Genomic DNA, 144,179 nt, shown 5'->3' with positions numbered 1-144,179 from the left:
TTCAATTGTTTTACAAACAATTGAGATACTAGTTTTTTCTTTTTTTTCTTCCAGCATTTGTTTGGCTCGCCCTCCTACCGCTTCTATTGGAGTTATCAATACCAAAATTAAACCATCAATAGACCTCAACATGAACTTTTACCAGATGAACTTTTGTAGGATTTCACCTTCCCCTTAAGAAGTTATCTCCCTTTTGTTGATTTTTTTCAACATGGTCCCCCCAAAATGTGTTAAAAGATATCACGACTTTATTTGGACAAAAGGTAGATCTCATCACAATGTATTACCATATGAGGCTGCATAGGATTTCATCATCTACTTTGAGAGTTATATCCCCTTGAATCAATTTCTTTTATTTGCATTTTTTTCAAAAAGTATTAGAGATAGAATTTAATTGAAAATGACAGCATGTATTAGAACAGATGGCAATGTTTATAAACATAAACAATTTATTTGTTATTAACCCTTATAAGGAGTTATTTCCCTTTAGAAATTAAAAATATATTTTCAAAAATTTATATTCAAGAACCGGAAGTCATAGAGACTTGTAACCTTCACCAATAATCTTAAATTCATATGACCTTTAATATGCACCCAAGGTCAAAGGTCACCGAGTGCAAACAAAAATTACGCTGCAATTTCAAGCTTACATATTAGGAAAACGATAAGACTTTGCTGCATACATACAGCGTATGAAATGTTCTTCTCGACAAGCTCTACATTTTATACAATAAGCCCAAAAATGTCCGACCGTCTGTTCAAAAGTTACAACGGGATGATTCTTAAAAGTATAGTATTGTGTGAATATCTTTTTAAAGGTAACAGATATCAACCTACTATAAACTGCAAAGATGATCAGTAGTTCGAGACCTTCAATTTGAGGTCAATGTCAGGTCATGATGAAATTTCACCTTGACCTTCACAGTATACTATGACCTTGACCTTGTGATAGTTGAAAGGTTAAGTGGTCCTGAGTTGAATGGTGCTAGTCCCATGTTTCTACGACTTCCGGTTCTTAAGTTTAGTATTGCATCATATATTTGATGATAAATTGTGACCTTTATGAACTTTGAAATTGTCCCAATTCTTTTTCTATAATGTTGTTGTTCAACTGTATATCGTTTATCATTTAACATATTTGAAATATCTATAGTCCTTTTAGAGATAATGCAGTTTGAAGTTTTGCGAGCGGAGGCATGTATTTCTGAATCATCAAGAGTTTACCACTTAAAATGTCTTAGAAATTGAAGAGGTTGACATAGTTATATGTTTGACCAAATACCAAAAACATTCCATGGAAAAAAACACCAAAAAATCAATTTGAAATTTTCAAGTTTTGCATTGACTTTGTAAGTTTCATAACTTCTATTTATATAGTTGATATTGCATCATTATTTGCACTTTGTCAAATGGGGTCATCTGATATATCAAATTGAAGGTCTCAATAAACTCTACTTAAAAATGAAAATTTTAAACCTCCTTTTCATCCCAGGGGGACGGGTGGGGTCATTTAGTGCAAACATTCAAATTTCTCAGATGGTAAGGTTGTTGCATATCAAATGAAAGAACATAAAGCGTACATTTCAAATTTCAAATTGACGTCTCCAAAAAATTGGTTGGATGGGGTCATTGAGTGCAAAAAATAAATTTTCTTTTAAGGTAGGGTTGTTGTATATCAAATGAAAGGTCATGATGTGTACATTTGATATATCAAATTCCCGACCTCCAAAAATTAGTTGGATAGGGTTATTAAGTGCAAAAATCAAACTTTTTAGAACATGGTGTTGTCGCATATCAAAAGAAAGCTCATCTACTCTGTTCCATGTATCATAATTCCGATCTCAAAAATGTAGGCGGATGAGGTCATTAAGTGTAAAAAGCGAAAAGTTTCAGAAGGTATGCTGTCTTATATCAAACGAAAGGTCGTACAAATTACAATACGAAACTAGTATCTCAATTGTTTGTAAAACAATTGAAAGGTCTTTCCTGTAAAAGTGATGTTTTCGTAATGTTCTTTGTACGACCTTTCGTTCGATATACGACAAGCATACCTTCTGTAACTTTTCGCTTTTTACACTTAATGACCTCATCCGCCTACATTTTTTAGATCGGAAGTATGATATATGTAACACAGGGTAGATGAGCTTTCATTTGATATGCGACAACGCCATGTTTTAAAAAGTTTGATTGTTGCACTTAATAACCTCATCCAACCAATTTTTGGAGGTTGGGAATTTGATATTTCAAATGTATACATCATGACCTTTCATTTGATATACAACAACCCTATCGTAAAAGAAAATTTATTTTTTGCACTCAATGACCCCATCCAACCAATTTTTGGGGGACGTCAATTTGAAATTTGAAATGTACGCTTTATGTTCTTTCATTTGATATGCGACAACCTTACCATTTGAGAAATTTGAATGTTTGCACTAAATGACCCCACCCTTCCCCCTGGGATGAAAAGGGGGGTTAAAATTTTCATTTTTTAAGTAGAGTTTATTAAGACCTTCAATTTGATATATCAGATGACCCCATTTGACAAAGTGCAAATAATGATGCAATATCAACTATATAAATAGAAGTTATGAAACTTACAAAGTCAATGCAAAACATGAAAATTTCAAATTGATTTTTTGGTGTTTTTTTCCATGGAATGTTTTTGGTATTTGGTCAAACACATAACTATGTCCACCTCTTCAATTTCTAAAACATTTTTCGTGGTAAGCTCTTGATGATTCAGAAATACATGCCTCCGCTAGCAAAACTTCAAACTGCATTATCTCTAAAACGACAATAGATATCTCAAATCTGTTAAATGATAAATGATCTACAGTTGAAGGACAACATTATAGAAAAAGAATGTGGACAATTTCAAAGTTCACCAAGGTCACAATTAATCATCAAATATATGATGCAATACAAAACTTGAGAACCGGAAGTCGTAGAGACATGGGACTATCACCATTCAACTCAAGACCACTTGACCTTTCAAATGTCACAAGGTCAAGGTCATAGTATAATGTGAAGGTCAAGGTGAAATTTCATCATGACCTGACATTGACCTCAAATTGAAGGTCTTGAACTACTGATCATCTTTGCTGTTTATAGTAGGTTGATATCTGTTACCTTTAAAAAGATATACACACAATACTATACTTTTAAGAATCATCCCGTCGTAACTTTTGAACAGACAGTCGGAATCTTTTGAGCTCAGTGTATAAAATGTAGAGCTCGTCGAGAGGAACATTTTATACACTGTAAGTATGCAGCAAACTCTTATCGTTTTCTTAATATGCAAGCTTGAAATTGCAGCGTAATTTTTTTTTGCACTTGGTGACCTTTGACCTTGGGTGCAAATTAAAGGTCACATGAACTTAAGATTATTGGTGTAGGTCCCAAGTCTTTACGACTTCCGGTTCTCGAGATACAATTTTTCAAAAATTGTGTATATTTTTTCAAGGGAAATATCTCCTTATAAGGGTTAACAACTAAATGATTGTATATGTTTATTATCATTGCAATTTGGTCTTGTACATGTTGCCGTTTTCAAATCGAATCTATCTTGAATACTTTTTGATAAAAATGTAAAAGAAAGAAATTGCTTCAAGGGGACATAACTCTCATATGGAATGATGAAATCCTTAGCAGCCTCATATGGTAACACATCATGATGAGATCTAACTTTTGTCCAAATAAGGTCATGATATCTTTTAAAACATTTAAGGGGGGCCATGTTGAAAAAAATCAATAAAAGGGAGATAACTTCTAAAGGGGATGATGAAATCCTACAAAAGTTCATCTGGTAAAAGTTCATGATGAGGTCTATCAATGATCCATATTTGGTATTGATAACTTCAACAGAAAGGGGATGAGGCCTTGTCAAACAAATGTTGGAAGAAAAAAAAGAAAAAAAAGAAAAAAAAAAAACATTAGAAAAACAATAAGGTCTTTCCTCGCGGAGAGGAAAGACCTTAAACATCACTTTTACAGGAAAGACCTTTCAATTGTTTTACAAACAATTGAGATACTAGTGTTTTTTCTTTTTCTTTTTTTTCTTCCAACATTTGTTTGACAAGGCCTCATCCCCTTTCTGTTGAAGTTATCAAGACCAAATATGGATCATTGATAGACCTCATCATGAACTTTTACCAGATGTACTTTTGTAGGATTTCATCATCCCCTTTAGAAGTTATCTCCCTTTTATTGATTTTTTTCAACATGGCCCCCCTTAAATGTTTTAAAAGATATCATGACCTTATTTGGACAAAAGTTAGATCTCATCATGATGTGTTACCATATGAGGCTGCTAAGGATTTCATCGCCCCCTATGAGAGTTATATCCCCTTGAAGCAATTTCTTTCCTTTGCATTTTTCTCAAAAAGTATAAGAGATAGAATCGATTTGAAAACGGCAACATGTACAGGAACAGATAACAATGTTAATGGACATGTACAATAATTTTGTTATTAACCCTTATAAGGAGTTATTTCCCTTGAAAAAATGAACATAATTTTTGAAAAATTGTATTTCGAGAACCGGAAGTCATACAGACCTGGAACCTTCACCAATAATCTTTAATTCATGTGACCTTTAATATGCACCCAAGGTCAAAGGTCACAGAGTGCAAAATAAAAGTACGCTGCAATTTCAAGCTTGCATATTAAGAAAACGATAAGAGTTTGCTGCATACTTACAGTGTATAAAATGTTCCTCTCGAGGAGCTCTACATTTTATACACTGAGCTCAAAAGATTCCGACTGTCTGTTCAAAAGTTACGACGGGATGATTCTTAAAAGCATAGTATTGTGTGTATATCTTTTTAAAGGTAACAGATATCAACCTACTATAAACTGCAAAGATGATCAGTAGTTCAAGACCTTCAATTTGAGGTCAATGTCAGGTCATGATGAAATTTCACCTTGACCTTCACATTATACTATGACCTTGACCTTGTGACATTTGAAAGGTCAAGTGGTCCTGAGTTGAATGGTGATAGTCCCATGTCTCTACGACTTCCGGTTCTCAAGTTTTGTATTGCATCATATATTTGATGATTAATTGTGACCTTGGTGAACTTTGAAATTGTCCACATTCTTTTTCTATAATGTTGTCCTTCAACTGTAGATCATTTATCATTTAACAGATTTGAGATATCTATTGTCGTTTTAGAGATAATGCAGTTTGAAGTTTTGCGAGCGGAGGCATGTATTTCTGAATCATCAAGAGTTTACCACGAAAAATGTTTTAGAAATTGAAGAGGTTGACATAGTTATGTGTTTGACCAAATACCAAAAACATTCCATGGAAAAAAACACCAAAAAATCAATTTGAAATTTTCATGTTTTGCATTGACTTTGTAAGTTTCATAACTTCTATTAATATAGTTGATATTGCATCATTATTTGCACTTTGTCAAATGGGGTCATCTGATATATCAAATTGAAGGTCTTAATAAACTCTACTTAAAAAATGAAAATTTGAAACCCCCTTTTCATCCCAGGGGGAAGGGTGGCGTCATTTAGTGCAAACATTCAAATTTCTCAGATGGTAAGGTTGTCGCATATCAAATGAAAGAACATAAAGCGTACATTTCAAATTTCAAATTGACGTCCCCCGAAAATTGGTTGGATGGGGTCATTGAGTGCAAAAAATAAATTTTCTTTAACGATAGGGTTGTTGTATATCAAATGAAAGGTCATGATGTATACATTTGAAATATCAAATTCCCAACCTCCAAATATTGGTTGGATGAGGTTATTAAGTGCAAAAATCAAACTTTTTAAAACATGGCGTTGTCGCATATCAAATGAAAGCTCATCTACCCTGTGTTACATATATCATACTTCCGATCTAAAAAATGTAGGCGGATGAGGTCATTAAGTGTAAAAAGCGAAAAGTTACAGAAGGTATGCTTGTCGTATATCGAACGAAAGGTCGTACAAAGAACATTACGAAAACATCACTTTTACAGGAAAGACCTTTCAATTGTTTTACAAACAATTGAGATACTAGTTTTTCTAATGTTTTTTCTTTTTCTTTTTTTTCTTCCAACATTTGTTTGACAAGGCCTCCTCCCCTTTCTGTTGAAGTTATCAAGACCAAATATGGACCATCGATAGACATCATTTATCATTTAACAGATTTGAGATATCTATTGTCGTTATAGAGATACTGCAGTTTAAAGTTTTGCGAGCGGAGGCATGTATTTCTGAATCAACAAGAGCTTACCACTTAAATGTTTAAGAAATTGAAGAGGTTGACATAGTTATATGTTTGACCAAATACCAAAAACATTCCATGGAAAAATACACCAAAAAATCATTTTGAAATTTTCAAGTTTTGCATTGACTTTGTAAGTTTCATAACTTCTATTTATATAGTTGATATTGCATCATTATTTGTACTTTGTCAAATGGGGTCATCTGATATATCAAATTGAAGGTCTAAATAAACTCTACCTAAAAATGAAAATTTTGAACCCCCTTTTCATCCCAGTGGGCAGGGTGGGTTCATTTAGTGCAAACATTCAAATTTCTCAGATGGTAAGGTTGTCGCATATCAAATGAAAGAACATAAAGCGTACATTTCAAATTTCAAATTGACGTCTCCCCAAAAATGGGTTGGATGGGGTCATTGAGTGCAAAATATAAATTTTCTTTAAAGATAGGGTTGTTGTATATCAAATGAAAGGTCATGATGTGTACATTTAAAATATCAAATTCCCGACCTCAAAAAATTAGTTGGATAGGGTTATTAAGTGCAAAAATCAAACTTTCTAGAAAATGGCGTTGTCGCATATCAAATGAAAGCTCATCTACTCTGTATTACATATATCATACTTCCGATCTCAAAACTGTAGGCGGATGAGGTCATTAAGTGTTAAAAGCGAAAAGTTTGAAAAGGTATGCTTGTCGTATATCAAACGAAAGGTCGTACAAAGTACATAACGAAAACATCACTTTTACAGGAAAGACCTTTCAATTGTTTTACAAACAATTGAGATACTAGTTCTTTTTTTTCTTCCAACATTTGTTTGACAAGGCCTCTTCCCCTTTCTGTTGAAGTTATCAAGACCAAATATGGACCATCGATAGACCTCATCATGAACTTTTACAAGATGAACTTTTGTAGGATTTCATCATCCCCTTTAGAAGTTATCTCCCTTTTATTGTTTTTTTTCAACATGGCCCCCCTTAAATGTTTTAAAAGATATCATGACCTTATTTGGACAATAGCTAGATCTTATCATGATATGTTACCATATGAGGCTGCTAAGGATTTCATCATCCCTTATGAGAGTTATGTCCCCTTGAAGCAATTTCTTTCTTTTACATTTTTAGCAAAAAGTATTCAAGACAGAATCGATTTGAAAACGGTAACATGTACAAGAACAGATGGCAATGTTATTGAACATATACAATCATTTTGTTATTAACCCTTATAAGGAGTTATTCCCCTTGAAAAATTGTGAACAGTTTTAGAATTTTTTTATTTTCAGAACCGGAAGTCGTAGAGACTTGGGACCTGCACCAATAATCTGTAATTCATGTGACCTTGAATATGCACCCAAGGTCAAAGGTCACTGAGTGCAAAAAAAAATTACGCTGCAATTTCAAGCTTACATATTAAGAAAACGATAAGAGTTTGCTGCATACTTACAGTGTATAAAATGTTCCTCTCGACGAGCTCTACATTTTATACACTGAGCTCAACAGATTCAGACTGTCTGTTCAAAAGTTACGACGGAATGATTCTTAAAAGTATAGTATTGTGTGTATATCTTTTTAAAGGTAACAGATATCAACCTACTATAAACTGCAAAGATGATCAGTAGTTCAAGACCTTCAATTTGAGGTCAATGTCAGGTCATGATGAAATTTCACCTTGACCTTCACATTATACTATGACCTTGACCTTGTGACATTTGAAAGGTCAAGTGGTCCTGAGTTGAATGGTGATAGTCCCATGTCTCTACGACTTCCGGTTCTCAAGTTTTGTATTGCATCATATATTTGATGATTAATTGTGACCTTGGTGAACTTTGCAATTGTCCACATTCTTTTTCTATAATGTTGTCCTTCAACTGTAGATCATTTATCATTTAACAGATTTGAGATATCTATTGTCGTTTTAGAGATAATGCAGTTTGAAGTTTTGCGAGCGGAGGCATGTATTTCTGAATCAACAACAGCTTACCACTTAAAATGTTTTACAAATTGAAGAGGTTGACATAGTTATGTGTTTGACCAAATACCAAAAACATTCCATGGAAAAAAACACCAAAAAATCAATTTGAAATTTTCATGTTTTCCATTGAATTTATAAGTTTCATAACTTCTATTTATATAGTTGATATTGCATCATTTTTGGCACTTTGTCAAATGGGGTCATCTGATATATCAAATTGACGGTCTCAATAAACTCTACTTAAAAATGAAAATTTTAAACCCCCTTTTCATCCCAGGGGGACGGGTGGGGTCATTTAGTGCAAAAAGTCAAATTTCTCAGATGGTAAGGTTGTCGCATATCAAATGAAAGAACATAAAGCGTACATTTCAAATTTCAAATTGACGTCCCCCAAAAATTGGTTGAATGGGGTCATTGAGTGCAAAAAATAAATTTTCTTTTACGATAGGGTTGTTGTATATCAAATGAAAGGTCATGATGTGTACATTTGAAATATCAAATTCCCGACCTCCAAAAATTGGTTGGATGGGGTTATTAAGTGCAAAAATCAAACTTTTTAGAACATGGCGTTGTCGCATATCAAATGAAAGCTCATCCACCCTGTGTTACATATATCATACTTCCGATCTAAAAAATGTAGGCGGATGAGGTCATTAAGTGTAAAAAGCTAAAAGTTTCAAAAGGTATGCTTGTCGTATATCAAACGAAAGGTCGTACAAAGAACATTACGAAAACATCACTTTTACAGGAAAGACCTTTCAATTGTTTTACAAACAATTGAGATACTAGTTGTACTGTATCCTCTTTTAATTTGTCGTGTTTCCTTAATTCATTTCCTGAGTTTTATTTACTCCTTACAGTAACAAAATACATTCGTTTAATTAATTTTACACCCTGTTATGTTATTAACCTTTAATATACACATATATTAATATATTTTGTCTTTACTGTTTTTAATAATTATAATTTCTGCATTCATTTAACTGTAAAAATTACGAACGAATTAGCGTCGCTGATCCTACGATTTCTCAAGATATAAGGTATAAAATTAAGAATGTTGTAGATGTATGTCTATTTGAAAACGCCTACTACATCCGATTGTGGTTTTTATTATACTTGTATTTATATTAAGGTTAATAAGTACATCAGAACAAGGACAATGCATCATAGTGATGGCTGGGATTTTAATACCTTAAACTATTTTAATTTCTCGTGTTTAATACATTTCCTGCTCAATTTTGTTTATTCCTTGAAGTAACAAAAAACCTCAGTTTTTAGTATTTTACACCCTGTTATGTCATAAACCCTAATAAACACAAACGTTTTTGTCTTTCCTGTTCTATAATTTCCGCATTAAGTAAATTGTGAAAATAGCGTACGAATTATCGTCGCTGATATATACGATCTCTGAAGATATATATACGTAGAGGTATGTTTTTTTTCAAACGCCTACATCATAAGTTTGTTGGGTTTTTTTTCTTCTTTCTTTTCTATAGTTATAAGGCTCTATATAAATAAGGTATCAAATTAAGAATATAGTAGATGTATGTCTGTTTGCAAACGCCGACAGCATAAATTTGTGTTATTTTTCTTTCCTTTTTTTTTGTTATAACATTATAATTTATAAAGCCTTATATTATAACTCAGGGAAAACATCTATAATTTCAAACAGTTTTGTTCACGTACGATTAAGCTACGGTGATATCTCTCTCCTGATAAACGTCAATTTAATGTCATATGTACAAACAGAAAGCGTCTGCGGTACCTTCTTAAGGATATACGTCATAATTAAATTGCGAATGTCGCAGTTCATTTAATAAAACGCCTTTAGCATATATTCGTGTTTTTGTTTCATTTCCATCTTTTTTGTAAACAGGGGAGTGTTTATAAAGTCTAAAATTGAATAAACTATCTATAACTCAATACTTTAAAAATAAACGAAAATTGATATTTAAGTTTCATTGTCATTATGAAACGTGACACCAATTTTCCAAATAAAATATCTGTTACCTCAATCCATAAAACGTGATACATGATTAAAACACTTGACAATTTGAACGTTTCATATTTTCATGTCTGGGCCCTTAATAGACAACTATATGGTATTAGGTTATCTTCTTGTCGAATGCCGCCTACGGTTGTTTTTAATTGCTTACTCTCATTTCTTTGAATTTTGGTGGATAGTTGTGTCATTGGCAACCACACTACAACTCTTCATTTTTATATAAGTAAATAATACAGAAAATAAAAACATATACATTTTAACCGTTATCTTACTTGATAAAATCATTTAAATTGATTCGACAGATTACATCTATATTAATCTCCACATAATTTCAAGAAAATACTGTCGTAAATAAACTCATTATAGATACCAGGACTAAATTTAGTATACGCCAGACGCGCGTTTCGTCTACAAAAGACTCATCAGTGACGCTCGAATCCAAAAAAGTTAAAAAGGCCAAATAAAGTACGAAGTTGAAGAGCATCTTATTACAAGTTTACAATGTTGACGATAACTCCGGTTCGCGGGAAAAACCTTTTGTTGTCTACACAGTATATTTTCCTTCTCGGCTAATTTAGACTTTTTTAAGAAATATGTATTTCCGATAAATCTTCTTTTTTGTAAAGACATATTTAAATGTATTAATTCTCCTGTTTGCTAAGTAAGTAAAAAACATATCCTTTCTTATTCTAAATACAGATTAGCATCGGTGGTACCTACCACTGTATAAATTTGTTCCTTTCGTGTATAGTATTTTTAAAATGGCTATAACACCTACAATATAAATCAGTGATAAGATATCTTAATCAGACATTATCACTGCATCCTTAGCAGCATACTTTAAACTTGTAATTGTCGAAAAGTTTACAAGTATCATGTTTCAGTGGGCGGAGTTTAAACGCACTTCTTTTATATATATATATATATATATTCGCAGAGTCACTAAAACTATAAAAAGAGGTAATCTGCTAATCATGCTTATCGTGTTTATAATGTAACACGTACGTTTATTCTGTTATGGAATCCTATTAACTCCCACCCACTAAAACTTATGTATAAAAGAGGCCTAAAATTCATGTATACAGTAGATTGCTTGTATTTACATGTAGTACATATCTGACTCAATTTTACAATTCAACTAAAGACACACGTACAAGTTATTTATATGTACTACGTATACGTGTTTGTGTTTAATCTACACTTTACCATCTCAAGATGTAATAAACACAAATGCAAACAAGTGAACTCAACAGCACTTTACTCGAATAAAAAAATCAGATGATCATCATTAATTTTTCAATTTATTTTTTTAAAGAAAATTATTGATAAAGACAATATTAATCCAGCTGTTTCAAGACATATACTTTGCGTTACCCTTTCTTTAATATTCGGTGAAGTTAAAAAAAATCGAATTTAAAGTAAGCGGCTATGTATTTTGTCATTTCCACCACATTGTTTTCAGATGCCTGTAGATTGTCGATACCGTTGAAAATACCAGCTATTGTTTTGTATATGTATATGTATGGTCGTATGTGTATTATGGTAGAATCATGAAAATTGTGTCTTAGATTATATAGAATAGTAATATAAAGTTATATGTCTCTTTAGAATAAACTTGCCTTGGCATTAGAAGTTTTTTTGTTGCTCTTGGGAAATTTATAATTTTAACATTGTTTTGTTGCTCTTGGGAAATTTATAATTTTAGCAGTATGGGGAGCTAAGTGTATGTCCCTCGTGAACATAATATGGTGGAGGACTTCCAAAAAAAACACCGTTTAGTGCATTTTATGTGCGCTGGTTTCATCAAGGATGATGATACAACATCTGTCATTTCAGACCAACAGGCTGGCGGCGAATTTAATTTTGACTACGTTAAAATCTTAGATTGTTCATACAACATAGTATATAGTTATATAGCTGCAACGAATTTGACATCGGACCAGATTTTGAGATCATTGTGTAAAATTTGGATGTTCATGATGATTTAGCAGAAGTAGCCATAGAAGTTTTTCGTCAGCAAATAGAAAACTGCATTTTGAAAGATTTAAAGTACTGTCAATAAAATACATGTATGTCATTAAAAAAAATTCTACACAAACAATTAAAGTTTTAACCGTATCGGAGTTGGACATCAAGTAAAAACAGCTGTGTCTGTTTGTGTGCAAAATAATCGGCTTGACGTGTGCAGTGTATTAAGGATTTAGCATTGAAAACGTGTAACGTATTCAAAAATAACTTCAGGGAAGTTGAACACGTCTTTAACATGATACTAAAAATTATCAAACCAATCACACAGAGAATTCTTCATATGGAAAACCGCCTCTTCTTCTTATAAACATGATACAAATGATAGTATTAAGTACAGTAATAAGTCTTAAAATAGTATGAAAAGGGAAAATAAATATTAACATAGGACACATACATACACATAAAAGATTTCACTTTCATTATGGATGTGTTGTCCTCTTATTATTTAACTGTTACCATAAATTACTTGAAACCTTTACTCTTTTTTTCCATACATATAAAGATTTGGTATTGAAGTTTGGTTGTACCTGTAGAAACGTATTTCAAACGGGATAGCACATTCTTATATTTTCGGAAATGTCGTTAACCGTGCCCGGAAGTTTAAAAAAGATCCTTGTAAACCTATCGCTCCTTTAAATAAACTTATTCTAAAAGGTTATTAACTCAACACTGTAATACGATCATTGAATATTGTTTTTATTGGTATAAATATTGGTTTTTGTATCAATTAATTTAAAGCAAACTAAATATTAATAGTATGTTATAAACATATACACTTTCATGGATCTACAATCTGTCGATACCTGTATCTTAGCATTGCACAAGGTCATGTTTTTCTCTGACTGTTTTTGACGTCTATACACTAAATCCTTTGGATGTTTAATGTGTACGGATTGATAATTTAGTCTTAGATGCATGATTTTTTTTTATCAGTTGTAAATGGCTTTGAACTAGCTGTCAGATTATAACAATAACGGTACTTTTTTTTCCTGCACCAGATGTGCGTTTCGACAACACATATCTCTTCAGTCATGCTCGTGGCCAAGATATTTGAAATCCAAAACTTATATAAAAGATGAAGAGCTATAATCCAAAAGGTCCAAAAAGTATAGCCAAATCCTTGAAAGGAATCAGAGCTTTGCATGAGGGAGATACATTCCTTAATTTATAATATTTTTTACATTTGGTTCAGCAAATTTTAATAACACCAAAAATAATCCGTATTTTCATTCCAGTACTTCGGTACTGGCTAATGGGCTGGTGATACCCTCGGGGACTAACAGTCCACCAGCAGAGCCATCGACCCAGTGGTAGTAATAACATTAACTGTACCAATTTTCTGCACCAGATCCGCATTTCGACAATACATGTATCTTCAGTGATGCTCGTGGCCAAAATATTTGAAATCCAAAGCTTATATAAACGATGAAGAGCTATCATCCAATGCAAACACTCTCAGATCTGTTCCTAGTGTCTTTCTATTGTTGGGATGTACAAGTACCCTGCCACGTCCACTTGTATTTTTGTCCATCTGATGATTTAAGCCTTTTTCAACTGATTTTTATAGTTCGCTCTTATGTTGTTCTGGTAAACCACTGTCCAAGGTTATGGGAGGGATGGGATCCCGTTAACATGTTTAACCCCGCAACATTATGTATGTATGAGCCTGTCCCCAAGTCAGGAGCCTGTAATTCAGTGGTTGTCGTTTGTTTATGTGTTACATATTTGTTTTTCGTACAGTTTTGTATATAAATTAGGCCGTTAATGTTCTCGTTTGGATCGTTTAACATTGTCATTTCGGGACCTTTATAGTTGACTATGCAGTATGGGCTTTGCTCATTGTTGAAGGCCGTACGGTGACCAATAATTGTTACTTTCTGTGTCCTTTAGGTCTCTTGTGGACAGTTGTCCCATTGGCAATCATACCACATCTTTTTTTTATATTCTATTATTGACTTTAAAAGGTTTCAAAAATGTGTACTTCAATCTAATAAAGTCCGTTTCCATTCTTTTAATTTCCATAACATCATTAGTCGTACATGAATGTTTAAAAGTTATACAATATTTATTATTATTAATGATATAAGCTGTATAAAACAATTTTATACAGCCGAAATACTCTGGAACATTATCATAATCTGTCAGATTTGTAGTATTTTGTTACAAACTGCGACGGATCAATGCATAGAGTCCTATTCCCCTAATATTAGAACAATAACAATAGACCATGTGACACAAAATTACTTTTTACTTTTCAAGTTAAATTTGGAAATTCATTATTAGAGCTGGTGTAATATATACGTAACAAACACAACCTAACCGGCAACATTATTTAAAAAATCGGATTTTTAATAATTCATGTTGATTGTTAGTTAGATGGACGGACTATAATACCAAGAAATTGTATATGTTCATGTTAATTATTTTTTTAAGTATGCCAGGGTTATTATTAGGTGCGTAAAAACATATAAAATGGTGATATAATTATAATGTTCTATTTCATATACGGATGCCCACATATTATTTTTTTTTATTTCATGAATGCAATAAATGTACCATAACGTATTTATAACGCGTATACAGTTTAAACAGCTTGTTATCATTGATATCTAAAGATTTTATCTGACTTTTATTTTTTATGAAAAGCCCACGCTTACCTAGACACATCGAATAAACCACTTATTAAAAAGATGTATATTTACTTGTATATCATTATTTCAAAAATTCATATTTTTCGATTAAAAACGCATACCAATTGCCCTGATCTTTGAGTTTCTTTGTATTGCAACATGGCAGTAGGAAAAGAAAAATGCTTGGAGATTTTAAAAGCAAACTTGTTGGTACTGTTGACCTTAGTGGGTGCTGCAGTGGGATTTATTATAGGTGTGGTTGTTCGGAATACAAACCCAACGGACAGCACACTCATGTGGGTTGGTAAGTAAATTAAAGAAAGTCTTGTAGATAATTTTTTTACCAATGGAATTTTTACAGTTTTTATAGATTCTGAACCTACCTCAAGCTTTAAAACATACAGAAATTAGCTATTCACAGTAACTTGTTATCCATTCGTTTAATGTGCTTGAACTTTTGATTTTTTCCATTTTATTATGGAATTCCCGTTTTAAATTTTGCACAGCGTTCTGTATTTTTCTGATTTTTTCAAATAGAAGTGTTATTATTTATTAGTAAATGAAGCAGATTTTGTCAATTAAAATAGAAAAGACAAGATAGTACAGCGATTAATTTTGTCATACATGACAAGTACACGCAAAACGTCTTCTGAAAATATGACTGCATCTTTAAAAATTGAGATAATAACGCTTTTTCCATTTAATCAAAACTTATTGCTATTTTTAGAACAGCAGAACAGATACAAAATTTATTCATGAATTATATGCTAATCAGATATAATCCTCTAATCTGAGCTAGATTGTAGCCAACAGGGGAATTGGCAACGACAAAAATTTAATCTAATAAGATCTGAGTTTATAGTAAAGAAACTCATCATAGATACCAGGAAAAAATTTAGTATATATGCCAGATGCGCGTTTCTGTATTTATAGGTGATAATATATGATTATTGCATGGCATCTGGCAAATCCTCCATTGTCGGTTGCAACCAATGAATTTTGAAACTTTTGACTGTATAACGATACTTTTACACAATCTTGTTTACTTCGTGATATTTCACATAAGTGTTTGTCTATATCACTTTAATTCTTTAATTCTATTTCATATTTTTGGAGGGGGCAATTTCAATGATTGACGCAGCCTTACTTTTGTAACGCAGAGTGGATGTAGGAACGTGTGGGCTCCCTCACAATATTTTCATATTTCCAGTTATCAGTGTATTTGTTTTCTTCCAGTAGAAAATAATATTATATTACCAAATCAAACAATGATATTTATTCATGGTTTTATTTGGTTTCCCTTTTTTGTCCGTAGGTTGAAAATAAATTTGAAGGAGAGAACTTGGTATCAAGAAAATAAAGTGGTATTTTTTAATATTTATGTTAAAACATGATATGAGAATGTATAAATGTTTCTTGAGATCTTGAGATCTCACAAACATGTTTAACCCGGCCGCATTTTTGCGCCTGTCCCAAGTCAGGAGCCTCTGGCCTTTGTTAGTCTTGTATTATTTTAATTTCAGTTTCTTATTTTCAATTTGGAAATTAGTATGGCGTTCATTATCACAGAACTAGTATATATTTGTTTAGGGCCAGCTGAACGACGCTTCCGGGTGCGGGAATTTCTCGCTACATTGAAGACCTGTTGGTGACCTTCTGCTGTTGTTTGTTTATTTGGTCGGGTTGTTGTCTCTTTGACACATTCCCCATTTCCATTCTCAATTTTATAAATGTTTGCTCATTAATATACTTAACATATCTAGTTACGAAGAGAATAGCAAATTATTAATAAAGTTAGGGTTTGTGTTGTAGGTATCCTAGGCGAAATGTTTCTAAACATGCTGAAAATGATGATAGTCCCCTTGATAGTAGCTTCAGTTATAACAGGTAATTATGTTAAATGATTGTGATAATAGTTGGACATTTTTTAAATGATATTGAAGGAAAAATCAGTCTTTGAAAAGTTTTTTCATTAACATACAGTGAGGATAAGTTTTTTGATAATTCATGAATTTTAAATGGGATTTGTTCCTATCATATTTTATAGTGTTTGTCTTCTTAAGTATCAAAATAATTATCCAAAACTTAGCTCATCTAATTATATGTTATGCATATGATAAACAATTCTACTTACATCTGAATATAATGACTTGTTACTAAAAAGAATTATAATATAGAATTATATATTTTTAATTACATTGGACTTAAAATGAATAAATGAATGTCATACTTACCTATCTATGCTAAACGACCACTAACGTGTTAGTTGCAAGAGCTGAAACAGTGGATAATTGCATCATGACTATCAACTACTCCCTCGTGTATGGTTATGATTACTAGTTTTGTCATGGTTTTTCATTAAAATTTGTCTGATTTAGGGAAAACGGTTTCAATGCTTTTATTAGCTTTTGTACTGCAAATATTTTGACTAGCACATCATTGAATAGACTTTTGAAAGTAACATTTGTTGCAATTATTTTTTACTGTTAATGTTAATAATTTCAATTTGTCACATTCTGGCAAAAAGAGGGACGAAAGATACAAGAGGGACAGTCAAACTCGTAAATCGAAATGTTTTATAATCAACTGTTTAGAAATGAAACTTTTGTTGCTTATGTTGAATGCCATCAAACTGATATCACTACAGCTACATAACTGTACATGCAGAGACAAAATCATTTGCTGGTTACTGGTTGTTATATTGATGGTTCAATTGAAAACAATAGCCAGTGTATGGCTGACAATGAGAAAACTTTCCACAGCAGACCATAAGACGTAGATGTAAACATCACATGGTCACAGGTATTGTTTTCAACAATGAGCCGAAGTCTTTACTGCAACTAATTACAGGCCCTGACATGGAAAATACTTAAATATTCAAAACATATAACCTTACAGTAAGATTTATGCGCAAATTAATATACCAAGGGTCATACAATCTCCTTCAACAACGAAAATCAAATCTGATATGCAGCTACAAACGACAACAAGTTTCAGACTCATAACTTGACATGGACATACAGATAATTTGATACATTAGGAGACTCTTGTTATAACTGTATGATATTTGATTAAACAGGAACAGCAACCCTTGACGCTAAATCAAATGGAAAAATTGGCATAGTGAGTTTTGGTTATATAATGATTACGAATTTCCTAGGATGTTTAGTTGGCAGTTTACTTTGCTTGATCATCCGACCTGGTAAGATATTCATACCATGATCATTTAATACTTCACGCAAATTATTTGTTTCATTTACGAACGAAAAATTACGATCAAACAGCTGAATAATTTGCACACTCAATGATTCCCTATGAACAAAATCTAAAGTACTCTGCACTACTCAAGGTCAACGAATTGTGTACTTATAACCATTGAATGCAGTACATTTTAAGGACTTTATAAAGCATGTTATACGGTTATATTGTTACCTCTCTTACATTTTTTATTTGCTTAACTTTGTTTTAGTTTGCTACCCCGATTTTGTTTTTTGTCCATGGATTTATGAGTTTTGAACAGAGGTATACTACTATTGCCTTTACTTATTTCCCCCCATACATCTTATTTAGAAAATATGCAACATGTTTAATTTACAACATTGATAAAAAAAAATGTGAAACGATAACACAGGTTATATTATATTTAATAGTCTTGAATAGTTTGTTTTGTGTTTTTGCTATAGGTGAAATCGCCAAAACAGAAGTTAAAGTATTCAACTCGGTTCCTTTACAAACGGAGGACATTTTCGCTGATTTACTGAGGTAACATAAGGCGCAAGTTTTACCTTCTTTTAATGGTAGATATTACACTGAATACATGTATTCCAAGACATGAACTAAGAGAACAAACACATTATTGTTCCCTTAAAAAAAATCCTGCATGATTAAAAGTTGGTATTTTTGTGTTGTTTGATTGCTGTAGTTTACCCGATATCTTATTTTATCAAAAATTGTTTAAATATTTGTGACTTTATACATGGTCGGTTATTGTTTATATTCTATTTACATACAGTGGTTGTGCATGAAATTTGTATCCTATCTCTATTTATCAATCGATATATCAAATATTTTACTTCCGTTTTACAGAAATATTTTACCCGAAAATTTGATATCTGCAACTTTTCGCAAGGTAAGATATTTACAGAGTTCTAAAATCGGAAACACTATTTTATGATGTGATGTTACAATTTTAAAAGTTCATTTTCAAGTGTAACGTGTCTCCCATTACAATATATAGATACAGTTTTTTCCTTATTCAACGAGAATTGTTTTAATCTGTGTTTTATTTCATCTTAAAATATTATTCTTTAGGAAATGTATCATCTTTCGAAACAAAATTGCCTAAGGACTATACATAAGACCTAGAAGAAAAATTGGATCACTTTTTTTATTATTTCAATGTCGAAAACGAATTTCACTTTGTTGAAGTGATTAATAATGGTGATAATTTAGGTCACCGTATATGTTAAATGAATTAGATTATTATTTTACCTGATTTTTGGACTCATTATTCTGTATCTACAAAAAAAACTCATCTGAAACTTTATTGCATACCAACACGCACAAAATCGTGGCCTAAACGGAATTTTATACTTACACGCCTGGGCTTAAATTAAACGTAGTTATAGGGAAGACATCTCCAGAGGAATTCTACAAGTTTGTTTGCTGTTTTCCAGACACTAACGAGCTATGAAACAGAGATGTACAAAGCAAATGACACTGTAAATGGGACAATCGTGGAAGTACTTAAGACTATGGTGACTGGAAAACATATATCCAGCGCTGCTAGCACAAATATTCTAGGTATATTCCTGTCAAATAGTTTTTTGATTTTGTTAGATAACATGTGAACAATGTATACATATATATTAACGAATATGAATTGTATTAATTTTTTATAGAAATAAAAAGGAAACACAGAACTCATATGAAGTACTGGAATTTATTCCCACAATTGTAATACTAGTCATGTTCAGTTTATTATACTTCAGAAATGACAAACTATTCATAAACGCTTCAGTGTATACTGATCACACAACATGGCAATCACTAAAATACACATTTCACGATAGGAACATGCCTCAACCTTCATATCATAGAAAATACATTAAAGAAATCTCCAATTGTTTTTATTGGTACATTATAAATCTATACAGCAACTTATTTCATTTTTCATTTATATTATTTTATGGGTAAAAAGTTTAAAAATATAAACCTGCTTTTCTGCGTTCTTAATATATTATAAAGAAATATATCATATTCTTTATTTAGGTCTTTTGATTGCCAGTGTTATATTTGGCATTGCCACTGCGTCAACAAAAGAAATTGGACAACCTTTCTTCAAGTTCTTTTACGCAGCTACTGAAATTATCTTGGTGATTTTAGGAAAATTAATTTGGTAAGGATTCAAAATAATGATAATAAACCAATCATAGATAAAAGGCTCACAATTATGAACACCAAACGATTAATTTATCTATAAAAGATTCACCAGCGACGCTCAAAATAAACACGTTTCAAAGGTCTTTTTCTTTATACGTATTAATACTTCGAAACTTAGATTAGGTTGAAGGAATTTTGCTGTATATTTTTTTTTAAACGTTTTTATTTATAGTGGATCGGGAAACAATTTTGTAATTTATATTAATCCCTTTTCACTTTGCGGGTGCAAGTGCTGACTTGTAGCGGCATTAGTCTGATCTTTTTCGAAATCTACAAGGGTGTCTTTAACATGCTAGAGATATGGCTCTCTCTTAACACGAGTCGGCCATTTATCGCCCCCTTCCGACGGACTATCATCATTTCCTCAAGACAATACTCGCAAATCGTGTCAAGGGAGAACAGGAAATTCAGTCCCTGAAATTTTTATCCCAGATTTTTTATCATCAGTAGTTACGTTTACTACATTTTTTTGTAAGTAAATGATTTGATCAAAAATATTGGCAATGGATATTTTTATTCAAAGTGTAATGTAAAAAATTTGCGTAACTACTGGCTTGATAGATATAGGAAGATGTGGTGTGAGTGCCAATGAGACAACTCTCCATCCAAATAACAATTTAAAAAGTAAACCATTATAGGTTAAAATTACATGTTTGAAATTAAAGAGATCAATTTGTATATTTTCATACAAGGAATAGATCATATATATTTTACCAGAAGATAAAAACGAGTAATACATAAAGAATAAGGATGCTTTTGATGATAGATCTAAAATAATATGTAGTGAATCTATTCAGTACAATATATGATGAACGCGGTTGCACGTTTTATCCTATGTGTTAAATTCTGCATAATTATTGGTTCTGTCATTGGTTGTATAAGTAGTCTGATGCATACCTTATTGGTGTTTACAGATAGTTATGTTATTCCTATTTGGAAGTTTAATTTTAGGTTTACACCAATTGGTGTAGCGAGTCTGATTGGTAAAACTATTGGAGGAACCAAGAACTTGGAGGATGATTTCAGTAGACTTGGTTTATACATAGCAACTCAAATGATTGGTTATGCACTCTTCGTGATAGTAGCAGTTCCAATTACATATTTTATATTGATGAAAAAGAATCCGTTTAAATTTTTTTTCACTCTGATTCATGCTTTTGTAATAGTTTTTGCTACTTCTATGACGTAAGTACTGAACGATAGTACAGTAAAGCACGTTTGCTCGATAATAATTATAAGACAATAATATGTTGGATTGTAAATAATACAAGTCATAGTGAGTATTTAGCACTAAGATGTTTCTGCACGAACAATTATTATACAGAAATAAAAGAGCTTTTCAAACAATCATTCAGCTGGCATGAGTAGGCTGTTAATCCACATTTCATGGTTATTTGATGCAGATAACCCTTACATTGTTACAGTAATAGCAGACATTGTGTGATATAAAATTTCATCGACAACTTTTTAAGTAAAATCTGTATTACAAACATTCAAACAAAAAAGTTATCTGCAGATCCTTAACCTAAAGGTTTGAGATTCATTTATTCATAGATATATAATTCACTCTGCGTCAGAGCTATATGACAGCAGGTCTTTATATAAAAATCGCGAAAGAAGATTCTTAAAAATACAGTGCTTATAAATTAAGCATTGCTGATAAGGGTGAAACATTTCCTTAAAAAAATATCTGATTTCAAGTTGTTTTTCATCACCTACACTGTTGTATTTTTAAATATGTGAAGCAAACATTTATCATAAATCTAAATATTTCTCTTATCAGAGCTTTGACTATTCCCGAAAGTATACGACAATTAGAAGGACCAAACAAATTAGACCGTAGAGTGACTCGATTTATTATTCCATTATCTGCTGCCATTGGGCGTTGTGGGAGCTGCATTTACATTAGTATATCGTGTTTGTTTGTTATGCAAATCACTGGCCATGAGGTAGACGCTGCTTCTGTCATTTTAGTTATGTAAGTCTCTAAATAGTAGAAGTTTGTTACATTTGAACAAGATAAAAAAAAATGAAAGTTAAATTTCCTCTCTTCATGTTCAATTTCAAAAGACGGGCGCTTAATATATATGCAAAATATTATACTTACACGAAAATCCTATGTTTCACATACTGATTGAAATAAAAAAGTTTGGTAGTTTTGTATTAAATATTCAAACAATAACTGATTACGGACATTTTTTTCAGCATTTTGACGACATTTTCGTCCTTGGCCATACCATCTGTGACAGGGGCTAGCTTGATTACTGTGATCATCCTACTTACAGCACTCAATATTCCACCGGAAGCGGCAGCACTCCTTTACACATTCGAATGGCTTCTGTAAGTTTATCGTATGGTGCAATCCGAATTTTGTCTGAATCTTCGAATATTTAAATATGAATCAATTTTTAATGCCAGAAATTACGACATAAATGTGTTTGATTAAAATGGCATTTTTATGCAAAAAAACATGTTCTAAAGTACTGAATTGATGTATTATTGTTTTCGTAGTACAGTATGTTATACTCTTAATAAGTGTATATAATGTTATTTTTATTGTGTATAATTGTGTTTTTTAATATTATGGTGTATTATACTAAGATATATTAATATATGTTAATGTGTGTGTTTAGTCTTTTATTACTCATTATAGAGGGGCTCTTTTAGAAATTCTGTTTATTTTATATTCTGTTTGAATCAAAAGAGGTTCGTCTCTAATAAAGTGTTGTTGTTGTTGATGTTGCTACAATCCTTTGTAAATACATTTCTTGTTTCAGAGACAGGATGAGAACAATTACAAACTACAGCGTACAAGTGACATGTGTAGTGTTTACACAGAGGCTGTGTTTATCCTCATTAAAGACTGATAACAAAGATGATGAGACATTACAAGCACTAAATGGAAAAGAAAATGGAATTCAAATACCTGAAATGGCTGACGACGAAGAATTTTTTAAAGAGCACTCATTTAATCAACGCATTTGAAATAAATCTTGGACCGTCTAGTCAAACTCATAATTGTAAATAGGAGTTCTTAATAAATATTGAACCGAATATAAGTTTTCTCAAGATTTAGCACACTAATCATATGTTGCCTTTCAATATATTCAGTGTATTTGAAAAAAACATCGCTTATGCATTTTTCTTTTATACTGAAAGATAAATGCCTTAAAGTATCAAGCTTGGTAAATATTCAATAATAGTTCCAGTCAAATGTATAAGTGTTGATAAATAAATTGCACTTTGTTGTTTCTTTCATGTAACATAATGTTTAATTAATTATATGAGGCTACGTTGTTTTGTTTTCCATTAATAATTAAAACAACAAGTTTTATTTAGAGTCGTTATTCAATAAACTTCATAACACAAGCTCTTGTGATCTTTTCAAATCGACTTAATACCAAAATACAATACACACATACAAAAGTCATGAAAACAACACAATTTTAAACATATAATGCATAGTAAGATACCATAAATGACATATATACGTTAAAACCATATAGTACACTTTTAATATAGCACAAGTTAATAATAAGATTGCACAAATCATATACATGTAGTCACACAGAAAATAAAAGTAAAATAAAACAGGCATGAACACTATATGCATGCACTGCACTGGCATGAGCTGTTACTTGGATTTTTTTCAATTGGTCAAAAGATGTTTCCACTCGACTATTAGATTAATGTCAAGATACTTACCAATCATCTTCATACATAACTTTTGTAAACCAAAACTTCCTGTCACTTTTTCAACAAATAAAATTTATGTTTTTCACTTTCTTTTCAATTACAATAAACAAAAAGTTAATGTTTAACTTTTCGAAAGGGATATTTTGCAATATTATAATTGTTTCGGGTGTGTAAATCGAAATAGACATTGAGAATGTCGTTGTCATAAAGTATACTAAAGGACTTTAGAAAAGCAACACACATGTTGGTGATTTGTTTTTACTTAATCACGATTTTCCCTCACAGAACTACTATTCATGATAACCATACTTCTTTGCGGTTAGAAAAGTTCAAACCCTAACTAACCTGAGGATATTAAACATACCGGATTATTGACGTCGCACGCATTTCTTAAAGCGAAAATATGAAACTCATAAGTGAGTTTTTGATGATTTATTTTTGATGATGTCGTTAACACCCAGTACTTATTATTTAATAGAGGTACACGTGAAGCGAAGGTAATTAACTTCTGAATGCAGTGGTTAATAAAGGTAACAGTATACCGCTGTTCCAAATTCATTAATCGATTGAGAAAAAAACAAATCCGGGTTGCAAATTGAGGGAAACACATCAAATATAGAAGGAAAACTACGACACAACAGAAACACAACATTAAAATGTAACACACCCACACATAAACGAACTATGATATAAAGATGGCTATTTTCCTGACTTGGTACAGGACATTTAAAGAAAACAAAAGGTGGGTTGAACTTGGGTTTGTGGTATGCCATACCTCCTACTTCTACGGTAATGTTAAATATAATATCAAAATGCCAACATTACATGACAGGACTACAATACAAATACATGGGAGAACATATAGGACAGAGAACACACTAATAATTGCTAACAAAAGGTACCAGGTTGAAAATTTCATACGCCAGACGTGCGTTTCGTCCATACAAGACTAACTAGTGATGCTCAGATGAAAAAGTTACAAAGTTAAAACAGTTCAAAGTTGAAGATCATTGAGGACCAAAAGTTCCAAAAAGTTGTGCCTATTAAGGCTAGGGTTTTCTTACTGGGATAAGAACATCCTTTTTATTTAGAATAATTCATACTTTTGCAAACAGTATTTTTTTACAAAATGACTACATAATAGATATACATGATAAAACCGAAGTGGTGACTAACTACAGAATAAAAACGGATGCATAAAACAACCAAAACCAGCACATTTCTTTTCTTTCTCAAAATACCAAGTTATGATTCTAAATCTACCAATCTAAAAAAGAATGAATAGATCTGATAATTCTGATTTAAAATTAGCAAGTGCAATAGTGGAGCTTTTCTTATATTAGTGTTCGTGTATTAATACTACAACCTCTTTTTTTACATTTTACGAATAGAAAAAAACAGCCTGTCTCTGTCTGGTAATTCAATATTATTTTGAGTGACGCACGTTTTTCTTTCCCGAACCTCATAAAGAATAGCATTACCTTAGGTGTATTTGGCAAAATTGTGAGGAATTATTGATCCTCCATACTCTTCAACTTCGTACTTTATTTGGTCTTTTTTTTAAACATTTTTGGATTCGAGCGTAACTGATAAGTCTTTTGTAGACGAAACGCGCGTCTGACGTACATACAACATATAATCCTGGTATCTATGATGAGTTTATTCTAGTGAATGTTATGTTCATTCGAAGTTCTTGTGCAGTTGAAGTCATCGAAATTATCGTCCGACTTTCTTATTTCTTGGCAAACTAAGAGCTTTGTTCTTTGACACATTACATCTGTGTCTATTAAGACAAAATCAAAAGTTTTGACTCACTCATATCTAAGGTCAAAAGCGGAACAGTTAAGAATGTAAATATGATTCGTAAGGGTATCAAGAACGCCTTATTTATATGTGATCCGATACTGCAGGTAGTAGAACTACAACCTCGACGAAATTTTCATTTTTGGTATAAGGAAGAAATATTTCCAAGTGAGCCTTTGATTACAACCTTGATGGAAATATTATATATACCTAGTAATTTTAAGATTATGCAAATAACAATTTTTAATTAATCTTGGTTGTTGACCTTTTAGATTTCTCCTACAACGCCTAACGTATATCAATATAGTGGTACACGACTTAAATTTATCCAAACTATTCTATATTATTTATAATTATATCAGTGTTGTTATATTTATAAAACTGTGTGTATTGACCCCTGATCATATATTCAAACGGGATGTTGAGAAATCAACTGCAAAATTATAGTCCTAAATCATTTCAATAGACTACTTAGCCATATTAAAATATTACTGCATATCTAGCAAGTTAACAGTTTGGAATACATTGCGTGTAATGTCAATTATATTCACGATTCACAATTATTTAAACCACCATTTTCTACAAAAGGAAATGTCTGTTGCAACATGACGTTAAGAGTTTGACAGTCTTTTTCACATTTGGTTTATTCTTTTAACTTAAGATTTTTGCCATTTGATAAGGGACTTTCCATTTTTGTTTTTTTTCTTGGATTCTGCATATTTTGTTATTTTACTTTTGCGACAAAATGAATCCGATTATAAAAAAAAACGTTGGCTAACAATTGTTGCATTATAAACATTGCAGTTTTTTAAAAGTATCTACTTTTCTCAGATAGTTAGATGAGCGAATGTTAGAACAAAAGGCAACTTTAAAATAGATAGCACTCTCAGTTGACTTCAATTCAATTCTTTCTGTTGAAATTTGTACTTAACGTGATAATCTTGACCTGGACGTGGTTCTTACTTATCCTGTTACTTTCTTATCAGTATTTAATACGGTCGCCAGTCTTTGAAGTTGGTATACATAAATAAACATTCAAATTGACGATGAAGCTTGAATATTTTCTATGGTCCCTAACAGTTATATTGGTAAGCATAAATGCATTTTTCTATTTATTAGCGTGAATAAGGAATATAGTTGACTTCCAAAACTTTTATGTTTAATTCAACTACTACATTTACTGTTACAACTCTCCTTTTTTACAGTTTAAATTATGTATTGTCTTTATAGACTTAACAGTGGTTAATTTGATAAATGCCTTTTTGTGCTTACATATTTAATTGTTTTATAGTGAGTAAGATTATAACACAATGTTATCTGATTTACCCCTATATTTTAAACTTTTGCCTTTTATGTCTTTTTGCTTTGTTTACGCATCGTTGTCAATAAAGTATGACCTCAGCGTCTACGATTTCGGTTCTTAGACAAGAAAAAATCGGCAATTAGTCCAATTTGAGAATGAAAAGAAGGGATTCAAGGTAAGATAATGCAACATTTCTGAAAACAAATATTTCATAAAGGTTAACTAACTCATCATGTCGTTTAAGAGATGACTTCAACATTACCACTGGAAAACCTTTGATTTAATGCTTCCTTTTAAGGGCATCCGATACAGTTTGTATCCCGTATTTACAGTTTGATGAAATTTCCATAAGGCCTATGGTTTGCCTGATTAAATTAAATATGTAACAAAAAATATACCTTCATGTGCTACTTTTTGAGTTAAATGAGGTCGAAATTTTGTATATTTGCTCAAAATTCGGATGTGTGGCTGTATTTTTTCTCTCGAAAGAAAGACATAATTTTTTGTTTGAAAGGATAAACATAAATTGTTTTTTGTGAAATAATTTGCAATTTCTATATTTTACAAGTATCCTAAAAATATATGCATTTTTAGTCAGAAATAACTCATATTTATCAAATGGTCATCAATTGAGAAAAAAGTCATTTTCTGCTGTACATTTATCAAAATTAAAAAAAATTGCACTATTTACAGTGTTGTAAAATTTGGTCCACATAATCTCCCTGCAAAATGAAACAAAATGTCGTTTTAAAAGATAGGGGTCCATGCATTCGTTTTCAAATTAAATCAGTTTGAATGATGAAAATCAGTCAAAAAATGCATCTTTTCCCGATATGTTACAGTTCGACGTCGCAAAAATAACATTTTACGTTAGCATCGTCATTACCTCCCCTGTAACTGTATCGTATGCCCTTAAGCATCAACATTCCATCATGGAAATCATGATAGGAAAAGCAGAGAAATTAATAAAAAGGCTTACCGATAATTTTGATTTTAACATCATCTGAGCAGTCTTTGTAGGAATTATTGGTCCTCAATGCTTTTCAACTTCGTACTTTATTTCGCCTTTTAAACATTTTTTGATTCGAGCGTCACTGATGAGTCTTTTGTAGACGAAATGCGCGTCTGGCGTAAATATAAAATTTTGGTCCTGGTATCTATGATGAGTTTATTAAATGAGTATATGGTTTACCGACATTTTCTTGCTGATAGTTCGAAACTATTACACGGAGTTATTTTTTAGTGGTAAATAACAACCACTGAACAGTCGAAACATAGACTGAACATATTATAAGTTACTACAACCAAATTGTATAAATTTCCCGCAATGGACAGGACTGAAAATATTTAGATGCATTTTTAGTCAACGACCTGCAGCCATAACCCATTTAGAAAGAGTGTTCTTTTTGCATTTAGTCCGTCACCTGTAGCCAATAAATGAATCAAATAAATGTCATAAATAATGCATACCAATTATTTGGTAAAATAAAATCACTTCCTGTTTTAAATACCCGTGGAACCTCATTTTTAAGATACAAATTATAACATGTAAAAATAACTCATCGATGATCCTAGGCTTATACATATAGTTGTTTATATGACGCTCTTTTTTTTTCAGAGATATCCTTATAAAAAATATGTCATATAAAGAACGAAGTTGAAGAAAATTGAACACCAACAAAAGATGTATTCTCATACAAAAAATCAAATGAAATAAATAGGAAGATGTGGTATGAGTGCCAAGGAGACAGCTCTCAATCCAAGTCTCAATGTATGAAAAGTAAACAGTTATAGGTCAATGTAAGGCCTTCAATACGGAGCCCGGCTCACATCGAATAGCAAGCTATAAAGGGCATCAAAATGATTACTGTAAAACTATTCTATCAACTGTACAATCTATATAAAATACGAGAAACGAGAAACACATTTGAACCACACCAACAAATGACATTCACTGAACAACAGGCTACTGATGTCTGTTCCAAAGTTTGATTGAATTATATCACATTTATTGTTTATGAATTTCAAACATGTAAACTATTAATATTTCTGTATTAAAGGTTGGATATGGTTTCAAAACATGCTTGTCTGACCACCCAGAACACACAGACCTATCATTTCAATATGAGCCTGATTCTGTAAGTAGAAGTTGTATTGATTGTAAAATGGGAACAATGTAGCTAAAAAGAAGGGTGAAAATATAAAAATTGTGGATTCTTCAACTCTGTTATATCACAGGTGTCACGTTCAAAACAATGCCAGAAAAAATTGTTGTAAAATTTCTCTTAATTTATCAACCAACAGCAATCGAAATTTGTCATTGAGGGAACTATTGGAGAAGAATTAACCATACTTGATTAGTCCTTACTTGCCAATGCACATTATTACTGTGCACAATAGCTCACACTTTTACGTAACACCAGCGCAGCATAGTAATACACATACATATATATACATGTAAAGCAAGATATAAAGGACCCCAAAATGACTAGTGTAAAAGCATTCAAACAGGAAAACCAACGGTAAAAAAAACTAGAAGCAAGAAACACTTGGAACCACATCAACAAACAACAAACAACAACCTCTATACTATAGATGCCTGACTTAGATAAGGTGCATAAAAAAAGCAGCTAGTCTAATCATTTTAACAGGCGACAATCTGCACCTTAATCTGAGACAGTAGCTCAACATTACAACATAAAAATACACACTAAAAATAAGAATTGAAATGGCTTTACTTGTACAAAAATTTAAACAAAAAAAAACAAGTTAACATACACTGAATGAATAAGTTTGATCTATGACACAATATAACTACAATATTAAAACGAAGGTGCCTATATGACATATACGCTGAATGGAGATATAAAAAAAGATGTTGGAAGAGTATCAGTTAGACAACGCTTACCTAGGATATAATGGCGTTAAATCAAACAATGTACACAGGTACATTTAAATATAATAATTCTATACTTGTTTCAGAGAATGTTTGGAGTTAAATTTATACTACATCGAAAGAGACAGTGCTACGCTTACAACATGACGGAGTCGGAGCATTCATTGATACATACCCCAGGAGGCTTGACATCAGTAGAGGTATAATTTATTGGTATCAATCCATAAACAAGAATATTATAAGGTCAATGTACAGTGGAAAACTAAAAAAAAAAAGCCATCGAGTATGATTCGTTTCACGACGATTTGATTACATTTTTAAGACGGATGTTAGGTGACCTTAGTATGCAAATATTGTTTCAGATCTAAATACCAAAGTCTTTAACCACTACACATATGTTGATCGATTTGACCAGTTTAAATGTAATCAATTATTATTCTTTTAAAATAAATCAGTCTTTATAAATCTTTTACATGAACATTATATATACTGTCTGAGTCTGGTATTCTTATTTTCAGGTTTTTTTATGAATATTGCAACTGAAACTTAAACTAGGACTTTACCTTGTTCATGAAATGTTGACCATAGACAAGTTGATCTGTTCTTGTCTGTCCATTTAGTTTTTTTGCACGCACACTCAAAGATCTGTTCTTGTCTGTTCATTTAGTTTTGTTGCACGCACACTCCAAATCTAACAGTCCTCAGAGTACCGGATGGTTTGCATAAAGTTTTTGCGTAATGTGTAGCCTTCTTTTTGAATTGTCTTTTCGTTTGACTATTTCATATAGTCAACATTTGTTAACATTGAAGCCGATGACTACTGTTGAGTAATAAGGAGCAGGACGTGTTGACCTTGTGGATAGGTATCGATTACGTAACCATATTTAACTGGATGTTATATAACGAAACCAAGCGTTCTTACTAGTATACAATAAGGTATAACTGAAGCAAACGTTCTGCCTGTAATGGCATTAAGGATAACGAAGATTTAAAGAACATACAGAACGATTACTAAATGGATATTTCGAATCCTGATCATCAGGTATACTGGTTTCCCTGATTCCAGTTAGTCCCTCGTTCCGGTGTACTAATTATATTTTCGTTGGTCGTAGAGGAAAAGGTAAATTAACAAAAATAACAAACTCCAAGGAAAACTCGGAAAAGTCCTTTTATCAAATGACAAAATCACAAGCTCAGAAACACAAAAGTTCTCTAAACTGGTTAAAAAGAGCCGTGGTGTAGTGGTTAGAGCATCGGACTACTAACACAAAAGTTCTCTAAACTGGTTAAAAAGAGCCGTGGTGTAGTGGTTAGAGCATCGGACTACTAACACAAAAGTTCCTGGTTCGATTCCCGTTTGGGATGAAAATTTCAGGAACTCAATTTTCGGCTCTCCCTTGACACCATTTGCGAGTATGGTCTTAAGGAAACGATGATAGTCCGTCGGAAGGGGACGATAAATGGCTGACCCGTGTTAAGAGAGAGCCATATCTCTTGCACGTTAAAGACACCCTTGTAGATTTCGAAAAAGAGTAGGCTAATGCCGCTACAAGGCAGCACTCGCACCCGCAAAGTGGAAAGGGATTAATACAAGTTGCAAAACTTGTTTCCCAATCCACTATAAATAAATATGTTTAAACTAAAACAGCAATTTACATTCTTACTGGTAATAATGAAGATAAACTCCTAAATACGAAATTAGATAACGATCTGCTATCAACTATGAAAAGAAAAACAAGTTAACAAATCAGTACATAAAATTCTAAAAACGGAGGAAAGTGAACTCAACAAAATACTTGGGTTAATCTCAGGTTTTCTGGAATGGTAAGCAGATCCTTTTTAACTAGTGGTATCCGTCAAAATGGAAACTACTAATGTTAGTGCCATCGTACTGATTGATTTGTTGTCATTTGTGAGCTGAAAATACATATTATGACACCTCGTGTTTATTATTTCACATAGAATGCTATATTTAAAAAAGTAACACGAGTCCTCCATATTACATTTGATCGGTGACATTCCTTACGAGGTACTTGACATATAAAATCCGGATTTATTTTCTCTCAATCGATTTATCACTTTCAAACAGCCTTATACTAGTGTTGCCTTTATATAAATGAGTAATATGACAAGCCGATTGGTAAATCTACACATTGGTGCCTATGGTTATTTTTTTACCTCAGAAATGAAGGACAAATGAATTTGTGTTTTAAAGAAACTCAGATAACCTTGATAAATGCTTCTCCAGTGTTGCACATTATTAATGTGTTCAAACAATTACCGACCTCGTCACTAGTTTGGGGCATACTTTTATACTGACACCTAAGGATATTCAACCATCGGATGTTTCTAAAATCAAACCTAGAACGATAAAGGTTTAGTCACTTAAACAGTGTCCTTCTGGACTACAAAATCGATTGAATCCTGTATTACAGAAAGGGTTTACACAATAATATCAACATGCTGCTGATAAAAACCACATTTAACGCAAAAGAGATTGTATTTTAGAAAACAAGAATATATACCTCGTGATGTTCTGATTGAGTATTGTGCATTTAAAAACAATATTGAAATAACTTTAACCTCCTACATTGCATTATATAGATGCAAGTCAAATTAGAAAAAATCATTCTAATCATGTGAAAGCAGATTTTAGGATTTTTAATTTTTCGTTTCAGAGCTTCACTCCATTTTAATATTTGTATATAGTATAATATATATTTTTGTTGTTTCTTAAATTGATAAACATAAAAAAGAAACCAACAGTTTATAAATCGCACTAGTCTGAAGCGCTTTTCCGGATTTACCTTCACCAGGAACGGACAAGGTCAAATTATTGGAAGCCTAATATTTCTTTAAATTAAGCTTAGCCTTTATGATAGATGTTATCAGCTTTTATAAAATGTACCATCTACTTTTAATAAGGTTATAAGTAAATTTACACACTTCAAATCCATAGACTTGTGACTAGTATTAATACTATAATTTTTATTTTGTAGTCGACGGTTCTAACATTGGTTACAAATGCTACACATCTTGCTCATATCACTCACAGGGAATCGATTAGCCAAATCAGTCGTAACTTCGCCAATTTTTGTGGTAACACCGCGGTATATCTTTTGAACTGAATCTTGTATAAAAAAGAAATATCAGTATGTTTGATTTTTTTCTCTATCGATTGTAACTGTCAAACAAACTGGTTCCATCCTGCTAGGTCTGTTTGGGTAGAAAAGCTCTCCGAAATGAGTCTCCTTATATGAATAGTCAGTGCTGGATCGTTTATCTTGTTGAATGAACTGTCAGATTTTGTTTTACGGGTTTATTACCAAGAAAAAGAGTAACGCAATGTTATAATGAAAAGAAAAAGAAATATCAGATCCGTTTACATTGGTTGCAATGATTACCGTCACTTCTCAGTAAAATCCAAACAGAAAATTTCACATGTAAAATAAACCAGGTTATGTAACTCCTGTTTAGTTCTACAACAATAGTTTAATTTTGGATGTAACGTGTCTTCTGATTGGCTGACGTTATTTTGTTATGAGCCCTTAGACATAATTTAGTCATGTGACCGTGACGTCATCAACGTTTTTTCATGGTTATCTACGGTTTTAAATGGAATTTATAATTAAATAATAAGAAATGACTGTAATATTTTTTCTGTCTATTCGAAATAACATTAAAAATGTGGTGCACACTATAAAAATAAACCGCTACGCGCGTTATTCAGTGTGCGCCAATTTTTTTATGTTATTTCTTCATATACAGAAAAAATATTACAGTCATTCCTTAAATGGATGATGTCAAGACTTTGTCGATGACGTTGAATATAATAGTTCCTTTCATTTTTGACTTTATTTCCAGTAAAAAGTCCAGGGTCAATGTAATAAAAAAGAATAACTCCTACAATTAAAATATCGACAAATATTCAACTCGTGAACGAACAACACTGATAGCAAAGGCTTACACAATGGTTGCATGAATAATCATGACGGTATTGAAGGAACAAAATATATATATCTATTTTTTTTTTTACTTTTTTGGTCTTTTGGAGAATGTTTTTTTTTTGCTGTTTTAGACCCTTCTACAACGAAATTTGTTTGACATGCACACGTATAAAAATTGCGGTTTTTATCCAACGAAATCAAAGGTTTGAACGTAGTTTTCAATTTAGACTCGTTTATATTTATACATGTATATACAACTCGTCTAAACATCAACCCAACAATGTTAAATCTATAACTTTGCTTTTGCAAATTTATTGTTCCTCCCTCGCCGGGATTCGAACCCATGCTCCTGAGATATCGTGACACCAAATCGCCTGCACTGTTGCCGTCCCGCTAGACCACACGACCACCTGGGCTTCATAAAAATGAAGCTTTCGGAGGCCGGATGTTACCTTTCCACGTCAGTTTTAATCTAGCGTCGTACATGATATATAAGGCATGAAGATGTTATTTTTACAGATCAGCTAAATTATCTATAGTAAAGGATCCTACAAATTAATGTAAGATACAGTCACAGAAAATAATTATATAATTTATATAACAACGTCTGAGTCAGTGACGATTCTACAACATATTTATCCATCGTATATTCATACATGTATATACATGTACTAGTAAATGTCATATCTGCCACGTCAATGCCTTTGTTTTGTCTTACCAAGATTAATAACAAATTTAACGCGTTTAAAGGGTTGCTACAAATACAAAAAGGATGATCAAACTTACATATCAAACTGGCAACAATTTGACAAAAAAACGGTAAAAAGGCAAACATTAAGTGTATAAAGACTACATAAAAACTGAAGACTGAGAAACAAAATCAGAAATGAAAGCAGTTAATGGTTCACATGTGCCCTCTGTGGCCAATGCAGAACTTTTGAATATGAATGTCTAAAAATTTATCTAGTCTCAGATCAAAGGTAAAAGACCTCCGGTAAATGAGGTAAACAAATCTAGGAGAAACGCCTATAGGGAAAAATAATAAAAACCTGTTGGATGTTGTTGAAGCTCATAAACGTTTCTCGTTTTTATCTTGTTTTATATAGATCAGACCATTGATTTTCCAGTTTGAATGGTCTAACACAAATCATTTGGGCCCTTTATAGCTTGCTGTTCGGTATGAGCCAAGGCTCAGTGTTGAAGAGCGTACTTTAACCTATAATGGTTTACTTTTACAAATTGTGACTTGAATGGAGAGTTGTTTCATTGGCACTCATACCCCATCCACTTATAGGGGTAAATTCAGTAAATAGATATACGTCATTAGGGACCGCCCATTTTAGGGAGAGCTTTCTGTATAAAACTGATGTCATGTGCTATTCTGATTGGTAGATAATGTTTGTAATAATTTTTTTTGGTAGATTGATCCAAACTAGAGTTGAAAAAAAATATACAAAATAAATGCTGAATGTACTAAATGTTTTTACTACAGGGTTCAAAAGTAATAGGGGTCAGAATAGGAATTAAGTGCGAATCTACTTTGTTTGTAAACAAGGCAAATTGAATGTGAATGCCCAAAAATGCCGCATGACCCTATGTTTTTATTGTTGCAAAAGATAGGGCTACATTTGTACTTTCATGAATGATATATGAAAGGTTTTAATTTCTAAGGGTAAATCAGGTATAAATTTAATTCAATACATAGATTAGCATTAAAGTCAATTGTAGATTTGTTTACTGAATTCACCCCTATATCTATCTAAAAATGATAAACGCATTATTTTTAACAAATACAGATACCGTTTTCCTGGGTATGGAAAGTACAATTCGTATGTGATCAATTAAGAATTTAATATCAGTTGCAGACACTTCATTTATTAAGGTAAATAATGTCATAAAACTTAGTTATTTGTGGGTGTTCTTTAACCCTTTTCAAAACGGCTGGATCCACCTCTATGTAAGTCAATTCAAATTATCAAAATTAATTGGTTTAATGATTGTCGTTTGTAGGGAAAGATATCAGCAGTATTTTTCAAAGAAATATTTTAAGCAAAATCGTGAAATTTTTGCAAACATTACATTTGTAACTTCGAGGTAGTTTGTTTCTATAAGGGGCCCTATTCCACAAGTGTTTTTGTCAGTACTTGAATATTTCGGGTAATTTTCACTTACTAGTAAACATAATGTATAATCATAATGTATTCTTGCTCTTTTCCATACTATCTTGCAATATAGGAAGATCTCAGAAGTTTATACGAACTGCGAATTATAAGAATAGAGTACCAGTATATATAAAATTGAGTTTGAAAATGGGGAATGTGTCAAAGAAGCAAAACCCTACGAAAGTGCAAAAAAACAGTCAAAGGGTCGTCAACAAAGCCAGAAATCCCTCGCCCAGAGTCTGGCTAAAGCTGGACTCTTAACAGAAATGTATACCACCTAAAGTGGCAACAAAACCTTTAAACAAACTTATTCAGAAAGAATATAGTTACGATACTATTGTCAGGGCAGTGGGGATGGCATATTTTCGAATTATTATTGATTCACTTATAGGGTCTTTACATCGGAAATAAACACATTTATATTTTCAAACTAGTTGTTGGCATGATAACGGTTATGTTCTTATATATTTTATGGTGGTATGATACTTAACCCCTTACGGGAGGAATTGTGCTTAGTTTTCATATTATAAAGACATAATCTTTCAGTGAGTTTAATTGAGGTATGAAGCTGGCATATCAGTAACTGGTAGTAGTCCTTTGTCAATTTGCTTAGGTTCTTTTGATATCTATTTTCTTTTCTTTATTATACATTGCCTAGAGAACAAAGGGAGAGTTGAGATCTCAAAAAACATGTTTAACCCAGTTGCAATGTTTGTGGCTGTCCTAAGTAATGTGCCTCTTACCTTTGTTAGTCTTCAATGTATATATTTTCAATTTTAGTTCAATTTTATGTTTGGAGTAACTAACTAACTAACTAATTTTATTCAGTATAAAATCCAGTACAAAAGGATCATCGCTGAAACATGTGAACACATATAAAAAAAACATATACAAAACAAAACAACAATAAAACATAACAGCCAACAATTTTGACACGATAAGATAAGATAAGATAAGATTTATTTTATTAAAGTGTCACCATCCATTACAATATCAATATATATATATATACACATAAAGTCATAAGAACCCAACATTTATTTAAAAGGATGCCAGCCGAAAACGACTTATGAGACACTATCATTAAAATAAACATTTAATACATACATAAAAGGACAGCGTTGATACATTTAAAATGTATTTCGTAAATTAAAAAAAATAAAATAACAAATAACAAAACATATATAATTTCTAGATGACATGTTTTCGTCGATAAAACATATGATAAAGGGAACTAGCTAAAAGAGGAACCATATTCTCATTACACATAAGATAACGAAGTTTTTCAACATCACATAAATTCTCAAAATCAACATTTAAAAGACAGGCTTTGGCATATAATTCATGTCTGATATCAGAGTAAAAACAACAATTAAAAAGAAAGTGTTTTTCATCTTCAGTTTGGCTACTATCACAAAAAATACATAAACGGTCTTGTAGAGGTTCTGGTGGTCTAGCATATCGACCTGTTTCAACTTTAAGTTGTAACGAACCAGCTTTGAATAGTGACAAAATACGTCGGTGGCATCTATTATTAACTACCTTTACACAAGGCTCCGTACCAATACAAGTTTTAAACAATCTATAAAATCTTAATTTATTACCATTGACATTATTTTTATCATTCCATACTTCATGGTGCCAATATTCTTTTTCAAAAGTTTGTCTAGAGTCCCATACATTATTCATATTAATTTCATCTTCTACATTTATAATCAAACTATATTTACGAGCTAACTGTAAAACTCTCATCTTCGCTAGCCAAGGGTTACGATCCACTCCCGCTCTCTTCACCCTTGGCGGATTGAGCCAACATTTGTGATAACAATGTTGCGCCATCTATCGGAAGATAAAAACCACGCCAATTCCGAATACATTAGTCTTGACCAATAGTAGCACTTGAACTCTTCAGCTTGGAGGTAAAAACACGGTAGCGTCTAGATGCTACACACTTGGTAAAGCCGGAAATGAAAGCATACGTCAACATTCATGCATTTGTGCATGAAACATACACAGGAACTTCCATTTGTTGATTAAAAACATTCAAGTTTTCACTAAATATAGTCGTATGTTTAGGGATGTAAAGGCTTGTTGCACAAAAAACACGTGGCAATTGTTTACAAACACTTTCTACATTTACACGTGATCATGTTACAGGCGCATTTTGATTGGATGCAGCGAGTTTTGACTGCAACCAATAAAAATCCTTACCTTGTGTCTCCGAAATTTTATCTCAATCCGCCAAGGGTGAAGAGAGCGGGAGTGGATCGTAACCCTTGGCTAGCGAAGATGTAAAACTCTATAATCCCATGACGATTTTCTTCTAATCGCCCAGGTATGAACCTTTTTACATATATATACGTATAACGTATAACAAGCAAGAGACAGAACTCAAACTTCAATATTATGCAATTATTCCCACTGATGAATGTCTAATCAAAATACATTTGTCTATATATATAAGAAATCTGGTGAGAACATCAGTCTCCGAACAGTTCATTAACTATTTAAATTTATCAAAATTATCTAAATTGCAAAAACATGATATAATATTAACAATGTCATCATAAAACTTTTCTCTCTCCTCATGATAGAGGTTGCATTCACATATAAATGAAACTCATCTTCAATTTTGTTATCCATACAATGTTTACATATTCTTTGATCCAAAGGCGTTTTATTATATCTGCCCTTTTCAATGTGTAAATTGTGGTTAGAAATTCTTAATTTACATAATTGTCTAATATATTGTTTTGGGATATTTAACTTTGTATAAGTCTCAGGTTTATATTCCTCTTTTAACTTGTAATATGTGCGTAATTTGTTTTGATTTTCACCTGTCAAACATGAGAAAAAATAATTTCCATATCTTTCTTGTAATATCTTTTTCACTGCAGATATGAGTTTTCCTTCTGACAAAGTTCCTTTATTATTCCAAACATGGTCAAAATGAATTAATTTTAGAAACTCAAAAATGTGTTTATTGAAGGTACATGGAAAGGTACAATCAACTTCTTCGATTGACTTATATGCTAATTTTGAAAAATTCAAAAGAGGGTCTTTATACAAATATAGCCAGTATTTAAGAGATTGTAAAATAACAAATATAGAGATAGGATAACGACCAAGTTCTGCCATACTGGCAGTATTAGAAGCATATTTCGTGGCACCAAGTACATATTTACAATATCGAATGTGAACCTTTTCAGGAGCAAAATTTAAAAAAGTTTTTTCTAAATCATCATTTGAACCTTGTGTTAATCTTTTGTCCAGGTTAAGAATGTACGGACCCCAAAATTCACTTCCATAGAGAAGGACTGGTTTTACACAGGAGTCAAAAAGTTTTAAAAGCAAATGTGTATTATTATGTGTACAGTGAAATTTACGTTTAATCATGAAAATTACTTTAAGTGCTTTCTTACTAAGATCTTCAACTGCAGTACTGAAAGAACCAGATGCTCTCATTACAATACCTAGGTATTTATACTCTTGAACGCTTTTGATAAGATTTTGCTCAAAATAAAAATTACAATCTTTCAATAATTTACCTGATTTGTTAAATACTAGTATTTGAGTTTTTTCTATATTCAATGATAATTGCCATTTTTGACAATAAAGTTCCAATGAGGATAAACAATTTTGTAGCCCTTCTTTGGTTTGAGACATTAAAATAATGTTATCTGCATACATTAAACAATTTAGGCTTGTATTCCCTATATCTACTGGATCACACTTTTTATCAAGGTATCCTGGAAAGTCATTCATAAACAAATTGAAAAGAAGGGGACTCAGTATACACCCTTGTTTAACACCAACATTTGAGAGTATGGAATCAGTCAGTCCGGAATCTAGTTTAACTGAATATTTAACACATTTGTACATGTCTTTAATTAAATGAAAAATATTGCCCCTTATACCTTGCTCAAAAAGTTTAGAAAACAGAAAATTCCTCCGAACTGTGTCGAAAGCTTTTCTAAAATCAACAAAACAGCAATATAGATATTTTTTGTCCTGAACATTTTATCCACAATAGATTTTAATGTATAAACATGATCAATTGTTCTATTAGCTTTTCTAAAGCCTATTTGATTTTTACATAGTATGTTGTTCTCAGTTACAAAAAAAATCTAATCTGTTGCACAAGATCTTTACAAACAACTTACTTAAACAGCTAGATATTGCTATACCTCTGTAGTTACTTGGATCTCTAACGTCTCCTGATTTAAAAAGAGGTTTAATCATACTTTCTGTCCAACTACTAGGAAATAAAGTTGATTTCAAAATGATATTGAAAAGTTTGCAAATACAATTCAACATATTCACACTAGAATGTTTAAGCATCTCATTACTTATACAGTCAAAACCAACACTTGTGTTATTCTTTAAACTTTTTATAGCTTTCAACACTTCCTGCATATTTATGTCATAATCAAGAAAAACATTAAACCCTGCAGGAAAATCAGCATGTTCATTACTACAATCTACATTTAATAGTTTATTAAAATAATTATACCATTCATCAGAGGGAATATTGGAACTCTGATCACTGATGTCCTTGTCAGAATATTTAAATTTATTAATAATATCCCAATAAGCTTTGGGGTTTTTGTCTTCTAATTCAAGCAAGGAATCAAGCATCTTTGCTTTATACTGTCGTGTTTTTTTTCGTACTAGTTTTTTTAACTGCTTTTTTAGCCCATAATAATTCTTCAACTTTTCTTCGTTTACAGAACCCTTAGAGAGTGAACGAGAAGATTGGATTAAATTACGATACATTGATTCACACTCGCTGTCAAACCCTAAACTAGATTTCTTTCGTTTACGTTTTTTAGATTTAAACCGGTTACCCTTACATGCCTTAGGAAGATTTGAATGACTTCTAAGTTTATCGAGAATATTGTTAAAAATATCTGTTAAATCCTCGGTGGCTTCATCCACCCCATTTCTTTGTGGTACTCTGTCTTTACTTAAGAATGATTTAACATTAGATTCAACTTCTTTTGATAACATCATCTCTGTATAACATTTTTGAACCTCATTGTTCCAATGTAAACCCTTAGGTATTGGTCTCCCAACTTTTTGTTGAACTTGAGAAAAATTTAAAGATAAACATACATTTATAGGACAGTGATCAGAGTGGACGGTAAAATCCTTTACGGTAAAAAAAACCTACATTTTTTAGCATATTATTACTAACAATACAATGATCAACAACAGCACTACCATTATATTGATGAGAAGTGGGTTTACCTAATGTATCCCCTAAAGTTCTTCCATTTAGAATTCGGCTTCTAGATGATATGCAAAGCTCTAATACACGTTTTCCGTATTCATCAGTCTTAATATTCTTTTTAGTACAATATCTCCTATAATGTACATTATCTGCCAAATATGTATTAGGAAGTAGATCTTGTAAACTTTTAACGTGATCAGATGAAATAAAATCCAAATCATTTTCATTAATATGGGCGTTTAGGTCCCCCATAATGATAGTCTCACCTGAATTTGTATAGTATGTGCCATTTACACTAACCTAGTACACATGAGGCGGTCTCCGTTTGCGAAATATTCTTGCTGCGTTGAAGACCCATTGGTTGCCTGGTGCTGTTTTCTGCTCTTTGGTCGGGTTTTAACTAGGGATGGCACCGAGTACCCGAGTACTCGGGTATTCGATCGGAAGGCCGAGTACTCGAGTACAGTTTTAGTACTCGGATACTCGTTTGCTTGTTATACATCTTCCGGTACATGTAGTTCTTTTCAAATTTCCACTCACTTAAGTTCTGTTGAAATATCCCCTTCGTAATAATAAATAAGATCTATAAACAACAAAAATATGTTTAACTTTATCATGAGATGACTGGTAGTACAATGTACCAGCAACGTCCTTTCCTTACGAGGGAATGTTTTCATGTGTACAACTTGTAACAAAAATAGAAAGGCAAATACATGTAGTCTTTCGTCTAAAATTGTTGACCAGATCATATTTCTAAACAAAAACAAAGTGACCTGCGGTAAACCCTACGCAACTGATTTGAGACATTTCTAACGGTGTTTGTACACGGATTAATACTTTCCGACACAAGCCGTAAAAACTTACATTTGTTTGTTTATCAAAACTTTTATGTAATTGTAATTGGTATGAGATGTACATTTGAAATAATTTTATTACTCTGTATTTGAAACTTAACTATAATTGTTTAATTTACAATTTAAATATCGTCGAAAATACGAGAGTGACATTCAAACCCAAAAGTTGAAAATAAATGACAACATCATGGTTAATAAAAAAAAAAATCGAAATACAATCGTGCAAAAAAACAACACAAAAAAAGTATAGGTACAAGTAATTTGAAGTCCAATATTGTTGTTAACAAATTCATGGACAAGTCGTATTATAACAATTACCTACTCCTCAGGAACGGATGATACATATATTGTCTACTTTAAATTGTGGGACTTTTCATGCAAATATTCTTGATATAATTGGAATTTTGTTCTTGAACACGTACACAAACAAACATTGCTATTATGATAGGTTATTATAAAAACGGTGGTCGTTAATTCATTATTTAATTGACACAACAAAAACCAGAAGAGCAAGCTATGTTTGTAATACGTTTGTCTTTCGTTAACATGTTTAAGAAAGGTGATAACAAAACCCCACCTAAATCTAAACTTTTCAATAGACGTTTAAGATTCATCCGAGTACTCGCGAGTACTCGAGTATCATGACAGAGTATCCGAGTATTAAATTTCAAATCTTTTGACATCACTAGTTTTACCCCTTAAAGTTTGACTTATTCCCCAATGATATTCTCAATTTCATCTTAGTATTTCGAACAATTAATATTTTTTTGGTAAATAGTAAATTTGTAATAATTTGTTATATTATGATCGATCTATAATTACCTATATTAAAGTGTTGTTTAAATTTAGTGAAATGATTAACATGGCAAGATATTATAAATAAACACACCTTTCAATGATTTAAACAATGAAATATTTAAAAACAAACAAAACAGTATACTAGATAAATCCTTTATTTTTACATTTTATTCATATTTTCAAGAATCGACGAAACGAATTTCAGTTAACTAGAATTATTTTTGCCATCTGTTTATTTATTTTTTGTGTAAATGGATTTCACAGCACTGGTTCATGAGTTAAAAACTAGGCCTCAATACTAGGTAGACTTTTTATAAGGTAAGATTTGGGTTGGGTTTTTTTTTGGTTTAACTAATTATATTTCGCGTTATTTTGCAAAAATAATGAATAAGTACCAAGTGCTATTGAAGCTTGGAAATGTATGTACTGTAGAAAGTATAACTGACAGCAGTTCGTTCGTTTCTACCTATGGGCTGTTGGACTTATGGGCTGTAGGAATGATGACGTGTAACCGGAGTACTGGGCTGTCGGAATAATGGTTGTCGGACTAACGGGTTGTCACCATCTTGTTTTGGAAAGTTTTACTTTCACTGACAAATATGCCAGTCTTATACATAAATCGGTTGAGAAAAACCGTTGAAAATATTTTAAATTAACTCGAGTGATAATATTTTCCCCTCAATAATGCCGCTATTTATTAACCCTTTATACCCTGTGGGGGCCGTCATAGCGCTCCATGCATTTGGAGGTCAACGTTATGCACATGATTAACATCTTTGCGGCGAATTCCCGTCTACACTCCCCGCATCGTGACCCCGACCATCCCACCCCGTGATCCCCTATCTTAGGTAGCAATACACAGTTAGGAAAAAACTTAAAATTGACACTCATAATGTTTAAACACCCTCTTTCCCCTCCTGTCTAACAAAGAAGGCTTTATATGTGTGTTATGCATGTATATACTTGTAGAAAGAAAATCTTCCATAGATTTGATTTATAATGGTCATAAGGGTGAAATATAATCCCTTTTGTGTGTAACCATGGCAACAATCTGCATTTCTAAGATACAAAATATAGCAAAAAAGGGGGCTGAACATGTCACAAAAGTCTCCAAAATTTGATCTAAAGGAAAAGTCAATGAATTACAGTGATACCTTTCCTGAATCCATAGGTTTATATCTATCAAGTGGTCCAAAAAAAATCATATGCTTTCCTGCTCGTTTTTCCATAAAATTGAATTGAAAAGATCGAGCGCAAAATCTTTGTTGATAAACACTACAATAATTTATGGACCTATGAACGGTACGGATAGGAAAATACGGACTGTCAATCATAGAAATGGCCTTTAAAACATGTTAAAATCAATCTAAATGTTCATATAAACCCACTAAAAAGGCTATATTATTCTTCAATTATCTAAAAATCAATTTTATTGTACAAAAACTTTCATATTTAAAAAATTTACAGGGGCCATAATGCGAAACTAAACTTCTAACTGTGTCAGGGGCCATAATGCGAAATTAAACTTCTAACTGTGTATTGCTACCTTAGATTTAAAGGAATAGATATGCATCAGTATCAGGGTATAGCTCATTTGCATATTTTTGCACAAACAAATCAGCATGGTAATGGTTAAGACACTTGAATTTACAAATAAACACCACTCAATATAAATTAACTTAACTTAACTTAAATAACCTATACTTTCACCGGGATGCAGATTCGATGATAAATAAAATCTATGAACAGTCGGTACTCGTTTTGCTGTTGAGGAAACTGGATAGAGTGTATGTGTAAAAAGTCATCATTCATATACAAGCTTAGTAGAGTAAGTCTAAAATATTATGCATTCCGAAAATGATTTAGGATTTATATTTTCCAGCTAATGTTGACATCTCTGTTGATAAGCAATGCTATATTACCTTTGTGGTAAGCGGAAGAAGGGATCCCGTAGACCGCCCTACGTCACGATTCATGAATTATGCATATTCTATTTATAGGCTATTTTTAAACGATTCGGAAAATACTAATGCTAAAAATAGAATTTTCTTAACATGTAAAACTATCTTAAAAAAAACGATGCAAAATCATTAAGTTTCATGGAGGGTTATTTTCGTAGAACGTGATCGCGTTTTTTTTATTTCACGTTCAACGTGTTTTCACTTTTTTATTTTACGTGCAGTCGTGCAACACAGCTAGGTGTTCAACATGTTCTGCTTTTGTACTTTTTATACGTGCTTCGTGATTCAAATATAAAAAAAGAAGATGTGGTATGATTGCCAATGAGACAACTATCCACAAAAGACCAAAATGACACAAAAATTAACAACTATAGATCAACGCACGGCCTTCAACAATGAGCAAAGCCCATACCGCATAGGTCAGCTATAAAAGGCCCCGATAAGACAATGTAAATCAATTCAAACGAGAAAACTAACGGCCTGATTTATGTAAAAAAAAATAACGAAAAACAAATATGTAACACATAAACAAACGACAACCACTGAATTACAGGCTCCTGACTTGGGACAGGCACATACATAAATAATGTGGCGGGGTTAAACATGTTTGCGGTATCCCAACCCTCTCCCTAACCTGGGACAGTGGTATAACAGTACAACATAAGAACGAACTATAAAAATCAGTTGAAAATTTTAAAGGCTTAAAATGCTTATTTTGCTTGCTCAGTATTTTTCACAAAAAAAACCCACTAGACAGGGATCGTCAACATGCTCAAGAACGAAATTGAATTAATTTTGTTTCCGTTATAAGAAATGATAAGGCGGTAAGGCCAATGATGTTGTTCCTTTATTTGCATTTTAAAAGTTAAGAATATCTTTCATGATACACTTTTTTAAACGCTGTAAATTATTTAAATCATAAATGTGTACACACTAAATAGGGAATATTAAGTAAAACAGAGAGTTCACATGTACAAGAGGACAGTGACTCAGTCACAAAAGGTTCACCTTAAAGTCTTTATTTTTTCTTGCAACTTTCATGACAGAAACTATTTCACGTTCAACGTGAAATGGTGTCTTAAATAGGAAATTGTTCCGCATTACAGTAGCATATATCATTGTGCCCTCATTAAGCAAATACAGTCATATTCCTTTTTAAGATATATATAATATAGATACTTTGATGTAGGCAAATTGAAAAAAAACATGTAGCTTACACGTTCTTAGACACGAGACATTTCCTTTACAGGGTGTGAGGGGGTTGGGGCGGGGGTGCTGGTCTTCGTTTCCACTGTTAATTGTTTATAATGAAGCTACATGTTCTATTAGGGCGTTCTACAGGATCTTCTGGGCGGTCTACATGATCCCCTGTTGTCTGAACCTTATATTTTTACTATAGAACGTTCTATAGGAAATCCTATATTGTTTGTTTATCATGTATATAACGAAAAGACGTTCTACAGGAACATCTGGGCAGTCTATGGGATCCCCTGTTGTCTGAACATTATATATAAACTTTAAGACGTTCTATTGGATACCTTATTGTTTGTTTTTGATGTCTCTACTAGAGGACTTTCTACGGGATCCCTTGGTCGGTCTGTGTGACCCCCTGCTTTCTCAACATTATGTATCTACTACAAGACGTTCTACAGAATCCCCTGTTGTTTGTTTTTCAAGTAAATACTATAGGGCGTTCTACAGGATCCCTTGGTCGGTCTACGGGATCCCCTGTTTTCTCAACATAATATATCTACTATAAGACGTTCTATACGCTCCCCTATTGTTTGTTAATCAAGTATATACTAAAGGGCGTTCTATAGGATCCCCTAGGCGGTCTTCAGGATCCCTTGTTGTCTGAACATTATATATCTACTAAAGGACGTTCTACTAGACCCCCTGTTGATTGTTTTTATGTTTATACTATAGGGCGTTCTACAGGATCCCCTGGGCGGTCTACAGAGTCCCCTGTTGTCTTTACATTATATATCTACTATAGGACGTTCTATAGGATCCCCTATATTGTTTGTTTATTATTTATATACTAAAGGGCGTTCTACCGAATCTCCTTGACAATCTACTCGATGCCCTGTTGATTGTTTTAATGTTTATACGATAGGGCGTTCTACCGGATCCCCTGGGCGGTCTACAGGATCCCCCGTTGTTTTTACATTATATCTCTCCTATAGGACGTTTTATAGGATCCCCTTTATTGTTTGTTTATTATTTATATACTAAAGGGCGTTCTACCGGATCCCCTGGGCGGTCTACATGATGCCCTGTTGATTGTCTTTTATGTTTATACAATAGGGCGTTCTACAGGATCCACTGGGCGGTCTACACGATCCTCGTTTGTTTAAAAATATATTTCTACTATAGGACGTTCTAAAGTATCCCCTGTTGTTTGTTTTTTTATTTATATACTAAAGGGCGTTCTACAGGATCCCTTGGGCGGTCTTCAGGATACCCTGTTGTCTTTACATTATACGTGTACTAAATGGCGTTCTATAAGACCCCCTGTTGATTGTTTTTCATGTTTATACTATAGTTCGTTCTGCAGGATCCCCTGGGCGGTCTACAGGATCCCCTGTTGTCGTTACATTATATATCTACTATAGGACGTTCTATAGGATCCCCTATATTATAAAAAAGAAGATGTGGTATGATAGCCAATGAGACAACTATCCACAAAAGATAGTTTGTTTATTATTTATATACTAAAGGGCGTTCTACCGGATCCCCTGGGCGGTCTTCAGGATCCCTTGTTGTCTGAACATTATATATCTACTATAAGACGTTCTATTGGATCCCCTATATTGTTTGTTTATTATTTATATACTTAAGGGCGTTTTAAAGGATCTCTTGGGCGGTCTTCAGGATCCCTTATTGTCTGAACATTATATATCTACTAAAGGACGTTCTATAAGACCCTCTATTGATTGTTTTTCATGTTTATACTATAGGGCGTTCTACAGGATCCCCTGGGCGGTCTACAGTATGCCCTGCTGATTGTTTTTTATGTTTAAACTATAGGGCGCTCTACAGGTTTCACTGGACGGTCTACAGGATCCCCGTTTGTTTAAAAATATATAACTACTATAAGACGTTCTAAAGTATCCCCTGTTGTTTGTTTTTCATTTATATATTAAAGTGCGTTCTACAGGATCCCTTGGGGATTCTTCAGGACACCCTGTTGTCTTTACATTATATATGTACTTAATGGCGTTCTATAAGACCCCCTGTTGATTGTTTCACATGTTTATACTATAGGGCGTTCTACAGGATCTCCTGTTGTCTTTATATTATATATCTACTATAGGACGTTCTATATGTTCCCCTATATTGTTTGTTTATTATTCATATAGTAAAGGGCGTTCTACCGTATCCCCTGGGCGGTCTGCAGGATGCCCTGTTGATTGTTTTATATGTTTATACTATAGGGCGTTCTACAGGATCCCCGTTTGTTTATAAATATTGTCTTTTATAAGACGTTCTTAAGTATCCCCTGTTGTTTGTTTTTCATTTATATGCTAAAGGGCGTTCTACAGGATCCCCTGAGCGGTCTACATCATCTCCTGTTTTCTCAACATAATATATCTACTATAAGACGTTCTATAGGATCCCCTACTGTTTGTTAATCATGTATATACTAAAGGGCGTTCAATAGGATTCCCTGGGCGGTCTACATGATCCCTTTTTGTCTTTACATTATATATCTACTATCGGACGTTATATAGGATCCCCTATAATGTTTGTTTATCATTTATATACTAATGGGCGTTCTACCGGATCCCCTGAGCGGTCTACAGGATGCCCTGTTGATTGTTTTTTTTTATGTTTATACTTTAATGCGTTCTACATGATCCCCTAGGCGGTCCTCATAATCTCCTTTTGTTAAAAAGAATATGCAACTGAGATAGGAAATTCTATAGGTTCCCCTGTTCTTTGTTTTTCATATTTATACTAATAAAATATAAGTAATTAAAAAACTTTTTATATGAAAATTTTCGATAACATTTTATTTATTTTTGTCCGTCGTACCACGAAATTTATGTTTAAAGTGACTTATAGACCCAAAGGGTCGGGTGTTCTAATTATTGTTTTTATATCTCACTGTATTATATAATATTTTGTGAAAAACACATGTCACTGTAATAGATAATTTACCTTCTTTACTTAATTTACTTATACTATAGGGCGTTCTGCAGAATCCCCTTTTGTTAAAAACAATATGCATCTGAAATAGGAAATTCTATAGGTTCCCCTTTTCTTTGTTTATTATGTATATATTATAGGGCGTTTATGATCCCTTGGGCGGTCTGCAGGATCCACTGTTTTCTCAACATTATATATCCATCATAGGACGTTCTATAGGATCCCCTGTTGATTGTTTTTCATGTTTATACTATATGTCGTTCTACAGGATCTCCTATTGTCTGAGCATTACATATTCTTTAGGATCCCCTGTTGGATTTGTATGCATCTAGGATAGGACCTTCTATAGGTTCCCCTGTTTTTTTTAAACATGTATCTACTTTACGTATATACTAGAGGGCGTTTTGTAGGATCCCCTGTTTTTAATAGTCGTGTATCTGCATGCTGTAGGGCGTTCTATAAGATCTCCGGGGCGGTCTATAGAATCACCTGCTGTTTGTTCATTGTGTTTCTAGTATAAGACGTTCTTTAAGATCCTCTGGGCCGTCTGTATGTTCCCCTGTTGGTTGTTCATTATTTATCAATAACAGGGCGTTCTATAGGATCACTTGTTGATTAATAATTGTGCATCTGCTATAGAGCTTTCTATAGGATCCCCGGTCGGCCTATAAGATCCCCTATTGTTTTATAATCGTGAACCTGCTATAGGGCGTTCTATAGGATCCTTGGGTCGTTCTAAAGAACCCTCTGTTGTTTGTTCCCCATGTATTTTTTAGAGGGTGTTCGATATAATCCAAAGGTCGATCTAAGGGAGCCCCTGTTGTTTCTTCATCATGTATCTATTAGAGGGCATTCTATAGGATCCCCGGGACTGTCTATAAGATCCCGTTGTTTGTTTTAAATCATGTATCTACTGGAGAACGTTCCATATGATCCCCTGTGGGGTCTATATGATCACTTCTTGTTTAATAATCGTTTAGCTGCTATACGGTGTTATATAGGATTCCGGGGCGGTTTATAGGATCCCCTGGTTATTTTTTTCGTTATGTTTCCTGTATAACGCGTTCTATAAGATCCTCTTGACAGCTTATAAGTTCCCCTGTTCGTTGTGCATCATGTATCTATAACAGGGCGTTTATATGATCCCCTGGGCGGTCTAGATCCCCTATTGTTTAATATTTGTGTATCTGCTAGATGTATCCACTTGAAGGTGTCCTATTTAGGATCCCCTATTGTTGAATAATCGTGTATCTGCTATAGGGCGTTCTATAGGATCCCCGGGGCGTTCTATAGGATTTTCCGTTGGTTGTTCATCATGTATCTAAAATAGGGCGTTCTGTAGGATTCCCTGGGCGGTCTGTATGATCCTGTATTGTTTAATAATCGTACATCTACTATAGGGCGTTCTTTAAGATCCCCGAGTCGGTCCATAGAATCTCTAGGTTGGTCTATAGGAGCCCTATTGTTTGTTCATTATGTATCTATTGGAGGGCGTTCTACAGGATCCCCTGGGCGGTCTATAGGATTCCCTGTGGTTTAATAATTGTGTATCTGCTATAGGGTGTTGTATAGGATCCCGTTGTTTGGTAATCATGTATCTACTAGGGAGCGTTCTATGGGATCCCCTGTTGGGTCTATAGGATCACCTGTTGTGCAATATTCGTGTATCTGCTATAGGGCGTTCTATAGGATCCCCAGGGCGGTCTATAGGATCCCCTGTTCGTTGTTCATGTATCTATAATAGGATGTTCTATACGATACCCTGGGCGGTTTATAGGATCCCGGGTTTGTCTTAGGATCCCCTCATGTTTAATAATCGTGCATCTGCTATAGGACGTTAACTCTATGTTATCCCTCTCAAAGGGGGCATATTGTTATTGTTCGTTTCTTTTTCTTTTTTTTTCATTTCGTTTATAATATATTTTCTTAAGTGTATACTATATCTTATTGAATTAATAAGATATCTTATAAAGCATATAAGCTATCTTTTAAAGTTGATAAGATATCTTATAAAGAGTAAATTATGTAAAATGTCTTATATATTATATGTTATATGAGATATCTTTTATATTATATTAGATATCTCATATATTATATATGAGAGAGAGATTTTATATATCATTTGAAATATTTGATATACTATATGAGCTATCTTGAAGTTAGAATAAATAGTAAAACGGCTTGCCATATATACTCATTGAATCTATTATCATTAATAGACAGTACTTCATCAATTTATCGGAAATGGATATTAAAAGACGGGTCAATTTCTTTTCTCCTATCTGTACAAATCCATTAGAATACGAAAACAAATAGAATTGCCATTGCGAGCAAAGGCGGATGTCGTACTGTTGTCAAGTTGGAAGACGACTTTGCCATTGCTAGGTTACCGTCAGCAATTTTGAAATAAAATTTATACTAAAAAAACGCAACTACCTACTGCTAGGTACATGTAGTTCTGAGGACCATAAAAATTGTTGACACCTACTTTGTATATTGAATATCATGGTTCTATGATCAGGAATACTAGAATTATATACAAAAAAACATTAAAAAAAATACTGTTGACCAGTATTTATAGTAATCGAGACCATCTTGGACCATCCCCTTATTAAAAGGTACAACTTTATATAATGGTTTACGTTTATGCCATAATTCCATAAAAATGAATGTGTCTATCCTTTTCCGAGAACTTGTCGGGACAATACAAGTATGGGGAAAAAGAAAAGAAAAAAAAAACAACCAATAACAATATGCCCCCTCGACCTTTGAAAGGGATAACATAGAACGCTTTATTGCAGATGCAAGGTTATTAAACAATAGGGGATCCTATAGACAGACCCGGGGATCATATAGAACGCACTATAGAATATTCGCGATTATTAAACAAAAGGAGATCATATAGACCGCTAAGGTATAAACAATAGCAGATGCAAGGTTATTAAACAATAGGGGATCCTATAGACAGACCCGGGGATCATATAGAACGCACTATAGAATATTCGCGATTATTAAACAAAAGGAGATCATATAGACCGCTAAGGTATAAACAATAGCAGATGCAAGGTTATTAAACAATAGCGGATCCTATAGACAGACCCGGGGATCCTAGTATATAACGCACTGTAGAATATGCGCGATTATGAAACAAAAGGGGATCCTATAGACCGTCCAGGGGATCGTATAGAACAACCAGTTATAGATTCATGATGAACCACCAACAGGGGATCCTAAAGAACGCTCCGGGGAACCTATGGAACGCCCAATAGCAGATACACGATTATAACACAACAGGTGATCCTATAGACCCAACAGAGTATCCCATAGAACGCTCTTTAGTAGATAAATCTAGTGAATACATGATAACCAAACAATGGGATCTTATAAAACGCCCCGGGGATCCTATAGAACGCCCTATACAGATACACAACTATTCAACAACAGGGGATCATATCGACCACCCATGGGAGCATATATATATGCATGAAAAAAACAAACAATAGTCTAACCTATAGAACGTCCCATAGTGGATATATAATATTCAAACAACAGGGGATCCTGTAGAGCGTCTTTTAGTAGATTTATAATGTTCAGACAACAGGGGATCCTGTAGAACGCCCCTTAGTATATACACGATAAACAATATATGGGATCCTATAAAACGCTATTTAGTAGATATATAATGTGCAGACAAAAGAGGATACTGTAGAACGCCCTATGAAATAAACACGAACAACACCAACAGGGGACCCTACAGAACGTCCTATTTTAGATATAAACCGTTAAGAAAACAGGAGATCCTGCAGACCAATCAAGGGATCATAAAAGCCTTATAGTATATACATGAAAAACAAACTTCAGGGGGACCTATAGAATTTCCTTTCTCAGATGCATAATTTTTAACAAAAGAGGATTCTGTAGACCCGCCCTGGGGATCCTGTAGAACGACCTATAGTATGAACATGATAAACAATCAATAGGGGGTCTTATAGAACGTCGTTTAGTATATATATATCTAATGTTAAAAAAACAGGGGATCGTGTAGACCGCCCAGTGAATGAACAACAAACAACAGGGGATCATAACGAACGTCGTATAGTAGATATATAATGTTGAGAAAACAGGGGATCCTGCAGACCGCCCAGGGGATACTGTAGAACGCCCTATAGTATAAACATGATAAATAAACAACAGGGGAACCTTTAGAATGTCCCATCTGAAATTCATTAATTTTAATAAACAACACGGGACCCTGTAGACCGTCCAGGGGATCATGTAGAACGCCCTATAGTATATACTTGAAAAATAAACAACAAGGGATCCTAAAGAACGTCTTATAGTAGATAAATAATGTTGAGAAAACAGGGAATCCTGCTGACCGCCCAGGGGATACTGTAGAAAGCCCTATAGTATACACTTGAAAAACAAACAACAAGGGATCCTGTAGAACGTCTTATAGTAAATAAATAATGTTGAGAAATCAGGGGATCCTGCAGACCGCCCAGGGGATACTGTAGAACGCCCTATATCATAACCCTGAACAACAAACAACAGGAGTCATATAGAACGTCTTATAGTAGATATATAATTATGAGAAAACAGGGGATCCTAAAGACCAACCAAGTGATCCTATAGAAAGCCTTATAGTATAAACATGATAATTAAACAACAGGGGAACCTTTAGAATGTCCTTTCTTAAATGAATAATTTTCATTAACAACAGGGGACCCTGTAGACCGTCCAGGTGATCATGTAGAACGCCCTATAGTATAGACTTGAAAAACAATCAACAGGGGTCTTATTAACGTCTTATAGTAGATATATGATGTTAAGACAACAGTGGATCCTATAGAACGTCTTATAGAAGATAAATAATGTTGAGAAAACAGGGGATCCTGCAGACCGCCCAGGGGCTACTGTAGAACGCCCTATAGTATAAACCTGAACAACAAACAACAGGAGATCCTATAGAAAGTCTTATAGTAGATATATGATGTTAAGACAACAGGGGATCATGTAGAACGCCCTATAGTATATACTTGAAAGATAAACAACAGGGGATCCTATAGAACGTCTTATAGTAGATAAATAATGTTGAGAAAACAGGGGATCCTGCAGACCGCCCAGGGGATACTGTAGAACGCCCTATAGTATAAACCTGAATAACAAACAACAGGGGATCTTGTAGACCGTCCAGGGGATCCTGTAGAACCCCTTATAGTATAAACCTGAACAACAAACAACAGGAGTCATATATAACGTCTTATAGTAGATATATAATTATGAGAAAACAGGGGATCCTGCAGACCAACCAAGTGATCCTATAGAAAGCCTTATAGTATAAACATGATAATTAAACAACAGGGGAACCTTTAGAAGGTCCTTTCTTAAATGAATATTTTTTTATTAACAACAGGGGACCCTGTAGACCATCCAGGGGATCATGTAGAACGCCCTATAGTATAGACTTGAAAAACAATCAACAGGGGTCTTATTAACGTCTTATAGTAGATATATGATGTTAAGACAACAGTGGATCCTATAGAACGTCTTATAGTAGATAAATAATGTTGAGAAAACAGGGGGATCCTGCAGACCGCCCAGGGGCTACTGTAGAACGCCCTATAGTATAAACCTGAGCAACAAACAACAGGAGATCCTATAGAAAGTCTTATAGTAGATATATGATGTTAAGACAACAGGGGATCATGTAGAACGCCCTATAGTATATACTTGAAAGATAAACAACAGGGGATCCTATAGAACGTCTTATAGTAGATAAATAATGTTGAGAAAACAGGGGATCCTGCAGACCGCCAAGGGGCTACTGTAGAACGCCCTATAGTATAAACCCTGAACAACAAACAACAGGAGTCATATAGAACGTCTTATAGTATATATATGATGTTAAGACAACAGGTGATCATGTAGAACGCCCTATAGTATATACTTGAAAGATAAACAACAGGGGATCCTATAGAACGTCTTATAGTAGATAAATAATGTTGAGAAAACAGGGGATCCTGCAGACCGCCCATGGGATACTGTAGGTAGCCCTATAGTATAAACCTGAATAACAAACAACAGGGGATCTTGTAGACCGTCCAGGGGATCCTGTAGAACGCCTTATGGTATAAACCTGAACAACAAACAACAGGGGATTCTGTAGAACGTCTTATAGTAAATAAATAATGTTGAGAAAATAGGGGATCCTGCAGACCGCCCAGGGGATACTGTAGAACGCCCTATAGTATAAACCTGAATAACAAACAACAGGGGATCTTGTAGACCGTCCAGGAGACCCTGTAGAACGCCTTATGGTATAAACCTGAACAACAAACAACAGGGGATTCTGTAGAACGTCTTATAGTAAATAAATAATGTTGAGAAAACAGGGGATCCTGCAGACCGCCCAGGGGATACTGTAGAACGCCCTATAGTATAAACCTTAATAACAAACAACAGGGGATCTTGTAGACCGTCCAGGAGATCCTGTAGATCGCCTTATGGTATAAACCTGAACAACAAACAACAGGGGATTCTGTAGAACGTCTTATAGTAAATAAATAATGTTGAGAAAATAGGGGATCCTGCAGACTGCCCAGGGGATACTGTAGAACGCCCTATAGTATAAACCTGAATTACAAACAACAGGGGATCTTGTAGACCGTCCAGGGGATCATGTAGAACGCCTTATGGTATAAACCTGAACAACAAACAACAGGGGATTCTGTAGAACGTCTTATAGTAAATAAATAATGTTGAGAAAATAGGGGATCCTGCAGTCCGACCACGGGATACTATAGAGCGCGTATAGTATAAACCTGAACAACAAACAACAGGGGATCCTATAGAACGTCTTATAGTAGATATATAATGTTGAGAAAACCGGGGATCCGGTAGAACGCCTATGGGATCCTGTAGAACGCCCTATAGTATACACTTGAAAACAAACAACAGGGGATCCTATAGAACGTCTTATAGTAGATTAATAATGTTGAGAAAACGGGATCCTGCAGACCGCCCAGGGGATACTGTAGAATGCCCTATAGTATAAACCTGAACAACAAACAACAGGGGATCTTGTAGACCGTCCAGGGGATCCTGTAGAACGCATAATAGTATAAACCTGAACAATAAACAACAGGGGATTCTGTACTACGTCTTATAGTAAATAAATAATGTTGAGAAAATAGGGGATCCAGGGGATACTGGAGAACGCCCTATAGTATAAACCCGAACAACAAACAACAGGGGTCATTTAGAACGTCTTATAGTAGATATATAATATTGAGAAAACAGGGGATCCTGCAGACCAACCAAGTGATCCTATAGAAAGCCTTATAGTATATACATGATAATTAAACAACAGGGATACCTTTAGAAGGTCCTTTCTTAAATGCATAATTTTCATTAGCAACAGGGGATCCTGTAGAGCGCCTAGGGGATCCTGTAGAACGCCCTATAGTATACACTTGAAAAACAAAAAACAGGGGATCATATAGAACGTCTTATAGTAGATAAATGATGTTGAGAAAACAGGGGATCCTACTGACCGCCATGGGGATACTTTAGAACGCCCTATAGTACAAACATGAACAACAAGCAACAGGGGACCCTTTAGAACGGCATATAGTAAATATATAATGTTTAGAAAACGGGATCCTGTAGACCGCCTAGGGGATCCTGTAGAACACCCTATAGTTTACACTTGAAAAACAAACAACAGGGGATCCTGTAGAACGTTCTCTTAGCCTAGTAGATACATCAAAAACAAACAATAGAGTATTCTCTAGAACGTTCTATAGTTTATATATAATGTTGAGAAAAACAGGGGATCTCACAGACCGACCAAGGGATCCAGTAGAGAGTCCTCTATTATAAACATGATAAACAAACAACAGGGGATTCTATAGAACGTTCGCTTAGCCTAGTAGAAACATAAAAAAAAAAACAATAGGGTATCCTATAGAACGTTTTATAGTTTATATAAAATGTTCAGACAACAGGGGATCCTTTAGTATATACATGATATAAAACAAACAATATGGAATCCTATATATTTTTTCTCTCCAAAATTACAGGGCCCATAAAGGGCATAAAATCAGATACAATTGATTTCCATAATTGGTAACAACAACAATAATAGAGGCATATACATATATATTTTGAATATAAGCATTGGTCAGAATCAAGCCAAAAACCATATATATATATTGTGAATAAAAGAATAATAAAATTACATTATATATGTATTTATTCTCAAATTGTTTACTTGACTTAGTGTCAGTGTTCATACTCTTTAACTCAAAACAGTCACCAATATAACAACCCAGTTTTTCCATAAGAGTAACATTTTTCTGGGTCAAGAGCCATAAAAATTTAGAAGATTTATTCAAATTTATAAAATTATAACAATTGTTAGAAATGTCTTGGAAAAAATCGTCCCTTTGAATATCATAAAGAGGGCATTCTAATAAAACATGAAGATTATCTTCAACTTTACCGAGTGAGCAATTAGAGTTTGTTCTTAACATACTGGCATAAAGAACTAATTGATTGGTCAAAATTTGGTAATTCAATCTCTCTCTGAATATAATCCCTTCTTTCAAACTTTCCAGTCTATGACAATATTTTAACATTGATAAAATTATAGTAAAATACATAGGAAATCTACCAATCTCAAATGACATTACAGCTATATTACTTGACTTTCTGTTTACACCAAGAATATATTTCACATGAGCTTTTTCAGAAGAATCCTGACCAAAAAATTGTTCCTTAAGAACGTTCTATACTATAGTAGATACATATATATAATATTCAGACAACAAGGGATCCTGGTAGACTGTCAAGGGGGTCCTGTAGTACGCCCTTTAGTGTATACATGATAAACAAACAATATAAGGGATCCGTTAGAACGTTCTGTAGTAGATATATAAGGTTCAGACAACAGGGAATCATGTAGAACGACCAAGGGAGCCTGTAGAACGCCTTAACAGTAGCTTTATTGCAAACAAGTAACAATGGTTCCTATAGAACGTTTAGCTATAGTAGAATGGTCAGACAACAGGGATCAGATTACAGATTCGTTTTAAACATCCTCTCACACTCATGTAAAGCCTTAGTACGTGTAATATGTTTAACATGTGTTAGATACATCTTTTTTTCAATTTGCCTACATAAAAATACTCTTTTAAACGGATAATAAAAATATTATTAACTCCATAGTATATCCAAGGCCATGGGACCACGTGCATGTGACATTTGCAGGTCTTTAATTAACATAAGTAAGGCACTAAGTAATATACTGTTTATCATATCTATATGACATGTATCATGTGTATTTTTATAATTGTATATACATATTTGCACAATGATATATGCTACTGTAATGCAAGTGAAAGATACTGCAAACTTTGTAAAGATAAAGTGGAAGATGAAATTCATTTTCTTTTACATTGTCCTCTATATAAAGACCTTCGAGAGAAGTTTGATATTTACCTTAATAATGATGATGATATTAAATCAACGATCTATTTACTTAATCCAGTAAATCTAGTTAACACCAGACAAATATGTAGTTATTTAAGTCAAGCTTTTGAAGCTCGTAATAATAATCTAATGTCAGTTGGTCTACCATAAGTATAATACTATGTAATACTGTGATATTATATATATAATTGGTACTTCAAATGTTTTCTTTATGTTGTATTTGCATAAATTGTCATGTTTAATGTGTTTATATCTTGGAATACGCATTGTATCATATGTGCTTATTTGAATTTGAATTTGAATTTGTAATGCGGTACATTTTCCTTTTTTTCATGTGATAAAAAAATAAATAAAGCAAATTCACCGTGTTACATGAAAGTTAATGATTTTGAATCGTGTTTTTTTTTTTTTTTATAGTTGTACATGTTGAGAATATTCTATTTTTAGAATAAGTATTTTCACTTATTACGTTTATAAATAGCCTATAAATAGAATATGCATAATTCATGAATCGTGACGTAGGGCGGTCTACGGGATCCCTTCTTCCGCTTACATTTTGTTGCGTTATAAAAGTTAGTTCAACTTAGGGATAGCTATACGGACATTCAGGCTTATATATGTTTATTATTATTTTATTAAACTGTAACAACCTTTTTGGCGTTTAAACAGTTTGTGTATGACTGTTTCAACGTTTTTTGTGTTGGGACAGTTATTAAATAATTGTTACAAATGATTGCAGCAGTCGTATTATGGCTGTGATCACTTTTTCGGCGTTTAAACAGTTTTTTTATAACTGTAGTTACTACGTTTTTTTAGTTGAAACAGTTACAAACCAACTTGAAAATAGTTTAATGGCTTTGACAGCTATTTTAAGCATTGTTGCAGTTTAATGCAGAAAATCCCGCATCCGGTGGCGTGTTTCAGCTTACCCCTAAACAAAATGGTGCACTAGATTATCGAAAAAGTTTTTTTTAGTATTTTAGGTTCTTAATGCTTTTCAGATTCGTACTTTCTAATTCGTTTTCTTTTGTTTTTAATTTGAGCATCTCTGGTGAGTTATACGCGCATCTGGCGTACAAATTTAAGCATGGTATCTATGATTAGTTTATTTAGTTACAATCACTTGGTCGAAGACTCTGCTGGTGGAGGTTTCCTTCAAGAGAGTAACAGGACGTTAAGCAATCAACAATCAATCAATCAAGAGAGTAACATGCACGAGCCGGTGTCTTCATCGAATGCCAACATTTTATATGTTACCTATTCCTTGAATGCCAACAAAAATATTTTAATAGATGTTTATATAGAACAATAGTTATTTTTATAACCATTTAAATTATTTTATAAGTAAACTTTAATTAGAGAACTTGATAAAATTGCAACATTTAATCACTTTTTGAAAAGAAATTAAAGAAGATTCTGGGGTTAAAAGTATCATGAATTCCATAGAATTAAAGAAAAGGAAAATATTTTTATTAATTTTTATTAAAGATAAATATTTTCGAAATGGAAATATTTCTTAACATAAGACATATTTAAAAAAAAAAAAGAATCTAGTTAAATATAATTATTTCAAACTAAAACGAAGGATATTAGAGATTTATCTAAATCCATATCATATTGAATATTTTATTATTAAGTAAATATAAACTTTATTATTTTTTTTGATTGAACAATTGTTAAATTTTACACTTGTAATAGACTGTTAAATGAAAATGGCTTGTATAAAATATTCAACAATATTCACATATGAAGATTTATAGTGCTTTTTTTCAATCTGCTTATAAGTTTACTTATGTTATATGTATTGTTTTCTGTGTTCTCTGTCTGCAAACAAATAACATAGTATTCAAAAAGTTCTTCTTTTTATACTATGAAAAAAGTATGAGAATATACAAAGTATGGAGAAATTCTTTCAAATAAAATAGGAGAAAATTACAGCACACAAAACTATAGAAATATGGAAAAAGCATCAAAGTCTAAAGACTTAGTGATGAAACAATTTCAAAGTTTAGAGAAGAGCATATTGGTTCAAGCAGTTACAGCAAACAAATTTATTTTCAACATTTTTACAAACATGAAATTCAATGTGATTTAACTACCTGGAATCAGAGACATATATAAATGTGTATATATGTCTCTGCTGGAATTTACCTTTCTGTTTAATTAGAATGATTGTTTTGAAAAGCTCCACTTTTGTTGTGATAACTTCTTGCACCTATTCCTCGAATGCCAACATAATTTTACAGGTAAATTGTCGGTAGATCAAAGGATGTTGGCATGCAAGGAATAAACCCACGAGCCTAGTAGTCATGATCCAATCTGAATTGAATACAGGAGCATCACATATGTATAGTATATTATAATTACAGATGACAGAATGAGTATAGTCTATAGAAATTATCTTACATGTATATATTAAACTATATGATTTCAAGTTATTGAAACTTATACAAATGTATTACATACACAAAGTTAATATAGGTAGTAGTATTACCGTATATATATTATAATTATTAACACACATTTCAAAGGTAATACACAAGTTCATGCTTCCACTATGTTTTGAGTGTACTCGATTCGTTTACAGTACGTCACTCCACCACGTGTAAATAGAGTGTTGTGTTATGGAATGTAAAAAAAAATGTCATCCGAGTACTAGATCATGAGAGTACTAGATGAGTAGATCGTGAAGTAATGTGACGTTTCGGTTTGACTCTATAAGAGTTTGAAATCTTTTGGAGGAACCATGATAGGTGAGTATTAAGAACTTGTGTATTACATATATTCAACATTTTATTCATTTTTGACTCACTGGGTACATTTACAAAGTAACCCGTTATATATTAAGTTCGAATATCTTTCAATTCATTACAGCAAAAAATGTAAAGGAATTCGTTTCCAACAGCTTGTTTACAGAGATTGCACCATCTTTCATTCCTTGGTATACCAGCCCGACGTCCCGTCTCTATCGGAAATTTGAGATTGCATGTTCTCAGTTTACATATATAGTTTCTACTTCTAATTCAAACTCTGTCTTAAATTTAGAATAATATTCCCCTCGTGAAGAATTAGACACATCTGAAAACCACTTTTGTATAAATTGATCGTGCAATCTTACAACATTTTTTAAAAATTCAGGATTTACATATCCTAGGTTATTCCATATTTCACTATAACCCGTTTCATCAAATATGGATTTAATATAATTAATCCAAAGCATATTTCTATTGCCCTTTTCATTTAATTTGAACAGTAATTTGTACATTTTACCAGCAGTCGTATTATGGCTGTGATCACTTTTTCGGCGTTTAAACAGTTTATTTATAACTGTAGTTACTACGTTTTTTAGTTGAAACAGTTACAAACCAACTTTAAAATAGTTTAATGACTTTGACAGCTATTTTAAGCGTTGTTGCAGTTTATTGCAGAAAATCCCGCATCCGGTGGCGTGTTTCAGCTTACCCCTAAACAAAATAGTTTATTATTCCATATTTCACTATAACCCGTTTCATCAAATATGGATTTAATATAATTAATCCAGAGCATATTTCTATTGCCATTTTCATTTAATTTGAACAGTAATTTGTACATTTTACCAGATAATTATTTGTCTGTATTTCCAACTAGTTTGTTCCAGAAACACAGCATTTTTAATTTTATCTGTATTTCTAAAGGATATCGCCCAAGTTCTCCATACACCATAAAAGTAGGCGTACTTGATCTAATTCCTAAAATTTTCTTACAGAACTGTAAGTGTTTTTTTTCTATAATGTTCTTATTTTTAAAACCCCAAATCTCAGATAAATATGTCAATATAGGAGACACCAATACATCAAAAAGTTTTAGTTGCAAATCTATAGGTATACTAATACTACGAATTTTCGTGTACAATGAGTATAGTGATTTCTGTGCCTGTTCCACAAGTTTTTTCCTTGCTTTACAAAAACCACCATTATAATTAAACAAAATACTTAAATAGCTAAAATCATCCTGCTGATATATTTTTTCACCAAATATTTCAAAATCATAGTCGACAGTACACTTTCTCTTAGAGAAAATTACATTAACTTTGAGTTTCCATAATTTACAAAAAATTTCAAACACAATAAGTGCTTGTTTTAATTCCTGTGGTGATTCTGCAAATATAACAGTATCGTCTGCATAAAATAATAAAAATAGTTTCACATATATACCAAGGTTCTCAAAACTTAGAGAACTTAGAGTGTCAAGGCCGATTTCACAGTTTTCAGACAGATATTTTTCTAAGTCGTTTAAATAAACAGCGAAAAGAAATGGAGATAAATTCTCCCCTTGTCTAACACCAATATCACATGTAAAAAAAATCAGAGTATCATCTATGCCAGGTGCTTTTGAATTTTTTCAAATTTTTAATCGCTTTAACGATTTCATCCTCTGTCAATTCAGAGTTAAGAAGTTCAACGTCATTTTGAGAATAAATTTCTGAAAAATCATCCACACTGACTTATTCATTACTGTTATTCGAGTCTTTAAAATATTCATATAGGCGATCAAGTGTAATATTATTTTCTTCAGAAGTTTGAAACTTTGAAAATGGGTTCAATATACCCCCAAAAAAATTTGTATCATTTTTAGAGGCATTCCGAAGTTGCGTCTCAAATTTCTTCAAATGTTCACTATAACATTTTTCATTTCCTTCTTATACGCTCGACTCGATCTCGTGAATATCTGTTTGTCTACAGACGACTTTCGCAGATTATATTTTTACGGTTAATATTAAACTGCTTTCGTTTTTTTGACAACTTTTATTATACCACGGGTTATTGTCAGGTTATATTTTTTTTAGTCGAGTTTTTAAAGCCAAAAATAGATTTTGCCGTGTTTCTAAATATCTCACCAATTTTGTTTACCGTAGTATTTTCCTTTACATTGGAATACAAATACACACTTAGACCACAATGTACATCTGAATATAGGAGATTGAATTCTTATACATCAAAAGATTTTAGTTGGAAAAACATTTGGGGATAATAAGAAATAATCTACAAGTGATGCATCTTTACATGTCTTTTTACCAACAGATTTATCATTTCCATTCAATCTACTATTTCCAATATAAATATTTAGTTTTTTACAAAAATCTAACAATTTATATCCATAGTTATTAACCGAAGAGATATCTTCCGGAAATCTTGGTAAAGATATATTCTGTAACAATAGTTTTTGATAATCATACAGATATACTAGCAATTCGTTATCATCAAAATTATCCAAAACTTCAAAAAGAGAGTCATCAGGAACAACAAAGTCATATAATGTTCTTGTTTTTGCATTAAAATCTCCTAATAGTGCAATGTTACAACTGTTATCTTGTAAATGAAGAAGTTCATCTTCAATTTCAGAAAAAAAACTTCTTTTGATGCATATTTGGAGTTTTCAGGTGGGATGTACACACACCCTAACAATAACTCTTTATCATCTAGTAATAGCTCTTTTGAAATTGAAACCCAGTGTACAAAATCAGAATTTGTTTTATGAAATTTTAGATAAGCCTTCAAATAATCTTTATATACAATTGTTAAACCACCAGATTTTCTATCAAAAGCAGTTCTGTGTTTGCAAAAATAGTTAAAACCATTGGGAACATTCAATATATCATATTTATCTGTTTTCGTCTCTACAAAAAGGCAAATATCATTTTTGACAATAAGATCATTGAAATCATGATACAAAAGTTTTGATTTTAGGCCACATACATTAAGAGATAAGATTGTTATTACATTGTCTAAATTATCTAAATTACTGTTCGACGGAATATTACAACTCCTGTTGTCAGCCCCCTATCCGAATCGTGGTCTATGTGGGGTTTCTTTATCCAAATGGATGTGTTGTGGTTGTGGGTGATCGAATCTGTGAATCTCTACTGGGGGTCCGGGAGTTGGTGGGCGCCTGTTTACCATTGTCCTTCGATAAAAAGTTTGTCATTTTGAAGTCTTGCACGTCTGCCATGTTTTTTAGCATCATTCAACTTGGGAAGTAGATATTTGCGTCTCTCTGAAATCTCCATAGGATACTGTTGATATACAGAGTATTTGACATTGTTTTTAAGTTTTTCAATAGCGGTACGTCGGACCTTTTCGTGATCATTATAGCTTGTGAATCGTGCTACTTACGGGGCGCTGAATGGGACTCTTGTGGTTTTGTACACAAAATTCAATTTTGTACGGACAAAAGTGACTTTTGTTCAACAAAAATGAGTTCAGTTTAACAAAATTTGTAGCATACTACAAATTTAAAATTTTGTCATACAAAACTATCTTTCAGTGGACAGAAGTCACTGTTGTAATGACAAAATTCATTTTTGTCTCACAAAACTCAATTTTGTCTCACAAAACTCAATTTTGTCTCACAAAACTCAATTTTGTCTCACAAAACTCAATTTTGTCTCACAAAACTCTCGGAGTATAGTTGTCCGAGGTTTACCACAAAACTCAATTTTGTATGCAAATTAGTTTAGTTTGGATTCTGTGAACTAATTTGCATACAAAATCTACTTTTGTGAGACAAAATTTACTTTTATGAGACAAAATTGACTTTGTGAGACAAAATTGACTTTTGTGAGACAAAATTGACTGTTGTGAGACAAAATTGACTTTTGTGAGACAAAATTGAATTTTGTCTCACAAAAGGGAATTTTGTCTTACAAAATGGAATTTTGTCTTACAAAATGGAATTTTGTCTTACAAAATGGAATTTTGTCTCAGAAAACTCTATTTTGTCTTTTCATATTTGCATACGTTTTTGACAAAATTGACTTTTGTCATGACAAAAATTAATTTTGTTTACAAAAACGAATTTTGTCAAACAAAATTAAATTTTGTCGTCGCAAAACTGAATTTTGTCGTCACAATATTGACTTTTGTGAGACAAAGTTGACAAAATTTAATTTTATCTCACAAAACTCAATTTTGTCTCACAGATGTCAATTTTGTCTCACAAAATTGAATCTTGTCTCACACAATCGACTGTTGTGTTTCAATTTCCATATCTGGTAACAAAAGTCAATTTTGTATGCAAATAAGTTTATATTTGCATACGTTTTTGACAAAATTGACTTTTGTCATGACAAAAATGAATTTTGTCTACAAAAACGACTTTGTCATCACACAAATGAATTTTGTCATCACAAAAATGAATTTTGTCATCACAAAAATGAATTTTGTCTACAAAAATGAATATTGTCATGACAAAATTGAAATTCTCATAAAACAAGTCTGTATCACATAGTTCTGTAAGACAAAAATGATTTTGTTGTGACAGAATTGAATTTTGTACAAAACCACAAGAGTCTCATTCGGCACCCCGTACTACTATACTCCGAGGTTTACCATCCGTTCTCTGTTTTAATCGGTGTACATTTTGGAAAGACATTGTAGTGCTATCAACATTTAGTTCCTTTTGTATGAATTCCTTCACAACTTCCTCCGTATTTTCATCCTTCCAGCTAGTAGGTCTGGAATTCCAGAAAATAGCAAGTTGTGTTTCATGGAATGACACTTCATCTCCAAAATTTCCTCTCTTAGTTCATTGTTTACCCATGCTAATCTTTCCTTAGCATTTTCAGTTTTAGACATTCTGTCTTCAATATTAGAGTTTTGAAATTCCTCGTCTTTTAACCTTTCTGACTGGTGTTTGAGATCATTCCTAATATCCTTTATTTCATTGTCAAATCTTTCAAATTTTTGTTCCATATGTCGGACATTCTATTGTTAAGATATATATAGGAAGATGTGGTGTGAGTGCCAATGAGACAACTCTCCATCCAAGTAACAATTTAAAAAGTAAACCTTAGTTCATCTAGTAAGTTCAATTTTCTAACTTAACGTTGTTTATTTCATGGATTGTGTTCATGATCATATTTATTGTCATAGGATTTATATCTACAGGGCTGGTACATGTCTGTATATTATGTTGTTGCTGTTCATATGTTTGCTGAGGTTGTAACTGATTGTGGAATTTGGTTCGAGGTTGAAGTAACTGCATAAAAGATGGAGGTGAAGCAATAGTATAGTTCATGTTTTCATGTCGATGGGGATGAATACCCGAAACAAAACAACTATGCGAAGCGAGTGTTCTTGGTTGAATCCCTTGAAATTGTAGAGTTTATGGGTGTCGAAACATTTTGTGGTAGGTTCATGTTCATTGGCATCCCATACAATGATTCATTAGCATTACCAATCACTTCTGAGATACTTGGTGTTTCTGGTACACATTTCACATAGGTAGCCATCTTGGGTGGGGTTTTTGTTTTGTTCACACTCGATGTTTCTTTACTCATATGATTTCTCCTTCTTTTCTCTTATTTTTACCCATAAAGTTATCTTTTTTACATAACCAGTCATCCTCCGAGGGAGAATTACTAGTATTGGTCACTTACACAGTCCATAACAGTCATTATTTACATTTTAGTTGGAGCTCGATTATCAAGGACATCTACGAATGGACGTTTTTAACGACCTTGACTGGCTATACAGCCCTTGCACGGTCGGTAAGACATCTATACTCATACTCATGTATGATGAGGTTATTTTGCAACAGTAGAATCATATTATCAGGCATTATCGCTATTTTGTGCATTTTTCGTCTGATCTTTTTTTGTGATAATTTTCATATCATGCTTCTCGCAATAGATGGAAAAATTATCACTAGAAACTAAGGACGCCACGTGAGTATGAGTAAAGATGTCTGTACCAGCTCAAGCGAGAAAATCAAGCTCGTTGAGATGATCAACGATAATCTATAAATCTAATTAAAAACCGAATCGTTCCTGTTTTCTGATATGTCGCCCACGTGACATATCAGAAAACAGGAGCGATGAGAGACCGGTTTTTAATTAGATTGACAATCAGGGGAACGTTTTTGTATGCTGTATTACTTATGTCATCGCATGTTGTGGTTATAATGCAAGGAGTTAAATATCAAGGATTAAATGAGATACATTTGACTCATTTACATTCATTCTGCCTTAAATATAAAGAACAAGAATGTGTCCATAGTATACGGATGCCCTACTCGTACTATCAATTGTCATGTTTAGTGGACCGTACAATTAAGGCATTAAAATTTGGCATTAAAATTAGAAAGATCATATCATTGGAAACATGTGTGCTTAGTTTCAAACTTCATTAAAAACTACCTTGATCAAATATTTTAGAAGAGCTTTTCTAGGTTTATCTTCAGTAAGAAAGCTCAAAGCCAAATATTTGAAAACATTATTATAGTGAGTGATTAATGTATGATATTACTTTTTTTTTCAGATAACTTGACAAAGTAATAATGTACGTGCGAAGAAATAAAGCCTGGGTTTTAAAGTTAACTATAATATTCATGTTTTACACATGTGTATTATACATTTCTCTCCCCGAGATTTTTGCAAACATTCAAACACGGCAAACAGCTAATAACAAATCGCATCCGAAGAAATTTTACCAATCGACGAGAACAAAGAGATGTTTAACTAAAATGTCAAATGATACGTGTAAAACATGCTTGAATGGCTGGAGTGGAAAGGACTGTGGGATACCGCCGCATCCAAATCTCGTGACCGTAACTGAAAGAGACGAGCCCTGTTATATAGTACAGGCTACAATAGTTAACCATGAGATAGACATGTTAAAATTAAAGATAGACAACTCCCTTCCTTACACGGATGAGTTTATTGTCATTGAAGCAGATAAGACATTTGCGTTAGAACCCAAAATATTTTATGTAAAAGACCACGAAAAGGAGTTATCGTCCTTGGTTAAATTACGTCAACATCATGTTCACATAAAGACTAGAAATAAATATTCTTGGGATGTTCAAAACGAAATGCGCTTAGGTAATATTACATTTCATAATTTATACAAGGACATACCATTAAACTCACTTGTTATTTTTACTGATCTAGATGAGATTGTCCGTCCAGAAGTTCTTCATTTTCTGAAGTATTATAACTGTTCCCCATATCCGACTGGAGTCGCATGGGATACATTTTTGTTCGGATTCTTTTTCTTTGATTCTTTTGTAACTCGTCCATCTTCTTTTGGAACTATATTCAAATCACCACTTGATATTCGTCATCAGCCAAAAACATGGACTATTCCCAGAGGAGGATGGCATTGCCGGTGGTGTTTTAAAATAGAAGATATCCAGATGAAATTAAAATCTTCGCCTTATGTTGATTTACCACGCATTGCAGATAAACCAGAAAAGATGAAATCCAATGTTATCTATGAACATGTCATTAATGGAAAATGGTTTCTTGGGAAAAAACGTATTCCAAGGATGGAACCTCAAGACATTCCTATGAATACACCGATTTATATGAGATCGTACGACTGGTGGATAAAACATCCCCCAAATAAGACGGCTTGATATATAAATAAAATCTACTTCCTATATCTTATATATTACAAGAAGATGTCCCCGAAATCCCGGTACAATTAGGCAAGTGTTGAAACAAAGTGTTTTTTTAAATTCCGCTAGCAGTACGTCGACTGAGCATACGCGAAAGCGTTTGTGAATTTATATTGAATCAATTAGTTATATAGGTGGTTCGAAATGCGTGAAATATGAAGGATTGTGCTTGATGTTCAATGTTCATATGATGAAATCATAATTTTTCAGTCAGTTTAATTGAAGTCTGGAGCTGGCATTTATGTATTATTGTCATTTTGTTTATTTTCTTTGGTTACATCTTCTGACATCAGACTCGGACTTCTCTTGTTTAACCCCGCCGCATATTTGCGCCTGTCCCAAGTCAGGAGCCTCTGGCCTTTGTTAGTCTTGTATTATGTTAATTTTAGTTTCTTGTGTACAGTTTGGAAATTAGTATGGCGTTCATTATCACTGAACTAGTATATATTTGTTTAGGGACCAGCTGAAGGAAGCCTCCGGGTGCGGGAATTTATCGCCACATTGAAGACCTGTTGGTGACCTTCTGCTGTTGTTTTATTTTTACTTGGTCGGGTTGTTGTCTCTTTGACACATTCCCTATTTCCATTCTCAATTTTATGTAGTATTTTAAAAAGAGGGACGAAACACAAAAAGTATACCAATAGGATATTCATAAGCTGCAAATAAACTGAAAACGACATAGCAAAAAAAAGAAAAGGACCAAAACACAAACAAGTGTATACAAAACATAACACACAAACGAAAATACTGCGCAACACAAACCCAACCAATTACAGGGGCTGATATCATGTGCTCCGGAAGGGTAATGTTTTCTATTTCAATTGTCTGTATACTGTGGTGCATGTATTTAAGTACACTCAGCTCTTTCTGAAATGCAGGCAGGGGGTGATTCATGACCGTTTCAAAAACGGAGTGGCTATTTGTTCGGCTAGCCGGACGAATAGTGTCAGGGCTATTTGTCCGGCCATTGTAATGCGCATGTCATATAATGTGCGTTTGGAAGTGCGTGTAATATTATCTTCAGTAGCACCAAGGGAGCGCGTGTAATCTGATCACTGATTTTCAATTTTAAGATCCTGGCTGAAAACGGTGATATCAATATTTGTGATAAATTTTGCAGTTTTCGGAATTTGACAATGGAACACGATACTTTGAACTTCCAAGAATGATATAATTTTATAAAAGGGTCTCTAAAAAAATGAAATTACAAGGAAAATGGGAAATAAAAGATCATTGATCGGAGAACTATAGTTTAACAAAATTATTTGACTCGCTACAGCTGTGTAAATGGCGAAAAAGATGTTCAAAGCAAGAGTATAGCCGAGAGAGGCATTTACAATTGCATGTATAACTGGGACCGTATAACTGAATGAAATCTAGCTTAGTTATATTCCAAAAATGAATCTTGCAAGTAGCCCTCGAAGTGGTATATAGAAGGAGGATTGAGGCTACAAACTTGAAGTGGGGATGTTGGAAATAAGATTATAATGAGTGGGGTAATGAAATACATGGAACAACAAAGATGGGATCAGGAGAAACAAAGAGAAGAGAAATTTGAGGAAAGGAGCGCATCGTGTCACCCCGAATCCCTCACGTACAATTTAAAAACAGTGTTTTTTACTTTTTGGGGGGGTAAAGAGTGGGCATTATATAAAAATCTCTCACATTTCACACAAAATATGTATAACTATATGTCAAGGGGTCGATAATTCTCTTTGACAGCTACAGACATAATAATTTTGTACCTTTTTTCAGCCAGAAAAAAATCCTTTGCGTTAACTTCAAATGCACGAGTCAAGTTTGTTTTACAAGTAATTTCTTCTCTCTTCTTATATAACATGTACATAACAAATATGGGATATATAGCCCAGGTGGTCGTGTGGTCTAGCGGGACGGCTGCAGTGCAGGCGATTTGGTGTCACGATATCACAGTAGCATGGGTTCGAATCCCGGCGAGGGAAGAACCAAAAATTTGCGAAAGCAAATTTACAGATCTAACATTGTTGGGTTGATGTTTAGACGAGTTGTATATATATATATATATATATATGATTTTTTTTAATTATTCGTTATCCATATTGGACTATATACATCAGTATGACATGTATGAAGAAAACAACAAATTAATTTCAATTACCAGTAACAAGATTAGACCCTAACACTAAAGATTACAAACATATGCTACCCCCTGGTGCTGCTTAAGATAAAATTACACGCACACACAACTATTATAGTGACATGCGCATTGTATTGGCCGGACAAATAGTCCTGGTACTATTCGTCCGACTAGCCGGACAAATAGCAACTGCCTTTCAAAAAGGCATGAAATTTTATCACATTAGTAGGATTAAACCTTGAACAAAGCAATTGAAACTATTTTCCAAAAATTGTACTGGTTGCCATGGTAACAAGGGCATTATTTTTACCTAAAATGGAGGGCCAAATATGTCAAAAATCAACAAATTTCAAATGTCAATATATTTTATTAGGATTGAACAAAATATGTTTTGAGCAAACCAATTCATACATTTTCATATTATATTATCAACATTTAGATAATCGATATCATTAAAATGAAATAATACTAATAGATGTGAAAATGTGACAAAAAATGCAAATTTGGAGTATGTCCGGTAAGGGCCGATTATGGCCTCAAATTTAAAGTTCATCTGACGAAAGATTTTGAACACATTTTAAACACTTAAGAGTCTATTTCAGTTGATCCAATTAGCTTATGTGAAAGATTTTTCCTGATTTCGTCATTAAAAACGCTCGGATTCAAGCTTAAATATGAAAAATCTATCAAACATGCCAAAAATGTCACTTTTCAGATGGTTTTTGACAAAAATGAAAGTGGCCGCATCCGTGTTCATCCTCAATCTTTATATATGGTATGTATTATCTTCAAATACAACTTACATTTAAATATTAAGAATGAACACAAATGCGGCCACTTTCATTTAAGACGGAAACCGTCAAAAATTTATCTGAAATTCTAAAATTGTGAAGATTTCATTAATTTAGCATGAGTTAATGATGCTAGTACCCTATATATGTGCATTGTATTGTCAAAATAGTCCAACGTATAACCATTTAGTGTAAATATATAGATATCTTAGCTTCTCTGGTGTGAATAAAGTCATGTAGGATATAACATAGCAGCTACACAACTATTGTTGATATTGTTAAAAAAAACATTAAGAGCCTTTATGTAAGGGCAACAACTCAAATAAGATAAAGGCCACAGCAGTATACCGCTGTTCAAAAATCATTATTCGATAGAGAAAAAACAAATCCGGGTTAAAACTAAAACTGAGGAAAACGTATCAAATGTAAGAAAACTACGACACAACAGAGACACAACACCGAAATGTAACACACACAGAAACGAACTATAATGTAACAATGGCCATTTTCCTTACTTGGTACAGGTCATTTTCTGAAAAAAATGGTGGGTTGAACCTGGTGTTGTGGCATGCCAAACCTCCCGCTTTAATGGTAGTGTTAATTATAACATTAAAATGACAACATTACATGACAGGGTTACAATAAATAAACAGATAAATGGGAGAAAATATAGGACAGAGAAAAAAAAACGAATGATAGCAATCAAAAAGTAACAGGTTAAAAATATGTTTATACGCCAGACGTGCTCGTCCACACAAAACTATGCTCAGATGTAAAAAGTTAGAAAGCCATAACAACTACAAAGTTGAAAATCGCCGAGGACCATAAGTTGTGGGGCCAATTGGTTAATATCCGCTTAGAACAAAAACATCATTTTTTTTGCAAACAGTAAATTTAATAAAATGACTATATAATAGATATACATGATTAAACTGAAGTGGTGACTAGCTATAGAATAAAAACGAAATCACAGCCCTGTTGGCCATAGTCAATGCAACGCCCAAAGTGACGTCACATTTAAATTTCTAAAACGTGGTCCAAAAATTAAGAAAGAATTTGGATGAAATTCAAAATTTCGAATTTAGAAATCGTCTAGTAACGTAAACAGACGGCAGGTAAATATATTTAATTTGGACTTTGAAAAGAGACATAAATCGAAAATAAAACTTTTTCGGCAAAGGTCAGACAATCAGCTTATATAAAGTCTGTCACATATTCCTAAATGGCTGTACCATCTACCGGTTTCACACGATTCCACAGTAACCATGGTAACTTCCGGAAGTAACTGTCAAAAATAGCAACATGTCAGTATCTGGCATAATGTCAGATGGACCTAGAGGGATATTATTCTTATAATTAGTGCAAAATAACTGTTGAGTGACAGCAAAGTGTGTTGTGTAGTTACCATAGGTTAACAATCTACTGAAACGTAAAAGAGTCGTAGAAAATACCACTTATTAAGAATACTGAAGACGGGGGGGGGGGGGGGGGGAATGATAACAGTATTATACAGTATAGTCAAACTGAAAAAGGACAATAAAAACAAAGTACATAAAATGCTACACAAGGCATTAAAACAATTAGCAAAACCGGAGTTGATATCAGGTGCTCTGAAAGGATGGACACTGTCACTTTGCTCATGATCATGACAAGTAAGGGGATCGCATTCGGATGTGGTGCTCCATGTTAATTTAAAATATTTTGAACTATTAAAAATTTTCGCGGTTAAAGCGCATTAGTGTTAACACATTTTTGCTTCGCATCACGGTGCGGAGCTATTAGTTTCAGTCGACATACACGCCATCTTGAATTAATAACTTATCACGTGATAGATTCTGATTGGTTGCTTTATGATGCGACTGAGATACAGCAACAGCTATATATTGGCTTAAATGAGAGTCTAATTAAGTCACCAAAACGGAGTTTTGGGGACTTATTGTTTTTGTATCGTTTCTTATTAAGTCACCAAAACGGAGTTTTGGGGACTTTATGTTTTTGTTCGGTTTCTTATTATTATTATTATTATTATTCTTATTTTTCTTTTTCTAACCCCTTAAACGGTCCTACCATTTTCTTGGAAGCGGTAGAGGATGGAAACTTTATATTTTTTCTGGGTATGGGTCTGCATCATGGGGGTTGCAGAACCCAATGTCCATGATACCAGGGTGTCATCTTGGCATAATTAGGGGGGCTCAAAGATGGGTGGGGTCAAATTTTTTTTACATTTCCTAAATTTTCCACTGTATGTAGAGTAGATGGAATTATATATTCTCTTATGAATATTTAGAGACACATGTCTGCTTCAACTTGGCACTAATTTTATTTCAGTAGGGGGTCTCCATGGCATAATTTTAGGGGGGTGAATTTTCATGGAATATTCTAGAACATCAATGTTAAATTTGTTCTAGAGACATTTCATGGTATATGATGGTATATAATTATGGAGTGAACAATTTGCAGCAAAAGTGACACTTTGGAATTTTCAAAATGGCCGCCGTTACCATGGAAACAGCAAAAATATGAAAAACTTCAAAATGCTTCAAATTTAATGATACTTATAACTAATGTTAACTAACTTGTGTAGAATTAACTTTTGAGTTTGGAATTTTCAAAATGGCCGCCGTTACCATGGAAACAGCAAAAATATTAAAAAAATCAAAATGCTTCAAATTTAATGAAACTTATAACAAATGTTGCCTAACTTGTGTAGACTTTAATTTTGTGTTTGAAATTTTCAAAATGGCCGCCGTTGCCATGGAAACAGCAAAAATGTCAAAAACAATTTTAATTCTTCATATTGAATTAAACTTTACACACACATTATTTGGCATCAATGATACCGCAGAACAATGATGTGGGGTCCGTTTTGGTGACTTTTGTGTTAGCATCCTAACACAGGATTACTTGTTATTATTATTCTTATTCTTCTCTTTCTGACCCCTTAAACTGTCCTACCATTTTCTTTAAAGCAGTAGAGGATGAAAACTTTATATTTAATCTGGGTATAAGTCTGCATCATGGGGGTTGCAGAACCCAATGTCCGTGATACCAGGGTGTCATCTTGGCATAATTAGGGGGGCTCAAAGATGGGTGGGGTCAATTTTTTTTTACATTTCTTAAATTTCCTACTGTATGTAGAGTAGATGGAATAATGATTACTTCTATGAATATTAAGAGACACTAGTCTGCTTCAACATGGAACTTTTTTTATTTCAGTAGGGGGTCTCCTGGCATAATTTTAGGGGGGTGAATTTTCATGGAACATTCCAGAACATCAAAGTTAAATTTATTCTAGACACATTTAATGGTAAATGATGGTATATAATTATGGAGAGAACAATTTGCAGCAGCACTTTGTCTTTGGAATATTCAAAATGGCCGCCGTTACCATGGAAACAGCAAAAATATGAAAAACTTCAAAATGCTTCAAATTTAATGAAACTTATAACTAATGTTGACTATCTTGTGTAGAATTGACTTTTGAGTTTGAAATTTTCAAAATGGCCGCCGTAACCATGGAAACAGCAAAAATATGAAAAAAATCAAAATGCTTCAAATTTAATGAAACTTATAACAAATGTTGCCTTACTTGTGTAGACTTTAATTTTGAGTTTGAAATTTTCAAAATGGCCGCCGTTGCCATGGAAACAGCAAAAATGTCAAAAATAAATAAAATTCTTCATATTGAATTAAACTTTACACACACATTATTTGGCATCAATGATACCGCAGAACAATGATGTGGGGTCCGTTTTGGTGACTTTTGTGTTAGCATCCTAACACAGGATTACTTGTTATAATTGTTTTAATTTTCAACAAGTAATTTAAATCTTTTAAAGGATGGGTGTATAACGCACACTCTTAAGGTACATTCATTCTATAGCAATCAGTATGTAAAAAAAAAACATATTTCCAATACTTTTTCAACAACCACCTGCACACATATTACCTTAAATAAGGTTTGAGCGAAGCAGTATATAGCTTTTAAGGAAGCTCAAACGTGTATCAGTTAAATTTTTCAGGTTTTATATGCACAATTTGGTATAAACATATTGACAATTATCAGGACCTGGAAACAAGCTGTTTACTTCTATTAATCCGTTTCCTAGCACATTCGTTGATTTTCATAGATTTTTAAGGTAAATGATTAATAAATATATTGATGTTTTGTTTTAATATTTACTCGTACAATAGCTATATTTTTTTAATTAATATTTTAATCAGATTAGCTTGCAAATGCGTTGTTCATATATAAATGAATGAATGAATGAATACTTTATTGCAAAAAGCATATATACTATGTATGCTATAGCAACGAAAAACATATTTACAACATGACAAATGATATAGCTGTAGCTCATACCTCAGTTGTTTGATGTTATGATTTCTGTAATTACAGCTTAGTTTTAACTAGTAGGGGCTCATCTTGTATTGATGATTTATTTAATCTTTTTTTCAGTATTTTTCAATTAAGCAAACACCAAGCAACAATTTCTAATTTCGATTCAGTCATTACAGTAAAAATGGGCTATCGAATAGATTTTGGTAAAAATTTACATACTGCCTTTGCTCGCTGGACTTACTGAAATTCGGAAAAATAATGCATTTATCTCTTTTATTGTCTGGAAATAATTCTGGTTTCTTTGATGAGTTTATTTACTGACTAAAGTCTTTCTAGATAGGTGAACACTTGTGTAGAAGGCATCCCCATGTGTTTTCGTAAAACAGTACTATTTTTAAGAAGCTTGAAATAAGCAATTTAAAGATCTGAAAATAACGACGGGATAATATGATAGCAGCTCTTTATAAAAGTGGTCAAATTTGTCGTTTTAACATCGTTTATAGCACATACTTATGATTGGACAGTTTTTGTAACATTCTATTGCAAAATATCCTTTTTGTCCTCTGATATTTTTAGGTCTGACCTTTGACCTCTGTTTCACAAAAATGTGACCACTATAGATTTTTACGACCAAACTTTTATTCCTCATTCCTTCGATATATAATTTAAGTATGTGTTCTTCTGGAATTTTAAAGTTTAGAAAAATGAACTCTGGTTGCATGCGCAGTACTACTAACTGTTCACGAGCAAACGAATGAATTACTTCGTTATCTTGAATAGTCAAATTTAGAAAGGAAATGGGGAATGTGTCAAAGAGACAACGACCCGACCATAGAGCAGACAACAGTCGCAGGCCACCAATGTGTCTTCAATTCAGCGAGAAACTCTCGCACCCGGATGCATGCTTCAGCTGGTCCCCAGATAAAAATGTATACCAGTTCAGTGACAATGGACGTCATGATAAACTCCGAAATATACACAAGACACTAAAATTAAAAATCAACTATCAAAGGCCAGAGGCTCCTGACATGGGACAGGCGCAAAAATGCGGCGGGTTTAACATGTTTTTTGATATCTCAATCCTCCCCATTTACCTTTAGCCAATGTAGAAAAATAACAAACACACAACAGTTCGCACAGGAAAACTCAGTTCAAAAGAAGTCCGAGTCCAATGTCATAATAGGTAACAAAAGAAACTAAACAAAATGACAATGATACATAAATTAACAAAGGACTACTCGCAGTTACTAGCAGCTCCAGACCTCAATTAAACTGATTGAAAGATTACAAATGTATGTCTTCATTATATGAATATCAAGTGCAATCCTACTCGTTAGGGGTTTTGTATTATACCATAATAAAATATATGAGAACATAACTCGTGTCATGCCAATAAATGTGTTTATTTCCGATGCAAAGACGCTATAAGTGAATCCACAATATGCAATCTCAATGACTTGACAACAGTATCGTAAGTATATCTCTTCCTAATGAGTCTGTTAAAAAGGTTTTGTAAGATTTTAAGGTGAAAGTCGACATATTTGTGCTTTGTAAAGAATATTACCATAAAAATCAGATGTGAGTATAAGATGTCTGCATGTTGAATTATATTAAAAAACGATGTCCTTGTACCGATGATAAAATGAAGTAAATGTTTTGACTAGTTTAACCCTGGTGTGTGTCATCTGCAGAAGATTGGTGTATCGTTATCTTCTGAAATTTCTGTCACTGACGCATTCCGGGGACGGACATTAATCTGGTCACCCACACGGTCTTTATTTCATCAATGAATTCCCACTTTCTGCTGGCTCCAGAATGGTTGTGTTCATCTTCCATTTATATCAAATCATTTTGCAGATAAGGAAAGTTTGGTATCTTCTTTTCACTTAAAAGCCGGAAGCCAATTTTTCAGTTGGTCTTTTATTTTTTTACTTATAAGCATTGATTACTATTTCAAAAAAACAACATTTCTGCTTTTCTGTCATATTATGTGTGACTGTATAATTAATGGTTTGACAACAAGTCTATCTTTCCCCTGCATATCATTGTCATTAGATGTTGTAATATAATTATGAGATGATGATGTTGATGTACATGTTGTTGGAGAAGGAGTGGTAGATAGTTGTGTTTGAAGTATATTATTCATTCCATATTAGGCTGGTAAATTCCTTCTATTATTTGTACTGACAGGTCTCGGTTCCTGCTCTTTTCGGGGTAGATCGAACCTTCTAATGAATGATTCTGTACTAGTATATGATGATCAAGTAATTGACTGGAACATGAAAGGGGAAGTTTTACCATTGTTAGCTGCAAGATCTATAAATATACGAATATTTCAAAGTATAAACAACAAATTTTGATGCAAAGTAAAAGAAACATGTATGAATTTTACACAACAATGAAAGACTTTCTACACTCTCATTTTCTATTACAAAGATTGAATATTTAAAAAAATATATATATGAATATACTGTTCCTGGGTCAAAGTAGCTACAGAGAATGTCTGGTAACACTATTTTGCAGTTATAATCGCCATCTACAAATAAATGATTGAAATTATCAAATTAATATCATTGTGTTTAGATTTAATTATTGAACAAGAGAGATAAATTGCTACTTCGTTTCCTCCATGACTTTTTAATTTAAGACTTATGGTTTGTAGATATAGAATACATTTATTTTCATTTTTTTTCTTAAAATTACGTACACTATTTATCTACTTTTGGGTCACTTTCATATGTTTACAGAAACCACATGTTAATGAAAAATCCGATTCGAGTGAGGAAAAACACTTGTAGATCAAAGTTAATTCAAGATTGAAGTTCAAGACAAATGCAGTGTATTTATACTGACTAATCAACGATGAACAACAATAATACTACGTATTTTAGCTAGAGTAAGTGCATAGTTTCAAAATGTTCAAAGTGTAAGCAAAGTTTGCAAACGTACGTGTGCTCGCTTAATCGTTTGTGTAACAGAAAGAAATACACTCTTATATTGTATTTATTGACTTGTTTGCATGTTATATTATGCAATTGTCTCTTCGTAAATATTGCTTTATCTGTGGGTCATGTCAAAACAATATCATGTCTTGACAAATGAACTCCGGAATAAAACAGACAGTTTAATAAATTAGTTTTGTACAATTCTCGAACAGTAATGTCGTTGTACAATGAAGCATATGTCAAAGACGAAACATTTGTTTTTATTGCTTGATAGTAAATATATACATTTGTTATGCAGACTACATCAACAGGTTAATGGGCAAGTGTTGATACTACAATATCGAGACTACAATGTACCTATATCTGGAGTTTATTTCATACAATTAGAACACGGGCTATGTACTGATAAACTGACAGTTAACAGTATCAAATTACTACAAGAGTGAAAATGGCGTCAAGTGATAAAAGTTGTTTATATTTCATAAAAACCAATCTCTTGGTGATTTTAACACTGATTGGAGTTATCATTGGATTCGCTATTGGAATTTCTGTCCGTGAACTTCACCCTTCTGCAGATGCTCTTATGTGGATCGGTAAGTTTCTCTATATATATCAATACATATGGATATCATTTTCTACCTATTAAGAAAATGTCTGTACCAAGTCAGGAATATGATTCGTTTGATGTGTTTTAGCTTTTGGTTTTGCCATTTGATTACGGACTTTCCGTTTTGAATTTTCATTCCGAGTTCAGTATTTTTGTGATTTTACTTTTTTGTACAAATACGTTTTGTTATAAATATAATTTGATTAGAAATTTTACCTCATCAACAAATTTCTAGACGTGAAAATATTACTACAATTTGTTCTTGAAATAAGTTGATAAATAGCTCTAAGTGCAAAATTGCAATATGAGTTTTATTTGTGGTAATTTATTCTTAACGAGAACTTTTAAAATACATATATATTAAAAGGAATTTATTACAAAACTAATGCAAAATGTCTATTGTTCCACAGGTATCCTTGGTGAGCTGTACCTTAATGTGATTAAAATGATGATTGTGCCACTGGTAGCATCTTCCATAATATCAGGTACTAAGTAACTTTTAAAATTCTTTAAGTCCTGCTAATATGTACTATACGAGTGAAATTACTCATCATTTCTCAAAATGATTCTCTTTCTTATTCAGTCTTGTATTATATTTTTTTAAATCATATAAACCTCGAAGAATAGAAATCAATAATTATTCTAAATCAAACAAATTAAGAAGTGTATTTCTAAATATTTGCAGAAAATTGCAGTTCTTAAAAAAAATTCTTAAAATTGAACGATTCCTCTCAAAGCAACATATTGGTGGGTGTTGTTGCTTTTTCGCGGATACAGCTTTCGCTTGAAGCTTTGATATTTGCCCTATGATAATTACCGTAATATGCAAATAGGGATAATTTTGTTGTTCCATGTTTAGAAAACATTGTATTCACTTGGTCTTATCAGGGGGAAAAATGTACAAATCAAAGAGGGAAAACAAAAAAGGGAAAAGGAATTTACGACCTTTATACAATAAATTGGAGTTTTTTTCCTTTTCAAACTACATGTGTTAGTAATTGATTTTTTTTAAGTCATGGAAGTCAACTGTGGCAGATCCAGGGGAGAAATCAGGGGGTTGCCCCCTTTTTTTTGAAAGATCAATGCATTAGGATGGGGACATATGGTTGGACCATTCCCCCTTTATAATGGGTTGGGAGGGAAATATATATAGGAAGATGTGGTGTGAGTGTCAATGAGACAACTCTCCATCCAAATAACAATTTAAAAATTAAACCATTATAGGTTAAAGTACGGCCTTCAACACGGAGCCTTGGCTCACACCGAACAACAAGCTATAAAGGGCCCAAAAATTACTAGTGTAAAACCATTCAAACGGGAAAACCAACGGTCTAATCTATATAAACAAAACGAGAAACGAGAAACACGTATGTATTACATAAACAAACGACAACTACTGTACATCAGACCCCTTTTAATATGGCTGAATTTTCCCCCTGTAACCTACCTTTGGAACGACCCTGTTGAACTGTGAATGATTTTAACGAATTATGAATAACGCTTTTTTTGTTTAAAAAAATTGATAGTAGACGTGGTTAACAATGTGATGCGTTTTAAACTGTTTATACCGTTCTTTAAATAATACTAAATCCATTGAATGTGTACTGTTCAGATTAATAATTTTGTTTGGATGAACATGACTTATATAGAGTATTTGTTTATTTATTCATAGATAAGCTTTGAATTAGCTTTCAGTTACTGCGAGTACTTTTATTTCGGTGCTTCGTGTCTATTGTTTTGTTGTTTTGTTGTTTTGTGTGCCTCAAACCGATATTTTGAGTTAAGCAAATTGATACTGAATTTTACAGTTTGTTCTTATGATGCGCTGTTAAACCACTGTTCTATAATGGGTATAGTGTGCGAAGTGAAAGATCATTACATTATGTATGTACCAGTCACAAGTCAAGAGCCTGTTACATTAGTTCTGTGGTTGTCGTTAGTTATTATCTGTCATATTTATTTTTTTTTGGGGGGGGGGGGGGGGGGGGCAGGGGGTGAATTGTTTTGTTATAATCCGACGCGCTTTTCTTGTTTTATCTTCATTAGGAACGCTCAAAACCACATATTTGAAAGCCAATGATCATTAAAATTATTTTTTTAAAAACCGCATAAATGAAGTGCTAAACAATCAACAAGGAAAAAACTAGTAAAATTAAATACAGTTTTTATTCCACGGTGGGTATGGTTGTCCTGCGAGAGAACGTACTGTGCTGGTGATTTGGTCCTGACGGGTGCTGGTGGGTCCTGATTCTGTGCTGGTGGGTTTGTTTACATTGTATCAGAACGGCAATAAAACGACTGTTTTGCTGCTTAATTTTTCTCTGATGCGTCATAAGTACCATGCAAAGTATATTACAACAATATTTTATTGCAAAAGTCGTGCAAGTCCGTTAAACGGAATTGTCCTGTCGCTGTGCTGGTGATAAGAAAAACGGTCCTGGTTCTGTGCTCATATGTCCTGGTTCTGTGCCTTTATATTTTAGTTAAAAGTGGCATATATTCAAGATCATTGATGCTGTACTGTTATTGACTTATTCTGCTGTTGTCTGCTTTCTTGAAATTAACATTGTTGTGAATCTGAATACTGTTATTATGAGAGAAAAAAAATACCCCTATTTATTTATTTTTTTAAAACTAACTGTTATCTTATTTATTGGCCTGTTAATGGAACCCTACTTGCCCCCTTTTAAGATAAGAAAATATGTTTACGATTTTCGGGATTACGATCATTTTGCAAGATCACCAAAATACGTTGTAATTTATACAATACTTATATAAAGTAGATGATGTGGTATGTTGGTTGTCAATGGACAAATTTCCATAAGAAACCAAAGGAAGTATGTGTTAACAACCATACGTCATCGTACGACCTTCAACAATAACCCATAAAATAAAAATGTAAAAGGTTTTGCATAAAAATGATGGGCAAAAATATTAAAAAAAGGACTTTCTGAGCGTTTGAATCATGTCTTTAGCAGCTTAAAACACATTTGTGTGTGAACAATTGAGTGCTGACTATAAGAATGACAATAGTATAGTATTGCGGGTTTGTTTGTTTGGTGGTTTTTTTAGGGGGGAGTGGGAGGGATGGGGATAAGTTAGAGCGAGGTTACAGTGAAAGCTTGAAATAGTTTCCGGTAAGATTTAAAAGTTGTATTGTAAAAGAAAAATGTATCTTATAGCTATTAAGAATCACTTGCTGTAAGATTTTTCCAACACATTTTTTTGTCTAAACGGTTATCAGGTATTTGTTTTTTTCGAAAGTTCGATAGAACACTAAAAAATAATCACTATTTTATGAAAGGGCAGGCTAGAATATGTCAGAGAATGAAGACGGGATAACCTAGAGAACACTAATAAAATTACGATTTCTTAGCTTTTTTCATTTCAAAATAAATATTTTTGATAAAGAATTACGGGGGAGGAAGTGAACAATGTGTCCTTCTTTTCTATATATAAATATTTTTCATGAATAAAAAGAAAAGGTGCCTTGATTTTAATTGAAAATGAGTAAATGGAAAAAATACCCAACTAAAATACACTTTTATTTTAATATTGGTAATATCACTAAGCTTTTAGGTTTTGTGTGTCAAACACACCATCTCTGTAGTAATGACTCCTTACTAAGATATTTCACTTCATTCATTTTTTTTCTGCATTTTTTTATATTGTGAATTCATAGAATTATTATATTAAAATGTAGCCTTAATTTATTTTAAAAAAAAACCGGAATCTAAAGCCAGATATATCAAACATTTTTGTTTCCATCTATCCGTTTTCAGGACTTAAACAATCAACAATAACACGCCTGGAAATTAAAATGCGTACTCGGCTGTCTGTAATCGACCATTTTTAGACACCCAGGCTCCTAAAAAAACAAGCCGGGTTGGGGTTCAAAGATGCAAATTAAGTACTTATATCAATATTTTATCTTTTCGTGTACGGTTTATGACCCCTCATGTGGCCTGTCAATTCCGAAATGTGCAAACTGCAATAGTATATATCAAAACAGCACAGACAATGAATAATAGAGATATTATTTTGTACATATATCAAGGGGAAACTTTTGCAAAGCATTATTATTTATAGTTCATTATTGTATTTATTAGAAAAAGAGAATTTAGTGAAAATAAAATCACTATTTTTGTAGAAAATTCACAGACCTTTGTACAGAGATTTTTGTTATGTTTAGCATGGGATCAACACAATGGTTCATTACCGAGTAAAAAAATTCAAAATGTCTATCTATCTTGCACATTTCAGAAAATTCAGATCAGATAACGAAACTGGTTCCAGCAACATTTATAAGCAATTTAAGATTGTGACCCTCACAGTGTCCATTCACCACAAATATTTTCGTTACAACGAATCATTTTAAATACAAAAATACGTGTTGCATGCAGCCTTTTGTTTATCTTTTAATATATGTATACAGATAAAGTTATGAAAGGCAGCAAGGTCATCAGGGTGAGGAGTCCATGTCATCTGAAATAAATGCTAAGCATAGATCTAGAAAGCGACATATAATCATGACATTAAAAAAAGTCTCTTCTTTTCGACTTTTTTCGAACAAATTGACACATAAAATGAATTATTTAGTATTGTGGAATTTTTAACTTATTTTAGATACTATATATTGTTATCTGATATTGGACGAAAGATGTTGCCCTTTTGTGTTATTATGTAATACATGTTCAGATTATTTGAAAACACATATTAAACAGCCAAATGGATGCACAAGAGCTAAAATAGGAGTCATAGATCCTGTTGGCAACAATTATCTGGCTAATTTTATTGATTTTGTAACATTTGTTTCAAATATGACCAACTTCTTATCCAAAATCACCAGCACCGTATCAGGACCCACCAGCACAATGACAGGACCCACCAGCACAGTATCGGGACATGAATAAATTGAGAAAATGCTTAATTTTAATAAATTGCAATGTTTTTTCACAAAATTGTTTTGTCGTGTGGATTGCGGTATAGAAAGCGGACTCTATGAGTATTTTTGTTTTATTTTTTCAGTTCGAGATTTTCTGAAAATGAGCATTTTTGTGTTACGCTTACTGAAACAGTTTAGAGGGTCATTTTTTTAATGGTTTATATATGAACACATAAGAAACGAAATTGAAAAATCTCAACTGTTTTCTTCCATTTTTCATGAGTGAAAACGTCAAAAAGCATCATTTTTGTCTTTGTTTACATTTTTTCATTGATCACCAGCACCCGTCAGGACCGAATCACCAGCACAGTACGTTCTCTCGCAGGACAACCATACCCACCGTGTATTCGCTTGTCTTCAGTCTTGTTGTACTGTTATATCACTGTCCCAGGTGAGGGGAGGGTTGGGATCCCGCTAACATGTTTAAAACCGCCACAATATTTATGTATGTGCCTGTCCCAAGTCAGGAGCCTGTAATTCGATGCATGTCGTTTGTTTATGTGTTACATATTTGTCTTTCGTTAAAAAAATTTACATAAATAAGGCCGTTAGTTTTTCTCGTTTGAATTGTTTTCCATTGTCTTATTTGGGCCTTTTATAGCTGACAATGCGGTTTGGGCTTTGCTCGTTGTTGAAGGCCGTACGGTGACGTACTTGTATAGATGTTAATGTTTGTGTCATTTTGGTCTTTTTGTGGATAGTTGTCTCATTAGCAATCATACCACATCTTGTTTTTTATATTATCAATACAAAAAAATTCTTAAAAAACAATTGTAAATATGTTAAGTTGTATATGTAACTTCGGTGTAACCATATATATATATACATGTATGTACATGTAGATGATTCACCTTTCGATGTGCCAACTTTCTATCAATGAGTGACGGATGAAATACAGAAAGTCACCTACATCTAAATTAGAACTCAACTACAACTAGCACTTTTGTTTTTTGGATATAAATAATTGAAGGTCGACGAAGTTATACGTCATTTCACAAATATTTCCGACTATGTGTGGTTTCAGAGGAGTAGTAGAATAGAATAATTGTTTCAAGGGTTCTTAACGTAAGTTAAAGAGAGTGTAAACCTTTTTCTACTCGAAACATCTAATATCTCTCCATTTAACGACCATTCCCACCTAAACGAAAGTCCTACTATGTCAAGGGGTTTCATTTCAGGTCGGGAAAAGACCAAGAGGTGACATATTACTATATCCAGTCAACCCTTGGGGATGAACGACATCTAGTTTGTTTTTAAATTAGTGTTGTCAACGATTAACCGGTTAACCGGTTAATCGGTCGAACGACCGAATACCAAAAACGCTAACCGGTTAACCGGACTTTTTTCAATTTTGGTAGATTTGATATAAATTTATCTTGAAATCATCAAATAGTTATGTTTTATTTGAAAATTGTCATCGTGGTAATTAATTTGACAGATGAATTGTCCAGTATATTGATTGCTATTGTTAATCCTAAAAACATAAAATTAATTAGAGCTCGGTCACGATCTTAAAGAAACATAATTAGTTTACATGTTTTTTTAACAGAAACTTAAAATCAGTAATGCGACTAAATTTTACTAATTACTTCATTATTTCATTGTTGATCTAATATTGTGTACACCTACATCTAAATGTGCAACCTCCGTAGTGCAAGACTTAGTCTTAACTTAAACGAAATATTAACTCAAAACTTGTGAAATGCAAACCAACGTGAATGTATATATACTCAGTGTATACGTGATAGTACGAGTAACATGCTTACAGAAATAAGCAAACAAAGCATAGAAACAGGTCGTACGGTGTACTATTGTTGTTAATGTCTGTGTCATTTTGATCTCTTGTGGATAATTGTCTCAATGGCAATCATACCACATCTTCGTTTTATAATCATTTATTTCAAATTGAAACACTCCACATTATTTTCGGAGACAACAAGATTTCAGACATATTAAATTCTACGAGATCAAGAAGTTTTTTTTTATATTTTTCAATCTGAAGTTGGTACAAACTCTATAATAGTTGATACGGTGTAATTGATAATAAAAAGTCAAACTTCGACAAGGAATCCTAACAGGCAAGCTTTAAATGATACCAAAGAATAAACTTCCATTCTAAAAGCGTAAATTTATGACTTGGATGAAAGGTTGTCAAATTGACACTCATACCACAACTTATATCTATGTGTAGGGTACTATTGATCCGTCTCTCAAAAACCAACTTAAACTACCGGTTAACCGGTTAATCGGTCGAACGATTATCCGAGTAACCGGTTAGTCAAAAGTGTAAGATTTGACAACACTATTTTAAATGTCATAAGTAGATACCAAATGATTTACATGTACATGAATACATACACTATAGACTCATTTTGTCTAGACAGCACTTTTTTTATTGCAACTATTATAGTTTTATCAACCTTATCATTTTCATTATTAGTACGTATAATTATTCACCTTCTGACTCTTATGTATATTTATCTGACTAATTCGTTCTGGACGTAAGATAACGACCTACGTTTTAACTTTAACACTTATTTGTGTTATAATGTGCATGGCCGTGCATAATCTTCTACTAGTAGTATTTGTTTTAGGGAGCTACCATTTGATTTTTCTGGGGGGGGGGGGGGGGGGGGGGCTAGGATGAAATTTGAAAAAAAATAGGCAGGACAGGAGTTTTGAGTAAAAAAAAAAGGGCATGTCACTTGTTCAATGGTGAACCGTGCAAATCCGTTACCGGATTGGGTGATCGCTTTTTCCAACTGCAGTGCTTTAATTGTCTCTGGTGGAGTTATCGAATGTTCAAACCGTACACATCCAACTTCTAACGCATTCATCGCTTTTTCAACCTTTTCTCCCCCGTCATCATCTGAATTTTATTTTTTTGTCAGTCAGTTCACCCTAAACTTCCGACGTGAGTTTTTGCTTGTTCAAACTGTACGCTCTGTCGTCTGTTTTCTGATGGAGTTTTATCGTCAAATTGTTACGATTAATAAAATTAAGAATGGAAATGGGAAAGGTGTCAAAGAGACAACAACCCGACCATAGAAAAAAACAAAGTTGTAGCAGAAGGTCACCAACAGGTCTGCAATGTAGCAAGAAATTCCCGCACCCTGAGGCGTCATTCAGCTGGCCCCTAAACAAAGATTAAACCTACAATACACATGTTTTGAAAGAAAAGATGGCATGTTGCAAGCCTCGATCAACACTAGAAATAGCAATATGATCCATACAAAATTGATGTTTTGTTGATACATGTAAAACCATCTTCAGAATTTTTCGGTATAATCAGCATTTCAGAAAATACACTCAGACACAGAATTGTTTGATGCTATTGTAAATGCAGTTAAACTAAATGTTATTAGATTAATACTGCACTTTGTGGGATTACTCTTTTAAACGTCGTGTTTCTATACCATAGAGTATTTTTCAATAGTTAATATTTACTTTATCATAGGTATTGGTAGGTATTTTAATTCTATGAATATGTGTTTGAATTCGTGAAGTTTTTTAAAAGATCAAAATTCCATAATGATTATGTTCTCGAGGGACAAAGAAAATATCGTTGAAAATTGAGAACATAATGTTATCAGCCGCCGCACTATGAGCATTTGAATTTTGTGCAATTAGTGCTCGGGTTCACGTATTCATAATGCAAAAAAATAAAATAAAGGACCTTGTGATATTATTTAAAAATGTGCATACAGAGGAATTATGTATGATCTATAGACATGTTACTACCAGTAATCATTTATATGTTACTTACATGTACACCATCTTATTTTTGTAGGGACAGCATCACTAGACCCAAGGTTTAACGGGAAAATAAGTTTGGTGGGAATATCGTTTATTTTGATAACAAACTTTTTTGGAACAGTACTTGGAACCGTGCTATGTGTAGTTATAAATCCAGGTTAGTTTTCTTTGTATACTGTCTTTTAAACTTTGTATTGGATCATTCTTATTTATAGTTATAAGCATGCAAAATATGCTCTTATTACCGTCATAGAACCTATTTTTGTCAATAATCAAGAACAAGTTTTGCGAGTGTTTTTTTTTAACGTCAGGAAAAAGTTGCGTTTTATTCGTAAAATATATCCGAACTTATCTAGATTTTTTTCAATCGATATTTATTTATTCTTTTAAAGAAACATCTTCTTTATTGATTATTCTAATTACTCATATACAATACAAGCTAATGCATATTAGCGTTTCATTGTAGGTGGCAGATCATCACAATTGAGACCAGTTTCTGCAGCAAAATCAAACATACAAACACAGGATGTATTTGCCGATTTATTAAGGTATTACATACTAACACCAGTACCATGGTACATTCGATGATTCATTAAGGGTATAGAAATTTGAATAAACGGTCAATTTTAATGAGTACTTGTGTAATATGAATTGAAATATACCTTTATGACTTACTCAGTTTTTAGATAGTTTGGTTTGTAAATGTCATATTTGAAGAGAAAATCCTGAAAAATCATAATAAAGGACTTTTGATGTAGCTATACTTTTGACCTTATTGCGAAGATTTAAAAACACATCAGCGGGAAAATGAAAATGGCATCAGCTTTTCGACGCCAGTAATGTAAAAACTAGTCATGTTCGTAACTAGTTCATTGAACTAAAACAAAATATACACATGTAAGAACAATTTAGATAACTACCAAATCTATTAAACTCATCTTGTTTTTCAAAGAATGTAAATAAGATGCAAGTTTCAAGGTTCTATCTATTATCTCAGACAAACACACAGGGGTACAAGAGTACAATTTAATTACAAGAAAAAAAGATAAAACATAGTGAGACAGAACAGGCAAAACTCAAATACATAGTACGGTATAAAAAAATGTGATTATTTGAAGTAATTCATAATTTTTCTTTACGAGATTATATCATTAATTTTGTTTTGTACGTTACATAAAGAAATCGAGAATAATAGATTTATTCGTGCTTGCATCAGTCAAAGATTAATATGATATAAACTGTACATGTTACAGTTACCAAAACATGAAACTCATCACCTTTTTCCCTCATTACAAATTCTATTTTCTAAAAAAAGCATGGTTCTAAAAAAAAAACGTTTAGCAACAAAATTGTATTCCCCCAAATTGAATAACGTATCTTTGCGAACCAACGGTGATAGTGCTGGTCTCTTTTTCGCTGTTTAGTTACCAATCATTATTTACAAATACTGATTTGTTCCATAAGACCTATACCGTCAAAATTATGATTTTAATTATTGAATCCATGCACTCCTCTTGAATTTGGCATGACTCGTCATTTCTGAGAAAAAGAAGAATGTTTGACAGTTTGCTCTCTGCTTTGATAGTTCTGTCTCAGTAACGCGATCCATGAAACGAAAATCAAATAAGATAATGTCATTACTGTTTCATATTGTGTTCCATTCTATGCTTCATATGCGATAAAAGGGTCTTGTTATTTGGACCCCACTTTCCAATGGCTATATAATTAAAGGAAATGCATAAAAACACGTGCTCCTTCACAAAACTGATATGTTTTTTTTTCTCTATATATCCTCAATAATTTTTGTGTCGACATCTTTGTTCCTAGCATAATCATTGAAATAGTACATGGAATAGAATTTTGCTTGGACTATCGATATTGAAATATGTAAAGCAATACACAATAAGTAGATTGATTATATTCATGTGTGTTCCATAATGAGACAACTATCCACCAGAATACAAAGCAACTATATATCACTTTACTGCATTCAACAATGACCAAGCCAAGTCCCCATTTATTGACCAATTAACCAAATAATTTCCCTTTATGAATAAATATACCAGACCAAGAACATATTTGACAAATTTGAACATTCAAAATTGAACGAAAGGCCTAATTTACAATGACCTATTCCAATGTTATTTTCTTTTTTAGAAATATTTTACCAGGAAATTTGGTCGCTGCTACTTTTCAAGTTGTAAGATTATTTTATATTTACACATTATGATAGTATCAAAATCTCATGATCATAAAAAAATTATAATGTTTCAAGTAACTTTTATTCAAACAACTCAAATAAATAACATATTAATTATATCACGAGTAAACGTTGATTTCGTTTTAAATTTGACATTTTGCTTTGATTTGAATTTATGCTTTGAAACAGTTGAAGGGGATATACCTTGGTTCAGGGAGATAACTCTTTACTTCAGTGATGCGCTTGTAAAAGTCAAGTTTCATCAATGTATTTAAAGCCTTTACCTGAAACAGATTGGAAATAATCTGTGTAACCTATAAGCTTAGAATGTTTTGATGAAAATGGTCCACATAAACGTACTGATGATTTAAAGAGTTATTTCCCATAACCTAGGTCTACCTCCTTAAAGAAAAAAGGCATTTGAAATAGTAAGTGAACAATCGTACACGCAAGACTTAAATATTTTGATTCTTCCATTTAGCTTTAAAAAAAACACTCCAAAAAAATACTTTCTGTCATTTTTGGTGAGTAACTGTTGCTAGCCTCGGATTAAACCCATTAAAGTGTATTATAATCAGTTATACATTAAGCATATTTTTTTAATGTTTGAACTATTCCAAAAAATTATAACTTCTCATTTTGCAGACAATGACGAAATACGAAATCGGAGAGCGTATTGTCAACACAACAATGAATGGGACTCACTCGCAGGATGTTATCTCTTTTATAAAGAACAAAAATCTCGGTACTTCAAATAGTGTCAATATGCTGGGTACGTAAAAAGAAACATATTATATGGAATTATTGAATATAATACAAAATAAAACCAAATTGAACAATCAGAACATTCTTATAGCTGGAAATATATCATATAGTATTGCTATAGGATAAAAATTTCTTTATAAGAGAACTATCCAGTTTAATGTCATAATCTTGTTAACAAGTACAATTTAGTACATAGCAACACTCTGTTGAAGACTTGGGAAATCGTCGTGGCACTTTTGTCTTAACATTTGTAACTTTGATTTATATTATATGTTATGAATCATCATACTTTACAGTCATAAGACTTTTATCATTTGGTCATTTGGTCATTATCAGTATTCGTTTCAACTAAGTCCACAATCCCCTTGAAAATGTTTCTGTTTTTATCTTATACTAAAAAATGCAACCTTTATCTATATTATAGTTAATTAATGTAACTTGTAACAACTATTTCTAGTACTTCGGAACTACTGTTTATTACTTTTGTTTCCTTTTTAGGAATACTGGTCATAAGTTCATTTTTCGGGATGGCAACAGCAGCTACCGGTAAAATTGGACGTCCATTTTTCAAGTTTTTCTATGCAGCGACTGAAATAGTACTTGTTATTCTAGAAAAGATATTATGGTTTGTTTTATATTATGGAAATAGGAGTACATTATGCGAAAAGCTGTTCAATTAAATAGGTTTCCATAATAATCGAGAATCATTAATACACATAGTACGTATAAAAATAAAGAGTTGTGGTTGCAATGAGACAACTATTCAACAGAAATAGAATAAAATGGTAGCAAGCGACTAGATATACTGTACGATCCTCAGCAACGAGTAAAATCCATCACCGTGTAATTGTCTTTGAACGGTCCAAACATGAAAAATTTGAAACAATTCTAATGAGAAAACAAACGACCGACCTAATTCATAAAAAATACATATGAACCAATGTCAACCACCTGTACTGTACTATAGGCTCATAACTAGGGACAGGCACATACAGAATGTGGTGGGGATAAATGTTTGTGAGCGCTCAATACTACCTCTAACCTGAGACAGAGGTAAAATAGCACAAACAGCAAAAGGTTGCGTCTGTATAATCATAGGTGGTCGTCTTTGTCGTCGTCCGAAGACATTTGGTTTCCAGACAATAACATGAGTATACATTTGAAAGCGTATGGATTGTTATGTATTCAAATTATTATGTTTTTCTTAAAGGTTTACGCCAATTGGGGTTGCCAGTTTAATCATGAGGGAAGTCGCGGGAGCAGACGATTTACAAGGAAACTTTATGAGACTTGGTATATTTATTGGAACCTTTATGTTGGGACAGGTTATAGCTTTGTTTATCGTTCTTCCAATTATATATGTTGTCATCGTCAGAAGGAATCCTCTCAAGTTTTTTACGTCTCTTGCAGAGCCAATGTTGATAGTCTTGGCCACAACTTTAACGTGAGCATTTATTTATGTTTTATACAAAATAAAACAATACATTATAAAAAACAAGATGTAAAAACACACTGAAATGAAAATTTATTTCAAAATGGCTGAGATTGCTGTTAGCCAATCAAACTGGTGTATTATAATGAAACATATAATATATGTACTTTAAAAACTCTACTTAAAGGGAAAATTCACGATTTTTTACTTATGGTTTAAATATGTTCATTATGACATAATATATATATTCACAAAGTTTTATCGCTATATGTGCAGTAATAAAGGAGAAATTCAATATTTAATGAAAAAATATTAACTACTTCCTGTAGGTCGTGACGTTTTCTCCTGGTTTTTGCATGCCGGGATTTAAAATACAATCATTAAAAGTCTTGGTTTTTAATCATATTTTAACGTAATCGTAAGCGCGCCGATGACTTATGCTTTATCTAAATAACCATCCGATAATAAGAAGATAAAACGCACAGGCGTTCAATTGTACATATTCATGAGATAAATTTTCTATGTTAAACGTATATATTCGAATTATTTTTGTAGACAACACAAAAAGTTATAAATTTATTTTTAATTAATATATTTTCGGACTGATAAGGTGAACAAAGTAGAGTACAATAATCTGTAAAGACAATATGTTGGTGTACTCTTATTGACCTTTTACTATCTCTGCTATGACTTGGTTGATACGATGTGTGTATTCACGGTTCTGTGGCAATACTCGTAGATGGCTTGTTGAAAGGTAAATTGTTATTTGCACTTCGGTATTTAACCACGCCTCTCGGGTACACCTTGCCAGGTGTGACTGTCTATTCGGATCAGTGAGTTATAAGACAATACACATATTTAAAATATATATTCAAGTTGGTGACAAATAAAAATTGATCGCCGTGGAATTATTTAATTATGTTTGGTGCTATTATTTATTAGAATTCAAATAAGTTAATTTACTAAGAAATACACAATTTTCGGTTAAAGACGGGAAACTTAAATCATATGTCCGATTGAAATGATTTACACCTTTTGCCCTTGATTGATTTCTAATAAAAAGGAGAACTTAGAAATTATAAATAGCTTTACCAAAGTATTTTTATTTGTCTTTATTAGGCAAATAAATGAATGAGAACACTTAGATTTAGACTTTTTAAAAGCCACGTATAAATTAATAACTGGAACTCACTGAAGATAACTCTACCGAAGCGGAATATAATATGAACGAATAAAGAAACAATATTTTTCTACTTGAGAAGTTATAAAAAATTGACAGCAAATTTAAGGTCTTTTTGGAATGGAATCGAAAAATTACGAATAGATATTCTTTATCAAGTGTGAAAAACGTCAACCAAATTTAATCATAATCGGGGACGTCCTTATTAAAATAGTCTTCGTCTCACAACGTATAATACTTAATAACTATTTGACCAAAGATGTTTAAAAACAAAAGACAACGAATTTAATGTCATCTCTCCCTATTTTTGAATGTAATTATAAGTCTGTTCAACTGGCAAGAATACCCCTAAAGCGGACAAATATCTGACAAGCAGTTTATTCTTTAAATTTGATGTCATTGAATATCAAGAAAGAAAATAAATCCCGAAAATGATTTGAAACTTTGATACTCAATAGCTTTCCTAGAAAATATTCACATCCCTCGGGGATTATTAGTGTACGTCCAGTTGCATATGTCGGAACAATTGTGGTGATGACGAATTTCTTTCTTTATTCGAGAACAATCTAATTGATATATAAATCTGTGATTTTACTATGTTCATAACTTCGATGAACCAAAGCAAGTTATAGATCGACCTGTATTTAAATCAAATTGGTCCTCTTCTTCTTCTTCTTCTTTTGGTATACAATAGTCTATCGAATTGGATGATTACATACTGTTGGTACACGTGGACTAGTTTATTTACAAAACTTTTACCCCAATTTGCACAAAATGTATGTTTCTTTCTTATGTTCAATGTATACATGTATATATTTTAAATTGCGCTGTAGTTCCGTAACTTTCTATCCGGGCGTATAAACGAATCGTCGACAAGTGCGCACATTTTTTTAATCAACATTTCTGGAATGATCCAACTATGTCCTTTACCATTGACAACGAGTAAATATTACATTTTCCTAGAGACATATAATACAATTATATGTCTCTGATTTTCCCAAATTAACCCTTGGAAAAAATACGTATATTTGTATATCTTCAATTTTTTTTTTTTTTTGTATCATTTTTTTTTTATAAATAATATTCTTTACACCAGAAATTTTATTTATAAACAAGCGTATGAGTTAAGTAATGACTAGTATATTATATCACTTTCGGACACGTAAGACAGAGATGTATATTATACATGCACCTGATAGTTCAAAATGGAAAGTTATAAGTTATCGGCCGTGTACACTGATCAATACCTACAGAAGTGAAACGATGCATGAACTTGCAAGCCCGACAGGAAATCGCTTGAATACCTGGACGTGTCACCTTACACCCCTCACAATACCTTTGGGAGTAATATCTTAAGCCATGCGGGTGATCAGTGGAGCGAAGATCCTAATTTATTTGAAAAAAGTATATTACTTTAAAGAATTATGAACGAATTAGATTTTCGAAAACAATTTTCACGGAACACTTATTTATGATTAGAACTTTGACTTTTTAACTAATTCCAATATAAACAGTTAAAAAATAACAGACTATATGCTTATTTAAAAAATAAGAACATTTTCCGTATCAAGTTAGTTATACAGATAAAACAACCGTACGATTGCCAAGATATCGACACGTAGTTAAGACTACATCGGTTACTGTAGTTTTGTTTCTTTGTGGTTTATAGACATATCGTGATTTTTATTTGGACAAGGTAACAAAATGGCGGAAGGCACAGAACTGATACTCAAAATTTAAAATCGATGGTGATCTCTTATCTAGCGGAATAAAACTTTAATATTTATAAATTTGAGCACTTTTATACAGAATGGACATAATATCAATTTTTGATTTTTTTGCGAAGTTTCCCTTTAAGGCATTCAAAACATTTTTGCTGATACTTATAAAAAAAAATACAATTTTGCAAATTAAAAATCAATATGTTACAGGCATTTTCTAAATTTAGGCATTTTGTAAAATGACTGAATTTTTATGCATTTTGTAAAATGCCTGAATTTTTTAATGAAAATTACACAAAATGCCTGGTCTGTTTCAGGCAAATTGTGTTAATATGCAATACATGAATTAGATTATAGAAATATATTGTAAACCTACAAAAAAGTATTGATTAAAATAAATTTAAGATTATTCTTAATAAATCTAGCCTGCAGGTTAAGTTTTTATGTTTTACTAGTTTTAGTGTCTATAACTAGAAACTATCTGAAACTCTGGAAACAGGATTAGATGTTCATGTGTGTGCCGTGTGTGAAAATCTCTGTTTTCGAATATCCAGTGTTCTACTTGTGCACAGTACATACATGAGCTGTGTTCAAAAGGAAACATATCTGATACTATATCTTGTCACCTGTGTTCAAACGAAGAGGTCATCAGAAATGAGAGAAAGCATGCGTCAGCCTCAATGACAAAACAAGATGTCAGGATGAAAAATCTATCGGAAAGAGTATGTTGGAGAAAATGTATAAGTTGCAATTCCCCATGTGGATCGAGGGAAAGGAGACCCGCGTAACCTTATGGCTGTTGCATAGCTGCCAACTTTTGAAAATGCCCATGGTGGTTTTGCATGCAAGATGGCTGTCAATAGTCCCAAAAAAACCTTCAAGGGGGCCTTCAAATACAGTTTAATAGTGTTTTGTGGCTTCTTCATGCTTTTATAAGCCTAGAGTCATTGTAAATTAACTGTTTGGTTTAAAATTGTGGACAAAATTGCTCTTTCAATATTTCAATTTGGAAGCCTCCATGGGGGAAATCCCCCGCAAATAGTGACAGTTGGCAGGTATGCTGTTGTTACTGGAAAGGAAGAGCATGGTTATAAACTTGGAATTAAAGATGGAATACTACTTGGACTTTACACCAGGAATCAGTTTAAACTATATGACAGTAATTTTATTGCTATTCATTGTGTAAATTATGATAATGAAATATCCTTTAGCAAAGCTGTCAGTAGCGTTTCTTTGAGTGATGGTCAGAGTTACACAAAATTTGTCTGTAGTGCTAGTGGTAAGACTAGATGTAACACTAAACGTTGTCTTTGTAAAAAGTCATGACAAATGTGTAACAGTCGCTGTCATCCAAACATTACATGTAGCAACAAATGATTGTCAGTGTTTATGTAAATGATTTAATTGAAATTATAAAACTTTTACTGTTTAAATTTTATGCAATATTTAACAATAGAATAAAATTATTTATTTGATATTTCTAGTCGATAAATTTTGAGTACATTCCATTCATTTTTAGTCTTTTAGGCATTTTGTAAAATGCCTTACAATTTTTTCAGGCATTTCATAAAATGCCTGAAAAAAATAGTCAATTTGTAAAATGCCTAAATCATCCAGGCATTTTAGAAAATGCCTAAAAATTTCAGTCATTTTACAAAATGCCTAAATTTAGAAAATGCCTGTAACAAATACAAATAACTACGATTTCTTCGTTAATAGTGATATATTAACACGTGTATCTACTAGTATTTATGAAATTTCAATATAATTATATGATCTACATTGTATATTCCCTTCTTTATTCTTTAGACATCATTTTCATTTAATAAATTGATTTATATATTTTCCAGATCTATAGCGATGCCTGAATCTTTGAGGAAATTAGAAGGACCATATAATAAAATAGATAAACGTATAACCCGCTTCATTGTTCCTTTAAATGCAGCTATAGGACGAACTGGAAGCTGCATATTTCTATCAGCATCTTGTGTGTTCATCTCACAACTAGAAAATCAAGACCAGAATCCGGGATCAATAGTACTCATAATGTATGTACAAAATCAATTACAGTTGTGATATTCTAAAATAATTCATTAAATTTTAGCTAATTTTCTTAAATATTGGTAAATTGAAGCTATTTCTTATGTTTAATACAATGTTTGGACAGTAAACAATCATTCAATCCTGCTAAAGAGGGGCCTAGGTTGCCAAGCGGTCTTATAAGTTCGTCTACTGTAGTTACTAGACAGTCAACACTAAGGTTGTGAGCTCGAACACCACTTTCTCTAAGGTGCGGATAAACTCTTATCCAATATATGATTGACTAGAATTATCAGTATTCCTATTGAAGTTCGGTGCCTATCTCCTTACATTTTGTCTTTCACCACCGATAAAAACTGGCCGCCACGAGATAGCCCCAAAAGTGGTGCTTAAGAGTGGCGTTAAAACGCAATCGCAGTTCTTAACCTTTCTTTATTAGAAACGCTTATACTCAAATATATTTAAAAGCAAGTGGTGTATGAATACGTAGAAACATAAGAGGCTAACTGCCAACAAAAATTAAAATGAAAAACAAAATTTATCTCATCTCTTTCAAATTGCAAGCGAGTATGCCTTCCTCGTGCATGAAATAGAAAAATTAAAAAAAAAACTTATAAATTTTATGCTTCCGAAAGGCTTTTCTGGATTTGCCTTACCCAAGAAGGCTCAAAGCCGAATATTCGAAAGCCAAGAATGAATAAGAACCGAAAGCATTGAGGAGCTTATAACCAAAAGAACAAACAAATATTTATCTAAAGCCACTTTTTCTGAGGGAGTTAAAGCCTCAGTTTCTGTATAAATTCAAAATATAAGAACATACACGACCTCTAAAATTTGTAAACATCACATTTTCACAATCGTGCAGATCACCTCGTTATACATAGATTCTTTTCTCTTCAGTTTGTTAGTTACGCTGATGTCATTTGCTGTGCCATCCATACCAAGTGGATCCCTCGTCACTATCATTATTTTACTGTCGGCTATAGGGATTCCACCTGAGGCAGCATCTCTTTTATTTGCATTTGATTGGTTTTCGTAAGTATATAGATGAAAAAAATACAAATAAGTTGTTTAATTAAATTTGCACTTTCATTTTGGGATTCGGGTTGGATGGATTTCTGATGGCTCTTTTGTTTAACGAAATAATAGTATTTATATTATTATTGGATTATATTTTAGCGAAGTTATCCTTCAAAATGTAATTTCCTCTGCCATACGGTTGTATATTATTAAAAAAAAATAATAATACAAAATTCACACTAAAAACTTGTGTCTTTAAAATATCTGCTTTACCAGCTTTTTTTTTTTTTTTATTTCAGAGACCGAATGAGATCGGTAACTAACATATATTACCAATGCCTGACATCAGCTGTGACTTACAAGGTGTGTAAATCATCATTACGATCAATCAATGACAATGGAAAGGTTGGTCTGCAGGACGATGTTGAAGGCGAGATAATTATTCCAATGATGGACGAAAATAACAAGGGAATAGAAACAAGAGCAGAATTTATATCTGTTTAGTACAGGGTTGGTTTATTCCTTAAGTGATTGGTTAATTCAAAATCGGTGGAGAATATATGTATAATTCTTATATAAACTATCATTTTTTAATAAATATTTTAAACATTATTATACTGTATTCTTGTATCGCAAAAAATAACCTTCAGTTTATCACAGGAGTCTTGCTAAATTTTCCCGCATAGAAGGTCTCAATTCGAGATTTTAATATACACAATATTTTACTGGGCTTACTCGTTATTATCAACGATCAAAGCATTTACTTGTGGCTTTCTACTTTTTAAACTATTGACTATATGGAAAAGTCTGCGTTTGGTCGGTTAACACTGACTTTGCATTCGTCGTTGGAATTAAGGCTTTTCTTTAAAATACTTAGTAAATATTTCCGTCTGATACGTCCAATGTATAAAGTTGATCTATCTGACTGCGCCAATGTAGAAATCACTTATGTAATAAAAACAGAAAACAGAAAAGGGATGGGACAAAGGTAATCAAAGAAAATAAAAAACAAAACAACAATTATAGTATTACCCGTATATTATAGTTTATTCAAAACATAAAACAAATTCAGACGAGAAAACCTATTGCATAATTTATGTTCAAAACAACAAACTGGAATGTAATATGATAAACAGCAATCAATGACAAACACTCAATAACAGGCACCTGACACGAGACAGGCACATACATAATGAGGCAGAGTTATACATGTAGTTCTTGTTGGCAGAAGCCAAACCCCACTCTTACCTGGGACAGTGATTGTACAACAGCACCGACAACAAACTATTATGAGTTGAAAAGGGCTCGAACCTTTGATCGAAGCAGAGCAATACGAGTAACAACATCAGTAAAGCAACAAGTACCGATCTGTAAGAACGTGCTGTAAAACTAATTCGAAGCCAATAACAACTAACCAAAAAACATAGACCAGAAAAAAATATCAATCTAATGGCTATAGTGTAACTGCGTCATAAACAGTCTATGTTTTTTTTTCATTTATGCCCTCTGGAGAAACTGTCCTCAACTTTCTCGTCCAAACCCTTTCCCGACCAAGTATTTCGGCTCCTGATCAACCATCGGTGTGGTCTATGATTGTGATGTTAAGGTCTTTGAGATCAGCTAGGGCGTGCCCAGATGATCTCAAATGACGACTTACGGGGAGGTCTGGCTTGCAGGTGTAGTCACTTCGATGACCATTTATGCGTTTGTTGAATGGCTGTCTCGCCTATATACTGCATGCCACATCGACATTGAAGAAGGTATACATATAGTATATAGATATACATGTAGGAACATATGGTGAGATTCCCAATGAGAAAACTCTCCATCCAAGTAACAGTTAATAAAAGTAAACCATTATGGGTCAAGGTACGGCCTTCAACACGGAGCTTTGGCTCACACCGAACATCAAGCTAGCTATATATAAAGGGCCCCAACAATTACTAGTGAAAACCATTCAAACGGGAAAAACAACGGTCTTATCTATATTATACATAAAACGAGAAACACTTATGAACCACATAGAAAGACGACAACCACTGAACATGTTCATATAACTAACAATTTGGGATGTATGAACACCGTGCTATGGGGTCACAAAAACTTCACCCTTTATAAAAGGAAAAGTAACAATAGGGAACGAATAATTATGGTAGTTGTTATCAGTAATTTTAGTATAGAGTTTCCGGTAAGAAATTGAAGTATCTAAAGCTGAAAACGCCAGTTATTGCTGTTTGTAATAACCTAAATAAAGTAAAAGAAGTTTGATAAATATCGGGAGTATATAGTTTGAGAATTCTTGATTATCTAATATTGGCCTTTAACTAACCCCCAAAACATTTCACTTGTTGACTTAAGTTTATAGAAATCATGTTACAGTTGTTTGGACCGAAATAATATAAATATTTTAATTTTAAATGGTTCTTACAAAAGTGTAATACTAGAATTTATTATTGGAGCTTTACTGTTATAGAGATTTTAAAAAATATACATGTATATAACAATGAGCAATACTGTTACTTTAAAATATATTATGTATTAAGCAGGAATATAAGTAATTATAATATACAATTTGGGGAAAATGTATTGACCAATTAAGAAAAAAACAAAAATATCGACCTCAGAGGAAAATTAAAAATACATAATGTCTTACCAAATAGTGCTCCCCTTACAGGACATTAGGTAAGCCAATATGAGGGATACTAAGTTAAAAAAATGTTAACTTAGAAAATTGATACCACAAATATGCAATAAAGATGCAACGTTGAAAAACAAAAGATAACAACTGTCATATTCTTGACTTGGATATGCACAGGCATTATCTGATGACAATGGTAGATATAGATATAGCTCGCTAAACCTCGCAAATTTATGACAGTCGCATAAAATTTGTAATGCTAAAATATATAAGCGTAATAAAATAACCAATTCAAGTGAGATTGGTTTACATGTACGTGTTGTGGATACTAGTATCATCAAATAACAAACAAAAACATATATCAGAATTAGAAGTAAAGATCAATTTCACCCACAAAAAGACTTCTAAAAATGTATGTGCCTGTCCCAAGCCAGGAGCCTGTAATTCAGTGGTTGTCGTTTAGTTGTTTTTCGTTCACATGTTACAGTCAAAACTTGTAAAAATACTTTAATATGTATTATTTTGCTGTTTCTTAAACTGATAATTAATCCTTATATAATGATATACTAGTATAATGTGTTGCAATCATCTTGGACCTGCAGTTGGTACAATAACAAATGTATATTTACAATCGGGTGTACAAACAAACAACAAAACAAAGTTTTAAAATGTTTTTATTTATTATGACACCGAGAAAGAAAAACATGGAGGAAATGCCTTCAATCTCTTATATTATTTTTCATAGCCTATTTGATAAGTATTACGGCATGCATGGTTTGGAAAAAAATAATCTCTTTGAAACATCGTGATCATAATCTCCTGTTAAGCAAGGTCACTGACTGTGTGTACACGTGACCTTGCTAATTATAATGGTGAATTCATCCATAACGTATAATGTTTACGCTGACCGTTAAATATTTCATAAATAGGTTAACCATTTTTAAAACACATGTGTTTATGATGCTTTAACATATGAAAGGAGAATAAAAATTCATGTAGATGCTTACTATGAAATATCTTGGATTTACATGCATTCTGCTGTTGCTTTTAAACGATTGTTCTGCGAATAACGACACAACAAAACTAAGTTTAGCAGATATAGTTAAAAATGTGGCTCTTGCATTCAAGAAAATAAAGAATAACAACGATACTGTACCCATTACAGATGATATAACGGACAATTACGATGATATGTTGACCAATGTCAGGTCTGCTTTTGAAGCAGTGAATAAAGTCGAGAATGTGTCGGAATTTATTCAAACAAACGCACAATTAAATGATGTGTTAGCGAAGTTTGATGTGCAAGAAATCTTATCATCAATTACAAACAATGCAAATGTCATAGATCTCAGCAATTTAATGAAAAAGAATGATCCATCAAACAAAAGTTCTTCGAGATGTTTAAATGATACCAGTAGCATTGTTCCTGGAGTGGAAAAATCGAAAGATTGGGCCTTACGAAGTGAGTAGTACATTTTGTCAAGATGTAACCTACTTTTTAGATATTTTTATATTTCATTGAATATCTATCAATGTTTATATACAAATGTATATACTCTTTTTTTTTATTTGATGAAAAACTATAAGAGAAGTCGGGGAGGTTATTTATGTGAAGGGGAGTCGACGGCCGTATGACAATACGACATGATGAAAATGAATGTTCTGCAACGTAAACTGCAGGAAACAATTGTGTACAAAAGCGAGAATTAACTTTGGTACGACGAAGCCGTGGAAAAAAATAAGCATGCGTAGCAACAGATAAAAAATGAATAGTCAATCCGCAAAAAAATGTTCCTCCCTAACCCAAGAATATGTTCGTTCCCTTATCTTAAAAGCAGTATATAATATGGTGGCAACCAGATTTTAGTTCAACTAAGCCGCGCGTAATTCTCGTCAAGATGCAATTCACGCCAGAGTTCCCGGCGAGCCTTTGTGAATCAATATTAAAATGTAATGCTGTATCTTCCACAGCATGGACAATACTGTATTACTAAAATCAGGAAAATAAACAACTTTGGTAATGAAAAATTACAGTTTGCCTTTTTTACCCCTCATTGCCATTTACAGTCACGGCTGTGATGATATTCCATATCGTATAGGAATGTAATCCAATTTGCCCAAATATTTTAGAGAAATAGATTGACGTAGTATATAAGTTGTGCAAAAGAAGAAGGGGAAACCCAGGTTGACCATGTGGTTTATCAACCTTATAAATGAAACATAACATATGATAATAAAGAGATGTGGACCAAATACTTATTGACAAGAATATATAAAAAAAGAAGATGTGGTATGATTGCCAATGAGACAACTATCCACAAAAGACCAAAATGACACAAACATTAACAACTATAGGTCACCGTACGGCCTTCAACAATGAGCAAAGGCCCCGACAAGACAATGTAAAACAATTCAAACGAGAAAACTAACGGCCTTATTTATGTAAAAAAAATGAACGAAAAACAAATATGTAACACATAAACAAACGACAACCACGGAATTACAGGCTCATGATAAACTACCATATGCACCGTACTGCTTTAGACAATTGTAAAACTTATATCGTATGGTGTGCAAGAAGAAACTACCGCGAGATGAAATACTACGAACACGTTTTTAAAAGAGAACACTTTGCAAAAAAATGTAACATTAGGGATGTACTTAGGTGAGGTTTTGGAATTTGTGTCAAATGTTCGGACTCCTTGGTGTTTTTCCATACAATACAATACAAAATATTTTGCCCCATAACACCCAATTATTTTTTTTCATATAAGACTTAATAGCTCATGAAAGGTCACTTACCAAAATTTTAGAAGATTCTTAATTTTTTTTCTTTTGTTTTGAGACCTAATAATACCAATGCAAATATAAGGTAAAAGTCCGCGTCAGCCTTTTCCCGCCATATTTTAAATCTCAAATATCTTGAAAAAGAGGTCCATGATTTATCAATATTTTTCGCTTATTTTGATGCTCTACCAGCTTATAGTATCAATTTTAACTTCTTAATTTATTTATTTTCACCTAACCTCACCTAAGTACATCCTTAAAGCGAAAAATATAAAGTAGGATAGATACGCCACTATTTTTCTCCTAAAATTGCAAAAATGGTAAAATTGACCAAGCTATTCAAAATAGATATGTCAATTTCATTAAGATGCAGATATACTATGTGCACTCACTTACAATTAGAAAAGTTCATCCTATTAATATATATAATAATTATATTATAATGACGTAAAAACTGAAATGTCGAATTTGCATATTTGACCTGAAATTTCGATTTCACTTGTAGTTTATTGTCAAAAAATATATATCTTGACCCCAGATCTAATAAACATAATTAGAAAAGTTAAAGGTTTATTTTCCTTTCATAAAATAAAGATAGATAATCGGGGGAAAAAGGGGGGTATGTCTAAATAAGACAGCATATTAATACCACATCGAAACCGAAACGGTGTTCAAAACATACAATATTGTCTTTGCCATATGTTTAGCTCTATATCGCCTTCAAAGTTTCGACATTGGTTTCGATGATGTTCTTTTTTGTTATTTTAGTGATTGATGCTAATGGAAAGCCTCCATCGGGACTGTTGAACTTTATTTTAACCTGGGAAGGAGATTATGAAGAATGTCTTCGTATTACAGCCGAAACGTTTAAAGGACAATACTGTCTAGGTTCTTTTTTGATCACAGGAATTCCAAACCCGGTAAAACATACTACTAACCAAATTATTTACAACATGTCCGAGTCAATGAAATGATTTTTTCTTTTCTTTTTTTCTTTTTTTTCTGCTTTTGCTTAATAATTTCATTTTGCATCATTCATTGATATATTTCTATAATGCATATACATTTTGTAGTCATTCTATCTACTTGTTCTGAATTTTGTTTTATTTGTAATACTAAGAAGTATATCGGACTGGTTACTAAGATCATTGGGATGATTTGTTTATGTAAAACAGGACAAGTAATTTAAACATAGTATCTTAAAAACTTGCCTAAATGTGAAAAACATTTGAAATTCGTGCTTATTTTTTTAATATAAAGGAAGGATGGAGCTGAAATGAATTTGTCATTTATTCTATTTATTGTAATTTCTATATTTTAGGTAACACAAGCGGATGGAGTATCAGTTAAAATTGGAATGTGTATACCTGATACTTGTACGAAAGAAGAAGAACTTGTTATGTTAAATGCAGGTATATTATATTGTACACAAAGTACAAAATATGTTCATAGTTGTAAACATTAATGGACGTTAGACTCTGTAGAATGACCATGAATTATTTTTATAAGTACAATATTTGATCGAAAGCAAAAAAGAGATATTTATTGATCAATTGTTGATCATGTTGATGGAATTGAAAATATTAGTCATATTGTGATTAGATAATTTGTGACTTTATTTGGGCTTTTAGTTGTTGTTTTTGGTGGGGTTTTTTTAGACTTCGACATGGTTTAAAAGCTCTAACATGACAGCAAGTTCAGACGAACCTTAGTTGTTTATCAGTCACCCAATTTTGGTAAATCAGTGGCGGATCCAGGGGGAGGGTTCCGGGGGTTGGAACCCCCTTTTTTTGGACGATCAATGCATTTGAAAGGGGACATATAGTTGGAACCCCCCCCCCCCCCTTTTTCCTGAGTTGGTAACCCCTCTTTTTCAAATGGCTGGATCCGCCACTGTAAATAGCGTTGAGGCTTAATTCATTTTAAAATGTTACAAAATCAGTAGCGTGAGAACTGCCTATGTTCACAATTACCCTTCTACTTCAAATGTGACTGTTTTAAGCCTTTTGTAGCAGCGGGTCTTTTTACCATATAAAACTTTTTTATATATAGAGTTGAAAAACTTCTTTACGATGTCAATTCTTATTTCAGTCGTCCCTAAATTGACCAACAACCGAATATATGCTTATGACTTAACGTGTCAGGAACCAGGTCGTAAACTCGATACCAGAGCTATAGCCCTAATGTAAGTATAAGTGCAAATTCAGGCCCATGTTTGGCCCTAACATGCCTAAAGAGAAATATACTGGAAATAAGAAAATAATGCAACGTTAGTTTCTATGGTAGTGATATTTAAGAAATGCTAACATCGTTATAGCAACCTTAGAGTATATATAAGAAGGTGTAATACCGTTGATCAAAAGAATTTTGGGAAACGGGCCTGGTGTGAAATAGATTTAAAGAAGCTTGTCCCTGGAAAATATTAGGATTTTAACAAACTGTTATTAAAAGAAATTTAGAAAAAAATATGGAACTAATGTTTCAACTTCCGTAAGCATGTAAGGCAAAGTTTTTTAGGTCTCTTTTGGTCATGTAGCTTTATACGTTTTTATATCTTTTACACACTTGGCTAAAAAAAGGTTCAAATGTTTGGGCATGAGCATTCCTGGTGAAGGTATCCAAAAACATGCTTCGGACGCACGAAAGTAAAATGTAAGTATTATTTTCATTTTAAAATAAGCGAATAATCTCTGCGTTTATAGTTTTTCCCGGAGTTTTCATGTATAATCTCTGCGTTTATAGTTTTTCCCTGAGTTTTCATATTAGATCATAATGTTTTATATTACTAGTATTGTACCATTAGCCTTCACCTTTAAACTACTATAACATATTATACCTTTATATCAGCAAAATAAGCGTTAACCCTTTGACTGGGTTGTGGATATATAATTATGTAACTAATCGGTAGACTGCCTAGGGACTTGTTTAGACAATTACAAGAAAATATTTGCTAAACAAAGTAAAGAAAATTACAATTTTTTAATCCTATAATTGTATTTCCAATTTGAATCCTATAATGGTATTTTCAATTTGGATCCTATAATGGTATTTCCAATTTGAATCCTGTAATGGTAGTTCCAATTTGGACGCATTTTTTCTGATTAAATTGTTGACTTACCAGTGAATGACATATTGATAGTTAAGCATTCTTGATATGTCCTATTTCTATCATTACTTAAAAATCTCTTTTTCAGTTCAGTTTGTGCTGTCTTTGTTGTTGTTATGACAATCGCAACAGTCTTTGACATAATCACAAGACAAATGTTCAAACGCAACAAGACAAGTAAATATACGGTTAATTCATCAACTAATGAAACACAAGAGACAGATGCAATAAAAGGTGAAGCCTACTCAAAAAACGCAGATATTCCTGTAGTCTTTAGTACAAAAGAACAAAGTAACAAGGAGGAAGAAAAAACAACCATTGAGCACGGTAAAGGGTATTGATATATAGATTTGGTGAACAAAATAGATAAAGTCATATTATTTGACCTTGAACATGTTGAAAACCTGTCGCACATTATATTCTATAGAATTTGAAAGGCTTATTCAGATATTGAAATTTGAAAACGTATCTCTTAGGAAAGGCTTACTGGGCATTTTAAATTTAAAAAATAAAATATCGAAAAATGAATATTGTTTTTAATGTTTGCCATAAGATAAAAGGCCATATGTACGAAAATATACTCTATAGCTCTAGTATTTTTACACAATACATTGATCTCTAAATTTTCTATATGTTTTTTTTATTTGAACACTAGTCTTTATTGATCTGAAAGTAAAAGACACTTGTTTTACCAAAATAGATCCATTAAAACCAATTACCTACTATTTAGCAACCGAGGCTGAAAATTATACCGTGTTAATGTGTCGAAAACAAGCCGTCTCCAGCATAACTTGCTATATGCACTTAAAGTTTCCATCTCCAGTCCTTCAAGAAGTATTGATATCATGATCTTTGAATTACAATTATAAAGTAAACACATTTAATTTGTCTTTATATATTTTTCACATCCGGGTGACTACACAGAAACCAATGTACACTTAGTCTACATTGACAACATACACATGACAATAAATGAAATAAATGCATTAAAACAACAGAAAATTTTACTATAAATCGGTTCGATTAGTATTTTAAATGTTTAAAACAGTTGAAGCGTCGATTGTAGTCTAATAGAATGATTGATCGATTGCTTTGGTTCACTTTTAACACTTTTTACTATTTCGTGGCGACCAGTTAATATAGGTGAGGAGAGGCAGGAGTGTGGGTAGAAAACCACAAAACTCCGGCAGGAAAACAGACATTTCTAGGTGTCAAAGATTTGAGTCGAACGCATATACTACGTGCGGGGTTTGAACTCACAATCTCAGTGATGACAGTGATGGTACAATAGTGGAATTACTTAGACCACTCGATCAACGTGGCCCTTAAAATATAATAGACACAAAATTTTATTGTTATACAAATATTAATATTTCGGAAATTGGCTTTAGAGATTTTCCTTTCTTTGCTTTAACAGGGATCCTTGGACAATTACTGTTATCCTTTTCCGTATACACAAATGGTTCCAAGATTCTAAGCACCCACCAATCAGCTGGGACTTTAACAGCTATCAATGGTATCAGATTCATTAGTATGACCTGGATAATACTGGGTCATACATTTGTCTTTGGATTTATGCAGGGGAGCGTAGGTATGAATTGTTATCAGATTCAAAAGTTTGCTATTATTTCAATAACAAAGTTAATATTTTAGATAAAACTAGCATTTGTTAACTTTCACCGTTGCTTGTCGTTTAATCGTTACAAAAACAGTTTCTTTTAAATATGGATGGTATATTTTTTATCCAATGAATTGAGCTTAAAGGATCACCACATCTGAACATCTGTCCGCTTATCTGTCAATCTGTGTTCTTTCTGTATTTCTGTCTGATATATTACAATTTGTTCCAAGAGGGAAGAGGGAAGTGAAAAAAAGTTGTTTCCTTATATATTAAGATAAACTAGATGTGTCGGAGTGACACGAATGGCCCGCTCGCAAAAGAAAAAAGCTAGAAGCCATTTTTAACAGTCCTTATAACTGTTCGTTGCGGAATGACGAAATGACGGATAAGGGTAAAACTAAATGGTCCCGACAACGTTGTTGCAGGGCTATAAAAACTTGTTCCTCTATGTTTTTAAAAAATATTACATGTAAAAAAATATTTGTTCAATTCAATTTCCAATTTATTTATTTTTACTGTAGAAAATATTGCCACGATGTTTCCAACGTATATAAAGAGGCTCTCATTTATGGCTGTCATGAATGCCCTTGTTGCTGTAGATACGTTCTTTGCGCTCAGGTAAGACAATGCCCTAGTTGCTGTAGTTACGTTCTTTGCGCTCAGGTAAGACAGGCTATCAATTATGGCTGTCATGAATGTCCTGGTGCTGTAGATACGTTCTTTGCTCTCAGGTAGGATTTTAATGCTAGTATAGATACATGTAGATGAAGTTCTAGACTATTGATTCAGACAAAATATTCTGTGCGAGTATTAAGTTTGCTTTGTGTTTTAAGCTGTGGCTTTGTCTTTGTTTTGCAGGCACATTTTTATTTCCAGTGACCATTTAAGGAATCGCCCATTTTGTCACAGAAAAATTGAAATATACTGGATATGTATGGTTTATATGCAGTCAACTTAATGGTATGCCGTTGTCCGTATTTTCGGCAGTCCGTTTTATTTCTATTTTTGTCCGAGTGTTACTGGTCTTTAATGTTGTTGTTAACTTAACAGTTTGATTGCTAGATATATTTGATCTTTCAAAACTAAAAGTACAAACAACTTCCTTTCAAATGTTACGAGCTTTCATATGTATTAAAATTGAAGAAGATAACCAAAATCCCATAAGGAAATAAACGCTCGAAGAGTCAATTTCGTGATGGCGTAAAGCATCTAAATTGTAGAAATATTTCTTTTTGGATATATCAATAATGATTATTTGTATGAAGGTGTAACGTTTCAGATCAATTTTGAATAGAAGGAATCTTCAAAAATCCGAACTGACAAAAACCCAGTTGATATCACCAAACTGACAAGTAGCCTAATTGATATCACCAAACTGACAAATAACCTAATTGATATCACCAAACTGACAAATAACCTAATTGATATCACCAAACTGACAAATAACCTAATTCATATCACTGACAAATAACCTAATTGATATCACCAAACTCACAAATAACCTAATTGATATCACCAAACTGACAAGTAACCTAACTGATATCACCAAGCTGACAAATAACCTAATTGATATCACCATGCTGACAAATAACCTAATTGATATCACCAAACTGACAAATAACCTAGTTCATATCACCAAACTGACAAATAACCTAATTCATATCACCAAACTGACAAATAACCTAATTGATATCACCAAAATGTAATACTGGTTATTCTGATTTCGATGCTTGGGAAATGGTCATTTTAAAAAATTACGGAAGGGGGCATGGAGCTTATTGTTGTTTTATCCTGATTGTTTAAATATATTAAAGTATGTTATAGAATTTCATGTTATATTTCAGTGGTCTTCTTTTAACCTATTTAACTCTGAAACAGATGAAGAAAAGCAAAGGAAAGATTAACTGGTTCCTATTCTATTTTCATCGGTTTTGGAGGTTGGTAGGAAAATGATAACAGGGAAAGAAGTAAATGAGTATTTTTAATTAAAGGGAAATGATGAACATATAATTATTACTATCATAAGCTATACTTCACGTGACAACTGAATTTCTGAAATCAAGTCATAAGCGACATTAAAATATGCAATATAATCAGAACCGACTTATACATTGTATTTTGAAAATGCCTTAAGTATATAACTAACATGCTAGAAACATATGTGTTTCTTTCTTTTCCCTACGCAAAATGACAAGTACAATGCTGTCTTAAATTATGATTAATATGTATAAACATCATATAATAAGATTTGTAGAATTTTCTGTTGGAGTTAATTTCTTAATGCTTATGATAAATAATAAAGTAAGACTTCGGTTTGCCTGCTTACTTTTTTTGTATAAAGGTTTATACATCGTTGTCAATTTAATGGAATTTTATGCGTCTTTCATACATGTAGAGGTTTAGCTAGCTATAAAACCAGGTTAAATCCACCATTCTCTGCATAAGAAAATGCCTGTACCAAGGCAGGAATATGACAGTTGTTATCCATTCGTTTGAGGTGTTTGAGCTTTTGATTTGCCACGGACTACGGACTTTCCGTTTTGAATTTCCCTCGGAGTTCGGTAATTTTGTTATTTTACTTTTTGCTAACGCATTATGATTAAGATTGACATCTGCAAACAATATAAATAAGCAGTTTAACCTGTATATCTTATATTTAGATTCCTAACTTCCAGGATAATATCCAATCAAATTTAAGTATAATGTAGACATGTTTATCTCCGCTTATTTATATTGTTTGCAGAAGTCAATCTTGATTACAATGCTCGAGCAAACTTTTATACAAACGAAGCATGCAAACCAACCAAAGTTTTAGTCTACAAGCATTAGGAAATAAGCTCTAATTGTTCATGCAGCCTTTGCTTCCTTATATGTTTTTTTAATTTCAAAAATCAGTTTGACATCATCTACTATTAGTACATACAAATACCTTTCAGGGAATAGGTAGAATGGCTGAACCTTGACATAAGGTTCAAAGTTTTACGGACCCTTTTATTTAAGATATCTGAAATACAAGTGTATTTCATGATTTTCCATAACTAGAACTTAAGGATGAACTAAGGTGAAATTCTAAAAATCTAGAATTCAAAATTGATACCTAAAGTCGGAAGAACATTAGTTAAGGAACAAATAAGCTAAAAATATTAATAGGTTATGGAACACCTTTTCGAGATATTTGATTTTTCTAAATGGCTGGAAAAGGCTGACTTGAACTTTTACCTTATATTTGCATCGGTAAATTTTGGGTCTCAGATCGAAGGAAAAGATATCTAGAATCTATTTAAATTTTGGTAAATGACCTTTTATGAGTTATTTAGTCTTTTAGGAAAAGCAAAATGGGTGTTATGGGGCAAAATATTTAACCCTGCATTGAAGGAAAAGAACCAAGGAGTCTAAACATCTGACACAATTTCATGAGCATCACCTAAGTACATCCTTAATTATATATTTTCATAATATTTTTTGAAATGTTCTGTTTACTTTACTTTTTCTTATTAGATTGACCCCTCCCTACATGTTGATTATGGGGATTTACATAGCAGTATTTCCGTACATTGGAAACGGACCTTTCTGGCCCAAGGATGGCTTCGAGAAAAACTACTGTAAAAACACGTGGTGGTGGAATCTATTATACATTAATAACTTCAAACCAGTTAAGGAAGAGGTTAGTATACATTTCTGCAAGAGTATACTATAAAAGGGACACTAGCTGTCAAATTCATGTTCACCGATTTGACTACAATTCTCATATTCGACTTATAACATACTAAACCGTAACTATATCCAAATAAAAAAAAGCCTAAAATAAACAATATTAACGATGCATATACTCGAAATAATGTATCAGCATTTCGTATGTATTCTTGTTTAGACTCCATCTAATTAACCATCGAGATGACCTTCCGATGAATGTCGACAGTTATATAACCCGTTGTAAACATAAATATAGTTATAAATAGATAGCGTACTCGTGCAATTGGATTTTTCTAGGTCTGTTGGATTTCAGATTATAGGTTAAACAATATGTTAATAATCGATTTTACCTGTATAAGAATGAGTATTTGTAGATCGAATCAGTCAATCAAAATGGTTTACCCTTGTTTCACTTCCAGTGTTGACATTCTTTTCCATTTACTAGCTGAACACGCCTAATGCATGCGTAGCCCATCTCTAGGTAAGAGGTTCAATTGAATATGGATTTATTAGGTCGAATTATTCACTTGCAAGTGATTAATTCATTAGCAATGTTTCTTTGCTTATTTTGACAAAACTGAAACCAAACTGGATGCTTAAAGCGAATTTTAATATCACTACTTCACTGTCATTAAAATTGAACAAAACAAATCATATTTTTTTTTCTTCTATATATCGTAGCTAGTGCTCATTTAAGATTGTTTTGTGAAGAGCCACTGTTATTAAATCTGCACATGAGTATAACATGATTAATATTTATACTCTTCTTTATCACATTGTTTTATTTACAAACAGTTGTAATTAGATCCATATTCCTGTTTTGTTTCGCTTTTTTTGTTTTGATTCGAATGGTATAAGAATATTAATAAAAAGTTCCTGAAACACATGTACAATTTCAAGACCCAAATATGAATACAAAATATATACTCGCAATCATTCATAAACATTTGTCCTCTCTGTTAATACAGGTTTATTTATATATTTGTAGTGTTTTGCCTGGACCTGGTATTTAGCTAATGATATGCAGTTTTATGTAATCAGTCCAATCATTATCCTACCTCTTTACTTGTAAGTACTATACGTTGTAAAATAAAGATGTTGACCGTACTTATATGCTGGATATAAACAATGACATTTGTAATGATGATGATGATGATGACGACGACAACTACGATGACGATGATGATCCTACTTTGTACTAGACCGACATGCTGATTATGTATATTACGTGCTAGTTCATTAGATTACAGTCCGCAGGTAGACACGTTCCAAGCCGACCAGTCTTTGCTCTTATTCCTATATATGTCGAGTGCTTTGCAGAGAAGCAGCATATACAAGTTTTATAATGTTCGGTTTAACTTACCTGTAGCACTTGAGGCAAGCACTCTTCGTCGAATTCACCGAGCCAATTTGTTTCTTGTCGAACAGTTTAAAAACAAATATCATCTGCTTTGTATTTATTTGCAGTGTTCTCATTCGCGTCGTTTCTTATCCTATAAATAGATATAAGAAGATGTGGCATGAGTGCAATGAGACAACTCTCCATCCAACAATTAAGAACAAAGATATAATAAACATGTGAAAGCTCTCTCACAGGCAAACAACCCATAATTGAAAAATGTAAGGGCATACACCATAACCACGGGGACATAGTCTACTACATCCACACAGCATGAGCAACAAATCCTGCAGTAAATAGATATAAGAAGATGTGGTATGAGTGCCAATGAGACAACTCTCCATCCAGTTCCAATCCTATAAGAATGTTTTCTAAAGTGTGAATTTACTTGACATTTTGTCAACGTCTATATGTGCCTACTAGTATATATGTTTTTATAACCTCATATAAGGGTTTACCCAATTATCTTGCTTTTTAATTTGTATATTTAGTTCGAAGATAGCAGGCACAATTGTTATAAGCATCTTTTTGCTTGCAACATCAATAACATCAGGGATTGTATCTAAGCATTTTGAACTAGGAGTTTCCACATTTGGGTAAGTTGTATATGAATACTGTAAAAGAAATTACAATTTAATTGTTTTTCAAGACGATGCTCTATAGTTCTCATATAATATACTTGATATATAAAATTTCCAAATCATAGGGTATAACATTAAATTAAAGTGGTTTTTTTTTATTTACATTGTGCCTTTGCAGAATTGTTATAAATAGGCTTAGTTTCATTCATTATGTTCTATGTTTTTATGTCCCCACATTAGGCAGCAGGGCATTAAGTGTTACCCTTGACCGTCCGTCCCATTTTCGTTTCCGTACTCTAACTTCGGTTTACCTCATGTAAATTTTATGAAATTCATACACAATGCTAAGAACTAAAATTTGCAGGCATTTTTCGAATTTTGGAAGCGATTCACCCACTGTTATAGAGTAAAGCCCCTTTGAAACTTGGAAAATTGCAATTATGTTATTTCCGCACTCTAACTAAAGTTTGCCTCACCCAAATTTTATAAAACTCATAAACAATGCTTATAACTACAAATCGCTGACAGGATTCGAATTTAGGCAGTGAGTCATTTGGTCATTTACCGTTCTAGAGTTATTCCCCTTTTTAACTAGGAAAATTGCAAATTTTGATCTGGGGAATTCGTGTCCTCAGATACATTTTCCTTTTATTTATTTTTTCAATCTTAGAGAAATAAACTCATCATAGATACCAGGACTGAATTTAGTATATACGCCAGACACGCGTTTCCTCAACAAAAGACTCATCAGTGACGCTCGAATCCCAAAAAAGTTAATAAGGCCAAATAAAGTACGAATTTGAAGAGCATTTAGGACCAAAATTCCTAAAAGTTTTGCCAAATACAGCTCAGATAATCTATGCCTGAAGTAGAAAAGCCTTAGTTTTTCAAAAAATTCAAAAATTTGTAAACAGTAAATTATAAATATAACCATCTTAATGAAAGTATTCTGTGCTTACGTGTCATCTATATAGAATCATTGTATAGTCTCAGTACATACAGATTTTGGTGTTTTTAAAAGACAACATTAGATGGTATAGATATGTATTCTGTAAATAAGTGATTGTCAGTGTTTCATACTTGTTTTCGTTCATTGATTTAAGCAAAAACAGTCCGTAAGTTTTCTCGTTTGAATTGTTCGATATTTTATAGATAAAGTCGGGGACTTTAGTATCATAGAGCTGTATTGTATATAATTTTAGTTACTTTGAAAGAATTGAGTATAAGAAGAAGTTAAGTATTTTTCGGTAACGTAATCCCACTTTCTATTTTGTATTGATTTAATCGGTCACATTTCGACTGAAAGAGTTTTTATTGACCCTTCGATATCTTCCGCCTCTTTTATGTTTAATCACTGGTTAATTCACCATTTTCTACATCAGAAAATGTATGTACTAAGTCAGGAATATGACAGTTGTTTTCCATTCGTTTGATGTGTTTAAGTTTTTGATTTTGCCATTAAATACCGGACTTTCCGTTTTGAATTTTCCTTGGAGTTTGGGAATTTTGTTCCTTTACTCTTTATTACATTTATAGTGCTCAGCTAAATTGGGTGAAATGGCAAAATGTGTTTTTTAATATGTCTCATTTATAACATTTCTAAGAAATTTAGATCTGCGTCTTTTCTGAGAGAACGAAGGAGTCAAAGTTAGTATGTCAAATATACCTGGGAATTGTCTTTATTATTCATACTTTGTTTATTTATAGATGCATTTAAATATTTTCTTGCAAAATTGGATTGTTAGTACTGCTTTTGTTTTTAGAAAAAATGGTGGCGCACATTTTGACGAATACTATCAGAAACCGTATTGTCGAATGGGACCTTATCTTCTAGGCATGTACACAGGTTATCTCCTGTATAAATGCAACTGTAAATGTCGTATTAACAGGGTAAGAGTTTTTACATGTACGTTAATAATTCTTATTCAAGTGGTTCGCTGGTTATTCTTTAATGACTATTGCGAGCTCATATTATGTAGCTGTCATATTGTGATTGTTGTCATTGTTGAAGACCAATTGGACAATAATATTTATTCCCCTTGGGCTGCCATGTATAGTTAATACAGAATAATATTTAAAAACTCACGGGATAGCGGCGTTTCATTGAATAAAAAGATTGATCTAAAGTTACATCATGTGTTCCCACTAATTGTTTTTAATTATGACAAATAAGAGTCATTACAATAAAAAAAAGAATAGTAAATTTCTACAAGTAGTCTCTTGCACATGTACAGGATATTTAAAATTACCCATTTGTCGATTATACTGCTAAGGAATTGGTCGTCCCGAAGACGATCCACTTATCATCCAATTAAATGTTTTGTTACAGTACCTGAACTTCTTGCTGTGGATAGTATTTTCCATAATTGCTGTTCTGGTACTGTATGGAGTGTATGGAAACTACAACGATAATCCAATGTCTGAAGATGTTACTGCTCTTTACAACGCGGTCCACAGATCTGCATGGGGTGCTGCCATCTGTTGGGTAATATTTGCGTGTGCTACGGGAAATGGTGGTGAGTACTTTTGCTATGTGTGATATTGTGATTAGTTTGTGCGGAGGCTTCTTCCAACATATAAAGCGTGTAGAATAAATTGTTAAGCAAATTTGAAAAGCATATTTTTTACAGATTATTTTTTTGAAGTGGAAGATATCGAAAGAACATTCAAAACAAATAGGGCGAAGAAAAATTGACAACGCCATGGCAAAAAATGAAAAGACGAACAAAAATTTTATAGTGATTTAGATTATATTTAAAGTTGCCAGTTGTAACCCAATATTTGACATTTTTCACCTATTTTTTTCTGTATTTTGCTCACACATTGTTGTAAATGTATTGGAATTCTATGCGACTTTCATACAAGTGAGAGGTTTAGCTAGCTATGAAACCAGGTTGTCCACCATTTGCTATGTAAGGAAATGCCTGTGCCAAGTCAGGAATATGACAGTTGTTTTCCATTCGTTCAATGTAGCTGAGCTTTTGATTTTGCAATTTCGTAAAGGACTTTCCGTTTTGAATTTCCCTTTTAGTTTGGTATTTTTTTCTTTTCTGCTCTACATGTTACCCCTGTCGTGTTGCTCAAGCAAGTACAAATCTGGTGATTAGTCTCATTGGGTGATGTCACAAGTGAGTTGATATGACGGGATTATGGTCACGACAATTGTTAAATACATTTTATAGTAAAAATGCACGTCATCCATCTAAGCTGAAATGTTTTACGATAAACAGTCTCAAGATAGCAATATATATGTGAGATGTGCAGCTTTCTTTTTTTTAAAGAAATAACGCCTGTGAACAAGGTGTTTATCATTGCAAGTCAGCTATAGTTGTTTAGCCATGTGACACAAGGAACTATACTCATTATGTCAAACAAATCTGTTTCTTGTCATCTATGTTTATTTTCGTAGGCTTTATCAATACTGTACTCTCCTGGAAGATGTTTATACCCTTTAGTAGACTGACGTTTTGTGCCTATCTTTTACATCCCGTGGTACAGTTTTACTATTATGGATCCAAGAAGAAGATGACATATTGGGATGACCACCAGACGGTAATTCTTTTTAACATGAAATCACTCTCCTTCATGCTCTAAATTCTTTTTTTTTCTATGATTTTCGTTTTTGTGATATTTTTTTTAAATTAAGGTGAAAGTAGTATACTGATGTTCAAATTTAGTAAATCGATTAAAAGCAGACAAATGAAGGTAACACAACGAAAACTAAAGGAATCACAAAAGGAGCTAGACCGGGTGCATCGATATATTAAGCTAAAATTAATTAAACAAACTGATGTAAACAGATTACCATGATTAATTCATATTCGATAGCACAAAAGATAAGTAAATATACTCATCATAGATACCAGGATTAAATTGTGTATTTACGCCAGACACTCGTTTCGTCTACAAAAGACTCACCAGTGACGCTCGAATCCAAAAAAGATACCAACAGGATAATCAAACTCAAACATGTAAATTGAAGTCAACCTGATAATACCATGACAAAAATATCGACAAAAAGACACTAAAATCTACAAGAAAAAACAATAAATATTTATTGAAGGTACCAAGCTTATAATTTGGTACGCTAGACGCGCGTTTCGTCTACTCATTATTGACTATAAAATAAAAAATAGTTAGAAAGCCAAACAAGTATGTAGTTAAAACTGACGAGCGAGCACCATAAACTCTACCACGAACGGATTTCAGGTGCTCTGGATGGGTTAGCAGATCCTGCTCGACAGATTATACAACTTATAACCAAAGAATGTAGATCATTTCACCTTTGCGCACTATTAACTTCTGTAAAAATAGGATTGAAAATTGTATGATATCTAAAGAAGGTTTATCGTTAATAGAGATGTATTCCATTCTTCTACCAAGAGGTATAGCTCTAATATCTAGCTATATTGAATTCTTTTCAATCTCCTACAATGTGCATATCGAGCGATGTGTTTAAAAGTTATACTTGAAGAGTTTGTCAGTATCCGTGAGAAGCAGTCTTTCCAAACATATATGTCACAGATGGACAGGTGGTATTTTTTTTGTATTTACGTCCATCAAATGCTTATAACGATTTGCATCCTGCTTTTTCGTGGCACGACCAACCCATTGGCGCTGGATAAGCGTATCCTTCCTTATCAAATTTGTTCACATTAGGAGCCCAGTAGTCAGCACTTTGGTGTTGACATGAATAATAATTATATGGTCATTTTAATAAATTTTCTGTTTAATAAAAAAACTTTTAATTTTTCGAAAAACTAAGGATTTTCTTACCCCAGGAGTAGATTACCTAAGCCGTATTTGGCACAACTTTTTGGAATTTTGGGTCCTCAATGCTCTTCAACTTTGTATTTATTTGGCTTTTTTAACTATTTTGATATGAGCGTCACTGATGAGTCTTATGTAGACGAAACGCGCGTCTGGTGTATAAAATTATAATCCTGGTACTATTGATAACTATTTATGGGCTCTTTTTGCTCAATCTTAAGTTTGTTCTGTATGGTGTTTTATGGACTGCTGTATGTCTGTTAGTCTTTTTCTCTTTTGTCCATGGTATTATTTGTTTATAATAAATCTATGGATTTCGATTGCCTCCATAGTTTCTTCTCTGTTTCTAAACGGAATTTAATGAATTTAGCTAGTATTAAATGTAGATTGGAGATTTTTGGTAACCCCAGTTAAAGTTATTTTCGACGTGTGTAAGTGAGTGCTTGTTGGTTGATCTTATTAATTTTTATCTAGTTAATATCACCTAACATAGCGTATTTACTCATAACTTATTTTATTGCATGAGATGTAAGCAATCTGTGCTATTACATGTAGATATGCAAGTTGAACACGATATACAATAAATAGTAAAACTGTAGAATGGCGACACACGTGCATTATTTGCTCAGTCTTTAGTTTTCTATGTTGTATGAAGGGTACTTTTGTTTTTCTGTTGGTCTTGTTTTTTGTCATGACGTTGTCGATTTATGTTCGACTTCTGAGTTTGAATGTCCCTCTGGTATCTTTCGCCTATCTTTAACAATTTACTTACAGAGTTTTTATATTTTAGATATATGAGTTTCTTGCACACGTGGTATTGTCATTTGCGGTTGCATTTATCGCCTCACTTGCATTTGAATCACCAATGATGGGGCTAGAAAAGGTCATTTTCAGACGAGAAAGGAAGAAACGTGCACTTTAATCCTACGCTGTTACATTGTAAATACGTTTTACCACATATGAGTACATTTTGCATATACAAACGTTTTATACATTTTGATATACATACATATATATGACTGATTTTCAATATTTTTAACTGTGAATTTTTTAATCGTTTATTTGTTTTTTTAAACAATGCTTTAATAAACATACTTAAAAAGCAAATCTTCTTTTGAAAATATGCAGTTGAATATAACTAACAGTTTCATTTTCTTGTGTGATAAACCTGCAAACTTGTCATGTTTAAGTGCCATGTCAAAAAAAAGGAAAAAACAAAAAACAACAACAATACATTTAAAACTAAACATGTAGCAACATGAACTCCAACAAAAACCGTGTGTGATCTCAGGTGCTCTGAAAGGGTAAGTATGTACCAAACCCTTTGTAAAGTCGTATTCAATAAGTCACATTCGAGGTATATTGTGTCGTATTATAATGTGTTCCTTGTGTGTGAGCCCATTGAATGGAAATAAAACATCGATTTCTTCTTTTACAACTTGTAGTTTGTTGTGTCCTTCTAACTTCAAAACTTTACTCTGATCTATGTTCTTGTATAATATAAGTTTACTGCATTTTAAACAAATAATATTACAGTTCATGTGCCGGAATGAATTTAAAGAGTTATGAAAATTGCATATTTCATATACAGATCATAATTTTTCATTAAATAACTCTGGATGATTGTAAGGTTCCAAATCTTTCGATTCATCAACAACAATTTCCTTCTCATAAACAACGTTGTTATCGGAAGATTTCTCCAATGTCGTGAGGGACGACTGACATATTTTATTTGTTACTACTCCACACAACCCTTGTACAAACACATTTGTAGTAGAACGCATTCGGTCCCTGTATAGAAAATAAATATATCATTTTTACAGATTTCTAAGATATGTCAACTATGCATCGATAAATAAATAAAAACATCAGTTTAAGCAAAACGTGTAAATGATATTAGAATGTTACGCTAACGTGTCGTGATAAAATCATGAAAAAATTGCCACTGCATGAATTAAACCATTCATAAGCAGTGGTTGTAAATGTCAGCAATCATTACAGCAATTAAAAAAGGAATAAATACTGGCATATTTCAAACGTTACATATCATTTTGTTAACAGTAAAATTGTACTAGAAATTTCTTTTTAAGGATATAAACATGTATTTTTAACGCAGTTACTGTCGTTGCAGTTATGCAAGAACTACTTACAAGAACCATTCAAAGGCGTATAGTAGAGATACTTCTTCGGCTGGTATTCCTAAAGCTGTCAGTAAAATAATCACCGTCACCAATGAAGCTCCGGCTACTGCTGGTATAGCTAGTGATGAAAACGTTGTAAGGATGCTTTTAAAATTTAAAAAAATATGTCAAACATTACTATGGAATCTGGAACAAAAGATTTTTCACCATATTTCTGAACGTTTAATGAATTCGGAGACTAAGTGTAATGAAAGGGGTTTGGTGGTTACATATAATTGCTAAGAACCAAAAGCAATTTTGGTAAACATGGTTGTTTTATCGATATTACTCCTTTCTTTGAATAAAACAACACTAATATGTATGCGATTTTTGCTTGCTTGAACGTTATAAATCGAGTAAATAAACATACCAAACTAATATAACAGTCGCTACATCAATATCTCGATCTACTATTTGCATAATAAATAGACACGAGACACAAATATACAAACAGGAACCACAGCGACCTATAGCTGCGTTTAAAGGACACACAAAGCGGCTTATTTTACTGTCTACATGATTAGGACCTTCCAACTGTTGTATGGTAGATGGCATAGCCACAGCCCTAAAACAAAAGATAATATATATGTATTTTAGATTTTTAAAAATCAGCTCTAGTAAGAACATCTTTATTTTGATTGACAGATACAGTATTTCATAAAATAAACTCCAGAATTATGAACCTAAAACTATATTCACAAACCCGGACCGTGGACACTTTTGGAAAGTCAAATGGAATACGAAATAGAACGAACGAACAGAATACATAGTTTTTTCGTGGTTCTTCAGTAAAAATTAAATGTGATTACAACGAACTGAAAAGTTTGCTTTTAATTTTATTTATCATGTAAATGTATCTATTCAAAAAAGGAGCCATTACAGGTGCGTAAAGATGATAAGCGTCTCATACTATATTATGCATTCATTACCAGACCTCTTCCCCTTATCCCATTATGTAAATAAATTCATCAAAATGTAACAATCATTAAAAATTACACATCAGACGACTTTACTGGTATCTAAATATCCAAGACCGCTAAAACATGTCGCTAGTGAGATCATACACTGACACATCGGTCATTAACTTTGTAATGGTAAATAAAGGCAATAGTTGTGTATCGCTGATGAATAGTCATAAATCGAATATGCATACCTTATTTACATGTACCTAGTCTATATCAAGTAAAATAAAGTCGGTGACGTAGTCCTAAAGACTTGAACATTCTTATTTTCACAATGTATGAATTATGTGTGTAGATAAAAATAATGCGTGTATCACTCAAAAGGCAAATGTAGTATATTGCTAACCGTAAAGCGAACATTGTCGGTTAAAATGAACAAAATAATTCTAATTATTTTTTTATAAAAATTTTTATTATAATGATGTGATATTTTTCCTTTTTCATGTTAAATGAATTAACTTCTACACGCATTATTTATTCATTGTGAAAATCAGAATATTCAAGTCTTAAGTACTACGTCATCTACCTTATTTTACTAGATAAAGTCCAGGTTCATGTAAATAATGTATGAATAATAGTACAAACTGAGTATATATGCTCTTACGTGCTGGTGGATGCTAGAACAATCATAGCTGGTTGTAACATTGTCCAGAGAAATTTGAATGGATTCCTCCTTATAAAAATAAAGTAAGTGATGGGAAGTGCAACGAATGATATGATTCCTAATCCCGCCATAACAGTTCCAATAAACAATCCAAGTCGATTGAAGTCGTCCTCTAAATTTTTCGTTGATGCTAACGTTTTGGCAATTAGACTTGCGACCCCAAAAGGAGTGGTCCTAAAAAAGGCATTAAAAAGATAATATAAGTGATTAAATGTAATAGAAGTAATACACTGTTGTACCTTTTTCTAGTCATAAAATGTGTCATATGCAGAAAAATAATTTGTTTTCATGAAAATTGTGTGAAGAAAATATTTCAACAGCATCAAAACTGTTTTGTCAAATTGGTTTCATATATAAAATTAATATCCATACACCGTATATTTCATTTTCTGGATTTTATGTTAGTCGTTGTGGAAAGGTATTTTAAGATATTTTCCGGTTTGTTTGAGAGATGTGTTTTGAAAATATTAGATCAACCTTTTGATATTTGGGTTCTCTGTTCACATGAATATCAATGATGTGGTCATTTTTATAAATTTCATGTTTACAAAACTTCGAAAAACTAAGGACTTTCTTTTCCCAGGCATAGATTACCTTAGCTGTATTTGGCACAACTTTTAGGAATTTTGGATCCTCAATGCTCTTTAATTTTGTACTTGTTTGGCTTTATAAATAATTTTATATGGGCGTCACTGATGAGTCTTATGTAGACGACACGCGCGTCTAGCGTACTAAATTAAAAATAAACAAATAAATGTATCTTACCATATTATTTTCCCCAATAACAGTAGAATTACTTCAGTAGCAGAGTAGAAAAAATTTGCAAATTGACGACCCGTTTCTTTTGCTGCCCCTGCAGCGATTCCAAGCATGCAACTGGCGATTAGAATTCCTGCAAAGAGTGTTATTGTCAACCATCTAAACGCTATAAAATGATTGGAAGTTGAACACTTGTTTTTTAGAAATGAATTAAATGTGATATAATACTAGTATTTTTATTTTCAAACGAAATAGTCAAAACATTTGAAATTACTTTTTCGTTCTCAAGTATAAAAGCATCGACTGTTTCCTTGTGGAATCATAAAGATTTTTCATTTTTTTATTATTTTTTAATTGTCTGTTTTAAGTAATCGCTCACCTTTAGAGTACAACTGCAATCCTAAATATACACGATAAAAATTCCCATTTATAGATTTTATACTGTTTTCAATTGAATGCGAAACGACACCGTTTTATTTTCATCAGAGATGAAACGGTATTTGGAAACTTGACTAAGGCCTTGTTTTTGTAAATGTTTATTTTGTCTCCTTCGTGGTATATACTTATTTAACGCTTGCATACATATAATACAAAAAGGCAAACTAACTTGCTGACCTAAAATATTGGTGCTTGATGCTTTTTCTACTTTTTTGCTGATCACAACTGAATGTGCGAGAGTTGTTGTTGTACCATTAATTGTTTCATTATATTGTTGGTTTTCTGTCTGGTATTCTGTTCGAGCCTGTACGGATGTAAAAGTGGTGGACGTACATAGTATATATCAAATCTTTATCAAGATCTTCATTTTTTATCGTTTATAGGTGAATGTAATATTTTCATATAGAGGCTCGCGATTTATTTGCCGTGTTACGTGTTTTATATTAGACTTAGTTTTGTTATAGGACTAATTGTTTTATACTTTTTAAATAGATCCGTTACAAAATCTAGATGCAGTCATCTAAATGGCAATGTTCGCAGATAAATTATGAGCTTTTTTCTAAATTATATGCCATATATCCCAATCCCTTTTTACCGTTTCCGCTAAATAAATTCACAACTTGACTAGACGATTAACCAAAAGTGAAGACAGTTGTTTCTTTTTAAAGACTGTACGATGTCCTCTTAATGTCTGTTTTAGCTAAGGACAATTTTAGCACATGGTAGATCGGGGTTTGTCATTACGTCGTCTAATCTTTTATTTACCAAATGTGACTTATTCCCTATTGTAACTGTTTTGCTGAGTGTGAATTCGCATTACTATAAGACGTGTTACGGTACTTATCTATCCCAAATTCATGTATTTAGTTTAAATGTGTAATGTTATATTTGTAATTCTGATCGGATTTTGTCAAATGTGTTGACGTCTTTTCTACTACATTCATGTGTTATGGTAAAGAAAAAATAATCACCGCCTTCATTCATTAGATTTCATTTTGTTCAACGTAATCTGTACGATGTTTTACGTTTGAAGTTAGATTCTAACAAAACCGGATATATAGTATGCTACCTTAGTTTGCTATTAATAAGTATTGAAATGTGCATGGTTATTAAATGTAATATCAGTATTTAGTTCAAATATGATCTTTAATCAATCCTAATTCTATGTTTTTCATCAAATGTGACGTCTTTTTTCATTTTTGATGTTCTGGTACCTAACAGAAAACCCTGGCCGTTTTTGGCACAACTTTTTTGATCTTTTGGTCCTCGATGCTGTTTTACTTTGTACTTGTTTCAACTTTCAAACTTTTGTATTTTGGCGTCACTGGTAAGTCTAGTGGACAAAATGCACTTCTGGCGTATTGAAATTTTAAACTTGTTGCCTTTTGTTAGCTATTATTCGTGTGTTTCTTGGTTAATTTTGTTCTCCTATTCATTTATATTGTAGTCCTGTAATGTTGTGTTTTCATTTTGATGTAAAATTTTAATTTTAAGGGCTATAAAAGAAGGAGGTTTGTCATACCACTAAACTAGGTTCAACCCACCATTTTTTTCCTTTAAAAATGTCCTGTACCAAGTCAGGAATATGGCCATTGTTATATTATCACTGGGGTAAAGCTGATGACCGTAACTGCATTCACGGTCATCCCAAGATGTCGGACGAAAAATTAGGTCAGTTTTTTTATTGTCTGTTAAGTTGTTTCTACACCATTTTCTTTACAAAGCATACATTGGTACGATGTAAATTTATGAAAGATGCACACGGAAGTCACAAATCTCTACCGAGAAACGTGTATAGAACGGGAAATTGGCTTTGAAAAATTCGCTAAGATGACCGTAAATCATCTTTAAAATATGTTCAAGATGACCGTAACATATAATAAGGATGACCGTGATTGGTAAAATGATGACCGTAATTTCGAAAGGATGACCGTAATTTATAAATGATGACCGTACCTTTCATAGTATAACCGTCATTTCTAAGAAATATCCGTATTTGTATTACCTTTTTTTGTATCAAATAATTAATCGTGTTGGTGTAAGACGTATTTATAAGACAACATTAGTTTAAACAATATTTATTCAGATAATTCATCATGATACGATATTATACAAAGGAAATAATGTTCAGGATTCAGAAACAAGCAATTTGCTTTTACAAATCTGTCTCCTTTACAAAAATGATACACTTATTGAACAATACATAAATATAAATACTGGCATGCTCTATAATAAATATATGAATATGAAAAAGGTGAAAGAAATGAAGAAAAAATTGAATGAGAAAAAAAAATAAAAAAAAAATAAACATGAAATGTTGTAATGTATACAGTGTGAAATGCTTTGGTTCCAATTGAGTGATGAAGCATTAACATCAAGGGTTAAAACGTTTACTTTAATAATATATGTCTGCACCAAACTAAACAAAAGACTATTTTGCTCATCTGAGAGTACCGTTGATCCAAAAAGCAAAGTTTTTGTGTTAACTTGGACAGGAAGAACTGAAACAGAATCCAATAGTTCTTGTCTTAGTATATATAGGACAAGATAACAGGAAGTGAGAATTTGTTTCTACATCACCACAACGACAATTTGGAGAGGCTACTAAGTTACGAAGGAAAAGGTGAGAATTCAATGAGCTTGGATCCACTCTTAAGCGAGCATGAAAAATTTGACCAAAACGATGGGATCTTACTATTTTGTGTACTAATTTGTTTTTTGAATAATGATAAAGATTCACATTTTCTTATGTTTAAGTTAAGAGTGTTCCATAGTTTTGTTGTTGCAGGGATGAAATATTCAGAATATAAACGGGTCCGTGTGTTGACTTGTGAAATATTAGTTCTCTGTCTTGTATTATGATCATGCCTACTGCCTACTGAATCAGGCAATAAGTCTCTTAAATACTCTGGAGTTTTATTATTCAAAATTTTGTGATAATGAGTTAGTCTGTGATTGCGTCGTCTTTCAGATAATTTTTCCCATCGAGTTTCAACATATAAATTGTTTATACTGGTAAGTTTAGTACTCCCGTGACGATACGCGTCAAGCTGAATACTTTCAAGTTTAGCAATCAAATTCTGATTTTGAGAGTCCCAAACGACATCGGCATATTCAAGAATTGGGCGAACAAATGATATGTAAATTTTTTCAAGTCAAAATCTATCAAGAACATTTTTCATTTTTCTCATTATATTTATTATTTTGTAAGATTTAGAAACTATATATATTCAATATGGTCGTTCAATGATCCGTTGTTAGAAAAAAAGACACCCAGATGTTTGTGTTTACTTACTGTTTGTAGCTCTTGGGTGTTCATATTTAATGGAGGATGAAAGGGTCTATTTATTTGTTTTGAAATTATCATACTTTCAGTTTTTTGGGCATTAAAATTAACAAGCCATTTTTTTTTACCAATATTATGACAAATCTTATCTAGATCGTCATTAAAATTTTAGCTGTTTCTGTTGGATTGTCAACCATAATATATAATGAAGTGTCATCTGCGATTAGCTTAATTTGAGCTTGAATGTCTTCTACAATATCGTTTATAAATATAAAAAGAGGAGAGAGCCTAGAATGGACCCTTGTGGGACGCCTGCATTTACAGGTAACCATTCGGAACTTGAATTTTTTAACCGTTAATAACCACCCGCTGGACTCTATTTGTAAGATAATTTTCAAACCACCTAAGTAAAGAACCCGGTATGCCCGCTTGTCAGTGAAGTTTGAATAGCAGTCCCTTATGCCAGACTCGATCAAACGCTTTACTTATATCACAGAATACTACCCTTATTTCTTTACCGCTATCTAAAGCCTTCCCAAAATCATTCGAAATGTTAATTAATTGATAACCTGCTGAACGCCCCCCCCCCCCCCCCCCCCCCCCCCTGTAAAGCCCGACTGATTTTCGTTAAAATATTATTGCGCATAAAGTGATTGTAAACATGTTTATACACATCGTTCCATGCACTTTGATATTACACTCAACAAGGAAATAGGTCTATAGTTTTTAACGTCATTCGGTTTACTATTTTTTTATAAACTGGGGTAACATTTGCTCTTTTCCATTGATCTGGAAAAGTAGACGTACTTAACCTTGTTAACGATAAGTTAAATAGTTTACATAGTGGACACGTTAAAACAGAAGATTCTTCTTTTAAGATCTTTTAACAATTTGGGACTTATGAGGTCTGGGCCAGAAGCTTTTGCGGGATTAACAATTTTTAATATATCTTCAACTTCAGTAACAGTAAGTTCTATATATATAAGATCATATAACTAATGTCATCACTAATATTATGAAGTTCACACAGCACTTGGATCATCAATATTTGACTGGTAAGAAAAAAATCGATTAAATTCATTTGCCTTTTCGATTTCCTCAAATATTAAGTTGTTATTAACCATTAATGGGGGTACACTTGCGTCGATTGTTTTTAATCCGGATATTTGTTTAACCGTTTTCCACCAGTTAGTAGTGGACGGGTTACTGTTCATGATTTTTTTTGATTAAATTGTTGTTATAATCATCCTTCGATTTTCTTATTAAACAAGGAACTTCGTTTCGTATTTTCTTAAATTTTGACCACGCCGATGGGTTATTATATTTTTTAGCCTTTCTGTGGTTTCTATTTTTTTTTCCTTATCTTTTTTTAACATCATTTGTTAGCCATGGAGGCTCATTTTTGCGAACAGTTATTATTTTATTTGGAATACATTTTTCAGCAGCTTCTACGATAGTTTTTGTTATTTCGGTTGTAAATTGTTCAACATTATTTAAGTTAATTACGGAATTCCAATTTTTTCAGATAAAATGTTACGATATCTGTCATAGTCTCCTCGATCATATAGCCAAATTTTCCGCTTAAAAGTAATTTGACGACATTTTGGAAAGTTCAAAAGACTGATTATAGGACAGTGAAAACGTATTTGGTCTAATAAAGGTGGTCCGACTCCACAGTAATTTATTATGCGAGCATCATTTGTTATAAAAAGGTCTAACAATGATGACGACGATTCAGTAAAATGAGTAGGTTCATCTATCGTTTGAGTAAGACTAAATTGACTTAACAAAGGTGTAATTTTTTAAGACAACATTATCCTAAAGGTAGACAAAAATAAGACGTGCTTCAAATACATGGTTCGTCATATGTAGCATCCAACTACAAACCAAATAGTTAAAAAGAACTAACCGAGCCCCTATTGCGACAAACTCAACAAAAAACAATGCATACAAATATGGATAGTTCTTTCAATTGACGGTCATCCTTTTAAATTTAGTCATTCTTTATAAATTACGGTCATCCTTAACAATTTACGGTCATCTTTTAACCAATTACGGTCAGCCTTGTTATGAATCGCTAATCCTGTTACGGTCATCTCGATTTCGATTTACGGTCATCCTCGCGAATTTTTCAAATACAAATTCCCGTTTTATACACGTTCCTCGGTAGAGATTTGTGACTTCCGTGTGAATCTTTTATATATTTACATACATTACATTTTATATCAAAGTATGCTTTGTAAAGAAAATGATGCAGAGACACCTTAACAGACAATAAAAATACTGACCTAATTTTTCATCCGACATCTTGGGATGACCGTGAATGCAGTTACGGTCATCAGCTTTACCCCAGTGATTATAGTTCGTTTCTGTGTTTGTTACATTTTAACACTGTGTCGTTTGTTTTCTCTTATTTTTAAGTGTGGGTTCACATTACCGTAAGACGTGTCACATGGATTTATGAGTTTTGAACAGCGGTATACTACGGTTGCCTTTATTTATATTGTGTTAGAAGGTTGACGTCTAAATGACGCACTCCCAACGTGATTTTTTTTAATTTCAAAATATATTTTTATCACAATCAGCTTAATTTTCATATTTTACCTTCTGGAAAGTTGCAGATATCAAATTGTCAGGAAATAAGTTTCTACAAAATAAAGAGGCAATTTTTATTCGAACTATATTTATTTATTATTATTAATTAAAAAGAAGGTATGGTATGATTACTAATGAGGAAACTCTACACAAGACTAAATTGACACAGAAATTAACAACTATAAGTCACAAAACTGCTGTCAACAATGAGCAAAGGCCATACCACATAGGCAGCTAAAAGGCCCAGAAATGATAAATGTAAAACAATTCAAACGAGAAAATCAACGGCCTAATTTATGTACAAAATATTATTTAAAAAATTAGTATGTAACACAGCAAAACACGACAACTTCTTTATTACAGGTTTCTGACTTGGTACATGCATATTATGTGGCGTGTTATACATGTTAGCAGGCATCAAACCCTTTCCCCTAACCTGGGACAGTGGTGTAAAAGTACAACATTAGAACGAACTTTACAATCAGTTGAAAAAGGCTTAACTCATCAGATGGATACAAATATAAATACATCTAACAAAAACACACAGTAGCCGTGGACGGGTACTTGTACATCCCAACAACAACAAGACACAGAGTACAGATCAAAAAGTACTCGCAGTTACTGACAGCTAGTTCAAAGACAATAACAACTAATGAAACATCATGCATCTATTACTAAATGTATATTTAATTTGTAATATTCATATATCTGTGCAGTTAACGAAAGACTGTTCAAATGTGATAGACGAATAATTATTGTTTGTAGTTCGTTCATGCACCACAAAATGAGTTTGAATTCAAGTGGTTGCAAATGAAAATGCAAAATGTGTTAATGCAATTTGAAAAAAGTTCGAAGATAAGTTAGATTAAACATATTCATTAATAGTGGATAGGTTCACTTGGTGATACTTGTGACTTTGGTAGAGACAAGCCATATTTACTTACCTGCTATGCTATGAAGTTAAGATATTGACTAAGTATTATTACTAGTTGTAATATCAGTAAAACAACAGATATCACTGATGGGGCAGGTGACCTTCCAAGAGCACCACGGTCCATTCCCTGTTTCTGGTTGGCTCTTTTTGCTCTATGTTTTTGAGGGGTTTTTTTATTAATTTTTTGTTTCCTTTTGGACACAGCCTTGTCCGGCTTAGGTTTTGTAATCGCTCCTCTGTGCATTTCCAATCATTTACCTTAGAAGATCTGCAAATATATCTTCTGTTTGGATGTTTGTTCTCCTACTTCCCTCGATTGATTTTGTTGAGGATATTTCACCTATAAATGGTTTTTGAAAAATGTAAAATGAATACAATTTTAATCGTAAAATAAAAGAAAAGGTTTTTTTAATGATAAAATTATTCATGCTAGCATTTACATAATAAAAAAATGTTATCTATATTAAATCTATAAAGTGTAAATTGAACATGGAGAAAACGGCAAAAATATGTGAAACTTGTAACATTAAATAAGCATATTTTTGGAATTTTTGACCTGAAATTTGTACAAATTAAACGTATTTTCCTGCATTTTCGTACAATAGCATTTTTCGGATTCGGACTATTACGTCATACGAACTTCACAAAAGGAAATATAAAAAACGTCCATTGTGCATGCGTTTGGAATGTAGTATTTTTTGTGTAAGAAGTAGTAAGTTGGAAGGAGTAATAATAAAAAATGGAAGATTTGGTAAACAAATATGTACTTGCTATTTTCTTATTTCGAAATGACTTGATATTCAAAATGTGCATTACAAGGGGTTATAAAAAATCTCCAAAGTATGAATAATTGGATAGTCCAGGCTGAACACCTGATTTTTTTAAATGTCCAGCTATTATGTTACAGTTTAAAGAAATGACGTTTTAACACTATTTTCTGAATAGTGCACACGGAATAGTCGCTTATTATTCCCATTACACTGCTCTTAGCATATATTTTTTTAGATTTTCAAAATGCGCGTTTGCTGTGCTTTGTTGTTCGAAAAAAATCATTAAAATTATGTTATAAACTAAATGTCCAGTGTGTTCGTTACGCTTACGATTTAATGGGAGAAATGCCGTCGTCGTAAATGATTTTATTAGTTTGAAGACGTTACGTTTGTGGATTCAGCTCTATGAACGCCGTCAATTGTACTCCTGCTCATTATCCCGTTTCCAACTCTTTTTCTTTCTTATACAAACGAATACTTATTGGTATTGAAGACTTAAAACAATAAATAAATACCTGGTTTAATCGTTAAACATACCAACACTCCAACTAGGCATGGAACAAAATTTGATATCATGATGAACGTCAAACTTACAATACTTATTTTACCATTCGATTTTGGATCCAACGATGCCGTTCCTACAAAAATATTAAACAGATATATTCCGTCTTTGAAACATGTTTTATTTTCTTTTTTCATTCATTATTAAATTGTTCTTGATAATGTTTAACCAATTCATGCTGACAGCAATCAATCAATTAATCAATGAACCAATCAATCATATATAACATTCTAATTTTAGTGATTCGGAATTTTTATACATGAGGTAATAAATATTTTATGTAGAAATAATGTTTATTTATTTAAACGTACAAATGACATTTATCCACCTAAACTCATGATTACTAAAACAAAACACTTACAATGACCGATACCACTACTTTAACTTGAATATTCAAAATCCTCGTTAACTTCATACAAAAACTATGGGAAATGAAAACTTTTCCTTTCATTTTGTTGTTTTCATTGATATCGATGTTCCGTATGCTTCTTCGAGTACTTTGCTTAGATTTTTATACGACCGCAAATTTTGAAAAAATTTTCGTCGTATATTGCTATCACGTTGGCGTCGTCGTCGTCGTCGTCGTCGTCGTCGTCGTCGTCGTCGTCCGAATACTTTTAGTTTTCGCACTCTAACTTTAGAAAAAGTGAATAGAAATCTATGAAATTTTAACACAAGGTTTATGACCATAAAAGGAAGGCTGGTATTGATTTTGGGAGTTTTGGTCCCAACATTTTAGGAATTAGGGGCCAAAAAGGGCCCAAATAAGCAATTTCTTGGTTTTCGCCCTATAACTTTAGTTTAAGTTAATAGAAATCTATGAAATTTTGACACAAGGTTTATGACCACAAAAGAAAGGTTGGGATTGATTTTGGGAGTTTTGGTTTCAACAGTTTAGGAATTAGGGGCCAAAAAAGGGCCCAAATAAGCATTATTCTTGGTTTTCGCACAATAACTTTAGTTAAAGTAAATAGAAATCAATGAAATTTAAACACAATGTTTATGGCCACAAAAGGAAGGTTGGTATTGATTTTGGGAGTTTTGGTCCCAACAGTTTAGGAATTAGGGGCCAAAAAGGGACCCAAATAAGCATTTTTCTTGGTTTTCGTACCATAGCGTTAGTATAAGTAAATAGAAATCTATGAAATTTAAACACAAGGTTTATGACTATAAAAGGAAGGTTGGTATTGATTTTTGAAGTTTTGGTCCCAACAGTTAAGGAAAAAGGGGCCCAAAGGGTCCAAAATTAAACTTTGTTTGATTTCATCAAAATTGAATAATTGGGGTTCTTTAATATGCTGAATCTAACTGTGTATGTAGATTCTTAATTTTTGGTCCCGTTTTCAAATTGGTCTATATTAAGGTCCAAAGGGTCCAAAATTAAACTTAGTTTGATTTTAACAAAAATTGAAACCTTGGGGTTCTTTGATATGCTGAATCTAAAAATGTACTTAGATTTTTGATTATTGGCCCAGTTTTCAAGTTGGCCCAAATCGAGGTCCAAAATTAAACATTGTTTGATTTCATCAAAAATTGAATAATTGGGGTTCTTTGATATGCCAAATCTAACTGTGTATGTAGATTCTTAATTTTTGGTCCAGTTTTAAAATTGGTCTAAATAAAAGTGCAAAGGGTCCAAAATTGAACTAAGTTTGATTTTAACAAAAATTAAATTCTTGTGCCTCTTTGATATGCTGAATCTAAACATGTACTTAGATTTTTGATTATGGGCCCAGTTTTCAAGTTGGTCCAAATCAGGATCTAAAATTATTATATTAAGTATTGTGCAATAGCAAGTCTTTTCAATTGCACAGTATTGTGCAATGGCAAGAAATATCTAATTTCATAATATTGTGAAATAGCAAATTTTTTTTAATTAAGAGTTATCTTTCTTTGTCCAGTATAGTAAGCAAGAAATATCTGCAAGAATTTTTTTTAATTGGAGTTATCTTTCTTTGTCCAGAATCAACTTAAATCTTTGTTATATACAATATACAATGTATATTCACTTTTTACTACCAACTGATAAATTTAAATAATCTTTACCATTTAGTGATAACAAGCAGTTTTTTTACATCTTAATATCTTATGATGTATTTAAATGAGTAGTAATTGTTGCAAACTCCATTAGAATATTTTAATTGAAATTAGTTTTGGAATAAGGGAAAGGGGGATGTGAATAAAAAATTGGGTTCAATTTTTCTCATTTGAAATTTCATAAATAAAAAGAAAATTACTTCAAACATTTTTTTGAGCGGATTAATATTCAACAGCATAGTGAATTGCTCTAAGAGAAAACAAAAAATTTAAGTTCATTTGAATACATTCATTCTGTGTCAGAAACCTATGCTGTGTCAACTATTTAATCACAATCCAAATTTAGAGCGGAATCCAGCTTGAATGTTGTGTCCATACTTGCCCCAACCGTTCAGGGTTCAACCTCTGCGGTCGTATAAAGCTACGCCCTGCGGAGCATCTGGTTCAATGTGACATGGTCTCGGATTTATGTTTGTATTACAGTGAAATCGAATATATCAATCAGACTTGGGGTAATTGTAATTTCAATGGTTAATCAGCTGTAATTGATTACAATTTTTCAAGTAATCAGTGTAATCATTAATCAGCCAAAACTCTGATTACATGTAATTTAATTTAATCAATTCCTTTTCAAAATACCCTGTAATCATGATTACTTTTTGATTACATTCTGATTACAATGAAAAAAATCTAAAATTGTGTTTTTGGTCATTAAATGAACCTCTTTGTTATTCATATTTGATAAATTTTTAACATGCTAAAATGGTTTGGTTTACTTTAAGCATGTCTACTTCAGTGAAAAATAAACTGTTACAGTATTGAAAAGTGTTCACTAGCCTAAGTAGAGACATATAATATAATTATATACCTTTTATCATAGTAAAAGATATTGTACATACATGTATATTCATCATTTTATAATGATCTTTATATTAATATTTGATTATAACTGTTATATATATATTCAAGTTTTCTTTTGTTAATTTTTGTTATTTTTGTCAACTTTGAATTGACAGGTAGGAGACTAATTAAGGTTTTTTTTTTTTTGCAATTACCAATTGAGTATAGCTGTAGGGAAATATATATGAGAAAAGATAAATCAGACATGAAAATTTTTCTAATTAGCACAAACTAAATTAAAAAATGTATTCGGACTGGACATGTAAAATGCAATGATTTTTAATACTTACACATTGTTTACAATTTGATTAAACATTTCTATTAAAATTTAACATAGTTTTAACTAGTACCTTTATTTCATAAATATTTAAACTTCCATAAACTGCAACTTGGAATACATATAAATTATGAAAGAGGTCAGAAGGCAAAAAAAACTCTTGATTATGATATTTCTTTATTAAATTTAATTCAAAATAATTCAAGGATCATTGGTGATAAAGTGTAATGTACATATGTAGTGAAATTTGATGTTTATTCAAATAGATGAAGTTTAATTTGAAGTTATCATTTTATAATTGAACAAAATAAAATACTTTCTCAAAAATGCTTTAGTTATATTGAACGTTTATCCATACACATCATTCAAAATGTTTTGTTTTTAAATTCATTGTAATCAGATGTAATCATGATTACTTTGCCAATGTAATTATTAATTTAATCAAATACTTTCAGAAATGATGTAATCATTAATTTAATTTAATCGTACAAATGAAAAAGTAATTGTAATTTAATCAATTACATTGAAAGTAATCGGACCCATCTCTGATGTCAATTCAATTATTGATTATATATCGAATATCACATTTATCATATAGAGTTTATCTGTATGACTTTAATGACATTTGGTATTTTTGCATCCCGCTATTTACGATGATAATTTGTTTTATGAAAACTAGTTGGAAAGTTGTCTTTTTGATCTGGTGTTGCCTCGAAAAACTTATTGTAAATGTGTATGTTACGTAATAGATACACTTTTGTTACTCAATCTCTGCGTCTAGTATTTTGGGAAACAAATATGAGTATTACATCAATGCGTTAATTATTATATACTAAACAATAAAATTGAGAATGGAAATGGGGAATGTGTCAAAGAGACAACAACCCGACCATAGAAAAAACAACAGCAGAAGGTCGCTAACAGGTCTTCAATGTAGCGAGAAATTCCCGCAGCCGGAGGCGTTCTTCGGCTGGCCCCTAAACAAATATATGCTAGTTCAGTGATAATGAACGCCATACTAATTTCCAAATTGTACACACAAAAAACAATCATTTAAAAAATACAAGAATAAAAAAGGCCAGAGGCTCCTGACTTGGGACAGGCGCCAACAAGCGGCGGGGTTAAACACGTTTATGAGATCCCAACCCTCCCCCTATACATCTAGCCAATGTAGAAAAGTAAATGCCTAACAATGTTTGTTTTAATATTTTTAACCTAGCAGACCTACATAGGTATTTATCGGACCACAGATGAATTATCACGTTGTGATTGGTTAAACGCCGTCACGTGGTGACCCCCTATGAGACCGTATGGGGTTAGTAAGTTTCATATGGGGTTCATGACGCGTTAATGGCGACGTCATCTATTAATGTTGTTGTGTTTCATTGTTTATTTCTCAACAAAACGCCGCAGAAAAAGTCCAACGTCCGATAAATTCGTTATACGGTTAACTACCGACCCCCTACGGATCCATAGAGGGTGAATAAAATTCATAGGGGACTCGGCCTCCGGCCTCACCCCCTATGGATTTTACTAACCCTCTATGGATCCGTATGGGGTCAGTAGCGAACCATATAACTTATAATGTCTTACCTGATATTACTGAACATGCCACTAAAGGTACAATCATCATTTTTAATAAGTTCAGATACATTTCTCCAAGGATTCCTAAAAAGATAATACACCAAGTTTTCAGCATGTTATTGTTGTCATTTACTTAATTATATATTGATTGCAATATTTACATCTTTATTATTATAATTGTTATCATTTTGGTATCAAAAGGAAAATATTAAACGAATATAAAAATATTAAGTGAACGACTGTGGAATGTACAATACATTTGGCTCAGATAATTTTGTGAACAAGAAAACACATGTTGATATTCATCTTCTACGTTTTCGTATTGTATCACTTTAAAATTATAGCATGTTTTGGTTACATTTGTGTCTATGGAGATATTGAAAAAGAACTAATAGGTTTGTCCATACATAGGAGTGCTGTCAGTTAAAACAGACAAAATTGTATTTATAACCATGTTTTTGTTTCAATCTTTAAACGCCTATACTTTGATATTCAATAACTTGTACATGCAGTTTTCATTATTTAAGAAGTAGGTAAAATATTAATGAAAGGATGATAATATCTGATTATTACATTGCATTTTTCATATCGCATGTATTATCAGCCCTAGGTTCAATATCAGCCCAAGAGCCGCATGGCTCGAGGGCTGATAATACATCATACGATATGAAAAATGACATGTTATGATCTTTTTATCATATGCTTCAACGATGGAGAAAAATCACAGATTCATATATTGATCCTTTTACGTGGTTCCCAAATAGAAGTTTAAAGAGTGAAAAGTTCGCGGACGTCGGATCCCAAACTTAGTACATTCGATATGAAATCTTTCTATCATATGCCTCAGCAGAAAAGAAAAAACATTTAGATTTTGACGAAACAACAAAAAAATAATTGAAAAATATGCATAATGAACACTGTTAGGAAAAGTCAACTTTTTTTAAAGTAACTTTCTAATGAATTATGTGTGAAACTTTTAAAAAAGATATTTGATTAATAATTTGATAGTTGTTGTTTTTTTTGTTTTTTTTTAAATTATTTAACAAAATGTACTTTCTAGTATCCAAATAACTGTTTTGTACACTACTTTGTAATGTTTTTCAGTGAAAACGTAGCATTGAGGTGTATTTTCCTGAGTTTGCCGAGTTTCACCGGAATGCCATGCGATAACGTTACGGAAAGGCATGTGATAACACTCGAAGCATGTGATAAACTTTTCATATCAGCCCGCTAAGCACCAATTCGAAAAATATGGAATTTACTTTAATTTAATGCTATTATCATACAGTAAAAATCATATGTTATTTAGTCGAAGTATATGATAACAAAAATTGTCTTACCTATCCACATTAGTGCAGACTCTGACGGAGAAAAATGTCGAACTCCTATACCGATCCCGAAGCCTATAACTGCACCAATAAATGTTAATATCACCAGTAAATTTGAAACCATTATTTGTTTGCATTTTATATTCCTTTTCTCGTCCGACATTTTCCCCTGACAATCACTGATGCTTTAATATAGAACCAGTTTCTATTCTTCAAAGTTGTGTGTTAAACACGTTGACAAAATGAGATATTATATACACTTGTGTGAGAAACATATCATCGTTACCGGGAAGACACTTTTGTTTGTTGATTTTAATGTTAATAGTTTACGCTGTGAAGATTGAAATGTTTTATCATCTAATTGTTTGTAGTTTATTACAAAAACATATATAATTGTCCTGATAATTTGTTTGATATGTATAAAAGGAAACGTTAAGAAACGTCAATGAATCAGCAAATCAACGAAACAAATAGCTAAAAGATATATTTGGAGGAAATTAAACATTCTTAAGTAAAACAAAGGTGTCTTTAAAAATATATCCAGCTTTTTATCGTCAATTATTTTTTACAAGTGAGCAAACGTGTACAGTGTTCTAGTATACCATACATTTACAATCATTACAAATTTCTATAATGAAAAACATATTCAAAAATATATTGGACTTAACAAAAAATAGGTAATGTGCTACGATTGTCAATGAGACAACTGCATGATAAAAGAGACAACTACATGATGAAAGAGACAACTACATGGTGAAAGAGTTAACTACATGATGAAAGAATATGATCTTAAAAAACAAGACAAACATTGACTGGGCTATATTTCAGCTTCTTTTGTGATTCAACTTTTGCATAAGTTTTTCAACTAAAAAAAAGGGGAACGTGTGCATTGCCAACATTTTCATCTCGACAGGATGTAGGACCATCAGTGTTCTTCAGTTTTACGGTGCAATTTGAGTTTTTATTAATCAAAACTTTAAAAACAAAAATGGCCATTCATGCTGAAGAATACATATACATGGAAAAAAGTATTGCAATACCAAATTGAAATTAAAATTAACAAAACACTCTTTATTTTTTTGTGACATAATTTGTTGAACTAGAACTAGTTACACATTCTTTAAATATCACCTGAGTTTAATCAATAAATACCGACTCGATAAGTTCTTATCTGCACATGATGCTACTGCACTCGTAAACCATAAAACAGATGTTTTTATCTTCATTGTTTTCAACACTTTAAATAACCAAGTTTATAAGTTACGTGATTGACACCTTGCAATTGGTCATCCACAACTCATAACTGCAACAAGATGACACAGATAGTCAGCATGAGAAAAGCAGGTATGTCGCTGTGACAATTGCACGTATTGTTGGTCATCACCATTCCACTATAAGTCGTTTTGAGAACAAAAACCAGGCAACAAACGATGTTAACATCTGTTAGGGAAAATCAAGCATGGTAAGATCCATTGTCCCAATGGAATTCTGTTTAACTTCTTTGGCCCGATCATCAGCCGAATTTGAATCAAATCGAGCATAGAAGGGCGTAAAGTGCACGACAGGAAACTCAAGTTCAAACACGTCATAAAATAAACAATACCCTTCGTCGGGAATAGTTGCTGCTACCTTAGCATCAAATTAGTCGCCTTAAGGCAGGAATCGGGAGACGTTAAGATGCGGTTATCCGTTTGAATGGAGGCTGCGCACAAAGTACTAATTCTTTGGAGTATAACTATCAACCATGATATGAACAATCATCTAAAGATTAATTTTGAAATGTCTGACATTGTAAAGTTCGATTACAGTAAAAGTTGAAAAATGATATTTTTTTTTTGTACAAAAAACACTTCATTTTGTTATAAAAAGTTAGATAAAATATTATATTTTTTCATACATTTTATATTCGTTTTAATGCCAATGTTATCATTAACTACGTTTCAATATCATTTTACAAATATTTTATCATATTCCATCCAAAATAAGAGGCTGATTTTCCAAGTTTTAAAAAACCAAGGTGTTTAGTAGTTTGTTGATTGCGCGTTCAAACACCTGAACGATATATTCTAGAATAGTTCTAAGTTCATTACATTGTTGTTGAATTGGTTACTGTTGCTCTCAATTGTGTTAATGATATATATTTTCTAGTTCTAGTTCAGACAATCCTGGCCAGACATATATATACTAGTAGGTATGGTAATTCTGTTAAAATTTTACTTACGATTTTATGCAACCAACAAAATCAATTCATTGTATATATACAAAAAGAAGATGTGGTATTATTTCCAATGAGACAACTGTCTACCATAGACCAAAGTGACATAGAAGTTAACAACTATAGGACAACATACGGTTTTCAAAAATGAGCACAACTCATACCGCATAGTTAGCTTTAAAACGTCCCGAAATAACAAATGTTAAACAAATCAAACGAGAAAACTAACGGCATGTTTCCTGTAAAACAACAATGAACGAAATACAAATATGATATACAACCACTGAATTTTAGACTCCTGACTTGGGACAGTCACATACAGAATGTGACGTACTTTAACATGTTAGCGGTTGCCCAGCCCATCTCCTTAATCTGGGACAGCGGTGCAACATTACAACATATAAACAGAGTATATAAAACACAGAAAGGGTGTGGCAGGGTATTTATAGTATGCATCCCTACAACAAAACAGACACAAAGCCAGAAGCCTCTAGTTTATTTATATCTTTTGGAGTTTAATATGATGTCCAGTTTTACTTAAGTAGTACACATTTTGTTTAGGTGCCGCCTCCAATTGCTGAATTTTCATACTGTCTTAAATGCCCATTGAAGGTTTTCAGCTGGGTTTTTTATAACTCTTTGGTAAGGTTGTTGTCTCTTTGACACATTCCCTATTTCCTTTTACAGTTGTATTAAATACGATTTGAACAAGTTCAAAGCCAAAAACAATTAATAAAAAAAATGTTTGTAAGAATTAAGTATCAATCATTCCACATCAAACATACAATGGGTTTAGGATAAAGACGTAAATGACATTCAGAGAGAAAAAAATGTGTGCAATGACAAGACACGGGTATAGATAGATTGTTAAACCGTGAATGTACATATGTACATGTATATGTTTATAACGATAATATTAGTTTGGTTTTGATTTACTGAGTATTGTTTATAATTCAAAGGGAAAATATCAGAAATGAAATCGTTATAAAATGTTACACTGGTTCAAGTTCTCCTACATAATTAGAAGACAAGTACTAAACTAAAGACAATAGGTGAAAAGTTACAATCATTTTTGAGTGTTACCCGTATCAAACAATTAGACAACTGGATATAGGAGGATGTGGTGTGAGTGCCAATGAGACAACTCTCCATCCAAATAACAATTAAAAAAGTAAACCATTATAGGTCAATGTACGGCCTTTAACATGATTCTTAAATGTCTCAATGAAATACGTACCATTTCAGATGCTCCATGTTGTCAGGATGATTTAATATAAGTCATCCGAACAAGAAAAGCTGCATATTGAAAGTTTTGATACGAACTTTTATTATCAGAAAAAAATTATTTAAATAAGTACATTGATAAACAAGTAAGGTGACATTACATTTTACAAAAACACACATTTGTATAGAGCACATGACTTCAATGTTGTACAGATTTTAAAAGGCAACAGTAGTTTACCAAATTCAAGTATTAGAAATTGTTTTATTTTCGATAACGATTGAAAATAACGGGTTAAGGCGATTAATAATATTTGCTCCCTTGTATGACACTTCTACCTGTTTATACATTTGGGACTTTACTGGAAATAATGCTGGTAATAACTTGCCGCTATAAATATGTCTCATAGGATTTAGGAGAGCGAATGGATTTGAAAATCGACCAGTATTTTCTGTAATATCTCCAATATGCACATCAAAATAAAGATTTAAAATTCCGCGGAAATAGAGCCTTGGCTCCTTACAGATAAACGACGATTTGAGCTCACCAAATGCATAAGAATATAAATGAATATATATGTCTGGATTGTTGCAGCTTTCTACAAGGAAATCAATTTGGTTTTGATCAATTTGTTTCTGAAACAAAGTAAAAAGAAATAAAAACATTTTACACGAATATGGATTATGAAGTCCGCTCATTGATGTTAATTCACTTTCACAAACTAAGTAGTATAAGGGGGATTTGAAGTGAATGTCTATATCAAATAAAATGTTTCTAGCCATATTCTTCCTCTGATAATTTATCATTATTTCACACGAGGGCCAACGGAGGGATAATAATCCAAATGAACCCCCATACGGACAGTATTCGTTACCACGAAGAATTAAATTTACTTCCGTGTACAGTTTATTATAAATGTCAAAACTAATCATGTGCATTGTTCTCTCATATACATCTATAGGTTTGCAGCGAAATTCTACACTTGCACCTCTTTCGATGAGGAATTTGAAGAGTTTTGGGTGTTGGAAAACAATTGTACCAGCAAGCGGCGTTAATCCATGAAAATCTCTACATTCAAGAGTCTCATTACTGACACGGAGTATGCTTTCAACAATCATCTGATCCCCAACTCTAGTTGCATAGTTTAGAATACTTTCACATGTTAATTCAGTTAACAATGTATGATACTTTCTATTTGCAAATACAGAGAAATGGAAATTCCATTTACTAAATGTAACATCCTGGTACAAATCTGTATATGCCAGTCTTTGTTGAAAAGACTTGCAGTTTACACATAAATCATGAATTCCATTATCGAGAAGATAATTGAAAATCCTGTATGCCCTTACAAAAGCGGCAAAGCGTAGCAAAATAGTGCCTTTAGTAGAATTACTTGTTAAGAATATGAAAGATTCTAAGTCATTATGCATGACCGCCAACTGAATTGCAGTGTTGCCACTTGCAGTGATTTGTTTTAATGTGTCCTTTTCTTTCTCAGCAATAACTTTTAATGCTTGCAGATTTCCTTTTATAATCACAATATGTAGTAAAGTAATATCATCTTCAGTAAGGAAGCCAGAATCGTTGTCTTGATAAACATAATTTACAAACGTTTTTAATCTATTCATGTTTGTTAGACTATAGAAGTCGAGCGAACTTTCTTCCAGAATAGCAATAAGAGAATTTGTGTTATTCATTAAAACAGAATTCATTGCTGCCAGTGTCATGTTGTTACTTTTGGAAAAAGATATAATTTTCCTCATAAAACTGTAAGAATCGACAACAGAAGCAAACAAATCTAAAATAGAATGGCATGGTTCGTATGACACACCATAAAAGTCTTGTCCACAATAAGTTTTGTCAACGTAAATTTGTAACGGGTTTAGCAAGCCTATATTAATTTTCTTTGCCCCAGATTTCTCGATGTGCATAAATAACTCAACAATTAAATCATGGTTCACCATAACTTTGTTATG

The 144,179-nt window shown here is 32.6% G+C and overlaps 6 protein-coding genes across 6 annotated transcripts; 5 read left to right on the top strand and 1 right to left on the bottom strand.

Moving 5' to 3' along the window:
- Positions 1–14,928: 14,928 nt before the first annotated feature.
- Positions 14,929–23,565, top strand: LOC134684570 (excitatory amino acid transporter 1-like). The gene is made up of 11 exons (XM_063543865.1): positions 14,929–15,160; positions 16,669–16,743; positions 17,936–18,058; positions 18,540–18,618; positions 18,943–18,985; positions 19,533–19,659; positions 20,128–20,254; positions 21,250–21,483; positions 22,082–22,276; positions 22,504–22,638; positions 23,076–23,565. Exons 1-11 carry the CDS (start codon positions 15,016–15,018, stop codon positions 23,281–23,283), a joined length of 1,491 nt encoding a protein of 496 aa, XP_063399935.1. The 5' UTR covers positions 14,929–15,015; the 3' UTR covers positions 23,284–23,565.
- Positions 23,566–26,771: 3,206 nt separating this feature from the next.
- Positions 26,772–33,124, top strand: LOC134684569 (uncharacterized). Its single transcript, XM_063543864.1, has 4 exons — positions 26,772–26,885; positions 29,161–29,238; positions 30,083–30,196; positions 32,996–33,124. The coding sequence occupies exons 1-4, from the start codon at positions 26,844–26,846 to the stop codon at positions 33,122–33,124; spliced, it is 363 nt and encodes a 120-aa protein (XP_063399934.1). The 5' UTR covers positions 26,772–26,843.
- A 10,062-nt stretch (positions 33,125–43,186) lies between these two features.
- LOC134683836 (beta-1,4-mannosyl-glycoprotein 4-beta-N-acetylglucosaminyltransferase-like) lies at positions 43,187–68,994 on the top strand. Its single transcript, XM_063543145.1, has 2 exons — positions 43,187–43,308; positions 67,895–68,994. The coding sequence occupies exon 2, from the start codon at positions 67,914–67,916 to the stop codon at positions 68,991–68,993; it is 1,080 nt and encodes a 359-aa protein (XP_063399215.1). The 5' UTR covers positions 43,187–43,308; positions 67,895–67,913; the 3' UTR covers position 68,994.
- Positions 68,995–79,573: 10,579 nt separating this feature from the next.
- LOC134685629 (excitatory amino acid transporter 1-like) lies at positions 79,574–99,507 on the top strand. Its single transcript, XM_063545553.1, has 11 exons — positions 79,574–79,822; positions 80,247–80,321; positions 88,572–88,694; positions 89,004–89,085; positions 90,695–90,737; positions 91,383–91,509; positions 92,001–92,127; positions 92,713–92,946; positions 97,686–97,883; positions 98,776–98,910; positions 99,195–99,507. The coding sequence occupies exons 1-11, from the start codon at positions 79,678–79,680 to the stop codon at positions 99,397–99,399; spliced, it is 1,494 nt and encodes a 497-aa protein (XP_063401623.1). The 5' UTR covers positions 79,574–79,677; the 3' UTR covers positions 99,400–99,507.
- Positions 99,508–102,433: 2,926 nt separating this feature from the next.
- On the top strand, positions 102,434–120,529 carry LOC134685628 (nose resistant to fluoxetine protein 6-like). Its single transcript, XM_063545551.1, has 15 exons — positions 102,434–102,995; positions 105,089–105,240; positions 105,642–105,732; positions 106,412–106,505; positions 107,515–107,753; positions 108,844–109,017; positions 109,569–109,665; positions 110,892–110,984; positions 112,546–112,711; positions 113,729–113,808; positions 114,631–114,735; positions 116,484–116,610; positions 117,050–117,236; positions 118,130–118,272; positions 120,281–120,529. The coding sequence occupies exons 1-15, from the start codon at positions 102,533–102,535 to the stop codon at positions 120,410–120,412; spliced, it is 2,343 nt and encodes a 780-aa protein (XP_063401621.1). The 5' UTR covers positions 102,434–102,532; the 3' UTR covers positions 120,413–120,529.
- Positions 120,530–121,082: 553 nt separating this feature from the next.
- Positions 121,083–138,890, bottom strand: LOC134684568 (excitatory amino acid transporter 3-like). Its single transcript, XM_063543863.1, has 11 exons — positions 138,779–138,890; positions 137,448–137,522; positions 132,594–132,716; positions 131,567–131,648; positions 130,384–130,426; positions 124,671–124,797; positions 124,062–124,188; positions 123,237–123,470; positions 122,041–122,235; positions 121,641–121,775; positions 121,083–121,281 (listed from the first exon to the last, which is right to left on the bottom strand). Exons 1-11 carry the CDS (start codon positions 138,888–138,890, stop codon positions 121,083–121,085), a joined length of 1,452 nt encoding a protein of 483 aa, XP_063399933.1.
- Positions 138,891–144,179: the final 5,289 nt, after the last annotated feature.

This window comes from Mytilus trossulus, chromosome 9, assembly GCF_036588685.1.
Source record: "Mytilus trossulus isolate FHL-02 chromosome 9, PNRI_Mtr1.1.1.hap1, whole genome shotgun sequence".
Lineage (NCBI taxonomy): Eukaryota > Metazoa > Mollusca > Bivalvia > Mytilida > Mytilidae > Mytilus > Mytilus trossulus.
The sequence above is the reverse complement of the archived record's forward strand: the minus strand, read 5'-3'. Positions and strand labels throughout refer to the sequence as shown.

Bases quoted from the DNA above. Each gene is read 5' to 3' on its own strand.
- LOC134684570 (XM_063543865.1), top strand. From the start codon at position 15,016: ATGGCAGTAGGAAAAGAAAAATGCTTGGAGATTTTAAAAGCAAACTTG. The intron at 16,744-17,935 runs GTAATTATGTTA...TTGATTAAACAG, and splicing joins AGTAGCTTCAGTTATAACAG to GAACAGCAACCCTTGACGCT. The intron at 18,986-19,532 runs GTAAGATATTTA...GCTGTTTTCCAG, and splicing joins TATCTGCAACTTTTCGCAAG to ACACTAACGAGCTATGAAAC.
- LOC134684569 (XM_063543864.1), top strand. From the start codon at position 26,844: ATGAAGCTTGAATATTTTCTATGGTCCCTAACAGTTATATTG. The intron at 26,886-29,160 runs GTAAGCATAAAT...TCTGTATTAAAG, and splicing joins GGTCCCTAACAGTTATATTG to GTTGGATATGGTTTCAAAAC. The intron at 30,197-32,995 runs GTATAATTTATT...TTTATTTTGTAG, and splicing joins GAGGCTTGACATCAGTAGAG to TCGACGGTTCTAACATTGGT.
- LOC134683836 (XM_063543145.1), top strand. From the start codon at position 67,914: ATGTACGTGCGAAGAAATAAAGCCTGGGTTTTAAAGTTAACTATAATA.
- LOC134685629 (XM_063545553.1), top strand. From the start codon at position 79,678: ATGGCGTCAAGTGATAAAAGTTGTTTATATTTCATAAAAACCAATCTC. The intron at 89,086-90,694 runs GTATTACATACT...TTTCTTTTTTAG, and splicing joins GTATTTGCCGATTTATTAAG to AAATATTTTACCAGGAAATT. The intron at 91,510-92,000 runs GTACGTAAAAAG...TTTCCTTTTTAG, and splicing joins AAATAGTGTCAATATGCTGG to GAATACTGGTCATAAGTTCA.
- LOC134685628 (XM_063545551.1), top strand. From the start codon at position 102,533: ATGCTTACTATGAAATATCTTGGATTTACATGCATTCTGCTGTTGCTT. The intron at 105,241-105,641 runs GTAAAACATACT...TCTATATTTTAG, and splicing joins TCACAGGAATTCCAAACCCG to GTAACACAAGCGGATGGAGT. The intron at 105,733-106,411 runs GTATATTATATT...TTCTTATTTCAG, and splicing joins ACTTGTTATGTTAAATGCAG to TCGTCCCTAAATTGACCAAC.
- LOC134684568 (XM_063543863.1), bottom strand. From the start codon at position 138,890: ATGGTTTCAAATTTACTGGTGATATTAACATTTATTGGTGCAGTTATA. The intron at 137,523-138,778 runs GTAAGACAATTT...TTATCTTTTTAG, and splicing joins GTCTGCACTAATGTGGATAG to GAATCCTTGGAGAAATGTAT. The intron at 132,717-137,447 runs GTAAGACATTAT...ATATTTTTGTAG, and splicing joins GGCATGTTCAGTAATATCAG to GAACGGCATCGTTGGATCCA.